Source organism: Tachypleus tridentatus, chromosome 7 (genome assembly GCF_004210375.1).
Source record: "Tachypleus tridentatus isolate NWPU-2018 chromosome 7, ASM421037v1, whole genome shotgun sequence".
Classification (NCBI taxonomy): Eukaryota; Metazoa; Arthropoda; class Merostomata; order Xiphosura; family Limulidae; genus Tachypleus; species Tachypleus tridentatus.
The window spans coordinates 56,153,372-56,269,769 of record NC_134831.1 but is presented as its reverse complement, the minus strand read 5'-3'; the positions used below and the strand labels follow the sequence as shown (position 1 = coordinate 56,269,769).

At 33.4% G+C, this 116,398-nt stretch overlaps 4 protein-coding genes and 1 long non-coding RNA gene across 10 annotated transcripts; 4 read left to right on the top strand and 1 right to left on the bottom strand.

Moving 5' to 3' along the window:
* Positions 1-20,101: 20,101 nt before the first annotated feature.
* On the top strand, positions 20,102-22,366 carry LOC143255716 (tachyplesin-2). Its single transcript, XM_076511810.1, has 4 exons — positions 20,102-20,252; positions 20,875-21,018; positions 21,618-21,741; positions 22,145-22,366. The coding sequence occupies exons 2-3, from the start codon at positions 20,888-20,890 to the stop codon at positions 21,718-21,720; spliced, it is 234 nt and encodes a 77-aa protein (XP_076367925.1). The 5' UTR covers positions 20,102-20,252; positions 20,875-20,887; the 3' UTR covers positions 21,721-21,741; positions 22,145-22,366.
* A 7,569-nt stretch (positions 22,367-29,935) lies between these two features.
* On the top strand, positions 29,936-32,185 carry LOC143255715 (tachyplesin-1-like). The gene is made up of 4 exons (XM_076511809.1): positions 29,936-30,154; positions 30,776-30,919; positions 31,438-31,560; positions 31,964-32,185. The coding sequence occupies exons 2-4, from the start codon at positions 30,789-30,791 to the stop codon at positions 32,028-32,030; spliced, it is 321 nt and encodes a 106-aa protein (XP_076367924.1). The 5' UTR covers positions 29,936-30,154; positions 30,776-30,788; the 3' UTR covers positions 32,031-32,185.
* Positions 32,186-45,766: 13,581 nt separating this feature from the next.
* On the top strand, positions 45,767-80,043 carry LOC143255713 (spatacsin). 4 transcript variants are annotated; one of them, XM_076511807.1, is made up of 2 exons: positions 45,767-45,886; positions 68,749-80,043. In XM_076511807.1, the coding sequence occupies exon 2, from the start codon at positions 68,906-68,908 to the stop codon at positions 76,184-76,186; it is 7,281 nt and encodes a 2,426-aa protein (XP_076367922.1). In that variant the 5' UTR covers positions 45,767-45,886; positions 68,749-68,905; the 3' UTR covers positions 76,187-80,043. The 4 variants fall into 4 exon arrangements, with proteins under 4 accessions (XP_076367922.1, XP_076367919.1, XP_076367920.1 ...); XM_076511804.1 differs by lacking the exon at positions 45,767-45,886 and adding an exon at positions 45,893-46,070; XM_076511805.1 differs by lacking the exon at positions 45,767-45,886 and adding an exon at positions 45,893-46,158.
* On the bottom strand, positions 56,388-83,030 carry LOC143255714 (uncharacterized). Its single transcript, XR_013030802.1, has 2 exons — positions 82,924-83,030; positions 56,388-59,443 (listed from the first exon to the last, which is right to left on the bottom strand). It is a non-coding gene; the product is annotated as an uncharacterized LOC143255714 (long non-coding RNA).
* Positions 83,031-93,725: 10,695 nt separating this feature from the next.
* On the top strand, positions 93,726-113,037 carry LOC143255712 (uncharacterized). 3 transcript variants are annotated; one of them, XM_076511801.1, is made up of 3 exons: positions 94,261-94,392; positions 101,421-101,601; positions 108,612-113,037. In XM_076511801.1, the coding sequence occupies exon 3, from the start codon at positions 108,785-108,787 to the stop codon at positions 110,960-110,962; it is 2,178 nt and encodes a 725-aa protein (XP_076367916.1). In that variant the 5' UTR covers positions 94,261-94,392; positions 101,421-101,601; positions 108,612-108,784; the 3' UTR covers positions 110,963-113,037. The 3 variants fall into 3 exon arrangements, with proteins under 3 accessions (XP_076367918.1, XP_076367916.1, XP_076367917.1); XM_076511802.1 differs by lacking the exon at positions 94,261-94,392 and adding an exon at positions 94,794-94,974; XM_076511803.1 differs by lacking the exon at positions 101,421-101,601 and having other exon boundaries at positions 93,726-94,392.
* Positions 113,038-116,398: the final 3,361 nt, after the last annotated feature.

Genomic DNA, 116,398 nt, shown 5'->3' with positions numbered 1-116,398 from the left:
TAATCCTAGAAATTTCGCGGATGTAGCAGTCTGAAGAAATGTTCAGTTCATATGTAACTCAGGTTTTTTTTTTTTTGTATTTTGTTAATTTTGTGAAAACCATTAGTTTGGGTTTTGCTATGCTTATTTTAATTCTATATTTTTGGCAGTATTCACTTATTCTATTTAGTTATGGTTGTATATTTGAAGCTGCTATTGATGGTGTGGGAGCAGTTTTCCAGATTGCAACATCATCAGCGAACTGTGACGAGTATCCATGATCTGGATCGTTCAGAGGCATATTGTTAACATATATAATGAAGAGGATAGAGCTAACCATCCCTCCCTGAGGGGCTCTTGTCTCTGGAGTAAATGATTCTGAGAAGGTTCCCTCAACATTTATTTTGAAATTTCTGTTTTCCAAAAAATTTGAGAGCCATGCATTTGCACTGCTTTGTTTGTTTTGAAATTCGCGCAAAGCCATATGAGAGCTATCTGCACTAGCCGTATCTATTTAGCAGAGTAAGACTAGAGGAAAGGCAGCTAGTCATAACCACCCACAGTCAACTCTTTGATTTTTTTTCAACCAAAGATTAGCAGAATTGACTGTAACACATAACGCCCTCCACGACACGAGCATGTTTGATATGAGGGGGATTCGAGCGCCTTAACCACTTGGCCATGCTGGGCCCAGGCTTATTAGAAAATCTTTTTTCTCCATTTTGGTTTTGTGGTAATTAACAAAAAGAGATTATTCTGTGAAAGTCATGTTATGAAAGAACTGTAAAGCTAAATAAAGCAACCTGTACACTTGTTATGTTTATTAGTTACAAGATGTAATTGTTTATGTATTCTATGTAATATATAATCATTAGTTACTTAGATACTTTTTTGAATATTCTTAGTAAGGTAAAATAAAAACCCCATAAATCAAACTCTTTAGAAAGATGAACCTTTCTTTTTCAGGGTCAAATTGAGGTATACGTGTTTTATATATATATGTTTCATTAACCTTTTTTTTAGGATGAGTGAAAAATGGTGTTAAGGATGTGAAGACACTATCAACCAACCAAAATTCAGGATATAAATAGAAACAGAAGATATTTTGAACCTCGTGGTGCTTTGGTTATTTATACGTATATATTAAATATGCCCAAAATAGATCACAACCATATAAATGTACTTCATATTCTGCATCTATATATACATGAAACAAATCCCAAATTAATACACCAAATATACTTCCAATGTGTATTACATTTATATTTCTTCCTTTAATTTTAACAAATATTTGAAAACATTTGCTCCACAACCAGTCAGATTTCCAAAGTTTACTTGATTATAATTTTGGCTCTCCAATGGTACAGAGCTATATTTTCGGACTTACAGTGCTAGAAATCCGGTTGTGATAGCTGTGGTGGTAGAGCACAGATAGCTCATTGTGTCGCTTAGTGTTTAATTTTAAACAAACAATTATAATTTTGTTACAAGTTCTTCATGAAGAAACTTTTTTGGAGAATATACTAGTACATAAAAGTAATTCCGTCAGTACATTGGGTAAAATAATCTGATTTACTGTAAATCAAATATTTACTTTTCTTTGGGAATGAAGAAGAAAACTTATTACATTCGTATGAAAGGATAATGATATAAATTAAAACATACGTTTTGGTAATAACTTAAAATGAAAAAAAATAAAGATTAGAGATTGTTTTATAATATATACCAACAAGGTCATTTATAAATTTTAATCAGTTCAGAAATATGTGTTATAGTAAATTCCAGACTTTCCTGAAATCACACTTGCATTTCTTTACACTTTTCGTTGTCATCAAATTTTATATATTTATATAGCACAGAATAAAAACAGCCGGTAATATCACGTGTTTATTTATTTCCAGGATATTACAATCTGTGAAGATGTCTGATATTCGTTTTATCACTTTGTTTTTTAGGCTTAAGTGAAACTTATTTCATTCTGTAATTTTTCCAGATGTTTAACTTACCACCTTGCCAAAGCAAAATATTCTCATGTACCAAACGAGATGAAGTTTACAGAACTAATGTTATGTGAATCATAAATTTAAAAAAATTAACATTCGTTTCAAAACAAAAACTCATTTCTTTTAGTACTAATTTTTTTATTAGACTAAAATTATGTTTTAAAGCTTTTCTGGTATTTTAGCTGTGAGGATAAATCAAAATATTGGAAAAAAACAACTAGTAAATTTATTTTGAAAACTGTGAAAAACATATTTATTATGAATACATTTGAGAAACAACTAAAATATCGGACATTCAAAATTAGCTATTAATATCCATTGAATAATCAACTGTTTCTAACTGATGTTATAAAATGCTATATTTTATATGAATTGTTAAAATCAATGAAAGATCAAACAGGAAAGCTTTTTATTACTTGAAACTTTGGACTAACGCTAAAAGGAAACTATTCGATTATGTTATTTTCGAATTAAGTATTTTTTCATATAAGCATTAACAGTTTTAAGGTATATAGCCTATAAAAAAGTTGTTACTTTTATTATAACAGCTTGTGTGTCAAAGTAAAGACGAATATACAAATATCGTACTTGCACAATAAATTTTTTTTGTCTTGCACTGACTTGGACTTTCGGCCACTACTAGATCTCATCAGAGCGGCTCGAATGTGAAAGAAATAGATGTGATTAAGTTAAAATTTATATAACGTCGCCCGCAGTGACAGTGATATCAGTGTAGGAATTTACAACGCTAACATCAGCGGTTTGATTTCCATCGGAAGACACAGCAGATAGCCCAAAGTGGTTTTGTTATAAAATAGCATACTTGTTATTCATAAAATAATTTGCTTGAACAACAGTTGATTTGGTGTGTTCTAAATTACATTGATGAGCTGTACATTCTAACAATGTCGTTTTAAGTCATTACACAGCAGTACTAGGTGTATGATATTTATAAACATCAAGTCGTTTATTATATTTAATACCAAACTGTGTTACTTCATACTGAGCTTTGCAGCTGAGCGCTAAATAAATCTTTTTATATCAATTACAAAAGGCTTTGGAAGTGCTGCTATCTAGTGATGGAACGTAAATATGCAATTCCAATCGCCGTTTTTGCTCAAATAATAACTATTTTCATCAATTAGTATACACAGTTATTACGAAGAACGACTCACTAGATTAAGAGAATATTTGGAGTTTTTCTTTATTTTAGGTAATTCAAGAATGCATTTGAATAGAACCAATATAATAAAAAAGTATCGTAGGTTGTTTTTTTTTAGGACAGCAGTAAGTCTTCGATTTAATAATATTAAAATTATGATCAGATTTACTTCGATAAACACAGCAGATAGCCTGATGTGACTTTGCTATTAAAACACATAGAATTTATGGCAAAACTACGAAGGTTCTCTGTTACTGTTTCCAATTTTGAGCTGCTGACCACAGGAACGGTAAACGGTCTGCAGAACCCACCGCCAATTCTTGGTATATTATTTATCAACAGCTCAAAAGACGAGCATATTCGGCCCGGCGTGGCCAAGCGTGTTAAGGCGTGCGACTCGTAATCTGAGGGTCGCGGGTGCTCATCCCCGTCGCGCCAAACATGCTCGCCCTTTCAGCCGTGAGGTCGTTATAATGTTACGGTCAATCCCACTATTCATTGGTAAAAGAGTAGCCCAAGAGTTGGCGGTGGGTGGTGATGACTAGCTGCCTTCTCTCTTGTCTTACACTGCTAAATTAGGGACGGCTAGCACAGATAGCCCTCGAGTAGCTTTGTGCGAAATTCAAAACAAAAACAAAACAAGCATATTCGGCGCCTGATTTACCATTAAATACAAAGTAGTGGTAACAATAGTTTGTTATTCCCTGAGCAATTAATATTTATATTAGATATGAAAGTGTAAAAATGTTTTGTTTGTTTTTCCATTTTATACGTAGTCAAAATTACAATTAAATATAAATAATAATAGCAATGTTTTTGATCAATTGCTACGTAGCTAATATAAGTAATAGAACACAAAATATTACCAATCATATCTTTTTTTCAGTTGCTGTGCGTTTAGTTTTAACATTTGATATGAAATATGCACTGTTGCCAGTACTGTGGAATTCTGACAGAAACACAAACAACTTGGAAATGCTCATTCTTATTCAATGTTCTTGTTGTGGCTAGCTTTGACTAGTTTACAAATCTAATATTACACTGTGAGAATGATTAAGTGTGTTATTTTGTGCATTTGAAGTAACGTAAAAGTTTTTGTAAACTACCTTTGAAAAAGAAACTTTTCAATGACTACAGTAACAAGTATTTGAACATTAGTTTCTTTAGAACGAGTTTGTGTCACTTATTATTACACCAGTATTATTCTGATAATGAAATATTAATACTTTCTATCAATGTAAAAATAGAATAGTATTTTCTGGAACATGCTCTGATCATGAGTCTGAAATGCCACTTATTATATCAGTATTATTTTGGTAATGAAGTATCAATACCTTTTATTAATTCAGAAATAGTAGATTTTTTTCAGAATATGTTTTGAACATTGGTCTATGATGTCACTTATTAACACACGAATATAATTTGGATAATGCAGTGCTAATATTATTAATTCAGAAATAACAGAATATTTGATACTTAAATATTAATACCTTTTATTAATTAAAAAATAATAGAGTGTTCTCCGGAATATGCTCAGTTCATGGGCCTAAGATGTTTACATGAAAATCGCCCAAGAAGCTGCATACAAGTGGTAAGCCTCTTTATAGGTTATCTATTGAAACAGAATAATAACAATACTGCAAAAATAGACATCTGTGTTCTTGGAATAAACTTTTTGAGCATTATTATGAAATATTCTTACTAATTGTGTGATATTTCGCAAGAGAAAGATATATCAAGGGAAGCAGGAAAAGTACGGTAAAAGATGTTTCCTCTCGTGACGACAAACATGTGCAGCTAAATAAATTTATTCTTATCCTAAACAGAAACTCCTTTTAGCATTATTTTTGCAAAAGTTAAGTATACACACAAAATCTGTATGAGCAAAGAATAAATATTTCAACATTAAAATTAGCATAACACTTAAAAATGTGTCAATCCATCTGTTATGCGAGTGTATTTTTGATATGATTAGATGAGGCAAGTGAAATATTGTGTCATATGTATGTATACGATATACGCCATTACCTAGCTTTAGCGTGTATTTTTAAAACAGTGCACAACCGTGAACATAATAGTATATATCCGTATATTATCTCCTTGATAGTTTCGTACTTTTCAGTATATTAATTGTAGGTTTCTACCTCCGATTCCATATATTTATTGAAAATGATCCACACTGTTTTGTTTTTTATATATTAAGTATTTTAATATCATGTAAAATAACAAGTATAACTAGTGAATTTTGCTGAATATTTTATAAATCATATTCAGGTACGAATTTATTGTGTCATACTATACAAATAAAAAAATGTATTTTAAATAAGTTAAGGATAATCAGCTTTCAGAAGAATAAAAAAGCCCAGCATGGCTAGGTGGTTAAGGCACTCGACTCGTTATCCGGTTGTCACGGGTTCGAATCCTATTTGCACCAAACATGCTCGCTCTTTCAGACGTGGAGGCGTTATAAAGTAATGGTCAATCCCACTATTCGTTGGTAAAAGAGTAGTCCAAGAGGTGGCAGTGTGTGGTGATGACTAGTTACCTTTCCTCTAGTCTTACACTGCTAAATTATGGACAGCTAGCGCAGATAGCCTTCGTTATTGCGCAAAACCCAATAACAAACGGAAGAAATAAAACAGTTACGTATTGTTTTTATTTCTGAAAATAGGACAATGCTTCTCATATGTATAGCACGAGTAAAGAATATTTATCTTTCATATGAACGAAAATGCAACCATTGTTCAATCTGTCCATAAAATTTTTACAAAACATTTTGAAAATAACTGAATCTTTATTATTCAAGCGTACATAACGTCCAATTCAAAATGTGTTCACGACATAATGAACGTAACGAGGTTCTGGGATAAAAAATATAAGGTATAATCACTTACTTCTCTAAAACCTTTACTTTAACATATTGTTTTGTAGTCTGAAAAGGCTGTTAATTTACAACTGATGTAGCTTCTTCAAAACTATAACAGTACAATAGTACCTAAACCTTAAGTAAAAGTCCTTGAAGCACTTAAGAACTAGAACCGTGTATATGGCTCATATTCACCAACCTGTAACCATGATACTTCAGCCCTAAATCGTACAACATAACAGTAAAGAACAACAAGGAATATTTTAGTCCATCTTGACTGCTCTAACCAGTAAATTCAACTAACACCACCATAAAATCACTGTTAGCCCTTATCTGTCAAATATTAGTCAATTTTTCCTTTAAAGCCCTGAAATTAACTGATTGTTTGTTTTTGAATTTCGTGCAAAGCTACACGAAGGCTATCTGCGCTAGCCGTCCCTAATTTAGCAGTGTAAGACAAGAGAGAAGGCAGCTAGTCATCACCACCCACCGCCAACTCTTGGGCTACTCTTTTACCAATGAATAGTGAGACTAAACGTCACATTATAACGCCATTACGGCTGAAAGGGCGAGCATGTTTGGTGCGACGGAGATTCGAACCCGGAACCCTCAGATTACAAGTCGAACGTCTTAATCCATCTGACCAGGCCGGGCCTTTAAATTAACTGCATTCTCCACGTTCGAAGGACCAAATGCCAAGTCACCCTATTAGAAAAAATAATGTTGGCTTAGTTGAAAATGACTCCTATCCTGCCATAAATAATACTTTTATCATCTCGTGTGATCATTCTCAACATTAAGGCCTGACATGACCAAGTGGGTTAAGGTGTTCGACTTGTAATCTGAGGGTCGCGGGTTCGAATCCCCGTCGCACCAAACATGCTTGCCCTTTCAGCCGTGGGAGCGTTATAATGTAACGGTCAATCCCACTATTCGTTGGTAAAAGAGTAGCATTAACACTATTAATTTTCAAGAGAAAAAAAAAGTTCAGTGATTTTAACCTATCCTCGTAAGACAATCCTAGACGTCACCCTAGTAGCCCCTCTGAATACCGTCTCCAGATATGAATCGAATTACGAGGACAGTATATTCTATAAAATTCGTTAGAGTACCTATGGTAAAACTTTTCGGACATCCTGTGTACAATAGAGTATTTTAATCTACAATACAAATGTTGTGTTACCTTTTATTGGCTATAATGTATTATTTAGAAACTGATAGACTGAAAGTAAACCCTCTTATAAAACTCTTTTTTGTGCTCCAGCTAACGAGCTCTAAACAAATTACACAGTGCATTGGCAAGCATATCGCATTTTCTCTTGTTGAAAATTGTGTAGTAAAACGTGATAAATATGAATATTGAGTTTCTATCTGCCTGTATGTTAATCTTAAAAATAAATATTTGAGATAGCTTTCTTTACTAAAATGCTCACACAAAATATTCTATATTATTTATATTTGAGGTAAACTCTCGTCTGCAACGCTATGCAGCGTTAGTTTGTGTGTGTTTTTCTTTTAGCAAAGCCACAAAGGGATATCTGCTGAGCCCACCGCGGGGAATCGAACCCCTAATTTTAGCGTTGTAAATCCGTAGACTTAGCGCTGTACTAGCGGGGAGACCTACAGAAAATTTCCAGTTGTTGTGTGCCTGATAATGGTATGGGCTGTACTAATGGAAGGTACAACACTGAGGTGTTACATTGTTTAATTAGACTTCTGCTACTGCAATTTTCAACGGTGTACATTAGTTGAATTTGAAATTCTGATAATTTTGAATTGTAAAAATATGGATTTAAGTTAACGAGGACCACTTTTAGGATAAATATATCTGTTTGATTCTTTAATAGCTGAGATAGGCCCGGCATGGCCAGGTGGTTAAGGCACTCGAGTCATAATCCGAGGGTTGCGGGTTCGAATTCCCATCATACCAAACATACTCGCTCTTTTAGCCGTGGGAGCATTATAATGTAATGGTCAATCCTACTATTCGTTGGTAAAAGAGTGGACTAAGACTTGGCGGTGGGTGGAAGTGACTAGTTGCTTTCCCTCCAGTCTTACACTACTAGTTTAGGGACAACTAGCGCAGATAGCTTTGCGCGAAATTATAAACAAACAAGATATGTAACATGATAAATCGGAGACTTGTCCGAGATATATTTAAATTCGTAACAATATAAGTATATCTGTTCTATTCATGTTATTCGTTGTTTAATGAAGGAATTGCTGAATCTTTTGTAATTCGTTGGTCGTTAAAATCTAACGTTTATTTCTGAATATAATTTGATTTTCATCTCAAATAAACGTCCAGTTTAGGATTTTTTTAACGTGTACATATGTCCACGCCAGTTAGTAAAGTATTGTCTTTTCTTTCTTCTAGAAGACTCAGTAATGGAAATTGACAATACGTTAAACAAAGGTACTGGATAATATTTATTTAAGTTTATAAATTTAATTCGAGTTTTAAATTCTGTATGTTAATATTAGTGTTAACTTCAGTACTCGATTGATTATTGTAACAGATTGATATATAATAAATATATATATATCATTGCATCACTAATTTTGATGTGACGATCTAAATGGAAGTCAGATGTTATCCACTCGCAAACTATTGTCTAACTAAACAGTAAGAGTTGAGCGAGTGCATTTTGCGAAAATGGTGTAAGAGCTATGAATCGTTGGATTCACAGTTCGGGTGCTATCAAATGGGCCACGTCAGGCTCACTAACATTAGAACCTATAAATGTGTTTTTTTTTGTGATATTCTGCCCTCCGGTAGTACAGTGGTATGTCTACGGATTTACAACCCTAAAATCAAGGGTTCGATTCCCCTTGGTGGGCCCAGCAGATAGCCGGATGTGACTTTGCTGTAAGAAAGCCTACAACCCACAAGTTTTTGTGATGTTCTTGGTTATAGACTATTACCCTATAGGATTTGTTTGTTTTGGAATTTCGCACAAAGCTACTCGAGGGCTATCTGTGCTAGCCGTCCCTAATTTAGCAGTGTAAGACTAGAGGGAAGGCAGCTAGTCATCACCACCCACCGCCAACTCTTGGGCTACTCTTTTACCAACGAATAGTGGGATTGACCGTCACATTATACGCCCCCACGGCTGGGAGGGCGAGCATGTTTAGCGCGACGCGGGGCGCGAACCCGCAACCCCCCGGATTACGAGTCGCACGCCTTACGCGCTTGGCCATGCCGGGCTTACCCTATAGGAAAATTTTCTCTGCAGAATATATTTGTGACAATACACAGAAGTTATTGTTATCGTGCCCTAAAGGGGTTCAGGAGTAAAGTTGAAGGCTTAAACGCTAAAATATGGGTTTCAATATCTGTGGTGAGCACAGGACAGATAATCAGTGATGACGAGAAAACCCACTTGTAGAGAACAATATATATGTAAAAACGGCTGGTTTGGGTTGAGAATTTTTTTTTACATGCAGAAGAGCAGATAACGTTTCGACTTTCTTTTTTCATCGTCAGGTTCACACACACAAAAAAAAATCTCAACCCAAACCAGCCGTTTTTACATATATACTGAACAGATAGCCCATTGTATAGCAGATTTATGCTTAACAAGAAACAAACAAATACTTTTATTCTTTTCTTCTTAATGTACAGAACTCCTCAAATTCTTCAACTATTTCTGTCAGTCCGTTTCAGCAATCCACTGGCACAAAAGTTCATGGCAGGTACTTGCGAGTGATTAGCGCAAATTCTTATTCACAGTTGCATCTTCCGTTAAACCTGACAACCTGACTTGTGCACATGTTTGAATTATTTTGATTGATGGTGGAATACGTTATTGGCATTCATTCTGTACAAAAAATATATAATGTTTTCAATATGCTAGACTTAGAGAATGCAAATTGTACTATGCAATTTTTCTGGACTCTTAGGATGTTTAACTTGCAATTATCACTGTAAGGAGAAGCCACCACAAATCTCTTGGAAAAAAATGTTTATTCATACTATGTACGTTTTGGAATTATATATGAAAAATTAATGCACATACCATGTATAAGTATGGTATAGCCCAAAACGTGTTTAATAGCGTTTTAAAGTTTGTATTGGAATCAAGGCCACATTTTCATTTCTTTTATGTATTGTCTTTCTGAGAATACAGTTCACTATATAATAAAGATTAATTGATATATATTCTGAAAACGTACAAATTATCTGATTGTAATAGGTGAACTGTGTGAGTTAATCGTTGTATTTTCGACTTTAGTTCCAGTCGTGCCAAATGTATATTATCCTGAAATAAGCAGTTTCGAGTGAAGTAAACAAGCCACTAACTTGAGGAAGTTTACGGCTAGAATAAAGAATTAACCCTGAGGCTTAGGTTCAAAATACACTTTAATGTTTAATATATCAATTTCTGAATAACTTTACAATACTTTTTAAAATTCTTATTCATTTTCGTAACTTTCTATTTGAATATTACCAACCTAGAGACAATCAATGATACTTTGGAGTTCTCGTTAATACTATGTATTTTACAGTAAATTTCTAATTATGTTCTTCAACTCGAGTGAGGTAGCATTGATTACTTACATGAGAATCGAGCGAGACATTATCTGGACCTTGCAGGTGAGACACTGACATGGTTGTTCCCTACATCATATATTAGTTTGATAACTTCTTTCAGTAGTCTGGTAGCAGATCTCTTTTAGCAACACAAACCTCAACTTCACACAAACTCTGGCTCTTAACTCACAGAACTTTCTGAAATAAACTCCTAGTCCAGCATTTCAACTGGTAGTAATTTTGGTAGCAAGCTTTTACTGGCAAATAAATTAACTTTATGGCCAACAAATGGTTCTCCTACCAATTCTCTTTGGTATCCTTACGAGTTTCCAAATAGTTTACAAGTCCACCCACTAGTAGATCTGTCACTTAATTGGATAATTTTTCACAACTCATCATAGTCTCAGAAACAAAAACAAAAATACTTCAATGACTGGCCACAGTAGAACATAATATCTCGGCTAGATATTTACATGTATCTCTTCTCCTTTACTGATATCAATCCTACATCAAAGTTACAACTAACCCATTATTTGGAAGATTTCCAAATTAATATAAACAATTGGTATCTGAATATTTACTCATCTGTTCAAATGTTTGTGAAGAATATTTTAAACGGTAATAAACACTAGGTGGTGATATCAGTGTATGTAGGTACCACTGCCGAAGAAGCCAGGGAAATATTCGGGGGGGGGGGGACAGAGAGTAAATGACAGAATGACTTGTGTGATAAAGAAAAGGATAAGTTCAGTATGTACATTCATTACGAAGCAGTAATACTTACTAATTACATTACTATAATAACTCATCAAGAGGGTATTAGGGAACAATGACAACACACAAAATAAACAACTATCTAAATTTCTGTTGTGCGCAAGTTAAAGCAATTAATCAGTGTTATGGGAGATAATACAATAAAACGTTTCATTTCATATTTCGACTAGTTTGTATTTTTCCTTTCAAACTTTAAGCCAAAGCGTGTGAGCCTAAAGTAGTATTAATGTTACGAATATCAAAATAAAATATTAAATCTTGAATATGTAAGCTTGTTTTCAAAAGTCAAAGTTATAAAATAATATCACGATTAAATATCATCCCACAATTTCAACGTGAATAATAATTATCAAATATTTTCACCATATGTTTATAGAACTCTGCCTTCACTTTCCCGGTTTCAACAAAACTAGTTAATATTATTAGACAAATGTTATCATTTCATTTTCTAGTTGCTATTTTTCACTTGTGGAAGTTAAATCGTTAATAAACCTCTTATCACGTAAATTGGGTTATTTGAGCGAGATACCCAAACAATAGCACCATTTCCTGCTTTCCTTGTGTTGCTGGACAGCAGTATCCAGTCAGGTTAGAATATTTATTTCATTATCGATGAACGTAATGAAGAAGATTTAGTTAGCCAAGCCTGAATATGCTGGAAATAACGTTTTTCTCGCAGTAAGGATTAAGGCTGATGAGACACATCTTACGACCTTTGAATAATATCGACTCAAATTCTTAAAAATACTCCATTAAAACCCAGTTATATCAACCATATATGATTTACATAGTGGACGGCTCATATAACAACTTCAAACTGTAAAAAAAATCATACTTTTATTTAAGATTCATATACATTTGATAATACTTCAAAAAGACGGATCAGGCTACTGTTGAAACAAGTAGTATATTTTCGATAATAAATAACATTGGTTTTACATTAAGTTATTTGTTAAATTACTTCCGATACTAGCAATTAAATGTCCTGGGGCTAATGCAGACTAGCAGTTTAGAAACTGACATTCGTTTTAATTCAGTTTTATCTCAGACAATAGAATATTTTTGTAAATAGGTGTTATTTAACTCGTGAGCTTTTTATCTATAACTAGTGTCATGTAAATTTACTTCTAAAAATTTGTTAAGCAATGAACAGCTAGATTTAACAAAGCTATAATAAGAGTTAATATGAAATATTATATAACAGTTGTATAACTGAGGAAAGTGTATAAAACTAGTTATCCAAGTATTTTAAACGCGCTACCACAGGACGCCACTTCCTAATCGGCCCTAGGTAATTGGAAGGATGTGTAGTTCCACAAAGTGGAATCAGAGTGCATTTTACCAGGCCACCATCCATGACAGACAGACAATACGTTCACGAAGTGGATCAACATGGGTAGATTTAATAGAACTGGTATAAAACACTAATTGCTACTTCTGTATTTAATTACATTTTCTGATCACTTATGTTTAAACCATCCTGAAAAAGGATGCTTATTTAAATATCATTCAATGACTTAAAATTTACTGTTTCACAAGTTTGACTTTATGTTATCAATATTACTTGACAAAATATTTCATTTTACACTTGATACTTTGTAATTTTATTTTACACGAGTTTTACAAGGGAGTAGTGTGTTAATATACTTCCACATATGATTATCTCATCAATGTCAAGATATTATTACATGTAAAACCATTATTCGTTTAACCTAATAAAATATTCTGAAACATACACACTTTTATATACATATAATACATGTTTCACTAACTTTAATTTTGACATCTAGTTAATGAACTCTGTAGTAAACCATTTTGCTACATAATCATTGTGTTTAATCACTATTATAGAACAACAAGACTTACCACTTTCTCATAAGGCTTTGAGTATTGAACTTCTTCTACACCAGACATGTAACTTATATCACATAGGTGCTCAAAACCACACTGTCAAGTAAGAAATATAGAGGTGAATGTATGTGTCTTCCTTCTCACTGATGTCATTAACATTAAAAGCATATTATCATCACATAGCACTTCATCCGCAATGACTCACAGCTAACTGTATGTTGACTTATAACATATTTCGTACTGAAGATAGTCAACATGAATGCTGCAATAATCGTTTTCATAACAAGAGAGACTTAACTTTATAGCAGAGTTAGATTGAACAAAGAAGACAGCCCAACAAAGGAAATGGAATCCCTTACTTTAACATTCTAAATCTCTAAGCGAACGACTCTTCCACTGAGACAATTTCTTCGTTTTAACTAAATGGAATAATAAGTATTACTGCTTGATAATTGTGTTAACAGTTAAACCAAGCTAACTGTTTATCTGAATGACAAAATATAAGACAAGTGTGAGCGAGATAAAGTAAGCTTCTTGTTACACTGATGAACAATCTGTTTCTTATTTAAAACAAGTATATCTGCTGTAGTAGAGAAAACCGTTTGCTATTAAGTATAAAGCCGCATAATGAGTTACCTTTAATGTGCCAACCGCAAGGACCCAGCCCTTAATTTAATGGTTATAAGTCTTAAAGTTTACCTCTTAAACCACCATGAAGTGACTGTGTAATGTGTTGGTAAACGAAGAAAATAATGAATTTAAAATTCATTACTGCTTGCGTAAATGTTCAATGTTAAAAACTCACGTTTTAATAAACAATGATTTATTGTACACAGTTAAAAATGTGAAAGTTCTCAGTCTCTAAACTACAACAAAATACAAAATAACGTACTTCATACTGCACAGGTATAAAGAAAAAACAATTTATGAGAGTGCAAACAGTCTCGTAAACTCAACATGCTTACTGCTTCATCTTGAGAAATACAATGTGTGCAACAATAAAACTTATTTATACCTTTATAAAAAACATCATCATACAATTTACGTATAGAAGAATTTCGCGCCATCTGCTGACATTTACATCCAGTCCATCATCCTTATTCGATATTTTAAATTTATTTTTTTCATATTTGATTATCTCAATAGACTTACGTATATTCACACCAATAACATTTTCAGGTTGTACTAAAATAATTTTTTTTCCGTTGAATTGTATGTTTAGTTTCATTGATATGTTTTTCTAATGGTGAAATAGTAATGTAATTATTTTTAACATTCCTTTATGTTCATTCGTTCTGCATTTTAAATGTCTTCTAGTTTATCCTATATAAAGTTTTAGACATTCACATTACATTTTAAACTCGCTGGAGTACCCGTTCTTAAAGCGGAAGTTATGCAAATTCGTGAGTGATAGGTGATTATTTTAAAACATGAAATATTTCTTCTCTTATATGCGATTTAAAAAAACAAACAAACAGTAAAGCGCAAAATATAAGCTGAGAATTTGTATGTATCTCTGCGTAGACCCAATAAACCTTTTTACCAAATTTGGCAAATATCTGTTTAGAGGGGGCGAATTAGTGGTAAAAACCATAAAAGCAAAACTAAAAATTTGCATGTATCCTCTAATGGAACTAATGAACCTTCATGCAAATTTTGGTAAAGATCCATCTATATCATGCAAAATAGTTACAAGGGAATACAAGAGACAGTATTATTATATGTAGCCTGCTGGCTTTATGTTCATTGGCGCCTTAAGATTTTGGCCAGCAGTGTATATAGATATATCAAAATTTTCCATTGAATCTATTTAGTCTTTAATTATAGTACGAATTTGGCTAGCTTTGTTTATTGGTTTATACAACAGTGTTTTGGGTTTTTTTACTGAATAACTTTATTATTTGACAAGGTAAGCCAAATAAATTAACAGTACCAGTCTTCGTTAACTTTCTTAGTAAGTATTTTTCTCGGCCCGGCATGGCCAGGTGGGTTAAGGCATTCAATTCGTAATCTAAGGGTCGCGGGTTCGAATCCCAGTTGCACCAAACATGCTCACTCTTTCAGCCGTGGGGGCGTTATAATGTGACGGTCAATCCCACTATTCGTTGCTAAAAGAGTAGCCCAAGAGTTGGTGGTGGGTGGGTGGTGATGACTAGCTACCTTCCCTCTAGTCTTACACTGCAATATCAGGGGACGGCTAACGCAAATAGCCGTCAAGTAGCTTTGCGTGAAAAACAAGCAAGTATTTTTAAACTTAATATTTTTTTCGTTGTTTTTTTAAAGTTTTAACAGTTCTGTCAACGATATCAGGATGAAAATTCATTTCTATTGTTATGTATTTAATTAATATTAAGCCATTATTAATGTTTTCCTGTTTACAATATAATTGTAGTATAAAATCCACACAACATTAAAACTCAGTAGATTTTTATATTTAGTTTGACAGGACTGTTGATGAGGCGAAATGATTACGGAAAAAGATTTTGATAAACAGTTATTTCCAACTTATCATTAATTTCACTCTATAAAACATCCAAAAAAGATTTAACAGCTATTTGTCTTAACTTCGAAAGTAAATTTGACAGAGTTGTCAATGTTATAAGAATAACTGGCAAAAGGAAACAGTTCCTCTTTTCAATGCCGCCAAATCAAACATCTGTCATCAACATATCTTAACCATACTTCAGGTTTCATATCCACTTTTTACAGTGAATCAGTTTCAAAGCTGTCCATACATAACACATAATAATGAACATAAAGGAAAACACACAGCTAAACCTTCGTTCAGCTAATAAATTTTCTTGTTAATTTGAAGAAAAAAATTCAACATATACTTCTACCAGATTAATCATATACGTTATTTCTAACACCAAATTATTATTTTTTTCCAATTTTTTTCACTACATGCAATAATTTTTTCCACGGGTATTTTAGTCAATATTGGCACAATATTATAAGGTATCAAGATATTTTTCCGATCTATAGTTATATGTTCAAGGTTTTCTACAAATTCTAACAAATTATTAACCGTGACTTTCTTTTTACTCTTTGAAAATTGTAACTTTTTCGATATGAATTTTGCTACACTATGAATTGAGCTTCTCATATTAGATACAACAGGTCTAAAATTGTTTTCAAGCTTACGAACTTCAGGCAAAACATATTGTCTAGGTAAAATGAATTTACTTCGAATTAAACCTTGTTTAATAGCCCTCGTGTAGCTTTACGTTAAATTCTTAACAAATCTTACTATCAGGTCATCCCTTCAATTATGTCCGATTTTGGGTTCAGAAAAAGAGAAAGGATTTCAAACGCCTTTAATATTAATTAGCCAATAATGTATGTTCCATTGTTATTTATTACCTCCTGCCAACGATTCACAAGCTTCTGAATGCTACTTCTATAAAATTATTTGGGTTTGGAGGAAAAGAATGTAGAGAGGGTAGTTTTGATATCTTCATGTGTTCCAAGCTCTTTCTCCATCAAGATAGTTCTGCAAACTTCGGAATAGATGATAATCACATGGAGCAAGGTCTGGAGAATAAGGAAGATGTGGAAGTTTTTCCCAGTCCAGCACTTGAATCTTTGCAGATGTGGTACTTGCTGTATGGGGCCGTGCATTATCCCGGTGTAACACAACACCTTTAAGATTGATCAAAGCAGGCCTCTTTTCTTTCAGTGCAACATTCAAGCGCTCCAACTATTGACAATAGAAGTCTGATGTATTCGTTACATTAAGTGGCAGCAACTCAGAGTGGATAACACCAACAGTATCCCACCAAACGCTTAATAAGACTTTCCTAGAGTGAAGTCCATTTTGGGTTGTGCTTTAACCAGTTTACCTACACTGAGCCATTGTCTGCGGCACTTCACATTTTTATAATATATCCATTTTTTTTTCCAGTCACTAACCTGTCCAAAAAAGGTGGTTACGTTCACGAGAGTGCAGATAAGTGCAAATGTCCACTCTTGCTTTAAGCTTGGTTTCTGTCAAATCATGGAGGACCCATTTTCCAAGTTTTGACATCTTTCCAAGCAGTTGTAGCTGACGGTGAACTGTTGAATGGGTTGAAGTAAGCTTTGTGCAAGTTCTTCAACTGTTACAGCACAATCTTCATCAAGTGCAGCCAGCAGCAATTCATCATTAAACTCAACAGGACGATTTGAACTTAAGTTGTAGTCACTGGATCTGAACTTCTAAAACCACCTTCAACATTTTCTTTCACTGAAAAACTCCGCACCTTGAATGTTTCGTGTAGTTTCTGCTGCACCATTGCCTTTTTTTTAAACTCATAAAGCATTATGTGCTTAATGTGCTCCTCAGACACATCCATCGTCATAAGGGTTTATTTGATTAATGATCTGAAAAAGTGGAGTTGGGTCAGTTTCTTTTATTTGTTTGAACATTTTCATATACGTCCCACTATATATTTTAGTCATTAAAATATTCTACAAAGACAGAAATGATGAATCACTTTCTGTATTAAATATTCTGACATTACTTATGGGATGACGTAATATACTATGTTTAATGGAACGCGTATCTTACTCATTTGTACAGAAATATTTTCTTAAAAACATTATGTATTTTTCAGATTGTTGAAAAATAGAATGTTTTAAAAAATATTTCACGTATTGCAGTATTTGAGTATATTCTTTTGTTTATTAATTAGCCAGAATAAGTTTTACTTTTATATTTTTCAAATCGCTGTAAATATTTATTATGCAAAAAAAGTTTATAAAACATATTCCATAAAACCTTAGTTCCTGGCACCTGTAGCAATTTGTATATGTTATAATTTCTCAGCTTCTAATTGGCTAAACGTAAGGCAGTGTTGTTATTAGTATTTTCTTACACTCCCATTTACAGAGCAGCGAAACGAGTGACACAAAAAAACAAACAATACAAAACCATATGATGTTTACAAGACAGCATATTTAACTTTAAACGTTTTATGAAACAAGGATCAACCTTAAACACTTTATAAATATCATTGTTAATTTCTATGATCTGAAAAAGCACCGTTTCTAGTTGAAAAGTCATATTCAACTTTGAACGCTTTATAAATGTGAGAGCAAACTTTCAACGTTTCACATAAAATATTATTAATTCTACTGTCTGAAAAAGCACTTATCTCACTTACATATGAATAGCCTCAGTATTTTTTTATTCACACAATAAAGAAATATATGTGTGTGTATGTGTTAACTAAGTAATCGAAAATCGTGTAAAAACAAAAATAATAGTTAAAGTAAAAATTTTTTCTTTGTCCAACTAAATACTGATAAATACCCTGATAACGATCAATGGAAACTATATAAATATTTCAAAACACTTGCACCTAAAGTTAAATGAAAGTACATTTTAATTGTGCTATAAAATCTCTTAACTATTGTTTAAAAAGTATAGTAAATGTTTTATATATGTATAAGCCGTGTAATTATGTATTGTGTAATTGCTATGTAAGTTTTGAAATATTTATAGCTATTCACTTGGCATTAACCTAAATTTATACATTAGTTTGTGTCGCGACATTTATCTAATAGAGACGAAAAAGTGCTCATCTTTTTTTTGTTTGTTTGTTTTCGTTAATGGAAATAACAAGTTTAAATATAATTATTTTCACGATTTTTATTCATAATTGTCTTTTCAAATTTTCACAGTTACGGCTTTGCGGGAAAATAAAGAAATACAGTAAACAATATAATATACATCACAAATAAACAAAACGTAACATGAAAACAATCTACTACTTACAGCTACACACTTGACAACAAATTTAACTATTAACACCAAAAAACTATCAGAAGAAGCAGTCGGTTTGAAGTATTAGTACACAATAGAAATGTAACACAGGATTTGAAAATAATTTATGTCCAATATCAATAGCGGTATTGACTTTATGAATACTTTCAATTTACTCGGGTCTCATCGAACTCACTTATTACTTTGGTACCATATTGCAAATAGACTACCTGAAAATAAAAAAATGTTGATGCATCAATTGGATAACTTCTGTGAAAAATAATTTATTGGTTGTTTCAAATAACATAAGTGAATCATTGAATATCTATGTACTTTCTCAGTTTGCAAGTTTTAATATTGTGGTGACAGTCGTCACTAAAATAAATTTTATTATAGAATGGTTACAACTATGAGGGGTTTGAATGACTTTAGTCATGAAAGGGTATGTTTCAGGACACCTTCGTGGAGCTGCTCAGGGGCTATCCGTGATAGCCGACTCAAATTTTGAAATTATAGACAAGAGTGAAAACAACTAGTTAACAACACACAACAACTCTTGAACTACTTTTGACCGACTAAAAGTGGGATATGATTGTTACCCTTATAACGCACTCACGGTGCCAAAACGAAAAGTAAATTTTACATCGTACTCGTCAAGAAACGTTTTATAACTATAGTCTTTTACACTAGTTTCAAGCAAGTCATTTTATTGCTTTGTTAATATTCAACTGATCTATACATAATAATTATTATACAAACTTTCTAAGAATTAAGGTTTAAATTACAACCCTAGTTTCAAATACGAGATATAAAAAACGACCACAGTTTTGCTATACCTTAAAAACGCAACAGTTATATAAATTGTTACTGTATATGCTTATACATATGTATATATACGGTACAAAATTAGGAACTTTGTGCTACTTAAAAGAAATTACCAATGCTCGTATACAATGTTTTTTCTTTTTCTTTTCATGCATGAGCTATATGTTATTACAATACATGAGGCTGTAAATAAGTTATAAGTGAAGTCGTTTTTTTTTTCTCTTACAACAGAAAAAAAAAGCTACTTCCTTTGTGTCGTTGAACAACGGAAATCTGATAAGATTAGGTATCGTTCCTTGGTCAGAGGATGCATGTGGGCAAGATAACAAAGATGTTTCTCAACATCTCCAAGTCTGAGATACTATTTTAATCTGAGCTTCCGGAGCAGGGGTCTCAATATCCTGGAAATAAAGCGTATGTTACAGGTATAAAAGTAATGGTTAAGGCTTACAAGGCATACCCCACAACCTCTTACCTAACATCGCCTCAGCAATTTGTCCAATAGTTTCGAAGTAAGTGTGCTTTCTTTGTCATTTTTATGTAATTATTATTATTTCTTGTGTTCAGTAAATAGGTCAGTAATTCTAGAATTAGTCTCTCTGGGAATATTTTAAAATATGTGAAAGATAGTCGCGGAATTAATTAATTTTCTTTGAGAAGTTTGTTTTATGTATTAGTTAATTAGGAACATTTACAAATAAAAAAAGATATTCTTTGCGAAGCACCATTAAGAAACAAATTATATTATCTAAGCATGATACATTATGAACTGTAATGTTATACACACATTATGTTCTATAAGCAGTTAATGATATGAAATGTAGACTTACAGTTTAAAACGACATTCATTGCAATCAAATGTACACAAAATGTAACACCTTTGTAAACAGACTCCAATTAACTAATAAACATCCCTTCTTTAACTGTTAACTATATTCAAAGAAATTTTATGATAACATTTCGGACCGTAAACAACATTAAAACCTGTTAAAACTATTCATAACCAAAATTCAGATTACATTTATTTAAGCATTTCAATTTTGAAATCAAATAATTATAATAGAATCACTTTTACTGAGCTTTAGACAAACAGTCCACCATTGTCTGCTCTCAATATTTTACGTGAACTTTCAGCTACTACGTCACCATGAAGAAACTTGTAATTGCTTTGTGCCTGATGATGGTATTGGCTGTGATGGTGGAAGAGGCCGAGGCTAGATGGTGCTTCAGAGTATGCTACAGGGGAATTTGTTATCGCAAATGTCGAGGGAAGAGGAAGTGAGCCAATTTTAAAATTCTGATTATTTTTAACAGTCACTATATCAACTGACTGCATTGGTAAATGTCATTATCTTCGAATAAACAAAGTTTGTCTCATTCTTTGAAAAGAGTGAAACTATTGTATTAATGGAGACGTAAGGAAGATATTTCGTAAAATCTGCTGATTTGTTACACTTATACAATATTCCTAAAGTCACCTTGCTTCTGACGGGTCAGTACATTATACGTAACAACTAATAATGTTGTACTGTCGGTATTGTAAAATGCTAATATAAGGATAAGAGTATATTGTAAGTTTAAATCTTATAAAAGTCAACTTGTTAATTAAGACAGCAACCAGTCCATAGTTTCTGAATTTCAACAATTATTTTTGAAAATCAAATACTTAGCTTGACCTAAACTTTCGCTCTCTTGAACTACTTGCATATCGAAAGTTAAATTTTCGTTTTCTATTTACAAGCTGGGCCGCAGTTAAGGATTTTCATATAAAACTAAGGCTGTAGCTTTTTATAACTTAATAAATATTTACAGTTTCGCAACTGACTTTGTATGTAGATTATCATGTAAAAACAACTGTTTACGGTGTTTATGTATAGTGAAGTACGTCAGTACCGTGACCGTGGGTATGATGTAAGAGCCATACCAGATGAAACGTTCTTTACACGACAAGACGAAGATGAAGATGACGATGAAGAGTGAGGCATTTACAGCTGAAGGAAGGTAAGCTGTGTTGTTTTAAGTAAAAAAGCAGACGTGTTGTGAAAAACTGCTTTAGAGATCTGGGGCAATTTAACTTGGAATTACTTTTTGTAATTTAATGTATATATTACCACTTCGGTATAGTAAACAACTTGATATATAGTAAACTAACCAAGTTTGCTCCTTGATTATGAGTCTGGTTTGATGTTTCTAAGTGTAAAAACTTCTGTTCAACCATAACCAAATAGATGTTTTCCTTCCATTTTATAACGCAATAAATATACCTGTCTTAATGAGCAAACAATCTTGCAAGTATGATTTGGAAAAAATGCTCAAAGTTCTATGATTAATCATTCTTTCTTTGTTTTTCGACGTAAGAGTGGATATCGAATCATTTGACGAACATACACCATTTCTTTTGCAGTGTCCAGCTGATGAATATTGACGAAAACTTGGAACGAATGACTTTTACGATTTTTAAACCTCGTTAAGGGTTTAATATTTTTGTATATTGGTGTTCATTAAAACACATTCTTTAATCACTATTTCTTCTTTGTGCACAAAGTAAACTTCATATACTTTCTCTACTATTTGGATTGTTGTTAAAGTTTGATATTATAATAAATATATAACAAGCATTCAAAAATACAAGTGTTTTATTTTTTGTTTTGATCTCGAACGAACATTTCTCTGCTCCTATCTTTTCCCAGCAGGAAAAAGCTCGAGTCTTTTAGAAACGTTTATAGTTTTAAACTAATTTTTGTTCAAATTATCTATAGCATTCTTTATTCTATTAAAGTTATTATTTTCGCAACACTCATTACACTTTGGTCAAACATTATTATTCAAAATAATCTATAAAGAATTTTACAGCAGAAGGACGGATTATATTTTTAAAACCTATCCCAACAACAAAAGTACATATAACAAATGATTATAAAAGTTTATATAAAACATATATTTTTCTGAGTTTATTTTAAGTAATAAATCAGTTATGGTGATTATAACAATTGACAAAACAAATACATCTTTTATTAGGTCTCAATGGCTTAGTGATAAGATTAGGAGTGTACAACTCTAGAAATCTGGGTTTTATATATGTGGCGCATGAAACGCAAATAGTCTATAATGTGAATGCTTTAAGAAAGCTAATAGTTGTCTCTGTCCAAGCATTCGTCTGCCTCCTGTTTGGAAAGCTATGAACGAAGCCAAACATCAACATTGTCTTTTAAAAGGACAAGAAAGCAGGCGTAAATAATATTGATGTCAACTCTGTTTATTAACACTCCTCCGAAAAGTGGGGCCCAATAGGCCCCATAGCAACTTGAAAGGTTATTAATATTAGGCTGATAAATTTGTATTTAAATGAAATTGCTATTTCATTTTATTAACCCCAGAGCAACTTGAAAGGTTATTAATATTAGGCTAATAAATTTGTATTTAAATGAAATTGCTATTTCATTTGATTAACCCCAGAGCAACTTGAAAAGTTATTAATATTAGGCTAATAAATTTGTATTTAAATGAAATTGCTATTTCATTTGGTTAACCACAGAGCAACTTGAAAGGTTATTAATATTAGGCTAATAAATTTGTATTTAAATGAAATTGCTATTTCATTTGGTTAAATGAAATTGCCATTTGGTTAAGAGCAACTTGAAAGGTTATTAAAGGTTAGTAATATTAGCCTAATATTAGGAAATTATATTTAAAGTTGCTATTTCATTTGGTTAACGCCAGAGCAACTTTAAAGGTTAGTAATATTAGCCTAATAATAATAATTTTCAAGTTGCTCTGGGGCCTATTAACCCCACTTTTCGTAGGAGTGTTAAACAATAAAAACGTAGATTTACGCTATGTTATTGTGGAACGGTTTTTGTCATAAATGAAATGTTCAAAAATTACTTTTCTCAATAGGCGGCATAAGTGGTTCAAAGTTTTGACTCTGGATGAAACCACGAGTGTAATAAAATTAAACTTTTACAGTCCATGAAATCATCCAAATTAAAATATTATATTAAAGTTTTCTCGTCGTTACTTTAGTTACGTTAACTTAAACGTTTGAGGTCGCTGAGGAAGGGTACTTTTGGTTCCCTGGTCAAGTTGTGTATTTCTGAAATGCAATAAATACACAGTTATTTTCCTGAAGGACTAATTCAGATATGCAAAACTACTCTTTTCATAAATTAAGCAAACGCTATGATGAAAGTATCTCCTTTTCATATTGCATATGAATAGTCAAGAATATGTGCCTATTGACAATATTTTATTAAGGCATCAAGAGAGAAAGCGTCTTGAATCTGGCTTTAAAATACATAATAATGTGAAATTAATGCGTAAAATAACAGTGACTTCTAAATAGCTTAAATTAAATTAAAAATTGCATTCTACTTATTTAATCCAGTTCACACCATAACCTTAGACACTACAACGTTTCGATAAGAACGTATTTCTGAAATGTCTCATTCGTCTGCCCTGCATATGGTAGATATAGTGTGTATATCATACTATTAAATATTCCTTTTTCGTTTCATTTATATATTCTTAGAATTTGTTGTTAGTATTAACAGTATCTGAAAAAAAAAAATCAAATCTTTGAGCGTTATGTAGTATGGTGATTTTCGATCGGTTCGTACTCCACATACGTTAACTAAAAATATAGTGTTGGTGCTTTAAGTAAAAGTGACGACTTGAGTGTGACAGGCTTGCTTTATCTCAATTATGTTTCATGTAAAAAATTAATTTCTTATTATTATTTCTAAATTATTAAAATTGTGAGTGTGTCTGTCAAAAGTTTTATATGTATATCAAATCTGTTTTTCAAAAGATTGGCTGCTAATGACCACTAAAGCACTTTTCCTTGCGAACGCAGTTCACGACACGTCTATATTATAAATGTAACACTTCAGGAAGTTGAGAATATAACTGAACAATAATCTGTAACATTTTATCTATCTATCTGTAATTTTAGACAACATTTTTAACATCTTCTTCTGTTTTTAGTCTTTTAAGATCACTATTCATTTCTAAAAATATCACTCTTACGATATTCATATATTTCTAATTCTTACGAATTGGCATTGTCTCTTTCTTACTCATCATTGGGATGAAAGACCTTTGAATGATCTTTGATTGATGCACTTAAATATATATATATAAAGAGTCTACAGTGTGTAATCAACTTGGATTTATAAAGAGGCTTGAATCAGCATCGTGTAGTTCACTGAGAATTTATAAAAACCTCTTGGGTCTACATTGTTTTATAAGCATGCAATGTGCCACTAAGGGGCGCATTTGAGACGGAAAGATTAAATTACAAAATAACTTTTTATAAACGTTTCAACTCCTATGACTGCTTGAGTTAATGCTTACCAATAATAATATAAGTTTTACATGATGCACCACAACCACCAATACTTAGTTCAATAATTGCGCTAACCAATAGCTAACCAAATGTAACACACACCCATAAACTACATTTATATGTGTTAAACGAATGATATAAAATTTGGTCTGTTTGTTTCGGTTAATTTTGCAAAGCTACACAAAGAAAAGCCATCCACGTTTCTTGAAGAGCAGTCAGATAATCAAGAAAGATAGTATGTTTGTTTCTCCTCATAGCACGTTGAAACATATAATGTGTGTGGTTTTGGGAAAGGGTGTAAGAGTTTTCTCAAACAAACAGGTCAAATAGAGGATGAGGTGAACATTTATTAAATTTGCGAATAAATTTGAGGGTAAAACCATACCTCAAGAAAATGCTGTCGATTGTTTGTAGTTTTGAGCGCAAACGAAAAACGACACAATGGGCTATATGCGCTGTGTCCACCAAGGATATCTAAACTCGATTTAACGTTATAGGCTCGCAGACTTATTGCTGGCCCACGTGGAACTAACATGAAATATATTTATTGTAGATTGTGAAAGTTAGTACAACTGATTTATCATTTAAAATACACACACATAAATATATGTTTTACATAAACTTATGTAATGTGATTCTTGAGACAAGTTTGGAAGCATAATCTGTTGTTATGCTGCACAAATTGCTGTTGATAACACTGTGTAACAAAATTTTTACTTTTTTCTTATTCCTGTGCAGAAATTGTTATTTCCCAATTGCTTATGCCTAAAGTAAATGGAGAAGACATATTTTTCTTTTCAAACTTTGCTTTTGTGACCTGGGAGCTTATAACGAAAGCATGCTAGTAGACTATATTTGGGGACTGAAACGTGAAAGTGATTTGCATTACAGTCGGAAACGATGATGGTTAATCTGAGCTCTAATACAATAAAAGGAAGGAGGCGTTCTTGTTAGACTGAGTAACTACGATAAAAATGAAATAAAAAACTCAAGTAAAGGTGACTTAAATTTGTAAATTGTACAGTCCGCTAATCAATCTCCTGTAATATAACTTCGCATAAAATGTTGTTAGTTTGTAGTAATTATTAAGGAATGATAACCAAGAAGATGAGACAAGTTTCTTGTCCACTTTTGTATTTTTATAACGTTAAATTCTCAGGTGACCGCTGTCAATATGGCCATTAAAATTTTCATTGTTTGCTTTATTTTAAATTCAAGTTACATATTCAATAATTCATACGTACTGTTTGAATATAACAAAACACTTTATATAGATTTGTTTAAGCCTCTAAAATACATGACTGGTTTTTATCGGAAGTTTTTTTTAAAAAAAATGAAGTTCGACGAATTGGAACGGAAACAAATCATTTTTTTTCTTTGCCTCAGGTGAGAAAATTGCTATCAGGAATTGAGTAAAAAGCCACCCACACTTGCTTACTGTTCAACATCGATTTCGTTGTTATAGTAAGTGAAAAGATAAATAAGTCTTACGTGTTTTAGTAAGTTTCAATTCAAGTGAAACTTTCTTCATTTAAACATTCATACATTTATTGAGACAATAATGTCTCAAGTTACTGATTTTTAATGTCACAGGTGATCATTTTTCGACAACATATAGTGAAGTTCGTGAATATGATGCCCCTTTTTATCACGACAGAACCGTTTTGAAATAAGCGCCGTTTTCATAACGAGACGGATTGTTTTTGTTTGTTTTATGAATTTCGCACAGAGCTGCACGAGTGCTATCTGCGCTAGCTGTCCATAATTTAGCAGTGTAAAACTAGAGGGAAGGCAGTTAGTCATCACCACCCACCGCCAACTCTTGGGCTACTCTTTTACCAACGAATAGTGGGATTTACCGACACGTTATAACGCCCCCACGGCTGAAAGGGCGAGCATGTTTGGCGCGACGGGGATGCGAGCCCGCGATTCTTGGATTACAAGTCGAACGCCTTAACTGACCTGGTCATGCCGGACCTTAACGAGAGGGACTAAACAGATGGACCAAAATGCAAGATAATAAGTTGTGTGTTTTGTTTTTGTTTTTTTAAATTGAACTATCTGTCGTGACCACCAAAGGAAATCGAACCCCTGATTCTAGCATTCTAATTGCGTAACTTAAACGTTGGATATTTATATTAACAATTAAATCTAACTAATTATCTATCTGTGCGACATAATATAGTAACACACGTGCGTAAGGCTGGGTTATTGCTATATTGACTTTCTAATGGAAAATAATTGTTTACAGATACACAATGGCTTATCTGTGATGGGTTCGAATCCTTACAATCATAGCTGTAAGCTCTGACGTTTATTTTTAAACCAGCACAAGAGGATTGTGCAACTTGTTGTTAATTGAAAAAAAATGTTTAATAGTTTATTATTTGTTGGTCGTTATTTTTTGACTAAATTTAAATATATGAATATTATCAAAGCAATATCCATTACGCTTTAATAAAACCTTTTAGTGTTTTTTTTCTTCAGAAAATTTACGACGCGTTGAAATGAACAACTATTTTACTGTAATGAATTTTATGTGAACAGTGACTTGTGTGACAGTCCTGGTCCAGCATGGCCAGGTGTTTATTGTATCTCGACTCGCAATCTGAGTGGCGCGCATTCGAATCTCCGTCCAACCAAACACGTTCCCATTTTCAGGCGTGAGGGCGTTATAAATTTACGGTCAATCCCACTATTTGCTGGTAAAAGAGAAGCTTAAGATTGGGCAGTGGGTGGTGATGACTAGCTGCCTTCTTTCCAGGCTTTCACTGCTAAATTAGGGTCGACTAGCGTAGATCGCCCTCGTGTAGTTTTGCGCTAAAATCTAAACAAATCTTACTGTATTATGTTCGATGGAACGTGTATCTTACTCATACTGTTTTAAAAATATATTTCTGTATTTTCCTTATTGTTGAAAAATAGAATGTTTTCACAAGTATTTCATGTATTGCAATGTTTGGATAGTTTTTTTGTTTATTAATTAGCCAGAATAAGTTTTACTTTTATATTTCTCAAATCACTGAAAATATTTATTACGCAAGAAAGTTTATAAAATATACTCCATAAAACCTTAGTTCCTGGCATATGTAGCAACTTGTATCTGTTATAATTTCTCAGCTTCTAATTGGCTAAACGTAAGGCGTTGTAGTTATTAGTATTTCCTTACACTCCCGTTTACAGCGAAGCGAAACTAGTGACACAAGAAAACAAACAAAACAAAACCATATGTTGTTTATAAGACAGCATATTTAACTTTAGTAGAAGTTTAAACGTTTTATAAAATAAGGATCAACCTTAAACCCTTTATAAAATCTTACTGTCTGAAAATGCACTTGACTCGTTTACAAATAAATAATCATAGTATTTTGAATTCACACAATAAAGAAAAGCATGTGTGTGGGTGTTAACCAAGTAATGAAATATTAGTAAAAAAGTTACTGTTAAAGAAAAAAATGTGGATTTTGCTGTGCCTTACGTGGATTTTAATACGTCGAATACGATTAACTCTTGCTTAAACTGTACAGCAAATGTTTTAAAAATGTATAAACCATGACATGGTGAATTGTGTTATGTTTACGTAAGCTTTGAAATACTCTTCACTAGCATTAACTTGAATTCATGCTTGTGTCACGAGATTTGCCTAAAAGAGACGAGAAGCTATTTATCACTATTTTTCTTGACTTCGTTAATGGATTTATCAAGTTTAAATATAACTGTTTACTCGATTTGTATTCATAATTGCATTTACAATTTTTTACAGTTACGGCTCTGTGGTAAAAGAAAGAAACTATCAAAATAAGCAGTCGATTTTATCTTTGAACTATTAACACAAAACAGAAATGTTACACAAGATTTGAAAATATTGTACGTCCAATATCAATACCAAAACTGTATTGACTTTCTGAGTACTTTCAATTTACTCGGGTCTCATTCTGTTTTTGGAATTTCGCACAAGGCTACTCGAGGGCTATCTGTGCTAGCCGTCCCTAATTTAGCAGTGTAAGACTAGAGGGAAGGCAGCTAGTCATCACCACCCACCGCCAACTCTTGGGCTACTCTTTTACCAACGAAAAGTGGGATTGACCGTCACATTATAACGCCCCCACGGCTGGGAGGGCGAGCATGTTTGGGGCGAGTCGGGCGCGAACGCACGACCCTCAGATTACGAAGCACACGCCTTAACGCGCTAGGCCATGCCAGGCCGGGTCTCATTCTATCCAGCTATTACTTTTGTACCACCGTGCAATTAGACTACTTGAAAATAAAAATTGTTAATACAATAAAGAGCTTAGTCCTGCAAATAAAAAAGTAAAATCATTGTCCTAAAATAAATTAATTATTGAATACGTGTGAAATTTCCCAATTTGGAAGGTTCAATCACGTGATCACACTCATCACTGAAGTGAAATGTCCTACAGAATGGTTACAATCATGAGGGGTTTCAATGAGACACTCGCGGAAAGCTAGTCGGGGGCTATCTGTGCTAGCTGACCCAAATTTGAAACTCATGGAAAAGAGGAAAGGCCGCTAGCTAACAACATCCAAAACCAACTCATGACCTACTTTTGTGTGACGAAAGGTGAGATTTGATTGTCACCCTTATAGTTGTGTGTGCATATATGTACATGAGTTAATAGTATTTAACATTATCCATGTAAATATGTAATGGTTTTCTTTACAATTTTACGCAAAGAATGTGCGTTATCACCATATGTAAGGCTTCACAAAAAATTAAAGTGAAGTCCAGAGATCTTTCTCGTAACAGAAAATCAGTTCCTTCCTTTTAATCGCTGAACAGCGGAAATCTCTTAAGGATAGGTAGGTATCATTTTTGTATCAGTCGAAATAGTAAAAAGGAAGCACGTGGCCAAGATAAGAATGATGTTTCTCAATACCTCCAAGTCTGGGATACTATTTTAACGTAATCTGAGTTTCCGAAACAGGGGTCTCAACATCCTGGAAACAACGTATATCATAAAGGTATAAAAGTAAAGGTTATGACTGACAAAGCATACCCCACAACCTCTTGCCTAACATCGCCTCAGCAACTTGGCCAATAGTTTCGAAGTAAGTGTCTTTTCTTTACCATCTCCAGATAATTATTATTACTTCCAATATTCAATAAGTAGGTCAGCAATTCTAGAATTAGTCTCTCTGGAAATATTTTAGAATATGTGAAAAGTAGTCGCGGAATTAATTAGTTTTCTTTGACAAGTTTGTTTTATGTATTAGTTAATTAAGAACATTTACAAATAAAAAAAGAGATTCTTTGCGAAGCACCATTAAGCAACTAATTATATTACCTAAGCATGATAAATTATGAACTGTAATGTTATACACAGATTATGTTCTATAAGCAGTTGTTGATACAAAAGGTAGATTGAAGTCAAATATGTACAAGATAAAACGTAACATTTTTGTAATCAATTACCTGATAAACATTTCTCATTTAACTACTAAACAGCTTTATACAAAACAACCTAAAAGCATTTATAAAATTTACAAGCAGAACTATGTCATAATATTGAAAATTTTGCAAGTATATTGTTTTGAATAGGAAAGACCAGTTTATATTTATTAAAAAAACTTCAATTTTAAAATCAAATAATTACAATAAAATCACGTGCAAGAAGTTTTAGACAAACAGTCCATCATTATCTGCTCTCAATATTTTATGTAAACTTTCAGCTTCATCGTCACTATGAAGAAACTTGTAATTGCTTTGTGCCTGATGATGGTATTGGCTGTGATGGTGGAAGAGGCCGAGGCTAAATGGTGCTTCAGAGTATGCTACAGGGGAATTTGTTATCGCAGATGTCGAGGGAAGAGGAAGTGAGCCAATTTTAAAATTCTGATTATTTTTAACAGTCACTATATCAACTGACTGCATTGGTAAATGTAATATTGTAACAGCTGATTTGTTACACTTATACAATATTCCTAAAGTCACCTTGCTTCTGACGGGTCAGTACATTATACGTAACAACTAATAATGTTGTACTGTCGCTATTGTAAAATGCTAATATAAGGATAAGAGTATATTGTAAGTTTAAATCTTATAAAAGTCAACTTGTTAATTAAGACAGCAACCAGTCCTTAGTTTCTGAATTTCAACAATTATTTTTGAAAATCAAATACTTAGCTTGACCTAAACTTTCGCTCTCTTGAACTGCTTGCATATCGAAAGTTAAATTTTCGTTTTCTATTTACAAGCTGGGCCGCAGTTAAGGATTTTCACATAAAACTAAGGCTGTAGCTTTTTATAACTTAATAAACATTTACAGTTTCGCAACTGACTTTGTATGTAGATTATCATGTAAAAAACAACTGTTTACGGTGTTTGTGTATAGTGAAGTACGTCAGTACCGTGACCGTGGGTATGATGTAAGAGCCATACCAGAAGAAACGTTCTTTCACGACAAGACGAAGATGAAGATGACGATGAAGAGTGAGGCATTTACAGCTGAAGGAAGGTAAGCTGTGTTGTTTTAAGTGAAAAAGCAGACGTGTTGTGAAAAACTGCTTTAGAGATCTGGGGCAATTTAACTTGGAATTACTTTTTGTAATTTAATGTATATGTTACCACTTCGGTATAGTAAACAACTTGATATATAGTAAACTAACCAAGTTTGCTCCTTGATTATGAGTCTGGTTTGATGTTTCTAAGTGTAAAAACTTCTGTTCAACCAGAATCAAATAGATGTTTTCCTTCCATTTTATAACGCAATAAATATACCTGTCTTAATGAGCAAACAATCTTGCAAGTATGATTTGGAAAAAATGCTCAAAGTTCTATGATTAATCATTCTTTCTTTGTTTTTCGACGTAATAGTGGATATCGAATCATTTGACGAACATACACGATTTCTTTTGCAGTATCCAGCTGATGAATATTGGCGAAGACTTGGAACGAATGACTTTTACGATTTTTAAACCTCGTTAAAGGTTTAATATTTTTGTATATTGGTGTTCATTAAAACACATTCTTTTATCACTATTTCTTCTTTGTGCACAAAGTAAACTTCATATACTTTCTCTACTATTTGGATTGTTCTTAAAGTTTGATATTATAATAAATATATAACAAGCATTCAAAAACACAAGTGTTTTATCTTTTGTTTTGATCTCGCACGAACATTTCTCTGCTCCTATCTTTTCCCAGCAGGAAAAAGCTCGAGTCTTTTAGAAACGTTTATAGTTTTAAACTAATTTTTGTTCAAATTATCTATAGCATTCTTTATTCTATTAAAGTTATTATTTTCGCAACACTCATTACACTTTGGTCAAACATTATTATTCAAAATATTATATAAAGAATTTTACAGCAGAAGGACGGATTATATTTTTAAAACCTATCCCAGCAACAAAAGTACATATAACAAATGATTATAAAAGTTTATATAAAACATATATTTTTCTGAGTTTATTTTAAGTAATAAATCAGTTATGGTGATTATAACAATTGACAAAACAAATACATCTTTTATTAGGTCTCAATGGCTTAGTGATAAGATTAGGAGTGTAGAACTCTAGAAATCTGGGTTTTATATATGTGGCGCATGAAACGCAAATAGTCTATAATGTGAATGCTTTAAGAAAGCTAATAGTTGTCTCTGTCCAAGCATTCGTCTGCCTCCTGTTTGGAAAGCTATGAACGAAGCCAAACATCAGCATTGTCTTTTAAAAGAACAAGAGAGCAGGCGTAAATAATATTGATGTCAACTCTGTTTATTAAACAATAAAAACGTAGATTTTCGCTATGTTATTGTAAAACGGTTTTTGTCATAAATGAAATGCTCAAAAATTACTTTTCTCAATAGGCGGATAAGTGGTTCAAAGTTTTGACTCTGGATAAAACCACGAGTGTAATAAAATTAAACTTTTACAGTCCATGAAATCAACTAAATTAAAATATTGTATTAAAGTTTTCTCGTCACTACGTTAGTTAGGTTAATTTAAACTTTTGTAGTCACTGAGGGAGGATACTTTTGCTTGTATACACTGCTGGCCAAAATCTTAAGGTCAATGAACATAAAGAGAAAATATGCATTTTGCGTTGTTAGACTCAACCACTTATTTGTGTAGAGCTTCGAAAGATGAAAATAAGAAAAGGAAAATAAAAAAAAACTTTTTTAGCATTTAATAGGGAAAATGTGAACACTATAAAATTAGCCTAAATCAAAGGTATCAAAGAGCTCGGTCGAACTTCATTTAATCTTGCTTTATCACACTCTTCAAAGAGAGAATATTGTATTCGTAGAAGTTGTCTTCAATATTAAACGAAATGAGCTGTACAGTTTTACCTGGTTCACAAAGATGATTGTGTCTCCACTGTGTAGTTAACTACAGATCTATAAACAGGTTTAGTCAATTGTGGATTTATAAACAGGCTTTGGTCCACGCTGTGTCATTTAATGGTACACACTATATAGTAGAGTGTGCATTTATAAATAGGCTTGGATCCGCAATATGTGGTAAACTGTGGATTGATAAACAAACTTGGATCAACGCTGTGCAGTCAATTATGGATTTATAAATAAACTAAGGACCACACTGTGTACCGAACTTTGAATTTGTAAACAGACATGAGGCACTAATATGTAATGAACTATGAATAACTAACATTTTTGAATCCTCGATGTGTAGCCAACTGTGAACTTAAAAACATTATTGCGTTCTCTATGTGTTGTTAACTGTGGATTTAGAAAAAAAAAAAAAAAGACTTGGATCTACCCTGTGTAGTGAGTCGTGAATTTATAAACTGGATTGGATCCACACCGGGTAGTCAACAGTGGACTTATAATCAAGCTAATGTCCTCACTACGTAGTCAACTATGGATTTATAAACAGGCTTGGGTTTAGAGTGTGTAGTAAGCAGTGGACTTATAAGCATGTAATGTGCCACTAAGAGGCGCTTTTGAGATTGAAAGGTGAAATTACAAAATATCTTTTTATGAACGTTTCAACTGCTCTGACTGCTTGAGTTAATGCTTGCCAATAACAATATAAGTTTTACATGATGCACTACAACCACCAATACTTGGTTCAATAAATGCACTAACCAATAGCTAAACAAATGTAACACACACCCATAAACTACATTTTTGTGTTCTAAATGGATGATACAAAAATTGGTCGGTTTGCTTCGGTTAATTTTGCAAAGCTACACAAGGAAAGGCCATCCACGTTTCTTGAAGAGCAGTATGGAAGATAATCAAGAAAGATTTTTGTCTTGAAAAACAACAATTACATGAAACGTACGTTCACGTAGTAGTATAGGTTTGATGGAAACTACGCTGTAGCACTAGTGTCGAGATTCTTGACTAATAGGTAGAACATATACTATAACGTCGAGGTGATGTTCCAAAATCGTTTTATAGTGTAAAATATTCAACCCCTAATTTATTATCGTGATTATAAATATGCAGTAGTCTGAGTTTTGGTAATTATTAAAACTCAGCACTTAGAAATATGTTATATGAGCACTCAGAAAATATAAAAATAAGTATATAAGATATTACATTAACCATTTTCTCTGATAGCACACGTTTGACCATACAACCATCTCTTCCCCCACATCTGAACAAAACATTCAAAGTGTTCAAAACGTTAATGAGGAGTGGAAGTTACCTGAAATAAAAATTAGCTATACCAACTGTCTCGTTTAGATCGTAGTTGTTTTTCAAATTTTAAGACATATAATGAAAGGTGACTACAAAAATACTTTTCTATAGTATCACCATCGGCCCCCCAGTGGCTCGGTGGTATGTATGCGGACTTACAACGCTAAAAACCGAGTTTCAATACCCGTGGTGGGCAGAGCACAGATAGCCCATTGTGTAGCTTTGTGCTCAATTCAAAACAACAAAAAATAACAAGTATCACCATCCACTCTAAATGTATGGGTGTTGTGAGAAAAGTGCTTTAGAGAATTGCCATAATTTAACTTAGATTTATTTTTATCAACCTTCTTGGCTTGACTTGTCCAGGTAGTTATGGTGCTCGACTCGCAAAGGGGTTCAAATCCCCGTTCCACCAAATATTCTCGTGACTGTCAATTTCCTATTCATTGGTAAAAGAGTAGGCTAAGAGTTGGCCGTGGGTGGGTGTGTTTTAAGTGATAAATCAGTTATGTAAATTTTGAGAAGCTAGAAAAATATATTTCATATTAGCCCCATGTAAGGCAGCAATAAGATTTTAAGCGTATAAGGCTAAAAATCGAGGTTCGATATCCTTGGTGAATACTGCGCAAATAGCCCATTGTGTAGCTTTTCGTTTAAGCACAAAAACTATATATAAATGCAGGAATTTCCTAGAAGTATGGATTTTCTTTCAAATTTATTCGCAAACTTAATATATGTTCAACTCATCCTATATTTCACCTGGCTGTTTGAGAAAAATCAAATATCATCCGCCAAATGAGTATGTCATGATGATTAGTGTGTCAGGCCATTGTTTCCAAGAGTCTTAGGTTCGATACGTGATGTCGCTAAACATGCTGATCCGGTATGACCAGATGGTTAAGACACTCGACTCGTAATACAAGGGTCGCGAGTTCGAATCCCTGTCATAGCAAACATGTTTGCATTTTCAGCCGTGAGGGCGTTATAATATGACGGTCAATCCCACTATTCGTTGGCAAAAGAGTAGTCCAAGAGTTGGTGGTGGGTGGTGATGACTAGCTGTTTTCCCTGTAGTCTTACACTGCTAAATTAGGAAAGGCTAACGAAGATAGCCCTCATTGAGCTAAACTTCTCACATTTTTTTAACAGCAGAATCCATTTATAATAACTCAATAACAGCTCAATAGCGTTTAATATAAACCGATATCTTTTTGCTCTCACTGTGAGCCGATTTCGATAAACTACTATTATTATCTGTTTTAACACTACGTCGCTTACAAGGTTATTTTCCTCTGTTTTACAAGGTCAGTTTTACAAGGTCATCCTGAAACTCCTCATCAACAGTGAAGAGCATAGGTCTCTCATAAGAGATATTACATTTTCTGTCAGTGGCATACTGTTTTATATATATATATATGTATGTATATTTACACACACACAATGTAAACATAAACATTATTTAAACATTTAAATTAATATTTGCTTATGTTGCCCACCGGTAAAGTTAAAACAAAGGACTGCAATAAAAACAGCAAGACCAAATCTACGGCTATATATATATACATATATGAGGAGTGGCTTGCTTTATACGTTAAATGTGAGTTGCATCTAGTTGTTTAAAGAAGCAAAGAGATTAGATCCATTTGTGTTTCTATTAATGGATATAAAAGGGAAAGGCCTTTAGTGGAAATTCGTTACAGACCAACAAATAATACTGATAAAATTAAATCAAAGATTTACAATAAGAATCCGATTTCAGCTGTTAATGAAGTTGTAATTTTGGGTGATTTTAATTTCAGACATATAGATTGGAAAATGCTAGAACCAAACTATAAGGAAGAACGGTTTCTGGAACTGTTCAAATTGGATTTCTTCACCAGTTAGTCAAGGAACCTACTTGAAATCATGCTAGTTTATATTTATTGTTAACTACAAATACAGAAATCATCTAGAGGCTGGAAACTGGGGAAAATCCGGGTGCAAGTGATCATTGCTCTATTAGGTTCAATGTCTTACTCAACATAGAGATAAGGAATAATGACATTTTGGTTATAATTTTCAAAAAAGCAAGTTCTGAAAGGATGCAACTGGAATTATCTGTTGTAAACCGGGCAACTGAGTTATCTGAAGACACTGATCAGATGTGGAAAATTTTCAAAGATAAATTTTTAAATGTTCGAAGGAAACATACTTCTTATATAATGAAAAGGTAGCTGAAAGTAAAAAAAACAACAAACAAACACGTTAGGTCATAAAGAGTTTCAGAGATAAAATTCGGAAAAAGCATCACACGTTTAAGAAATTGAAAATGAATGGTATGACACTTGATTTAGAAGAATATAGAAGATAAAGAAAGTTGGCAAAACAGAAAATATGACCACAAAATAGGATGTACGAGAAAATGTTGTATCAAAATGTCAACACTAAGGATTTCTTTAAATACATTAAGGGTAAACAAAAGGTTAGAATGGAGGTAGGACCCTTGAAGGATAATAAAAGAGTGCTCGCATCTGATGATTATGAGATGGCTGGGTTACTCAATTTTGTGTGTCCTTCGGTTTTTACTGACAAAGATTTCAGCAGTACTCCACATCTTGAACAGTTGGTAGATGTGAACAAGATCAAACAAATTAATTGTATTAATTCTGAACTGATTAAGTTCGTTTACTTGTTTGTAATTAGCACAAAACTAAACAAGAGGCTATCTGTTTTCTGTCCACTACAGGTGTCGAAACCCGCTTTCTAGCAGAGTGAGGCCTCAAATATATTGCTGTACCACTGGGGGGAGGTAGTTAAGTGAAAAACATATGAAATTAAAATAACAATAAGGTTCCTAATCCAGATAATACTTTGCAAAAGAAGGTTAAAGATTTTTGTCAGTCCTTGAATAGTGGGCATGTATCAGAAGTTTAAAAGTTAGCTAATATAACTTGTCTTGGTACTTAAAACTTTATTTTCAATTAACCGTGTTGAGACAACACTAGTTTTCATAAAATATTTACGTCAATATTTTCCAGTGTGTCACGAAATCCATCCTTCTGAAATGCAATTAAATTAATAGTTGGTAAAGTATTTTCTTAAATGTCAAACAACATGTAAGTATTTACAGTACATATAAATTATTTTAGAGATTAAACCATCATATTCAAGCATATTTTTTTAGTTTTCGTAAACAAAAAGAAAATAGAGAAAGAAACCAGTGTTTGTATGACTTTGCTTCTAAAAAGAACGTTGTTTATTTAATCACGTACACGTTTATACTGCTGGTAGCTGGTGTACAGAAAAACTCTTACCTTTTGATTTTGCAGTTTTAGTCAACTACATCTCCACTCGAAGGAACGTTGTTTAACTACAGTAAAGGTTTGTTATATATTTTTCAGAGTAAATAATTTTACATTTAAGTAATGAGTCAGTTATTTTGGATAAAGGTTAAATTTACTTCCATTTGTTCGCTGCTTTAAATATAAACAAATAATCACGTATTTCTCTGAATACTGATTATTTTACATACCATGCCAGTTATACAGTAAACAAATTACTGGTACTAATTCTAGGTCAATAAAAATAATTAGCTTGTTTAATTTCATTCTGATTTATTTATAGGCAAAACAGTTATTGTATGCTAGTTAAAAGGAGTAAATTTGATTTTCAATTTCTAGCTACTCGAGGGCTATCTGTACTAGTTGTTTCTAATTTTGGAGTCATAGACCATAAGAAAGACAGCTAGGCAACACCACCCACTGCTAACTGCTAGGCTATTCGTTATAATGTGATAGACCATAACATTATAATGTCCTCACGGCTGAAGAAAACAAGTATTTTCTTGGCGTGATTCGAGCTTTTGACCTTCAGATTGCACGGTCAGCGCTAAGCCAAGGAGTAAACTAACTGAGAAACAATTTGTTAAAAATATGAAGTTTACATCATCAGTAATATGCACAATGTTAGGTAAAGTTCATGTTTATATCTGTTGCACTCGGTGTAAACTTTGTGTTTGTGCTAAACATCAGATAAGACATTTAACTTTTTTACGTTATTTGAAGCAGAATCACAAAACTTACCCAAATATTTTTTATCCGAAGAATCACGTAGTACTATGCATCCATCATAATATTTCACCGCTAGATTCAGACATTTAAAAAAAACAAACAAACCTGTATTTAATTTTTTTAGGGTAGCCTTCAAGTAATCTCTGTGTTCTTCATTTTCTTAACTAGCTTTATAAAGTTATAAGGATATTAATTTATTTGGAATTAAGCACAAAGCTACACAACATGTTATTTGTGCTCTTTCCACCATGGGTATCGGTGGGAGTCCGCAGACAAACCGCTGTGTCACTGGGGGACAATATATCAGTAATGTGCTTTTTTAAACGTCTCGGAGGTGTGATTTTTGGTATGTGTTCTTTCCAGCCAAGCCATCGGGTAGTGTCTGTTTGGAATTTAAGCACAAAGATACACAATGGGCTATCTATGTTCTGCTCACCACGAGTATCGAAACCAGAATTCTACCGCTATAAGCCTGCATACATACTGCTGTGTAACTGGAGGGTCATCACATAATGACAGTGTCATTAATTCCTCTTTCTCTTATCAATAAGTTTCCTAATTTCACAGATATCATGCATTGTAAAGAATTCCTCATCAGTGGCCAGAGAAAACTCAAAACTATTCCTTCGATGATTGGTTACTATCATATCTTTCACTTCTCGTCCCCTCCCAACCGCCCATCCACTCACACTCTGCATTTACCATAAATAAAACTACATAATATCATAATGAAGAAAATGTGTTACCGAATGTTTTTGTAGTTGATAACATTTTTTGAATGTAAATAAACAAAACTATAACAGCTTTTTAAATAAAAACTTATGTGAGCCACAAAGTTGCCAGTTTTTTAGACAATAATATTTAAATACCATTGGCGCATCAAACTGGTTTGAGCCCCATTGAAAAAAAGGTAAACTAAAACATCATCAGCAATGCAATTAATTCATGTAATACAACTGATGATGTCTTATGTGTAATTCACTTTAAAAAATAAGAAAATATATCCAATTTGTATTCAGCTTTTCATTCTAAATGTCGTGCAAGAAAAAATATAGAATGACTCGATGTGAAGTAATATGTGAAACCAACAGCATAGGAATGATGAAAAACAACAACAACCAGTAATTTGAGGATAAAAGGATTCCGCTTTTAATCCTGGGTTAGTGTTTTGCAAAAACTTTCCATAGTCATTCTTGCGAGTCCGAATGGCATGGCCAGGTGGTTAAGGCGCTTGACTGATAATGTGAAGATCGCGAATTCGAATCCCCGTCACAGCAAACATGCCTGCACTTTCAACCATGAGAGCGTTATAATTTTAAGGTCAATCCCACTATTCTTTGGTAAAAGAGAAGCCCAAGAGTTGGAGGTTGGTGGTGATGACTAGCTACCATCCTCTAGTCTTACACTGCTAAATTAGGGACGGCTAGCGTAGATAGCTTTCGCGCTATTCGAAATTCAAAACAAAACAAAACAAACGGTCCCCATCACGAAAAACGAATTACTATGCGCACTAGACATGTATATTCCTTATACATGATGAAGCTAGTCCTAAACACCTCTCCCCGATCAATGTATATTTTAAACACAAAATATAATAAATAAATAAATATATATATATATATATATATATAGTAGAAATATAAATAAAAAGAAATAAAAAATGCCACCAACAAACCAGACATCTTACTGACAGGGCAAAACAATATCAATACATGTGTATCAATACATGGACATTGCCCTGAAAAGGGTCTGAGTAATTCAGCTCACACTGACCCAAAAAGCAGTAACTGCCACCATCAAACACTGCATGACCACATAAGTACAGGAAGGAGGAAGAGGTCAAAGAGCACGTGACTTTCCAGGGTACGTACGAGAGAGAGGGCCCATCATAAAGAAACTTAACTTAAAGTATTTAAATATTAATAAGCTATTAATTTCGAAGCAAAAACGTAACACTCGTTTTTTATTAATTAATAAATTAATACAAAAATATTACAATTTGTTTTTTCTTATCATCTAAACTAATTGCAACAATTCGACACACATTACTTAGAACAACAAATATGTACGTGCTTTCATCTCTCGGCTCCAATGTTTAAGAATATTTGTGATTTTTGAAGATCCCCGTAGATTAAAGCAGGGACATGTTCCAGCTTTTCAGTTCAAACGTTCGTATGAATGCTTCGAAAAAAAAAGCCAGTAACGTTTCATAATAATGATAATATTCAAATACTACATCTTAACCAAATTAAGTACATAATTAACTTTTGTTCGAATTACAAAAATGTGTAAACATGAATCTTAAAGCCTGAAAATATCACATAGCTGTTTACCCACTTCGTATTCTCGAAACTGAACAAATGTAGACCGTTAATATTTGACGATTTTATTAATGGAAATTTTAAAATTGTAATACAAGCAACTGGGCAAGCTGAAAGGTCGAGCACATTCGGTGGCACGGAGGTACGAACACCCAACCCGTAGATTGCGCGTCGATCGCCCCAAACACCTGGCCATGCCAAGTCATAATATCTAAAAATGTAGAATAATAAAGAGCACAACACTACTATAATTTCGAACGAATTAAAGTTCAACATAATAACAAGAATATACCGACCAGATTTCTACGACACACCAGATACGACTTCAAGAGATTAATAGATTGCATACGCACGATTTCAATAAAATATATGAGGTTTCCAATTCCAAGGACATTCTACTACCATTCCAAAGTATTTGATTTCTCTTATTAAGATTGCACCCATCTGATTAGCAGCGATTTAAACATGTACAATGTTCTGAGGTATTAACCCTAAATTTCCCACTCTTTATCTTATAAGTAACAATGCCATTCACGTCCTATTTTCATGTGTGTTGACATCAAATTTTACTTTTTTTTTTTTTTTTTTTACTTCTTGGGTTTTTTCCAATATTATTATTCAGTTTATGTTTACAGAAACTTCTTGAAATGAAGTACAATTATTTTGGTTATATTTTAGAATTTTAAGACTAGTTGAAAATTTATATAGATGGTTCAAACGACAATTTTACTAGAAACATGCCTGCAACTTAAACATACTTTTGTCTTATCTTCTCTCGAATCGTTTATGGTAGTTGTGTTGGTGAAATTATATTAATATAATTATTAATTAATTAATATTATCTTTGCAAGTTAATATTATTAGTTCTTTTTCTTGCTTTTTCATCTTTTCAGACTCTTTAAGCAGCCTAGTTAAATAAAATTCTCACAGGAGTTGTTTGTTTGTTTTGTTATTAAACACAAAGCTACAGAAAGGGCTATCTGTGTTCTGCCCACCACGAGTATTCGAAACCCACTATGCACTTGGGAAGGAGGAGAACACATGGGCTGTAATCATTGGTTTGCAGTAAAATATAATGTTTTCTGTAACTATTTAACCGTTCCGGTGAAAGAATTATTTGTGTCTGGTTATCCTATCATATTGGTAACCATGAAAATGAACAACTTTAAAAAGCTGTGAAAGTGGCCGTATGTTTTGATTGATTGCCTCTTGATAGGCCTTCAGGTAACTTGTTTCTAACTGAGTATCACACAATACAAAATTGTTTCAGTCATCATTCGATGTTTACATCACTGTATGCAAGCATGACACAGAAGACTAAATATCATTAAAATATCATTTATAAAAGATAGAGCAATGACGTGTCGCTACATGTACAGTCTATATCACCGTGGGCGTCACGTTTATTACAAATTTATTTTACAGAGTTGAGGAAAAACAAGACAACTGTGTCTTTCTCGAATACATTGTCAAGTACTGACGGTCTCAACTATCAACTTAGATATTTTATTCACAGTGAATTCACAATAATTCGAAAAATCAATAAAATGTTGTAATTTGTTACTCCTAATTTTAAAATACTGACACTAAAATTATAAAATAACTTAAAGTTTTGGATCAACATAAAATCTATTCGTTCATCTTTACTCTTTCATCCTCTAAACTAAACTAAAACTATTAATAAATTAATTATAAAAAAATACAAAGCCAGCCCTTATCAGTCATATACTCATTAAGTTTTCTCTTAATCTCACTTAAATTTACTTCCTCCATAACATCCAAAAGCAACCCATTTCAAAGGCCAACCTCAATAAAACTCTCTTAGCTGAAGGTGACTAATACAGTGCCAAAATTTATATTTGTGTTCCCTAGTCTTACTGTTCTAACTGTTAATTACGAGAAACGATGTTACATCAGCACTATCAATTACATTTACAATCTTAAACATCTCAATCAGATCCTTCAACTCTTCTTTTTACAAGAGAAAACAATATCAGAGATTTCAACGTCTCCTCGTATGACAACATTTCCATCTTGGACATTATTTGAGTAACCCTTCTCTGAACCATTTCTAACAGCTTCTAAGGTTGGAAGCCAAAGACTGAACAGAGCATTCCAAATGTGGCCTAATTAGTGACTTATACAATGAAATGATGACCTTTTTAGACTTATATTAAATAATTCTGTAGATACGCCAAATATTCCATTTACCATATTACCTTACTCAGAGGGCTTTAAAGACTGATCAACTATTACATCAAGATCTCTTTCTTTCACGACACAGTTAGAGGCTAACTGTCCAAATTATACTTGTTATTGAAATTATAATAACCCACATACATTATCTTGCATTTATTATAATAAAATCCCATTAGCCATTTATTTGCCCACACAATAAATGATCTAAATCTTTTTTAAAGTGGTAGCGTCTCTTAACAGCTAGCAACATCAAAAACCGTAATATCATTTGCAAATTTAAGTAATTTATTGAACAGTCTTTCATTTATGTCATTGATGTAAATCAAAAAGAGAAGAAATCCTAAGACTGAGCTCTGAGGTACCCGACCTGTGAAAATAATCCAGTTTGACTGATCTCCATTAACAACACCCATCTACTTTCTTCCATCCAGTCACTTATTAGCTAACTTATTCCCTGTACCTACATAGATACTTTTTCTAGCCTTTTATATGGAACCTTGTCAATTGCTTCCTGAAAATACAGATACACCACATCTACACTCTTACCTTCATCTACATTGTTATCTATTATACTTTATTTCAGGCAAGTGTCTAATTTATTATGTTACGTATATTAACGTATTACTATTTCAAAAAATCAGAAATTTGAATTTGATTTTAGAAGTTAATAAAAATGCTAATATATAATAATTTTATGTTATTTGCTAACAAGATTGATAAATATGATTTCCTTGTTAACACAAATATATTTTAATATACAAACATAAAAAAATACAGTTTATAATAACGGTTATTACTGATAGTTATTACAAATGATGGTTTATATACAAGATCTTACAAACTTATAAGCAATACTAAGTTTAATATCCGGTCTAGAACTGAATATTATATCGAAAATTCAGGTCCACGATGAGCATATTAATTCTGAGTTGATATTGTTGCACCTCGCTCAAGCTAACTAGGCTTGATTGGCTTCATACCGCTTACAATTTCACTTCTTACCGATGAAGATATTTAATGTTTTCGAATAAACTCTAACGCTTGAAGCTATTCACTGAAGTCGAACGGTTTGTAATGTTCGAAATCTATAGACGTTCCTGATCCAATTCTGTAGTTTTTCGATTAACAGACGTTAATCAGTAAAAGCTTCCTCGGCCTATACACACTGACTGTAGCTGTCCAGTAACAATCTTTACTCACGTCTCTCAGCTAGATGTTTTTATAGAAATCACGCGAGTTTGTCGAATTTTGACGGTGTTCTCGTTCGTTTTTATCAAACAAGTATTGTTGATTTTCACACTTAAGAACGTTCTACAAATTTCGAGAACGGGCGGAACTTGCGCAATACAGTGAATAACGTCGCATGTAAAAAAGAAAACTATGTAGAATCAAGTGTAAGCACTGAAATAAATGCACAACGGTAAATCCGTTACAACATAAGTAGTAACGTTTTTAGAATGTTAAAAGATTTCTAAGCCACCATTTTCCCTTAGTGAAATAATATCTACTACCCAATAGAATTATAAACTTTATTAAATGACTTTCCAAAGCATCTTTTATCATACTTTCCAATTTTGTTTCCAAAAAACCGATGTAAGAATATTTTTCTGCAATTACCAAGACAAGTTATATAAGCTAACTTTCAAACTCCTGGTACATGCCCACTATTCAAGGACTGACAAAAATCTTTAACCTTCTTTTGGAAAATATTATCTGGACTAGGAACCTTATTGTTATTTTAATTTCATATTTTTTTCACTTAACTACCTCCCCCCAGTGGTACAGCAATATATTTGAGGCCTCACTCTGCTAGAAAGCGGGTTTTGACACCTGTAGTGGGCAGAAAACAGATAGCCCCTTGTTTAGTTTTGTGCTTAATTACAAAGAAGTAAACGAACTTAATCAGCTCAGAATTAATACAATTAATTTGTTTGATCTTGTTCACATCTACCAACTGTTCAAGATGTGGAGTACTGCTGAAATCTTTGTCAGTAAAAACCGAAGGACAAACAAAATTGAGTAACCCAGCCATCTCAAAATCATCAGATACGAGCACTCTTTTATTATCCTTCAAGGGTCCTACCTCCATTCTAACATTTTGTTTACCCTTAATGTATTTAAAGAAATCCTTAGTGTTGACATTTTGATACAACATTTTCTCGTACATCCTATTTTGTGGTCATATTTTCTGTTTTGCCAACTTTCTTTATCTTCTATATTCTTCTAAATCAAGTGTCATACCATTCATTTTAAATTTCTCAAACGTATGATGCTTTTTCCGAATTTTATCTCTTAAACTCTTTATGAGCTAACGTGTTTGTTTTTTTGTTTTCTTTACTTTCAGCTACCTTTTCATTCTATAAGGAGTATGTTTCCTTCGAATATTTAAAAATTTATCTTTGAAAATTTTCCATATCTGATCAGTGTCTTCAGATAGCTCAGTTGCTCAGTTTACAACAGATTCTACTTTACTTAAGTAACTCTAATTTTATCAAAAGTATTTTAAAACATTTATGTAATTCTAGCTTCATTTGGGTTTGTTTTTTTCTCAATCAAAGTTTGAGAAGCGACAGAGGGCATATTTAATCTCAAAGGCATGTGATGAAGGTTGGTGTTGGTTTAGATGCGTCTTTGACATGTGTAATGTTATTCTTGTTAGGGTATCCTCTTTAATAAAAGTGTAAACGCTACTTTGTTAGTAGTTACAAATTTTATATCAGCATTGTTTAGGGTATATTCTTGATAAATTATAGCCCAAGGATTTTCAAGAGCTAACAGTGACTACTAACAGGCTAGTGCCTTGCTTTTAAAGTTAAATGTTTTAAGTTGTAGTACTAGTACTCAATTGAGAAGTTTCGTAAGTTTTACTGTTATAAGTGGTCGTATAAGTATAATACTCTATTTACTACTAGTAATTTACAAACCGAGCATAGTCATAATTGTACTGATATAGTGACAGTGCAAGTTGTGCAATGGTACTGAGTGGTAGCCCTACTGTGCTAACGGATTAGTATATTGGCCCTAATATGGGTATCATGTGGTATCTAGTTTTAACTTCATGCAACAGAACATGGAAAAGATAAATCAGTTATCATAATTCATGCCTAAAGTGACATTTAGGGGTAGCACAAGGTAGTTGTGATTTTACTTTGTAGCTCATTATATTTACATATTCTGAATATTCCAAAAGTTTTCAGAATATTGTGAGGTTCTAGGTTATTCTGTAATATTCTAGTACATTCTGGAATATGCAAGAGTATTCTACTCTTATTCATAATATATAAGAACTTTCCTTGTGTAATTTATCCGTACTGTCCCTTTTTAATATTGAACATTCTATATGATTTTACAGTAGTTTCTAGACTTTCTCCAAGACAACTTCAGGTCCTCCAACCTAGACACATTTATCAAGAGCTTCTTCAGTAAGCCTTAACCTCTCTTGGTGGCATCCCTCCTAGTTGAGTGCAATATAAAGAACCTGGAGCATTGTGTCATGCATGATTAATTGCCAAAGCATTATGTGCCTCAGGATCTAGATGTTTATGAGACAGTTTAAACTAATTCAGAGACTCATTAGTTTGGCATTTCTCAATTCATCTGTATTCACTATTTAGGAAAGATGACTGTGACACTGCATCTTTTTTGTTGAGAGTATCTATGGGAATGATTCAGTGCTCCAAATGTTGTTACTGGTCCTTACATAGATCTTAACTTCCTACAATGTGTTAGCCTTTTCACAACAGGCTTGGTATAATATACGTGAGTTCGTTAACACACTTGCACTATAACTTTGATGCGTGTATCTTCAGAATATTTTGTAAACTTTTAGTAAAAAATTTAGTTTTTTTGTATACAAAAAAATCAGATTTTTTTAATGAAATATTGTTCTAAAGATTTGTTTGAATATATAGAATTGGTTTTGTTACTAGTCTGGGTCCAGAGTGATTTCATGTTATGATTAAAAAACTGTTCTTCATCCTAAAATTTCAAATGTTTTATGTGTGATCTTTAAAACCTCCTAAATACATTTCAAACTTTTATTTCCACTAAGACTTTATATTTTGTTATTTTCTCTACTTTGTATGGGGTCTGTCACTTGACCAAACTCATAACAATCAAAAAAGGAAATAAATATAAATTGTTTTTTCGTGTTCTTATAACACAAGTATGCAAATGTGTAGTCTAAGGAGCTTAGGTCATGACGTTATATATTTAATAGTTTTTATTACATTGAGCTTCCAGTCATACCTAGTTGACATTACATAACTTGGACTGACATGGTGCACAAGCACTCATTACAAATCCAATAATAGAAAACTGACCTTTAGTCTTTCCTCTCTTGGGCTGGGATTTAGTGTGCTAGTATTTTATAGTAGTCATTTCAATTATAATACATTATATACATATGTAGACCACTGTTTAGAAATCAATTATTAAACTCGTATTTCTTAAAATATAGAACAATAAAGAAAGGTAATGCAAACAAATCTCTTCCTGCTACAATCTTTGAACCTCATTGCTGATAGATGTAGTCTGCTAAGCCTTTTAAAATATTGCACATGGAAGATTTCAAACAAAATGTTTTTTTTACGTTTTTTATATATATACAGTTGAATAACCAAAAAAAATCAAATAACTATACTGATACCATAGATTACACTATGATTTGTTAAGCTTAGTAAACTAAGATTTATTTAGGTTTAAAAAAATATGAAACTTCAAGCAGACTGAAAACAACCTACTTACCTACCTACCTTGCAATCTTGGCTTGAAAGAACATGATAGCCTTTTCAGAGATTAAAATTTATAGTGAAAACCACTAGGAAGACATTCTAAGCTGTTGATTGGTTATTCATGTCATATTGAAGTGTGTATGTGTAAGGCATGGTTTCCAAAACTAGGAGGAGGTAAATGGGACCACTGTATTTGATTCAGTACATAAGACATATCCCAGCAAAATGAAAAGATACGAGGTTCTTATTTTATATTCTAGCTTGTAATTTGAGTTCTTAATTTATATAAAACTGTAAAGTTAGTATTTTGACGTCACAAACATTTAATTTTAAACAATGCTGCATTCAATATACCACATGACATACTAAAATCTTTTGAGGTGTGGCATTTTAATATTTACTTTTTAATTAAAAAAATAACTTGTATATATATTAAAGATTGAATTATAATCTACAGTTTGATTATAAACTTATTGACATAAATTAATAAAATACTAATTCAATAACTAAAATTTAGAGTGCAAGTTAACAAACATGATGACATGGCCTGTAAACCCTGGCCCATTGTGAAAGGGTTAAGTTGAGAAAGATGAATCTGCCTATGAAAACTTTTGCTGAACATTTTGATATCTAATTCAGAAACTCATTAGTTTGGCATTTCTCAATTCATCTGTATTCACTATGACAAAGTGAGCAATGGTAAAGATATTAGATGAGAAGGAAGGAAGGGAAGGATTTTTGATGCCAGCATTTGAGTACCTTGCCCTTTCACAGTGCAATGTCACAGTAGCAACTGAGGTAAAAAGAGCATGACTGAGGTAAAAGTTTATTCATTCTGTACACTTTCTTGCTGTCTAGACTCGTATTCATGAGGACTATTTATGTTTGTGACAAACTTATTGTTTCAAACTGCAAGTATGGCGAGTTGTTTTGTAATTAGTTGCACCAATAACAAATTGAAGAGACCTGAACTTTTCTTCTGTTTAATATCTAGACAGGCTAAGCTACTGTAAAGGAAAGAAGCTAAGGCCAACCAGGTCCATTGACAAAATGAAAAATTATCAACAAAATACTCAAATTTTAATAGGGACAGGCATGGATCTATAAATCCAAGTACCAAGATTCAAATAAGTAGAAAGAGAGAAGAATGTTATTGTGCAAAACTGTCAACTGTGGAAAAGAGGAAAGATGTAGGAACCATTGTTTGACTATAACTTTGTGTTCAGCTCATTTTTATATCATATAAGTGTTATCTTCAAATTTCTATAACAAAAGGTAATTGTACATGCCCAGGTACTGCACACTGAGCCATTCTATCAGGCTATTGATCCACAAGTTGACAGTGCTGATCGGGACAAGAATCAAGTCCAGTTAATTGTAACTGTCTTGCCAATGCCTAAGCCAACAACGTATCCACATATTAATAAAGCCTTGAAATTGATAATTTGACTACAGAATAATAAAATATGAACAATAATTGAATTTGCACAGTGGCTTCAGTAGTAATGTGTATGTTAGACATATATAAATTGTGTATATGCAACTGTATTTGCTTCCATGTTGTTTGCCCTCTTGTCAAGATAATGGCCGAGTTACCAGGCAAAATCACAAGACTGAGATGTAATGCTGTTTTATAAGTTAACGTTCAAAACACATCCAGCTGAGTATCAGGAAATCTATCAGTTCAAAATTCCATTTAGATTTCTGGATTATGACCCGAGCCATAGGATTTCAGAAAGCAACACATGAAATTGCTACAGAGAGTTCAACATTTGAATGTGATAAAGAACAATGCTGAAAGTGATGTGGCTCTTATCAATGACTGCAACGTCAACATAGCAAGGAAAGAAAAGAATCAATTACTCTCTCAAGCTGTTAAGAATCTTAAAAAATGCTTTTCTAACAGAAATAAATGGTAACATAGTAAAAGTAGTTAATCACTCCAAAATCATATAAGTGTGTAATGATAATATTGTATGTGAATAAAATAACATACTTTAAGTAAATAATTTATTGTATCACCTTGTACAGATGGTAACAACTACTGTAGTCTAGAACTTCAACTTCATTGAGCAACCTCTAAATATAACCAAAAATGGATAAAGTTTGACATTTAATGGTTTTTTTGTTGTTTTGTATACACTGGAACAAAAATAAGGGGTGAGAGCTTTATAAATTTTTTATTTCAAATGTTAGCTACAAATAGGGATTAACCTACTATAATGAACATTACTGCCATCCCTATGAAGAATAACTGAGAGCTGATCAAATGCTCCTTCTGTTCATAACACTGAGTTTTAAAGTTCGAGTATGTTCATCAGTTTTGTGAAATTCTGCTGTTTGTCATGAGTACTGTTTGCATAATCTTTAACTACATGTCCGATATTTGTGTACAAGAGTGTGCATGTTTCTGCTAGTTATGTCCTCAAGTAAACAAAATGTTGCATGGATAAACAGTTTTTCATCAGTAATTAGTCTGCCTTGACAGTAATGGATACAAACTTTCATGCTTGTGTCAACAATTGCCAAATGACCAATTTCAAAACATGCCTCCACTGACACTGAAGCTACTCCTCAACCTTCAGGTTTTCAACTTTGCTCATCTAAGCATTAGTCTTGCTTGCTCTGGGCCAGGGGGTCGCGAAGCCTTGACAGGGGAGTCGCGTAGCCTTGTTAGAAGTAGCTTGGGATAACATTAATTTTATTTCATCAATTACATTTTCATTTCGCGAGTGCCAAAAGGTTGGGAACCCCCTGCTCTAGGCTTTTATACTCCACTTGAATGCCCTTAGCAATATTTATCGTGTGATATTTTTCCACCTCTGTCAATGCACCCTCTATCGTGGTATTGCTTATAAGCATCTCACCCAAGTATTGTAATCATTTGTGCTCAAAAAAGTATTTGGTTATGGTTTTCTCTGATGCAGTGCTACACATGGTTACATTATTGGCTGCAATTTTGTTGTTGCCTCGTGGATTTACATACAGTTATAATTTACTTTAAAAAGTTGTTGTGCTGTATTCAGGCATGAATTTCTATGTTACTGTTGCCAGCACTATTCTACCTCTTATCTAGCATCTCTTAACAGTTAAGGGTAGAAAGTCACAGTTAGTTGAGACTCTACATTAGTTGATTTGTTATGAGATGGAGACATATTTAGCCCAGGGCTGTCTCTCTTGGTGGTTATAAGACTTCTTTATTGATGATCCAAGACATTTAGGGGAAACTTTGGACACATTCCTTTACTAGCTCAGCTTCTCATGAGCCCAGTTTAGATCAACCACCTCCTGCTTTTTTCAGCACTTAGTCACTCAGGTTTGTAAGGTTTGGGGTTTTTTCCCAGTTACCTTTTAATCTACTCCTTCCTTGATGGATGAAAGATTGGGAAGGACTACTTTGTTCATGCTAGGAGGGTTAACACTCAGTTACGTAAGGGGGTAGTTATGTCTTGTCCCTTAAGTTTGTCAGAACAATATGCTTTGGTTTATCATTGCCAGGAGGACATCTGTTGAGATTTGCAAAGGCTGGATCTCCTTGAAACTTGCTATCAATCTGAACATATTGCAATTTTTTTGCATTTTTCTGACCTTCACTACAGTTCTGAGATATCTTCAGACAAAACCTGTCAGTTTCTGCTCTCTCTTTGGTTTCTTGACTTGTGTGTTGTTGGGATTTATTGGGTAGAAATTCTTTGTCTATCTGGTACCATATTCCATGAGTTACAAGATGCTCCTCTTCTCTATCCATTCTTGTTTTCAGGTATTCTAGAGGCATTGGAATTGAGGATTGTTGTAAACTATTTATATTCTTCATTGTAATTCTTGACCTCAATTTTATTGAGTTCCAGCTAAGTAGTGTGGGTGAATCAACTTATCACATATACTAAACACCTGCTCTCAGTGCCTCAATGTATTGGTACTCACAGTGAATTTTGTCCTTATACTCATAGCTTTTCCTATTAACTGGACTGGTGTCAATTGCATAAGTGACTGCCCTATATCTGTAGTGGTCTGTGAATGCATGGTTGAATCATTTTCTAGAAGGCTGGACTTCCTTCACCACAAATCCCTGGGTCTTGCAGGTCCTGGCATTGGGGTTGGTCATCCAGTTTTTATCTTCATCTCTTTGCCCTCCTGACCTGTGGTGTTTCTGCCTCCAACAGATCTAGAGGATGTGGCTCTTTGTTTCCAAGCTGTAAGAGACTTGTTGACCAAGAGAGCACTAAATAGAGTCAGTTCTATTTTTCTGGGATTTTAATCCTATTTCTCTGATGTGCCCAAAAAAGACAGAAAGTTGGGGTACAGTCATTGATCTTTCTTGGTTCACCATGGAGTTCTTTCTTCATCTACATTGGGCCCACCAGTAGCACAATGGTATGTCTGCAGACTTACAATGCTATAAACTAGGTTTTAATACTCATGGTGGGTGAAACACACAGCCCATTGCATAGCTTTGTGCTTAACTTTCAACAAACATCTACAATGGCATTTTTGTCAGGTCTGCATGGTCAAGCTGAATCTTGCTGTTGTATGCCTTCACATTCCCATACTCGTATTATCCTGACAATTTCTGTTTTGTGCATGAGTTTCAAGTTCTACAGTTCAGGGATCTGCCCTTTGGTCTAACTTCTGCACCATATATCTTCTGCAGAATAGTACAAGCTTTTTCTGATCATCTTCATTCTTTTGGGCTGTGCACAGATCATTATCTGGATGACTGGTTGCTTCTAGTACCATTTCATCAGATTGCAGAACAGTATGCCCAGATTCTCCTTTTGGAGGCCACCAAAGCTGGGTTTCTTATCAGAACAGAGAAATTCATTCTATTGTATACTGAACACATTGTCCATTGTATGAGGGTCATTTTCAGTGTGTACTTGAGTTGGGCTCAGCTAACTCCCATTCAGCTCTTGGCTCTGGAGGGAGCAGTCAGACTTTTTACTCAGGTTCTCTTCTTCTACTTCATAGATGGCTCTCTCTGTGGTAGACATGTGGGCATTCTTTGAATCTCTCATTCCTTTGGGACAGGCACATGTGCAGTCCCTTCAATTCAATTGATCATACAATCTCATTACACAGGAGCAACATTAGATTTTGAGGGGAGGTTGGATTGGAACCATACTAGTTTTGGGGTTCCTTTCCAATCCTCACATCTCGCATTTTACCTTTTCACAAATGTCTCCTCCCTTCAGAAATGAGGTCATATATCAATGGTTAGAAATTCCACGATCTATGGACAAATAATAAATTTTCATTCCATATCAACATTTTTGAACTTCGTGGTCTGCCTTTCTTGAAAGGGAAAAGAGTCGTGAATTATTTTGAAAATTTGGTGTATTTTTGTCTTACATTTATTTTCAAGGGGATACACATTTTTAAAACCTTTGATTTTGTACTTTGAATGTCCTTTACTTGTCTTACTTCCATGTTATCAGCCTTCTAGCTTGCCATGTTTTGGGTTTAACAAATTTAATAGCATATCATGTCTTGACTTGACTGTATAGATGCTACATTGTAAAGTGTTCCAGTGGATTTCTTTACAGCTTGAGTCCCCAGTTTATTGCATTTACCACTCATTGGAACTCTCAACTACAACCTTTTTGGTCCTCAGTACTTCATCCTCAAGCTTAGGCAACTGATGCATTCAGTCAGGGCTGAAAATGTTCTACAAAACAGAGTGGAAATATTCAGCAGTAGTTCACTTTTTGCCTGTTCTTGGTCATCTAGTGCAGTGATTAATACTACAATGTTACTTCAAAGTCTTGCTGTGGATGGCTGTGATAAAGTTGATAATTTTGTGACAACATGCTAATGAGTCCTCTATTGTAAACTGTGTGGAAAAACTAAAATTTTAGAGTTGTGACCTTGTGAAGTTTATATCGATGTCGTTTGTATGAAAGTTTTGTGAAGGGTGAAGGTTAGTATACTAGTGAATGATCTGTCAGCGAGCTTTAAGGTGACAGCAAGAGAGGGTAAAACAAGAATCGTTGACATTCATGAAAACAGAGATTGTTGTGATTGGACATTTGGTAACAAACATAATTTGGGGGTGATCTAGTGATAAAATAATAAAAAATGAGAAAAAGGAGCAAGAATGAAATGGGTGGTAGAGTGGTAATCTTATCTCGGCTAAAGGTTTAATGATATTGAAGCAAGAAATAATTGTTTATTACATGTTGTGTTTTGTAAAGTTTAGATAAAAGTTCATTTAAAATTGTTCTGCAATTTTGTGATTAATGAAACGTAACACAAGCACCTTTTAGTGACTGATGGAAATTTTGGGACATAGTTCATTAAATTATTGCAACCACAGAACTTATTACCCCTACAAAATCGTAATTATTTCTACTTTGTGAAAAACTTTTAGAAGTCTTTTATGTTGCAGTGAGGCTCTTGATGTTAGCTTTGAAAAATGCTTTTGTGCAAATATTAGACATAAATCAATCTCAGTATGGTTGGTTACCCTCTAGGTTTGTTTTATGGTATTGGGCAGTTTATACCCTGACATTTACTCTGCAGTCCAAAAAAACAAAACTGTCAGATGATCTGTAGACTCTTCCAGATTTGTGTTTGTTGGGAATACTATCAATTATTGTTCTCTGTCCTGGTGACAATGCAAAATAATTTATTTGTGTTGTAAGTATTTTAGTTGTATACTTCATATTAAAGAAACTAGTTCTTAAATGTTTTTAATGAATATGAAAGTTTAAATAGGTAAATACGATAAGTCAATATGAAATAATGTTGCCATTAAACTATGGTTTTGATAGTATAAATAGCTAATGTAAGAAACTAAGATCAGTGATAAAGGAGACTTGGACTTTTAATTTGCATTTCAAAGGAAAAAAATCTTTAAGACAGGCTTCGTAAAGTGAAGTATTCAATTAAAGTCTTAAAAGTTAAAAGCAGGATTTATACTATATTATATTGTAAAGAAAGATATATTTTTCATTAGAAATATATAAATTTCTATTTTTTCAACTTTTGAATAACTAGAAAATTTAGTTACTGTGATTGAAACATGTACAAACATTGAAAATAATAATTTACTCTTTTGATACTTTAAATGTGTGACATAGCATAAAATTAAAAGCAAAGAAGGGACTTGTTCCATTTTGGCCGTCACATTCATCTAAAAAGAAAAATTCGAAGTGTTTTAAAATCTACTGCAGATGACTTGTTTCAAAAGCTAACCACTCTATTAGAAAGATATAACTGTCTTAACTGATGATGATTCCTGGTTTGTAAAAGTTTATACTTGTGTTCCCTAGTTCTACCTTTCTCATCATTAAGTATAAAAATGGATGATGCATCAACACTATCAATTCCTTTAACAGTCTTGGACACTTCAAACAAATCCACTCTCACCCTTCTATTTTTCAAGAAAAACAATTTGAGATTTAACCAGTCCTCATATGACAACCTTTTCCTGCCAGGTACCATCAAAGTAGCTCTCTGCTAAACTCTCTCCAACTGTTCAATGCTCTTCCTGAGGTAAGAAGTGCAAGATTAAACACAACACTTCAAATGCGGCCTAACCAGTAACCAATGTAATGAAATGACAGCCTATTTAAACTAAGTTTTTGTTGTATAGAATATTCCAAATATGATTTCATTGTTTGGTTTAGAATACAAATTTTTATAAATTAATAATTATATCTGCTCATTTTGTATCATTATACAGTTATCAGGGAACTTTTGTTTTTACAGTGACAAATGCTTATCACGCTCACAAAACAAGTCCTTTTCAAATTTCCATAACCAGTATAGATAACATTACACTTCTCAGTGTTAAAACTCATAATCTGTATTATTTCTTACTCATTAAGCATGCAAGGTAACTTTTGAATAAGAAAAGTGTTATAGCATTTTTAATATTAACAAATTTACAAGTACAATTCAAATTATTAACACAATGAGCAATGAATGTCCTACCACACCATCATTATATCTCCATATCATAAAAGTATTAACTTATTAATCCTTTCACAATGGGTTGGGGTTCAAAGGTCATGTCATTTGTTGATTTTCATTCAAAAGTTTATTGAACTATTATTTTACAAATTTATGTCAATAAATTTGGAATCAAATTCTAGATTATAATTCTAACATTAATATTAGATATGAGTTAATTTTTCAATTTGAAAGTAAATATTAAAATAACACATTTAAATATAGATTTTAGTGAGTTGTGGAGTGTTGAATGCAGTACTGTTTAAAATTAGATGTTTGTGATATCAAAATACTAAGTCTTTAATTTTGTACAAATTAGGAACTCAAAATACTAATATTGACAAGCTAGAATATAAAATAAGAACTCGTATCTTTTTATTTTGCTGAGATATGGCGTATGTACTGAATTAAGCACAGTGGCTCTATTCAACTCTTTTTTATTGTTTGAAACAGCCCCTTATATATACTCTTACTACAGGATATGACATGTGAATAACCAATAAACAGCTTAGAATGTCCTGAGAGTGGTTTTCTCAGCCATTTTCATCTTTAAAAAAGCTATCACATTCTTTCAATCCACATTTTGAAAGAGGTAGGTTGTGTCTGTTCAAAGTTTCATATTTTTTAAAATCTAAATAAATCTTTGTTACTAAGCTTAAATTATATTGGAATTCTGTGGTATCAGTTTAGTTATTATTTTTTTGTTATTCAACTGCATATATAAAACCTAGAATTTTAAAAGGTTTGTCAACCTATGTCCTGCAACAACCGAGCACAAAGGTTGTTCCAAAAAGAGAGATTTGTTTGCTTTACTTCTTGATTTATTATTCTATATTTAAAGAAAAAACTTTAATAATTTATTTCTAAATAGTAATAATCTGTATACATATATAATGTATAATAATTGAAATGTTACTGTATATTACAAAATACTAGTACAATAAAACACAGGGAAGAGTGAAGGTTAATTTTGTATTACTGTATACATTACCTGGGTGCAAATGCACTGCATCAGTGAAAATTATGTAATGTTAGGCAGACATGACTGGAAGATCAATATAATAAAAAAATAATAAATACGTATGTTCATATATAGCATTATGAGGCTTAGACTAAATATTTGTATTTTTGTGTTATGTAGTCATTCTAGCATGAAAAAAGCAATTTTATTTTTTAATTTTTTAATATGGTTACAAGGTTTATTAAGTGACAGACCTTGCATAGTTAGAGTATAGAAAATAACAAAATATGAAGTCTCACTGGAAATAAATATTTGAAATGTATTTTAGAGATTACACAAAATATTTGAGATTTTTGGGACAAAGAATGGTTTTTAATCATAATATGAAACCACTTTGCACTCAGACTAGTAGTGAAACTGACCTTACTTTCACAAACAAAAGTCCATAGTAAAAACATTTCATTAAAATATCTGATTTTTTGTACACAAAATGTTTGTAATCTTTACTAAACATCTACGAAATTTGTGAAAGTACACATGCTGTATCAAAAGTTATAATGCAAACACATGCTGTATCAAAAGTTATAATGCAAACACTTAACATATGCAAATGTGCAGACAAACATGGATTATACTGAGCCCATTTTAAAAGGATTATTTCTTGCTGTTTATTATTAAGCCAGCTTTCACTTAATTCTTGTGTCTTTTCCACCAGTCCTGCATGCATCAAACTTACTAATTATGTTATTCTAAGGCATCATACTAAACATTTTCTGAAAAAATAATGGGCTGATTCCAACCAAAATGATTCAGGATTCGTTAAAAAAAGACAAGGAATTTCATGCCTAGACTAATTAAATGTCAAATTTCAAGATTTTTCTTCTAAATTAATTGTGGTATCAGATTATAAAACAACTGGTGTTTACCTAATAGGTATATTCTACATACCTTTTCATTTTAAAAATAAGGATTGTATTTGTAAATTTTCAGCTATTCGGGATTTTTAAGGGATCAAGAGATTTTTTGACAAATAAGATAAAAGCCTCATTAACTCTTTGCTAAATATTTTAAAGACTTTAAAGTAAACCTTAGTAGAGAAACACACTTCATTTACAAGGAGCTTTTACAGAAAAGTCACTTCAGCAAAGAAGAACTAGTAAAAAATGTAACATTTAACTTTCATCAACACATAGACTTTATTGGATGTCTAACTTTTTACATAATCATTGCATATTTATGTGAATTTGTGTAGTTGGTGAGTAGAAACCCTGGATCAATATGACACTTGTTTTAGAAACAGGCAAAACTATATAATCTAATACTTGTTACACAGATCCCATATTATCATTGCTTTTGCATTTAGTTCAGTTTTATGCCCATGGCCATCTGATTAGTCAAATCCAGGACAACGTCTCACCAGAGCAAAATAATACAGAGATAAAAAAAAACTAACTTTTGATGTTGCATTCCTATTCATAAACATAAACTTTTGCAAAAAAAAAATGGTGTTCCTTTGATAAGGCATAAGATGCATACTTTGTGAAAAATTATAACTATAATAAGACTTGAATGCAGTAATTAAAGGAAGTTTACCACCAAAATTTCTCTGACTTTTTATAAATATTCAAGAAGTTTTTTTTTAAATGTTTCAATTTTGGGTAGTTTTTCTTTACATCAGTTATTCAGACAAAATTTTTTTTCATATGTCTTTAGTATTAGGTTGTCCAGAAGTAAATGTTATTTTTGAACTACAAAGTTTGAAAAAATATAAACCAGTGCTTTAAAACATGCTTTAATCAAAGTAAGCACCATATGCTTCAACACACTTTTACCAATGTGTAATGATGCCGTTTATGCCCCTGGTGTAGAAATCAAAATTTCTATGGTCAGTGAACTCTCTGAAAACTTCTTCTGCAGCTGCTTGGTTTTGAAAGCATTCTTTGTTAAAAAAGTTGTCAAAGTACTGAAAAAAATGTAAAACTGTAGGGGAAAGGTCTGAGGAATAAGGTGGATGAAGCAGAACCTTGATTACCAATTTGTTCAATTTTTGGAGCATCATCCTTGACATGTATAATAATGCTGCTTTTGTTGATCTTCAGTTAGCTCATTCGAAACCCACTTATCCAACTTTTTCATCTTTCCAATTGCACTCAGGTGGTTGGCAATACTTGATTTGCTTGCACCTAACTTTTTTGCAAGTTCACGAACTGTTACACAAGTGTCTGTTTCAGCTGCTTCCCTTAATGTGTTTTCATCTAAGGATGGCTTCCTTCCATGACCTTCATAGTCTTCAAGACTCTTGTCTCCATGTTGAAACCTTTGGAACCAATGCTGAACTATACATTCAGTTACAGATCCATGGCTAAATGCCTGGTTGATGTTCTGTGTAGTTTCAGTAACTTTTTGTCCAAGTTTGAAGTCATATAGGAAAATCAGGTATGCCCTTCTTGTCCATGCTGCCTTAGGGGTTATGATACTTACTCTGAGTAGTGTTGAAACAGCAAACAATTAAGACACCTTTAAAGTGAAAAACATTGGATTAAATCAACCAACCAATGATAAGTTACTCAATATTCAGTTTCCAACTGTCATTGTGAGAATTCTGTCATTTATTTCTCGAAAATCTTTAGTCTCTTATATTCAACTGTAAAATGTGTTTGACAATTGTATTGTTGAAGTAGAACCATTTCTTTCTAATGAAAAGCCAATTTTATGTAACAATGTGTCCAATTTTTTGCAACAATATAATTTCTCATCTTGAGATATAAAAACTATAATTACCAAATTACTTACCTAATTCTCAGTTGGAAACAAACACTCTTTTGAAGTAATTTTCCTAACATAATTAAGTTCTCACTTTGAAACAAGCAAACCTAAAAATGCAAACAAGCTTTCAAGATGTGTTAAAAAAAATAAAAACATAGACTATATAAAAAATATTTGGGTGAGATATCATTCTTTTTTCCAAAACCTGGTGAGACATTGTCCAAATTTCTATTAGTCAAAGGTGAAATGAATGTTGTCATGTTTATTAAGTAAAAAGTACATGTCAGAAAGACACTTGGTAAAATATAAACACACTCATTGAAATTTTCATTTAACAGATATTCCACTGAATTTTAAATGTACTGTTTTTACTGAGATTATTAAGTAGTGTTGTGCCAAAAGCTTAGAAATATTATTTTGAACACAAAATAATTCACCTCTAAGTGGAAAATTTAATATTAAGACTAGAACAAAATGTTTTGAATAATCTCAGACTTTTTCTAATAGTTGTTTTCATTATTTGGATACTTTTAAGAAACCATCACATAAACAATATTTGCAGAGATGATTAAAAGCTCAGATAAGTTAACCCTTTGACCATGCCGAACATGAATAAAACTTAAAAATTGGAGAGATGGGGACAAGAGCAGATTTGTCTTAATGCCTAAACAGTTGAGAAAATGAAGAGGCTTGTCAAGCTCTATTTATACCACTATTATACATCGAGTGAAAGCAAATAGATGCCCAGTCTAAAAATTAGTCTGGTCAGCTTTTGCTGATTGTTAAATTTGTCCCTGGATAAGAGTGAATTTAATACCACAATGTATTTGTTTTGCCAAAATAAATGTTACTTTAAGATAGGCCTCAACAAGTCCCAACTGCTAGGTTCACATAGCAACTAAAAATATCATTGTAGTGCCTAGTATCTTCTCTCATTTTATTTGTGCATAGGTTTGTGCTCACTGCAACTCAAATCTAGAACAGTTTTGGATACTTGGAAGCCCAACACTATTTCAAGTTCTGTTCTTTGATACATAGATCAAACTTTGTTTCTGGGCTTTCAATGGTAGATTCAGCACTTCATCTTTTTTTCAGGAATGAAACACTGCAGTTGCACAATATGTTACTAATTCCACACCATTTTGTTTTTCTTTTTCTCAATTGAATCAGTCAGTGAGAATGTTTAGACTCATGCAGGATCAAAGACAGCTCAGGAAATACTGTCAAGTGGTTGTTGCTATCATGTGATCATTAGCATGCATTTGTTACTATAAAAGTAAATAAATATGCATTGCCTCCAATTTCTGGTACAAAGAGTTGTAATGTTAGGTTAGGCACACCTAGCTTCTAGGCTTTAAGAGCTTGGAACATGATTTTTTGAATCATACTCAAAGAACCTGGATTCTATACATGTGCACAGAAAAAATGAGAAAACAAAAGACTATGCACAAATAAAAGTCTTTGTTTGAAATTAAGTACAAAGCTATGCAATGGGTTATCTGTGCTTTGCCCATTACAAATTTTAAACCTTGTTTTTAGTGGTGTGAGTCTGCAGACCAACCACCGTGCCACTGATGGGCCAGATAAAAGACAGCAATTATACAAATTAGGAGAATGCATGAAGCTTTTTTCCTGATGGTATTTCAAACTTAGAATAAATGAATCATTGGGAAAGGGTATCTAATGTAATAAATTTAAAAAATATCATTGGAACTCATTGCATTGTTGAAATATAATCAAGCCATTACATATTTAATAATAAAATTTTTAGTGAAACTCTGCATGATTTATATATATACACATATGAATTTAATTTGCAATCATTCCAAGACTTCAGTATGGATGTGCCAAACCTATATACCAGCTTATAGAGGTTTAGTAGAACATTCGTTCTTGATTGGATGTTTTATTTTCATGGAACTGGTTAGTCTTTTTTTTTTCTTTCTGCTCTCTTATCCTGTTTACCATTTTTAGAGGATAGTATGTTCATTTTATATTTTCCTTTTGCTGTACAATGCCTTGATTTTTTTTAGGTATTGTGTCAGCATGTGTTCTTTCATCATGATGTAGGTATCTGTATTAATATTATTTAGCTTTTGTTTAACTTTTTATACAACTTTTTTTAAATATAAATATTAGGTTCATTTGTTAGTTATCATTTATCTCCTGACAAATTTCTTTATCTTTTATATTCTTTGTTTTGTTTCTAAATATTTGTATGAAAAAGCTAGTGTCTGTAACTACAGTGGAGAAACTTTGACCATTTTGGATTTTCTTGTAAATGTCTTGTATATTTTTGTTAGGTATAGCAAAACTTATAGTTTACTGTACTTAAATACCTTACATGTTGCATTTTTTTGAATCATTTAACCAATTTGGTGTTGAAAATGTGGATTTCCTATAGGAATTCAGTTTTGTAATGTTTTCTATTTTATTAATCCTTTGTTTTGTAGATTTTAACGTGAATGTATGTTTTCTTTTTCTGTCAATGGTTTATTAATCTGTAATTTTCAGTGGATAATGTCTTTAGTTTTGTTTTCAGTCCCAATCCTTTTATGTATCCCTTCCACAAAAAAATATACCCGATATTATTCTTTTTTTATTTTAAATTTATTTTAATATTTTCCCCTTATTTTTTCATCTTTCAGGTCAGTTCTTGTTCTTTAACTAAAAGCATTCTTCCTTTCAACTTAGTATTGATTCCTCTCTCCCATTTCTAGTTGAAGCTCATTTAAGTTGTTTTTCTTTTTCTCTCTTATGAAACCTTTTTTTTTTAAATAAACTTTATGCTGGTATCTTGAAATTGAAATATTTGTTTTTATAACTGAAGAATTTACAGAGTCAGATTAATGCAATATGTTGTAACTATGAAAGTTTTGTTGGTTTTAAGTGTTACCCACTATTTCTCTGGACTTGATTGCTAGCATGTAAAATTTACCAGTATATATATTTTCAGCTGAAAATGCTCCAAAACTGTTTATTTTTTGGTATTTATTGAAAAAAAAAAAACCTGAGTAATTCCACTAACTTATTTGTTAATTGGTCATTTGTAGGCAGAATATCACAGTAAAATTACCTTGGATGCAGTAAAAGAAAGACATTTTCACACATGTTTTCGTAAATAAACCTTGCTGGTGAATGAATAAGCATAAATATATATGTAGGATAAAAATGTCTTTAAGGTACATGTGACACAGGCTTTTAGCACTATTGTGTACATTGTATAATAGTTATCTGTTTACTGTAAAGGTGTTTTCCAAAGGGTTAACATTTGTTAAAATTTAAAATAATGCACTTGTATAATATTAACTTACTACTGTATTTCCAAATAAAATTTGCATTATTATTGAGCATATACAATGAAAATTTTTGTAAAATGCAAGAAATTGGGTTGTTGTGGGAAAACAGAACAAACTTGTGACCTGTTGTTATTGTCTAATTAATATTAATTATTGGTGTATGGTTAATCTGGAATTCTGAATAGTATCCCCTCATTGTGGATGCCTATACATGGTGAGGGGAGCTCCCAGAGAAGCTTCTCTCTCTTCATTTTATTTCTTCTGGAATCTGAGCATCCATCCATTTGCTTGCCATGTATGGTGAACCATGAAAGGGAAGAAAGGATTCAGGTGGTTGAGGAGTCCAACTTCAACACACTACTTTGGCTTTGAATTTCTGTAGATAGGTGCCCCTCCTCCCAGTGGTTAATTGGCTGGTCTTGTTTGATTAGGGTCAAGCGAGTACCAGTGTTAGGCATTCTAAACAGATGTTGTGGACATCTGATGCTGGTATTTGGGTATAGTGCTCACAAAATCCTGGTGTTGCTGCAGTATCCTTATTTGGCATTGTAGTGCATCCACTCATAGGGTTCCATGGTGGTTGGGATCAGTGGACACTGAATTTTCCTCTCTGTATTATGGATTCCCCAATCTTTGATAAAAAAAAAAAAAAAAGTGTAAGAAAATAGCTAATTGGAAAATGTCTACACACAGACAACACCTTTTACAAAATCATCACCACATTCAGAACCTATCCCACATCTTTAATTCTTCACTCTTTATCAAGAAAATCCTTGGGGCAAATGTTTCCCTTTTTCATCTAAAAGTGATTAGAAAGGCTTGTTGGCTCTCCAAGGCTATTATAAAGCTATGTTCTGGGCACATCTTAATGAAAATATCTACACCAAAACATACTTGAATTTTAAGATCATTGGGGATGTACCCATTGAGATTACTCCCCATGCTACTCTTAATTCCTCCTGAGTAGTGATTATTGACAGGGATTTGAAGAACATCCCTGAGTTGGAAATCCTCGCTGGTTTTTTTCAGCCAAGATGTTTCTTTTGTGTTCCTTCCCTCCACTCACAAGGACAGAATTATGCTGCCAACCAATATCTTAATTTTGATGTTTGCATCACCCCTGTCCAGGCAGGTTACCTGAACTGTAAGGTTTGGCTATACATTCTTAACCCCTTCTGATGTTTCTAGTGCTGGAAGTTTAGATATTCAAAGATATGTTGCATGCTTATTGTGATAGCAAAGACCACAATGCTTATGAGTACGAACTGCAACCTCACTGCATTAACTGTAGCAGTTCCTACCCCTCTTACTTTTGTTCTTGCCTGAGGTTAACATTTCTTATCTCAAAGTTCAAAAATTATTTTCCGCATAACCATAGAGGGCATAAGACTCTTCACACAGTTTGAAAATGATTTTGATAGAGATACAGCAGCAGCATATGACCAAGATGGGGTCATTAACATTTATTCCTGTCTCTTCCCATCATTCTTACCAGTGACTGCACAGGTACACTTCCTTTGGCCTTGGCATCTGCTCAGATCCACCTTCTTGGGTTCTGAGATGCAGAATGATCATTCATTCACTCCTTCAATTGCTGGAATTTTTATCTACTGACAGACACCTACTTACTTGGCCCAGAGCAGAATCCATGTAGGTTGATAAACTTCCTTCTAATAAAAACAAATGGGTAAACCAAAGGGTTTTCCACTTTGATACAGTGAACTGTCAAGGTTTCCATTCGAATCTCCATCACATTAAGGAGAATATTTTTCCTGACACATGGTACCAGTTATTGCCCTCCCTTTCTTTAAGCCCAGGAAGGATCCAAAAATTCCTTCTGATTATCATCCAATTGCTTTGACTAGCTGTCTCAGTAAAGTCTTAAAAAGAATGGTTCCTCCAATTAAACAACCTCCTTTCAACCACTCAGTGTAGGTTTCATTGACAGCTCTCTGCCACGGACCACATGTACTGACTTAAAACATCTATAAGGAAAGCCATCCCCAAGAGGGAACATCTTGTTTATGTGTTCTTTGTCCTTGAGAAGGCTTATGACACTACCTGGAGGTACAGCATTTTGCAAGATCTCTACTCCTATAGGTTGTGTATTTACCCATTTTCATCCACAACTTTTTGCTGAACAGACAATTCTAAGTCCTTGTGGTTTAGACACTTTCTCATTCTTTTCCACAGGAACATGGAGTCCCTCAGGGCTGTGTTTTGAGTATCACATATTTCATTATCAAGATTAATGCTATCACTGCAAAACTTTCTTCTACTGTTTGCAAATGGGCTCTTTGTTGATAATTTCCACATTTCTTGTTGGTCATTGAACATGAGATGTTTTGAGCTACAGCTTAAGACTGTTCTCAATCACTTGTTGAAATGGACTACACCAAACAGTTTTACCTCTTCTTTTCCCAAAGCTGTTTTATTGTACTTTTGTTGCCAATAGGGTATACACACTGATCCTGAGCTCCATTTCAGTGATGATGTTCTTCCCATGGTCCCTGAGGCAATGTTCTTGGGGCTTATTTTTGACATTAAGCTGATTTTCATTTCTCTCTTCCATTTCTTGGGAAGTGGATCAATGGTCCATGCTCAGGATTTATTGTGTCTTCATTTACTTTAAACATGACTATGGATCTCTTGTCTATTGTTTTGCCAGGAACATACTTTTAAAGATGCTGGACCCCATTAACCATCTGGGTCTTTGGCTATGCATGGGGGCTTTTTGCACTTCTCCAGTTCACCTCTGTTGTTTGAAACTTCCTTCCTCAGTGGAGTCTTTTGGAGTAAATGGTCTGCTAATCTTCCCTTTGGCCTCAGTTTCTAGGCACAGCTGGCTGAGTTGAATGTGTAACTAGATGACAGTGCTACCTCTGTTGATCAGCCCATCATATCATGACTTATTACTGTCCCCAACCTGTGACCTTTCTCTGAATCAACTGAAGAAGGTAGATACTCCTGTCTAGAAGAACCATCTTCTCTTTGCTAAACATATTTTGAACCATTCTTCCATTCTGGTTTATATGGATGGTTCAAAATCAGGTGACTCTGCCATGGTTTGTTATGACTTGGTGGTCACTCACAGGATCCCCTGTACAGTTTCTGTGTTCACTGCTGAGTTGTATGTCATTTCTCTTGTTGGATCATATAGAAGCTATATGCAGTACACAAATTTTATTATTAACACCAACCCTCTTAGATGTCTACTGAATCTGGAATTGTTTAGCATTAGTTCTTATCCTGTTCTTATTGATATTCAACAACAGCTGGCCCCTTTTTCTACTATTTGTATTCAGTTTTTCTGGATATTTGCAGGAATGCATCCACTAACACTAAGGATAAGTCCATCTGCTCTGGTACTGTCACAGCTGTGCTTATCATATATGGACTACGGTCCTGTATTAAAGGCTCGGCTTCATGCCAGTTCACAATTCACTTGGAGTGAGCAACATCATAACAAGCTTTTCCAGATCAAACCTTTTGTTATTCTTTGGCTGTCTTTTTTCTGTAATGATTGCAACAAAAAAGTTGTCTTATCTAGACTACTTATTGGTCACAGTTCTTAAACTCATTGCTTACTTTTATCTGGGACTGATCCATCAATGTGTATCCTTTGTGACACTTACATCACAGTAGCTTACGTTTTACTGTGATGCTATCATTTTGACTATTTGCAAAAGCATCGTTGTAGACATGTTTTATAATGGGTGTACCCCTAAAGTTAGGCAGTGATTGATAATGGTAACACTGTCCAACTTGCTTGTATTTTTAACTTATTGTGATCCATTAGCCTTCTTAATTCTATTTAACTCTTTTATCACTGTTTCTTTTCCCAATAATTTTACTTTTACATTTTTTTTACTGGTTGTTTGGTGCAGATAGCCTAGTTGATTTGCACCAATAAATACCAACCAACCAACTGAATAATGTTGTCTTATGGATTGCTATTGGATTATAAAAGAAAATACTGGTAAAACATATCTTTATGAGCTAAAACTTTAGGTCTTCAACTTTAGAGTGAAATTCCATGCTTTCTGATTGAATAGACTGGTAGCAAGCACAAGTTCAGTTAATCCTAAAAGTTCTTGAGGCATTACCATGTCATGCTTTGTTTTTATTTTTTGGAAGTATGTTAATTAAATTATTTTAACAATTGTTTAGTAGTTTATATTGAGCACTGGAAAAGGTATAGGTTGAAAATAATTAAAAGAGCATTACTTAATTTAGCCTGTGGTCTTGAATTTAAACTCTGGCCCTAGCAGGTCAAAATTATATATGAAAATAAAATAATTACTACTGTTTATTGTAAAATTAGAGTAACTGAATGAACATGAAATGCAACTAGGAATATTGTTTACAGCTACACTGGGGGTTAGTAAAGTTAATTTCTATTGAATTACACTGTTTTCTCACACAGGTAACCATGGTCATCTTGTGGTGTTTTTTGAAGTTTTATTAGTTACAATTATGCCATTTTTACATTTTATTTATAATACATATTGCAATTGGTTTTATTAAATACCTTCATAATTAAAATTGGGCTGAGTAAATGTGTATCATATTCTAGCCAATTCACTAGTAAAAAAATTCAGTAATACTATTATTGTATTGATTTCTTTTATGGACACGTGTGCATTATACAGTAAACACTGAAGTAAATGTAGATAGAAAAATTAGTTTCTTTTTCAACAGTATTAAGATATTTAACACAGTGTCATTGATGCTATAGTAAGGTTCTGCTACCATACTTCTCAGCCTCCCACTGGTACAGCTGTTAGCCTACGGATTTACAATGCTAAAATTAGGGGTTCGATTCCCCTCGGTGGGCTCAGCAGATAACCCAATGTGGCTTTACTATAGGAAAACAAACACACACACACACATCTCAAACAACTTATAAATTTCAAGTTTGGCTCTGTGTTCTATGGAATCAACTTTTTTCACTTCACCACATATCTTAAATAACTTGTGTGTAATGGCTGATATTTGGAGAGATGTAAGTTTTTAAGTAAATATTGAAATGTTTTAAATTATCAACATTGAAAATTTATCAACTTCTATAAGTAATCTTTTCACTGAAACTTAATCAACCAATAAGAATATTTCCATTTTAGTTTTATCATGTTGCATGCATTTTGGGGGTTTGATATTCATGCAGAAATTGTATTTTCCCTTTTTCTAATGCTCATAGTTTTATTGACCAGCATGGCTAGGCATTTATGACACTTGACTTGCAGTCTGAAAGTCATTGGTTTGAATCCCCATCCCACCAAACATGCTTGAACTTTCAGCCATGGAGACATTACCATGTGATAGTCAGATCTACTGTTTGTTGGTAAAAGAGTTTACTGCCTTTCCCTCTATTCTTTCACTGCTAAATTATGGATGGCTAGTGCAGATAGCCTTCATGTAGCTTTGTGCAAAATTCAAAACAAACCAAACCTAATTTTATTTACTTCATGCTACAGGAATAGATAAATCAATGTACCACTGTCAGGTTAATTTTTAGATACACAATAAAAACAATTATTTATAAGAAACTTGAATCAACTTTTGGAAGGTACGTTCTCTTTCTTCAAGGTGGCACAAAATTTAAAATTTATGTAGCATTGCTTCATACAGAGGTATATGCAAGCTGTTACGATTGCAGTATAAAGGTTAAACGACTGTAAATGCACATCACAAACATTATAGTAGATGTATATGTTTAATTTTAATGTTTATTTTCCTCTTTTTTTTTTTTTCCAGTGTATTCCAATTTCAGCAAAAAAGAAAATATCGATAGTTATTGAAAGAAGACAAAGAAAAACAACTGTGAAAGTTTCCAAAGATTAATATTTCCAATAACACTTCAGAATATGTTGTAGCACTTGATCCATTTTAGGATAAATATAATACTTTATTAATGAACGCAATGGTTTCAACAGTTCTGACAAAAGAGTTCTTGGACAATTTGAACTTTGTAGAAAGAGCTCAAAAGGCAAGACTCTCACCTGACACACAGATAATAAGTGTTCTTGACCAGGAAAGGAAACTGTGGCTTGTACCAACTGGATCAGTTGAATTGCTTCCATTTTGTTTTGAGAGTGTTACAGGATTTGCTTGGCAAGAAGACAGTGAAGATACAGTTAATACAACAAAGCTATCTATTCTTTTTGATTGTCTCACTCTGTCAATATATTCTATTAACATACTAGATATCAACACCAATTCTTGGAATGATGTACTGAGATGTGAAATAAAGTATGAATACAGTAGCCTGAATAATATGCTAGGGAACAGTGGCATATTTCTTGAAAAGAATTCAGAGATGGATATACTAAAGTACATAAAAAATGAAATTATGATGGTAATGCACACTCTGTTTCTAATTTGCCAGGTTTTCACATCTGAAAACCTTGATTTGAGACTTTGTATGCAACTTAAAGCTAAATATGATTTTTCATCAAATTTCAGAATTGTTTGTCACAATTTGTTTGTTCTTGATAAGAAAAATGGCAGGATTGATATTTTCAATCTCAAAAACGGTAACATTATCAAATACATTGAACTGCATGCCTTGTTGAATAAAAGTTGTACATTTGGAGGATTGTGCATTACTCCAGACCTGCAAAACATCATTTTATGGGATCGAGATCAAAATATACACAGTATATCTTTAGAACTGCCTACAGAAAAATCTGATGAAGTTTCTGTAGATCAGTATGTTCTGACAAATTATGCACAGGTTAGAGCAAAACCTCTTATCTCAGCTTTTATAAAAAGAGTGCCTTCAAAAATAAAAGTAGCTTATGAACCAAGTAAGGTGGGAAGTAACAAAATTCTAAATAATACACGTACACATCAAATGGTCCCATACCCAGAATGCTGCAAAGAGAAATTTATCATTGAGGATATTCGATCATTTCAAGATATTCTGTTGTGCTGTCTTCATGAAAAATCTGACAAGCTTAATGTACAATTAATGATTATGAATTCTAATGACTTCTCATTGTTGTCAATCTTAGAACTTGGCACACCAGTTATAGTTTCTTGGATGGATGGTAACAGGCCTGTATTACCTCTGATTCTGTCCAAACAGTGCATAAAGATGATATATGTTGGTCGATCCCCAGAAAGCATTCTCACTGATTTAATGACATTCTCTTCGTGCAAAATGGCTGAACATCTCTCTCAGCTTAATGGATGGAGGAAGATAAGTTTGGACCTTAATATTCTGGATGAGGGTTTAAAGAACAGACATTTTGACACTGTTTCCTTTTATTTAAGAACACAAGCAGAAATGTTCTGTTTTCTCTACAAAAAAAAATTACTTCAGTTTCAAAAAAATGAAGATGAAGAAAGTAAAAAGGGTAAAATTAGTCAGTGGGATATTGTGCTTGATCATGTGTTTGAAACTGTTAAAAAGACTTCTCATAACTTCTCTGAACAACTCCTGCAATTAACAGTTAACACTTTAGCTCATATGCTTTTCACAGTTCACAAAGAATCTGTGCAGGTAAACAGCTCTGTTCTTACAAAGACATTTATTTTAAAAGTGAAAAATGATCTTCTGCAATCTCTGATAAAGGCTCGACAGCTATTACAAAGTATAAAATATCCACTACAAACTAAAAAAAATGTAAGTAGCTCCAAACCTGAAAACAAGTTTATTGATGAAAATTGGCAGAATTTAGACTTGAAAGACCTCATTCATAATATTGTTCTGACAGGTGATTTGCTTGGTGGTATGAATTTTGTGTTAGAACACAAACATAGTGAGATTAGTATGCATAATGGTAGTTTACTAGACTTGTTTGTAAAAGTTGGCTTGAATTTTGCATGTTCTTGCTTATTGCAGAAATGCATGGATCAAGCAAAAACATTGATAATAAATCTTGGTTTTCCTGTAAAATTAAAACTAAGAGAGATATTTTGGAGCACACCTAATTATGTTCTTCGTCAGTATTTGAAGGAAGAGTTGAGTCAGATGGGAGCCTTGTCTACAAAAGACCAAAGTATCAACAACAACTTAGAAAAATTAGAGAAGGCATATGGCAGCAGAAGTTTTGAGACATCATTTAATATTAAATTAGGGAGATCAAAACCAATACAAGAAATGAACTTGGTACATTCTAGGCTAAAATCTCTTCAACTGTCCTCACCACTTCTCCAAACTGGAGAGTTTGCTGGTAATACTGAAAGAGAGAGCAATAGCCCTTATTATTGTTGTTTGACACTAGAATGGGTAGAAAAGTGGAAAGAACACCAATGGGAAAGAGTGATGATTTCTAAAATGTTCTCAGAAGACAGTTATGAAAATTTCCACTGGGAAATCAGTTCTCAGTCACTTTGGACCTTCTTGCATGAATATGGATATATAGATGTCTTAAGAAAGTGGATACTTGCATCTTTTGATGAATTCTTGGTTGATAAAAAATCTATACTTTCACAGTATGCAATAGATGGTAGTTTGGTAGACACCACAAAGAATTCATTCATGAGACATGTTGAAGAGGAAACTTTTGATGAGCTAGCAAAATATGGTGTGTTTCCTGAAGAGGTACAGGAAGATTTTTGCATTCTGTTGGAAAGGTTAGGACGTATCTGTGCTATAACTCCAGAACCACTACAGTTTAACTCAATTCATTCTTCACTTTCTAATCTAGATTTCAGGCACAGGTTAGTTCACTATTGTCTTCAACATAAGTTAGTGAATCTTCTGTACAACTTTCTGAGGAGCAGCAATATACATTTACCAAACTCTTGCTCAGTATGTCACACCTCTTTATTGAGAATGGTTTGGGATTTTTGTAACTGGTCTCGTATACCTGAAAACCAGCAACACTGTTTTTTTACTGTTTTATCCACTGCACAAGAAATTTTACAATTAGACACAATCAGTGTTCAAGCAATATGGAAGCAAGGATCTGTTGGACTAGCTTTGGGCACTGCTATTTTGGCACCATTATCACTTTCTGATCTTACAAATAGTACAACAGATTCCAGCTTGAAAGTAGATTTTAAAATATTACAGGAAAAACTAACTTCCATTCCTATTCTACAGAAATTATTTACCCAAAACTGCAAAGTAGTTCCAGATATTACCATTTATCATCTTTTACAAAATAGCTCACAATTTGACCCTTCAAAACTATTTGGATGGCAAGAAACAAATGTCATCAAAAGTGAAGATACTCTATCAGATATTCCACATTTTTCTCATCCTTTTCTGTTGGAACAATATGGATTAAGAAAATCTCTTCACCCTATGTATTATCTGAAACAAGGTCGACCTGGTTTTGCTGTGTTGAAGTTTCTTGTCATGTCACTTCTAAAAACTTCTCCTCTTTCTCATAAAAAAATTCAGTCTGTTTGTAGAGAAGTTATTCACTTTTGTTTTAGGCACCATTCCTCTTCTGAAATTGTAGCTGGTTGTGTGTCTTTCATAGAAATGCTTGGAGAAGACTCATTTCCATTGCGTGTAACTCTTCATATTGGAAAATTGGCCTTTTCTTATCAACCACAGCTAAATGAATCTCAGAATGATAGTTATGTTAAAGACTCTGATAATGGAAAATTGATGGAAGCTATATATTTTGGGAGTTCTGCTACTGCTGTAAATATAATGGCAGACATTAAAGTAGAAAGGGAAGATGAAACTAAAACAACAAATCCAGTAAATAAGGCTATGTTATGGTTTCCAGTGTTTGCATTTTGTCATATTCACCAGTTAGATCTCCCGTCAGACTTTTTGCAAGCATGTGCAAGATCTGAAGACTGGCTCTTGTTTCTTGTTTTTGCTCAGATATACCAATTATCTATAGGGCAAGTGCTGGAAGTAATTGAAGAATATGGACAGACTTCTGTTAGAGAACATCTGAAGAGGGCTATTAGTAACTTAACTGTGAAGGATGTAACTGCTTTATCAGAAAATTCTCAATTTGAGTTGAAAGCAAACAAGTTGGATGTTCAACGTGACTCACGGAGTTTTCTGTATGCTCGTATTGGATTGAACAATGTAAAAGGAAAAAGGTGCACTCCAAGTGATAGTGGCCCTGATGTTTCAAGTGATGATGACCAAATTTCCCGAAATAGTGAAATTGATGACACTTCATCGACTGTAAAAGACACAAAACAAGCCTACATGCAAGTCCTTCAACACCAAAAAGATTTCATTGGTGAATTACTTTTGAACCATGACACAGAGCATCCTTGGGAGGAATTATTAATTGCTAGTCAAATACATAGTGACATGACTGTAGCTCTTCTTGTTGCTTCTCTTTTCCCAGAATCCTGTACTGTTGATAGTTTATGTACTTGGCTGTTGACCTCTCTTAGTCTTGATCTTCAAAATGAAATATTGCAACAGTTGTCTATTACTTTACCTCATCTGGGTTGGTCACTTGATGACTTAACAAAATTAATGGAGTGTTTTGTGAAATATAAAAAGGTTTTAAACCTCTACTGGGGATTTTGGCTTTTTCAGCCAAAGTCTCCTTTGTTGTGTCTTTTGGAATTCTTGATGGTATTTCTCAAGCACAAAAATTATGATGGCAGTGCAAAGCAGTTAAAATGCTTTCAAGATCTTGTATGGAAATTTGCTGATCAAGAAAAGCAGATACTTGTCTCTATGAATGATCTGGCTTGGATTGAAATCACAGCAGCAAGGCTTTTCACTTTAGCAGTAAACGTTTGCAGTAATAGCTATGAACAGCGAGTGTTGATAAGACATTATGCTTTTGCCAGAATACAAAATATGTTCTCCACACCTGTTATCCTTCCTGATTTTAATAAGTTAAGTCAACTTGTAGAATGTTTAAGTAACACTGATATTCCCTATAGTATTCAGGCACTGCTTGAACCTGAAGAAAACATCCAGTTTATGGAAATGTGCAAGACATTAGTTCGTGAATTATTGTGCCAAAAACATTTTGAAGAAGCACTTAGATTTGCAAAATTAGTAAGTCTTCCAGAAAATGAGGTAATTATTGATCAGTTGAAAATTGAATTAGAAGAAGCAAAACTTTTGGGTATACCAAGGAACTTTTGGAGAAATTGTAATAATACTCTTAGAAAGCATAAAGTAGATCCTTTGGTAGCAGCATGGTTTTTTAAAAATCAAGCTGAAATAGAAACAACGTACCAAACGAAACTTGATCTGATGAATCTTGCTGTTCAGTGGTTAGAAACGGTGGAAAACGAAATGCAGTCAATACCACAAGAAATTCAGAGGTGGAAAACAGAAATATGGTGCTATTGGATAAAAGTGGAAGTTCAGCATCCTTTTAAGCTGACTGATTGGTGTGAAACAGTACTGTATGAGCAACCATCAGAAAGTGAACTCTTTGTTTTAGTCCAAGATCAGGTTATGACAACAGAATCGACTGTTTTAAAGACACTATCTGGTAAAGAGGAATATGATGCTCTTGAGAGAGTCATTGGGCAATTGTTGCAGCAAAAACAATGGAAACAAGCTGTCTGTTTGGCAGAACTGTTCCAGTATAATAGTAGTAGTTTCCAACTTTTAGTTGTTAGATCCTGTCTCCTCTTGGCTCTGTTCTCATTGACTCCAAGTGACTTGGATCCACGTTTAATAAAAGCAATGGCCGACAACAGCAAAGTACGTCAGAAGAAAATATCAAGTGTTGCTGTGTCACACAAGTTTGTTGTAAGTAGGACTTCTAGTTCCTTAAGTCTAGCAAGTATTTCATCAGAAACGAGTAATGAAATTCTTAACAGCGATCAGCTAGAACTAGTGGGAATAATGGAGCGTTTAGAAAATCTGTCTAAGACTACTTCTCCTACTTGCAGACTAATTAGTGTGTGCTTTCAGATAGCAATAGCCATGAACGTATCTTTTAAAAGTGTTGTATTTGAAAAAGATTCATTTTGTTTATTGAAAAAACTGTTGCAGAGTAGTTCTCCCCTGAAATACAGTTTAGCCACAGAGCTCATAGAGATTCGTTTTTTGACTACAGAAGCAGTGACGACATTCATGTGCCAAGAAATACTGAATTGCTTAAAACTGTATACTGGCCAGAAAGATGAAGAATTTTTCCCAGTAAGCAGTGCTGAACTTATATTTAATCCGAGTGAATCCACACACACATTTCAAGCTCTCATCAGACTTTCTGGTAGTGCAACACTTCTGGGTAATAAATTGGTGTCGCACATATTTTTGGATGAATATCAAGAAGAAGAATCGGACCAAGAAACTTTGTCGTTAGATGTTGAGCTCTGCGTTAGAGCCCACGAGTGTTTCAGTGAATCTTGTTACATGGAAGGTTTGTCTCGCATACTTCGGAAAGCCAGATTTCTTACTGAGCAACTAGCTGCAGCAGAAGAATACACCTTGCTTGTTAGACTACTAACAGGAATAGGACGTTACAGCGAAATGACTTATGTCTTTGACATCCTTCTAGAAAACCATCAGTTTGAACTGTTATTCAGAAAAGGTATGGATAAAGTAAGTCATTTGAAGCTAGCATTGTTGGATTACTTGAAGCGTCACAGGCCAAATGATAATGATTTGTATTCTATGCTAGCTCTTAACTTTAGCCTTCATCGTGAAATTGCAGAGTTACTAGAGACTAATGGTAAACATGATATTTTATACATTGGCTCCATAGGAGTTCAAAACCTAAAAAACTCAACACAACTAAGAACTGCGATGCAATACTTTGCAGATGCAGCAGAATGCTATGTTAAAGCAGATTGTTTAAGACATGCCCAAGCTTGTGCTAGCCAAGCAGAGTTGATAGCTCTACAGATTCATTTATTGGCTCAAGGATTAACTGTAGTCTGTCTACAAGAGAAAGAGGTAGAAAAGTTTATTATTAACCATCCCAATTTTTCGGAATCTTTGATAGTTGCTGAAGCCTACGAAAATCATCAATCTTGGAGTATAGCGTTGTACCACCATGTGGTTGAACGTGGAGACATGGAATATCTTAGAAGTTTTCAAGTCAGTTTAGGTTTGAACCCATTCGTAGTTGAAGAAGTGGGAAAAAGGTTTAAAATATCCACAAGCAAATCTTCCGAGCATATACAGAACTTGCGCAAACTTCTCACGAAACTGTCAAATGTTGAGGTTGCCTATAGACTTTCCAATGAATTTGGATTTCGAGATATTGCACTCGATTTAGTACAAGGAGACTCGGGTGACTATCTGCAAGACCTAATAATTCAGGGCCAAGTCATTTAGGAAGGCTGATTTCAAGACATTACACTTGTTATAGTTCATAAAGACTGGAGTTATAGGTCTTATATACTCTCGTGATCTAGTAAGATCATGTGATAGTACAGAAAAAAAATGTGTGCTGGTGTATCTATTTTCGTATTTTTATTATACAGCTATGTGATTAAAAAATATAACAATGTTAGAAGCCTGTTACATAAAATGTTTCCTGTAATATTTGCAATTAGTAAGGTTATATAGTACAAATTTGAGTGTTTGTAAAAACTGCTTTAGCATATTTTTGTATAGCCATACACCATAATGTTTGTACATAACGAAAGTATCATCCCTTAAGTAATGTCCGATTTTAGATTCAGAAAAAGAGAGGATTTCAAATGCTTTTAATGTTATTTAATCAGCAATGTATGTTCCATTATTATTTATTACCTCCTGCCAACGATTCACAAGCTTCTGAATGCCACTTCTATAAAATTATTTGGGTTTGGAGGAAAAGAATGTAGAGAGGGTAGTTTTGATATCTTCATGTGTTCCAAGCTCTTTCTCCATCAAGATAGTTCTGCAAACTTCAAAATAGATGATAATCAGATAAAGCAAGGTCTGGAGAACAAGGAGGGCATAGAAGTCTAGCTCTTGAATTTTTATAGATGCGATCCTTATTGTATGGGGCCGTGCATTATCCTGGTGTAACACCTTTATAATTGATCAAAGCAGGCTTCTTTTCTTTCAGTGCAACATTCAAGCGCTCTAACTGTTGACAGTAGAAGTCTGATGTAATCGTTACATTGAGTGGCAGCAACTCAATATGGATAGCACCAACAGTATCCCATCAAACGCTTAACAAGACTTTTCTATAGTGAAGTCCATTTTGGGCTGTGCTTTAGCCAGTTTATCTACACTGAGCCATTGTCTGCAGCATTTCACATTTTTATAATATATCTCTTATTTTATTTCCAGTCACTAACCTGTCCAAAAAAGATGAGTTACGTTCACAAGCGTGCAGAGAAGTGCAAATGTCCACTCTTGCTTTAAGGTTGGCTTCTGTCAAATCATGGGGGACCCATTTTCCAAGTTTTGACACCTTTCCAAGCTGTTGCAGCTGACGGTGAACTGTTGAATGGGTTGAATTAAGCTTATTGCAAGTTCTTCAACTGTTACAGTTCATCAATCTTCATCAATACAGTCATAAGCAACCTCAACAGGACGACCTGAACGTGACGCATCACTTAAGCTGTAGTCACCTGATCTGAACTACTGAAACCACCTTCGACATTTTCTTTCATTGAGAGACTCCGCACCATAGACACCTTGAATGTTTTGTGTAGTTTCTGCTGCACTATTGCCTTTTTTAAACTAAAAGCATTATATGCCTAATGTTGCTCCTCATGAAGGTTTATTTGATTAATGTTATGAAAAAGTGGAGTTATGTTTTTTTATTTGTCTGAACATTGCTATACACGTCCTACTACATATTTTAGTCATTAAAGTCTTCTACAGACAGAAATAATGATGTACTTTTTGTATTAAATTTTCGAACATTACTTATGGGATGACCTGATAGAACTGGTGACAGAAATATAACATGGAAACTAAATCAACATGGTTGATTTGGTCTATTTATAACTGAATATTGAGTTTCATTGATAAAAGTGGTCAGGTGGCTGGGGCGCTTCACTCGTAATCTGAGAGTCGCGGGTTCGAATCCCCGTCACACCAAACACGCTTAACCTTTCAGTAATGTTACAAAAAATTCCACTTCGTTGGTAAGAGTAATCCAAGAGTTTGCGTTGGGTGATGATGACTAGCTGCTTTCCCTCTAGTCTTACATTCCCAAATTAGAGACGGCTAGCGCAACTAGCTCTTGTGCAGCTTTGCGCAAAATTAAAAAACAAAACACACAATAACTGATAGAAGGTAATCCTAAAATTTGTATAGTAAATCCCGTTTATGTCTGTAGTGAGTCGACAGTATATTCATTTTACCCCCCACACACACACACATACAAATGGTTATGATAATGTAATAAGTTTGTAAGTTAAAGTGTTCATTTTGTAAACATAAGTTGTCTTCGTCAAAATTTTTAAAAATACATTGGACGTTCTTAAAGGCCTGTAAAGATTACTAAGATTTACAAAGCGCAGTAATTACGTAAGCATTAGTCGTTTGTGACGCTGATGATATAACCCAAAATTGTCAAATCACATTATTTTATATAAGTATTTTGAAGATGGGCGCTCATAGAAATAGTTTCAATGGGGAGCAAAACGTAATTGGAAAATCAGCTTTTACAGTGTAAGTCAACAGAGTAAAAGGATATGGTGTTATATGTGAATGCAAACAAATTTACAGTTGTAAAAAAATTACTGAAAATGTTTAACTACGATGTTAAGTTTACTTTATAATGCGTGCATTTTCTTCTGTGAAATGTAATAGGACAAGTTCTCCCCTTTTTCCCTTCATACGGGCGCTTATGTTACCAACTGATTCTTAAGGATATGTTCAGTGACATGTAATTTAGACAATTTTTTATTTAATAAACTTCGGACGTTATTTATGGGTAGTTTATCTTCGTCGAGAATAAATTTTAAGTTATCCAACATGAATTATTGTACTGATTCGTTTTTACTTTTTTCTGAGCTATCTCGCTTTTCAGTAGCGTAGCAATATGTCTACGGTCTTAATAATATGAGAAATCGAGGTTTCAATACCAGCTGTGTGTGTCGCTTTGAGTTTAACTTCAGAGAAACAAACTGAGCCATCTTAAAAAGGGAGTGTAGTTTTTAACACGCATCTTAACTGGCCCAAAATGTAAAAATATTTTATCAGTTTATACTAAAAAGTATGACACACCCAACTTAAAATAGTTGAAATAGTAACCTGCGTAACAAACTGAGCATCTATGAATTTTGAGGGATCATTACATCAGCAAAAATCGTTATATGAAATGACCTTCCACTAGCCTTAGCAATATAAGCCCACCCTCGTATAAATGTGTTGTTTAATTGCTAAAAGCTGAAAACTTACAACGCTAGGTTTAAACTGTGCAGGCAATATGGAAGCGAGGATCTGTTAAACTAGCTGTGGGCACTATTATTGTGGCATCATTATCACTTTCTGATTTTACAAATAGTACAACAGATTCTAGCTTGAAAGTAGTTTTTTAAATATTACAGGAAAAACAAACTTCCATCCCTACTCAGTCTCGAAACACGAGGGCTATCTGCGCTAGCCGTCCCTAATTTAGCAGTGTAAGGCTAGAGGGAAGGCAACTAGTCATCACCACCCACCGCCAACTCTTGGGCTACTCTTTTATCAGCGAATAGTTAAATTGACTGTCACGTTATAACGCCCCCATGGCTGAAAGGGCGAGCATGTTTGTAGTTATGAGGATTCGAACCCGCAACCCTCAGATTACGAGTCGAGTGCCTTAACCACCTGGCCATGCTGGACGCTTTTCTATAGTAAGGACACTTCTATGTTTGATTGTGAACAGCATAATCGGAAAATTTGTGATAATATTTTGATTAAATACTAAATGTCCAATTAGGACCAAATTATTAAATTAATATCGTATATGTTATAAATAATTATAACAAAGGTTAGTAATTACCAGTACTAAAGCTGTTTATTTTGTATAAAACATTTTTACTAACATTATTTGTCATCTATTATCAAGGTGTTTATTATATTATTTAGTTTGTACAAGTAAACTATATGCTTTGATTCGGAATATTTTGTTTTTATCAAGGTAGCATACACTCAAATTTGGGTATTCTTTGTTCCATAGAAGTTCGATAGATGGCGAAAGCGTTGTAGTTTCTCCTCCTCACTGTATATATTGTAATTAAATATATTTTATCAATACACTAATGTTTCAGACATTTCTGAATTATTCTTAACTATCCTTCTGCTTTTACAGTTGAATATTTTCGAAAATTAACATCGGCAAAGAAGGGGCTTTCTTGTTGAAAATGCCATGTAACTATGCTTTCGTATATAAACGTTATTTAACTCGTAGTGACACGTGTAACTTGCTGAAGACGTGGTGAAAATCAGTGTGGATGTAAACATGTTTTATGAATAGAAACAGCTTATACTTAATGAAATTTCTTTAAATCTCCAGCGTTGACACACTATAGGACACGTGCTATAAGTTGTAAAGACTATAAAATGCTGATGACATATTCCACACAGAACGAGGATACAACCAAAAAAAAGTAAACAGGCACCGGAAAGAAAGACAACACATATACCACTGCCATCGACAGTCAACAAACCGCATATTAAAGTAAAACTGCAAAAAAAAACAAACCAAAATTAGTATTTTAAACAACTTTTACGAAGAACTTTTTAACAAAACCATCAACCAAATTTTCCAAATAAATAAAATTAAAAAGTAACCTTCCACATAGAGATATTAAAAGTAATACTAAACAAAAACATCCAAGTTCAAAAAAAAGATAAAGGCGTAGCGGTACGGCGGAGGAATTTTCAGAATGGGTAGTGTGCAATATTTACCCAAATGACGTTAATTTTCCTGAAAATTTGGCACACGAAACAAAAAAACATCCATCTTATACTGCTAAAAATCGGGTTTCGATACCTATGGTGGACAGGGCATAGATAATCCTTTGGGCCTAATAATAACAAAAAAAAAAACAATTGAACACAGCCAGAAAACATTGCTCATCTAAAAATCTTTCTCCCCCTGTGGCACAGCGGCATGTCTACGGACTTGCACTGCTAGAAACCGGCTTTCGATACCCGTGGTGGGCAGAGCACATTGTGTAGCTTTGTGCTTAATTCTAAACAATCTGACAATATTAATAACGAAGTCAACCAACTAAGATAACACTTCATCAACGTGAATATATTCCCTCTAAAAGTTGTCGAAAGAATTAAGCACAGAAACCACAATCAACAATCTAAAGTAAGTGAAACAATAAAACGCTAAACTGCTACATAATATACAAAGGTAAGCAACAAAATAACTAACATTTGGTGGAGGACGTACCAGTAAAAATTAAATTCATACAAAACCAGGTATCAAACTAAAATATATATTGCATAACAAACTATTTTAACAAATATATAATGCAAACGTTATTTATCAAACACAATGCAACAACTGCCATGAATTGTATATCGAAGAAATAAGCCGTAAATTGGGAACTAGGTTAAATGAACATAAAAAAACCACTCCATGTTTTTGAACACTGTGTCTCAAAGAAACACAATGTAACCACTGAAAATAATGAAAAGAAATTGACGTAAACAAATCAAAGGATTTCTTCTAATACAAGAACTTAACCTATGTTGAATCAGCACCAAGTAACACTTCAATACCTATATTAATTATTTCATTAAATGTGCTTACGCATATTACAGTCAACTACCATACACAATAGATTAAACACGTCGCTCTCTGTAATGTTATACTATCATTACTGTCGTCCCCACGACACGTGATCAATAACGGTCACTTTTTTAAAAGTCGTTCTTAACCTGATGATAATTCAGTAGGTCTAAACGTTCTTACTTGTTTTATGTTTTCAATGAAAGTTTTAAATACGTATATTACCCGTCTCTACTATGTATATATATATACACTTTAAGTGGATTCTTCGGCATCATGAACAAAGTACTTTCTTTTTTAATATTTGTTACAAGGTACTGTAACTTGTACACGATTTTAGGCCTAAGTTCAAAATAGCGTCATTCTCATGTTAGTAACTTCCTCTCGTAAAAGAGTTAAAATAATGTGTTGATATTACAGCTTAGAACAATACTATTTTGATACCTTGTTTGAGAGCCGGTGGAGGTTTAGTAGTTAATGTATCTAGGATTCACGGTTTGCAACTCATTCTCTTAAAAACGTACCCCACACTTAAATACTTACAGTCGCTGTGAAAATAACGACGGTAGGGGTGTTATTTTCACTCTTATGTTTGATTGTCAGCAGCGTAACTCAGATTTGTAATCAGATTTTGATTAAATATTGAATTTTCCATAAGGACCAAATGATTAAGTTTTGATTAATATACCTCAAAGGTCAAGGTCACATTGAACAGTCCATTTCGTTATAATGGTAGCAAACTGAGTTTGAATAAAGACCAAAACTCGTGAACATACTGAGATGGGAAGAGGCTCTTAACACCTAAACCTAAAATTTTGAGGATGTAAATTTTAGGTTAATTACTATAAAAGCCAAAAACATTGCAGGTCCTGTTGCAATGAGCGTCATTCCAACGGCTCATTGAATATACGTTAATCATGACATTAAGATACTAATATATTCAAAGATGATATAATGCAGTACTTTTGTGTTTTGTTTTTCATATTTTTCAAAAGTTATTTTAAAGCAAAAACATGCAACAGAATGCAGTAAAATCCGTACTTCTTCTGTGATGGTTGTAACTGAAGGTTTTAAAATATTTTAACAAATGAAAATTATAACAAAGGTTCGTAATTACCAGTACAAAAGCAGTTTTTCTTCTTATTTGAAGTATGTTCATTTTGGGTGGCAAATGAAGGAATATTTTTATTTCAGCAATTTCAATAGAATGTAATTAAAAATACTTGAACTTAACCATTTCATAAACATTTAAATATGGGAAGCATATCTGAGAGAAAAACGAACAATTATTAAGTCTTACGGTGAACAAAGTTCTTGCTTCGTTTCCGTTTTCAATTAATAGTTTCTAGGACGTTGAGCTAGAAAATAGGAACAGAGAGAAGAAACTGACCTTGAAGGCTTGCAACTCCATTTTCTGTACACGTGATCTGTGTGCGCAAAAGAAGGCACCAAATTGTACATTGTGGTCCTTGCTCTTCCTGTTATGGGCTTATTTCCCTCTAGACTGTGGGAATCATATTATACATGTAATTATCTGTGGTGTTGGTCTGAGTCTGATTATATTAGGAATTTTATTACAGTACTAGCTGTGGAATATGTTTCCTAAGAACTGTAGACAACTTCTGATTTTCTTAAACACATAATATTTCAGTTCTCGTTAACGTATTTACGTATGTATACATATTGCTAAAACACACTATAGACACATAAAATTGAAAATCATGTATATACACAGACGCTTGGTGTTTCTCTTTAGAATATATTAAGTAAATGTTAATACTAAATATGTTTATATTTCTGTATCTGTTCTTTATAACACTTTCTGTCTGTCTAAACCTCTTTCGGCATGGCCAAGCGTGTTAAGGCGTGCGACTCGTAATCTGAGGGTCATGGGTTCGCATCCCCGTCGCGCCAAACATGCTCGTCCTTTCAGCCGTGTGGGGCGTTATACTGTGACGGTCAATCCCACTATTCGTTGGTAAAAGAGTAGCCCAAGAGTTGGCGGTGGGTGGTGATGACTAGCTGCCTTCCCTCTAGTCTTACACTGCTAAATTAGGGACGGCTAGCATAGATAGCCCTCGAGTAGGTTTGTGCGAAATTCAAAAACAAACAAACTAAACCTCTTAATTCATTAGTGTCTATCCCTCTATCCATTTCATTCAAGAATATTCCTTTTTATTTGTTTATGTTTAATGCTATCTATCAGTTTTTCTCATTTTTCCCTCTTTTGTTTCTCTTTCATTTTGTAAAAACTTTAGTGCGATATGTAAAAAAAAACAACACAAAAATATAAGTCATCTGCATATTGCTGCAACCACTAAACACAAATTATTCCATTATTCAAATTATACTGTTATGCTACAAGGATACTTTCGCATTTCAATCTTTTTAACCATTCTTCTGCTGAACATAATATCACTGATGACTAGATTTAATAATACCCTCTTGAACCGGGCCCCAGTTTATAGGGGATTCTGACCGCCAGAGAAAAATACCTCAACTAGATTTCATAAATAGGTGTATATGACAATCGCAACCGACATAAATGTCATCCACTCCTTTGTTTAAGAATGACCACATTGTTTTATTGATATATCTGTTTTCTCCGTAGATTGTTAGAGTAAGAACACAAAACGTTTTGTCTCATGACTACTTTGTTTTATTAGCATATTCATTAGTTGTTGTTTTTTTTTTGTAATTAAGCACAAAGTTGCACGGTAGTCTATCTGTGCTTTGCCCACCATAAATATCGAAACCCAAATTCTAGCGTTGTTAGTCAGCAGACATACTGTTGTGTCAGTGAGGAAGACAGAGTTAACTGCGCTGTGAAGGCTGTTAATTTTGTAACGTCATCTCGGTAACTTTACTTGAAAAATATTATATATGTATGAGTTAGGGGTAGGTACCTCATTCAAAGAAATATTTCACTACAGCAGAATAGCGGGTTTTTAGAAAGACAATGCTAAAAATTTTTCATTGAAAAAAAACAACTACAAAACAAAATGTAAACCTTAGTCGTACACAATTCAACGCGCACTGGTGGGTCGACGTCTAAAATTCGGGGCTCAATCCCTGCCTGGGGTGGGCATAACACAACCCATTATGCAATTTTTATGCTCAGCTATAAACAAACACAATTCAACTTCAAATTCGCGTGTTTTTCGTATTATGACAAATATCACATAAAAGATGCGAAGAAGTTAATAACTTAGATTACATCGTTGATTTCTTGTGATCAATGTCGTAACATGAGTATTGATTCTATTGTAGCATAAGTGTTTATAATATTGTAACATGAACATAATATCGTAGCATAAGTGTTAATGCAAATGAGTATCGATTGTACTGTGGCAAAAGTGTTTATTCTTTTGTATTGTGATATAAGTATCGATTCTATTGTGGCATAAGTATTTATTGTATTATATTGTGACATAAGTATTATAGTATTGTAAAATGAGTTTCGATTATATTGTAGTAAATTACAAGTTGTACTGTGGCATAAGTGTTTATTGCATTGTAGCTTAAGTATCGATTATATTGTAGTATACATATCTGTTATATCGAATGTCTTGTTTAAGTATGCTGTCAGTTGTTATAATTGGCAAGGTGATAAGACAGCTGATAGATAGTATTATCATGATTCAAATGTTGATGCGAGAAAAAATAAATAATGGAAGCATAGAAAGCTGAGGATGTGCAAGCGACACATGTCTCTTTACCAGCAAATGTTGTTTTTTTTTAGTTATAGCTAGTACTGTTATTTTTAGTCGGGCACCGATTTCCTAAAAAGAGAAAACATGGCCTTTCTGAATTTTCATTTTCAGTGTAGACTCGACTTCAATTATGTTATGAAATGTGTTTATTCAATAAAATATTATGCGTTAGGAAGTACAAACCTTCACTTATGAGTCTCTTTAACAAATGTGGTTTGAGTTTTTTCTACTGACTGAAAATTGCTCTAAAGAAGTTTATGATAAAATTGTTTAAGTTTCAATAATATTTTAAGCCAAAAATGAAAAGAAAACTCATTGATAAATGTAATATAAATTAGACATAATAATAATAAAACAAGCTCAATAAAACTGATTTTTTAAATAGAGAATTAAGATGTTTATCATTTCACAACTAATATTAGTTGAAGGTATTGTTTATAATTTCATCGTTGATTTTTAGCGCTAAACAACGAAATCTCTTTTTACGTTATACGCATTTATATTTAACAGATATAGCAAGTTGTAAGTAACTGACAAAACAAATTCCATTAAGATTTAGTAGATCGAGTTTGAATGAATTAACAGTCGGTTCGAATTTGACACAAATTTATATCCTTAATGCTGCAAATGACAACCCAACTGATTGAAGAGGCCAGCTGCTGTGTACGTGAAGCCGACACTAAAAGAAAGTGACGTTAAATGATGCGAGTAGCCCAGGGACTTTTGCATCGATAATTGGATGGGTGGTTTGCGTTTTATGGTGCAAAGCAACTAGGCTATTTCCAGTGACACGGCAGTATGTCTGTGGACTTACAACGCTATAAACCGAGTTTAGATATCCATGGTGGGTGAAGCACAGATAACCCATCGCACATCCCTGTGCTGAATTACAAACAAACAAACAGACGTGTAGCACGGCTCAAATTAATAACAGTGAACTACGAACACCAACACTTATAAGATTTCCTTTTGGTTGTTTTCAATATCCAAACTGTACCGGTCTCGTTCTGTGAGAAATTATGTTATCATTATTTTTTGTCTGACGTCTTCATAGTAAGATATTGTTAATAGAGATAATAAGATGTTCTACAAACGCATAGCGTATTTTAAAGAATTCGCTATTAACACCAATTAACATGTTACATGAACAAAGAAAATAATCGATATTTAGCTTCTTTACATTGTAGTTATGTTATCACTGCTGCTGATAAAACAGCTAACAACTTCAGTTGTAAAGTATATATTAGAACTTAATGTAAAGAATTTGGATTTAATTTTAAAGAGCTAAAACCTTTGGGAAACGAGATACATAAACACAAGTAAACGGATACGTATAACTAAAGAACATTATAACGTTTGGCTAAATCATTTTGGATCCCCAAACAAGTTACGATTCCATACAAATACAGGGTTATCGTCGATGCTAAACTACGAATAAGGATTTTTCATTCACAGTAGGTAGGCCTAATGGTCTGACATACGTTACATATCATTTAAACAGAAAGAGAACAGCGTAGATATGTTCATTATCATGAGTAATTCCATTGAAATTAAAGCGACTATTAAAGGCTTGGAGACTAATAAAATAGAGGTTTTTGTTTTATTAATTTTGACTGTAATGTCTTGTTATTGATACAGTCAACAATCTCAAGACCTTTCTGGCAAATTAAGGTTTTTATATGGTTTATTTGTTACGAATTTCGCTCAAAGCTACTTCAAGGCTATCTGCGCTAGCCGTCCCTAATTTAACAGTGGTAGACTAGAGAGAAGACAGCTATTCAAAAATACCCACTATAACGTCTTGGACTGCTCTTTTCCCAACGAATTGTGGAATTGATCATAACATTATAATGCCACATGGCTGAAAGGAGAGCATGTTTGGTGATGAGGATTCGTACACGCAAACACCAGGTCATGTTGGGCTCTTTTCTTTAGTAAACAAATATATTTCTGTTCCAACATTACTGGTAGAAAATTACCATTGTTTTACGTTAAACGAACACAGTATATTTTACTTGGCAACATATTTACTTAATTCTATCAACATGTCTTCCAACAAATACAAGGCATTCCAACAGTATGCAACTTGAACCCATAAGTTGCATATTTATATTAATTGCAATTTTCATACATAACAAATTTTAATAAAAATATTATATTTAAACTTTGCACATCAGTCGCACTTGCAAATATATTAATAATATTATTTTGACTAATTATCACTATATATGGCTAACACAGACAAATTAATTTATCGACTATAACTCGCTCTGGAAAAAGCTTTTACACTAAAAACAAAGCACAATTCCTCGATTCAGGTGTCGGCGTCTTTAAAGAAACATATGAATTCACAGCTTTCAATAAGAAGTTTTTGAATTTTAATTGAAGTTATAAATACGAACATTCGAAAAAGTTCAGATACAACGTTTATTACTTACAATTTATTAGATTCAATAGGATTTCTTCAAAATTACAAGACTTTTCAGACAAAACTTATGGGTTAGCTAGCCCCCATTTTTGACAAGCGAGGTTTTCCCTACCACGTTTTGAACGTTTTGAATCCCCGTCGCACCAAACATGCTCGCCCTTTCAGCTGTGGGATCGTTATAATATGACGGTCAATCGTACTATTCGTTGGTAAAAGAGTAGCCCATAGGTTGGCAGTGGATGATGATGACTAGCTGCCTTCCCTCTCGTCTTACACTGCTAAATTAGGGACAGTTAGCGCAGATAGCCCTTGTGCAGCTTTGCGCGAAATTCCAAAACAAACAAGCATCTCATATATAATGACAGCACTCGTTAGAAGGATCTTATCTGATTTGTTATATCTCGAGTATAGTTGAAAATGTCCTGACGATAAAAGTTCATTTATAACTTTATTTTCATGGTGATGTTTTAATTACAAAACTAATGTAATTAGTTTGAATATATATTTTGAAGTTTATTTTGAATTATCTTGATTACTTAATCTTAGACAGTTTATTGGCCAGTCAGTTTATTTGTCACCCCTGTAATTCCTGGTCATTGTCCTTAATGGTTATTTTTAAAAGATCTGTATGCAGTATCGTGTTACTAGTTTGGTGGGCTAGTTTTCAAACAAGGGTTCAAATTATCTTTGGAAAGTATGTGAAAGCTGAGAAGAAATAGAAGGCGTGCAAATTTTCTTGACAGGAGATCGGCCGTTTTCAATGTGTAGAATTATTTTTTTTCGTTCCCAAAACAACAGTTTTTGGATATTTCAAAGAAATAGCAAGAAAAAACTAGTTTGTGTATTTGGCCCTATATTTGTTTTAATAACAGTACATGTGGTTGAATCCATTTATATAAATTATTTTAGATCTTATGCCAGCAAAAAAAAAAGGAAAAAAATAGCAAAGCTTCTGAAACAAAAGTTTGATTGTACAATAAATCTTTTGTGAACATACGATTTACTTGTATGTTATTTTTAAAGGTCTTACACAATTATAGCTTATCATCACTGATCAACAGCCCTGATTTCTTACTCTGTTAGGGACAAGAGGGTAGACTGCTGCTGTTCTATACAGGTTCTCTTTTTCTATACAAATCATTATATAGATTTATATAGAATATCCTTGGGTTTACACGCTCTTGGTGATAAGAAGGGGCAGAGATGGTTGTAGTTAGGTGGTATTTTACCCGCTAGGGTTCTTTTAACAAGACATAAAAATTTTATACTAGTAAAAGCCAACAAGTAGTGACGATTAGAAATAAATAATTCGTTTAGTTAAAGAGACTATGCGCAACAAACGGTTTATATGTAAAATGAACAAATCTAGATCAGTAATGGCTGTTGACGAAAGGCACCTGAATGTAAGCAATGCTAAAAATAAAAGATTTGTATAACCTTTCGTTGAATAAACTAAACGTTTTCTGATTGCTGTATTTCAATACTTGATTCTAGTTTATAGTTATAGTTTCTGATGAAATAGTATAAATAGTAAACCGTTTGAAAAGTAGGTGGCTACAAATAACGAAGGAGGGCAATAAGAATTTACGTAGAAATCATTGATTAATTAGTTGTTTTTGTTCTGTTTTTAAGGTAAGAAAACAATAAAAACTAGAAATCTGCGTAAAAAAGTTTGTTCGTTCGCTTTCGCACAATTCAACACAATAGGCACTTTATGATCTGTCCATCACGGATAATCGCACCCAGGATTCACCGTTGTAAGCCCATAATCTCTCGGTCGACTCACTGGGAAACACGTAAATAATATTTTACAGGCATAAACAATACAAAAACTCCGGTTAGGTAAAACATGAAAGGAAGGGAAGATAACATACTACATGAACTACATTATAAATCACTACTAAAAATAAGATAAGCTGACGATTTTTAAGAAAGCTAATTCAAACCATACTTAAGAAAAATAAAGTGAAAATTATCATGAAAACCAAAAGTGAGCGAAAGTTTGTGCTGAGGAAAACTGATGTAAATCTTTAGAAGAACAAAAGAAAATGAAACGAAAAAATAATTTAATTTTTATAATAACTAACAAAAAGTAAAATTTTACGTTTTACAAAAACAAAAACAACCGATGTAATCACACTTTCGAAGACAAGATAAAGTACAAATGTATAGAAAATTTATTACAAATATTTTTACTTTAAATATTTTTCCTGTAGCAGTTGGATTTCACGCAACTGGTTTATCAGAAATATCTCTAAATAATTTTATATATAATAATCATACTTGTAGAAATAACGCTTTTTCTTTTTGTCAAACCAAATAACCCACTTGGATTGTTTTTGTGGTGGTGGAGTGAATGCTTATACTGATGTTATTCGATTCCACAGCTGATAAATAAATGATATCTGGTATAAATGAACTTATATAATTCGTATATATGTTGATATTGATAGCAACAGTCATAACATGTAATACAACCGGAGTCACCCAACCAACTGCTTGAAACGTATTTTATTTTAAGCATTGTTCATTAAGTTTACACTTGTAGTACATTAACATTTTAAAAATACACTAAACCTGTACAAAACAAACTTGAAATTTAGAACGAAGTTCTCCTATTGAATAAATAAAAATAAAAATAAAAATATGTCACCAGCACAGCTAAAGGAAAGATAAGAACAAACTTAAATTTTGCAGTTATTCCTTACTTTTACAAGTTGAAGAAAATATTTTAGCTGTCGTCAGAGGGCAGTAGGGCGCCATTTTGGTGAGTATTGAAGTACACTCGGAAATTTATATATATACATATTTTTTTATTGTGAGTAATTTAACAGCTTTTTGTGTTTCTTAAATTTAAAACAAGGAAAAACAGCATATTACTTCATTCATTATGTTACAAAATGCTTTATTGCTTGAAAATTCAATTATTTATTGTTATAAATGTCCAGTTATTTTTCAAAATACTAGGAAATTATTTTAATTCTTCATAATTTTTGTAAATTATTTGTATCAAACAAATTTAATCACTCATCCAAACATTTTTTTTATTTATATTTTAAGTTAAGATTTCGTTCCTTAAAATACTCCAAAATTTATCAATATTCTAAACTCTCATAAGATGTAATACAACCATAGTAGCCAAACTAAGTGCTTGAATAGTTAATTTTAATTATTTTAGATTAATTTTTACACTTGTAATATAGCAATAGTTTTAACACAGCACTAGAGCTATACCAAAACCAAACAAAAAAAACCAGAAAACACTGAAACCTAACATGAAAGTTTTTTATTGAACAAATTTATAAGATATATATGTAAAAACGTTGTTCGCTCCTCTACCTAAAATATTTTTTCAACCCAACGAGCCGTTTTTACATATATATTTTTTTCTCTACAAGTGGGTTTTCTCGATATCACTGAAATCTATAAGATGTATGTGTGTTTTCTTGTCGCAAAGTCACAGAGGGTTATCTGCTGTGTCAACCAAGGGGAATTGAACCTCTGGTTTTAGCGTTGTAAATCTGAAAATTTACCGCTGTCTCTCTGGGAAGGGGGATTGAAAAAACAACAACACGAGAATACAGCAAATATAAATTTATACGTTCAGTTCCAATAAATTCGCCCGCGTCGCGCTAAACATGCTCGCCCTCCCAGCCGTGGGCGCGTTATAATGTGACGGTCAATCCCACTATTCGTTGGTAAAAAAGTAGCCCAAGAGATGACGGTGGGTGGTGATGACTAGCTGCCTTCCCTCTAGTCTTACACTGCTAAATTAGGGACGGCTAGCACAGATAGTCCTCGATTAGCTTTGTGCGAAATTCCAAAAACAAACAAACAAACAATCCTATAAATTATGTTCTTCAGTAGCACAGCGGTATGTCTGCAGCCTCACATTGCTAAAAACTGGGTTTCGATACCTTCGATGGGTAGAGCACAGATAGCCCATTGTGTAGTTTTATGCTTAATTCTAAACAAACAAACCTAAAAATTCTATCTGTAGTAACAGTTGCTTCTATTATGAATGTATATATATATATAAGAAGACCCAATAAATCTGCACCTGTTCATCAATTTAGAGTGTTAAATTAGTTTATAAATAGAAATACTAAAATCACACTTAGTCTGTAAACAGAAACCTATTGTTTGGCGGTGGGTGGTGATGACTAGCTGCCTTTCCTCTAGTCTTACACTTCTAAATTAGGAACGTCTAGCGCAGATAGCCCTCGTGTAGCTTTGCGCGAAATACAGAACAACGAACTTCTTAGGTCATCTTCAGGTTAACCATTTTTACTTCAAGTGGGTTTCCCGTCATGATGAAGCCTACGATGTGTTTATTGAAATCAATTTCGCTACTATTTTCACAACCAATACTAATTTTGAACAGCAGTGAAAAAAATGAAAATGGGAGAAACAAACACAATATCTGTAATTAGCTCGATTTTTATAAGAAGAAATATCCTGAAATCTTCTCGTATGTATAAAAATGGAGAGATTAATATGAAATATCTGTCATTTAAGGAATAGATCTGGATTCGTTTTGGACACAATAGATCATTATGACTCACATCATCTTTTAAATAGGAAAAATAACATTATTATTAATACTTCAGAAAAGCGTAACAAACAGAACAAAAAATATGTTCTTGAATTTTTTTTCTTGTAGCCGAATGCTTATTTTTATATCATAAAATGTGATATACTTTTTTATTACAATACATATTATTGAACATTTTATATATCCACAGGGGCGCACAAATGGTTATCTAAGCTATGTCCCGATAGGAATGGAACCCTTAATTTGAGAGTTGTGAGTCTTCAAGTTAAATGATGAGTCAAGGAGGGTGTAAAAATCCTACAGTAAAAGTACGAGGAATTTTGTAGATCACAATTTAGTAGCTAGAGAGAGAAAGTGTAAAAAATTAAATATCGGTAAACTGCGATTTTTGTAATACGTCTTACAGAAGAAAAAGAACTCGAGAAAATGAGGTTTACCATACTACTGCAGTGTAGAATTATTTTAATTTATTTGCTCTTTGCTGAATCGAAGTAATAATAAAGTGAGAAAGCAAACAAAGTTGTAGCTTTTTTATGTTATGAATGAAATGTTAAAGTTTTAAGTTTTATGAATAAGAGTTTCTCGCGGGTTCGAGTCCCGATAGCACCAAACATGCTCGCCCTTTCTGCCGTGGGGGCGTTATAAAGTGACGGTCAATCCCACTATTTGTTGGTTAAAGAGTAGCCCAAGAGTTGGCGGTGGGTGGTGATGACTAGCTGCCTTCCCTCTAGTCTTACACTGCTAAATTAGGGACGGCTAGTGCAGATAGCCCTCGAGTAGTTTTGCGCGAAATTCAAAACAAACAAACAAACAAATAAGAGTTTCTATTTCGTGAATAAAATTATCAAAAAACAAACATGATTTCAAAATAGAAAACAGAAAAACTATTATAAATATCTTGGAAAAACATTTCTATACACAACAACCTGCAATAATTAATCACGTACTGTGATTAACATTGTATAGAAATGATATAAACCCAATTAAGCAACAATACATAACAGTCATATCCAAAGTCTCTTTGATATGCTATTGATATGTATCAATATATATATTGAGTTAATTAATGAAAATATTATCTATAACTGATTAGCATATATTAACCATACATATCAAGTTATAATGGAGGAATCTTATTTGGGGTCCCGATTTATATAAGATTTGGAATCTACCAGTCGTTGTTGGTTACTTAAATACTTCGTCTTATATGTAAATAATCGACATTCATCAATTATTCCTAAGAAACCAAAAAGGGATAATTATATCTAAAGCCTCATCTTCCAGTGACTGACTCCTGTTAGTCATGTAAGATACACACACGTCTCATTAATTATAATCTTGAACATATGCTACAATACGGTTGGTTGTTTGGTCTTCACTTGGTGCTTGTTCTAAGCTAGGCCATTCAGTGATAGTAGCCCAAAAAAACTTGCATAAGCAGGGAATGTGTGTTTGCGGGGGGCGGGAGGGGTAGTATATACCTTGTTGATCTCTCTCCAGCTTACTAAACGGACCAGTCAGGGCTCAGCGTGACTTCGGTAATACGCGAGTCTTGCTGTGGCAGATATTCAGTTCCAACTTGTGCAGAGAGGGTAGAAACTAGTCCAGCTGTATCACTCGCACGTGATCGTAGTGCGTTTCTGGTGGTTACCCTGAGTTTTGGATGTTATACAGTCCTATATGGAATGATGGCCAAAATATGTGTCATCTTTGTGTATGTAAAATATTTTTCAGTTTGCAACTCATGTCATACCTTTCATTAAAAACGGAGGTTTACATAGCAATCTATTGAAAGACAAGTTCCGATCCAAAGTCCTTGTTTTCCACTTCAGCCTTTCGTATTTGTAGTGTTCACTGATGAGGAATGTGTGTCTATTAATCTTCAGCAAGTTTGGATTGTGATACAGCTGCATTAACGCTTTGGAACGTGTTAACTCGAAACTGGATATTTTCATTTTTAAAGCAAACCAATAACTGGGTAAACATAGGAGAGTCAGTTGTTAGGCCTAGGAGTTTCAGGGATTTTTTTTTCGACAGACTAAGCGACTGGCGACGCCCTTGTGTGCCCTGGAGCAGTAGCACAGAGAGCGAGAGTGGATGACCTTACCACTGATAGTCTGACAACTTGAAGCTGAAATACCGGTCGGCCACCTACTGGTAGAGGTAAGCAGTATGCAATATGGCAAATTTCAATATTAATTCCCTCTCTCTTGTTTGTTTTTAGAGATCGTTAATGTTATTTATTAAGATGAACTAATAGGCAAATTTTCTTTTAAATATTTTATTGTCTTAATATTCAGATGAAATCTTCAAGGTTAAGTCACCCATCGTCTTTGGATGTTTTCAGTTGTTGTTTTTTTTCTTTTTTCTTATAATTGCTTCAATTCGCTTGGCATTCAATGAAGTAAAACGTGTTTCTGGTGATGAGAGTGGAAAGGGTCAGTAGGGGAAGGCCCTGTATTAACAAACATGCCCAGCTTAGTCACCAGTTGTGCTTCTTGTAGCGTGTCTGGAAAGCTTGCTGACACGCCTCGATTTGTTCGGGAATGCATGATGTGTCATCCCCAGTTTGCTCTTACAGGTGCGATGTAGCGTTCTAAAAACCTGAAAATGTTAGAAATCTGTGTTACGATTTCACTAGTTAGAAAAGAAATATACCACAATAAATGTATAATGTATTCAGTCCAGCCGAAACTACCAACGAAGGTAAATTATCAGAAGAAATACGATTGTTGTTTTTTTCAGGTAAGTTTCTGTGGTAGAAAGTTCCTTTACAGCTGACAGGTAACAAGACGTAATGTTAGTAAACTGTAAAAAAAAAAAAAAAAAATGTAGGTGATACAATACAAAGGACTACAGGTTAAATACAAATTCAATATCAACCAGTTCGATTTTATACTAAATTATAATACAAAACAGGTAATTACTCACTGATATAAAAATCCAGTCACAACGCACTGTGTGCTTCCATGGGAACTAAACATGTACCTGGCAATCAGATATATATTTCATTTTATTCCTACTTAAAAATGATTTTTTTTTACTTAGAAGACCTTTTTTTTTCATCAGTTGAATATCCTTGCTCTCAACCGTCCTCTTTTGGCATAGAGGTAAGTCTTCGAATTTGCAACGCTAAAATCAGGGGTTCAATTCCCATAGGTAAACTCAGCAGATAGCTCGATGTGGCTTTGCTATACGAAAACACAAACGCACTGTTAACTGTATTTTCGGTCGCAGTCCCAGTAATACCTCACGAGGTTCGGTCAGCGAAGTTTAGGCTAGTCCTAACTACAAATATTAAGCTAACAATGCGAAACAGTCTTTATAACAAAATCATAATAGTCATACACCAAACGAAAATGCATGTATAATACATTGCTTCAAATATGATAAGCAACGCTGTTTAGGGAAAAAATATCCTAAAAAGGCATATTTGTAGCTTTATTTTTCAATTAATTGTTGTGCGCATCGCTAACAGGTAACATACAATAATACTCGACAGATGTTTTACTTTTTTTAAAGAAATACTTGTCACCATGTTTGTTTCTTAATTTAAACGCTTATCCTTATTTTGCGTGACTGATTTTTTTTATATTTCAGTTGTTATTGTTTGTTGTTTTTTGAATTAAGCACAAAGCTATACAATGGGCTATCTGTGCTATGCCCACCACGAGTATCGAAACCCGGTTTTAGCGTTGTAAATCCACAGACATACCGCTGAGCCCCTGAGGGGCTATAATGTGTGTTTTCTTATAGTAAAACCACATCTGCTGAGCCCGCCGAGGGAAATTGAAACCCTAATTTTAGCGTTGTAAATCCGTAAACTTACCGCTGTACTACTGGGGGCTTATATATCAGTATTATACTCTCCCCAGTGGCACGTCTGCGGACTTACACTGCTAGAAACCAGGTTTTGATACTCGTGGTGAGCAGAATACAGATAGCCCCTTGTGTAGCTTTGATTTTAACTATAAACAAATTTATTTTATAGTTTTAACAAGAGTTAAATGTTTCTATATGGATGTGAGTGCCCGTATAAAAGCTGTAAAAACGGACTTGATTTTTTTAAAAATAAAACCTCTCTAAATATTCAATTTTTTAAGTACGTTGATTCAAAAGACTTTCAAATGTTTTGGAATGCATATTTTATTTCCATCTTCTCAAGGCTCAGTGCTAGTAGGCCTGAATCTTTATAAAGCTAAAATTATGTTTCGAACCCTACAATATACACAGTATGCAGATTGCCCATTATGTAACTTTGCGTTGTTTTTGTTTTTTTAATAACAGTATTTCACTGAACCTAGTAGATATCAATGCAGGTACAAAAATTCGAACAATCCCTTCTTGTTCATTGTTCATGCAACAAGTTCATCCATGGTCTCGTTTCTAAACCTATGCTAGTTATTATGAACTTCTTTGTTATAAAAATGTCATAAAATACAGAATAATATAAATGAATTCTATTAAAGATATTTTTAAGATAGTACTAACTACATTCTCCGAAGATGTCTATAGGATTATAGAATGATAATTTTCTGAAGGGATCATTAGAACAGTATACAGGGAATGTCCCGAAACGGATTTTATGACAGTGCAGATGAAATCTTCTTAATAGTATAAACTGAATATTCTAAATGAATATTTATGACAGCAGAAAGGGATTATTCTTAATGAATCTTAATAGCACGGCTAAAGGAAGTGTTTGAAGGTGTATTAAAACAATATAAGAAAAAGTCTTCTGAAATGATCCGTGCGTGTGCTAAGTTTTATTTTCACAGAAACTGGAAAGTACTATTTCACAAGTAGAGATAATGCAACCTTACTTCACATGCGGAAATAACATACAGCTACTTCATATATAGGTACAAAGTGACTTTGTAGACTATAGTTTTAATATTTCAATGTTTTGGGGTGCATGTCTTACCAACGAGAGTATAAACGTGTACGGGATTGTAGGGGGCGTTGCAGGTGGATGTTAGGTTATTAATTAGTATAGGTATAAAGGTATCATAATTGCATCATGTCTAGTAATTGCGTGAAAGTTTGGGAATCTCGAATATTCGTGAAATAGCATACAATATAAAAATACCATATTGAGTGAATTCAAATTAATCAGTGAATTCAGAGTAAGCGAACAAGTTTTAGTTAGATTATAAAATCTGAATTAATATATTCGTCAGTAATTCAGTTATCGAGTTAGTTAGTTATTCAGTCATCAGAAAATCGGTGAGCCATTCAGCGTGTTTGTTACTGATCGGTTGACAATGCAATTTTGCAAATAAGTAAACTGAATTCCATTCGTGATTTAGGCTCACTAGTAGTTATGGAATTTCTATGGAAACATTGTTCGTGAAGTTAGGCTTACCATTAAACATAACATGTAGCCTGTATAAAATGTTATTCAGGAAATAAATTAATTCGCTATCGTTATTAAGTGGACTAAACTTCATATTATTTTTACTAAATAGTAATATAAACCAATGATCGATCACGTTACAACGTAATATTTGCATTCAGTGTAGAGATACGAGGTAACGTTAATATTTCATACACAGAGATTAAGTGGCTATTCTGCTGACAGACTTATTTCAAGCTCACGATGACCCAAAAATTACGTAACAGCAAACTATTCAGATGACAGAAAAGCTTGTTTACTTTGGTTTGTAAGTATAATTATTCAAGCATTAGATATAATTACAAAAGTTATTTGCTTATTGAAACCAAATTTTTAATTATTAAAAAGAAACTGGGCTTAACCGCAAACATTAGTAATATACATAAGTTGGGTAGACTCAAACCTATGCTTTTTTCTCTTATGCCCCCAAAGTGCTATTTTTCTCAGTCAAAACATTGTCCATAACTTGATCCCACGTCTTCTTTGTTGCGAGTTATTAGGGAAAAATAATATCAGTTCTATAATAAATGGAATAGAGTGTTGTATAGGTCTATATAGTAAGTAAAGTAGCTATGATATGCTATCTAAGTGTTGGTACACAAGAATTAATTGTATAGATTTAGTTGGTAAGAGCAGTTGAGTAATAGTCAAAGAGCATCTGTTTGTTTCTTATGCCGTTTTACCCATAGTTCTCATGCTTACACCTAATTCCTTCCACCTAAATAGTCTTGTCTTGCGATGGTTGAAAGTACACTTTTTGTTAATGAGCCCCTGCCCTTCTTATGTCCTCCGCAAGTTACTGAAAAATATAGACAGAAAAATATCGCCTACATCTCTGTAAGTCGAAGATACGAGTACTAAATGTACTTCCACAGACTCCCCAAAGTGTTCTGTTTCATGAGTAAATAAAATTATAATTAAAAATAACAAACATTTTTATTTCTTGTTTTTAAAGTTCATATGTTATGTTGTGTTATAGCCTACAGCGTGCATAATTCTTCTCGTGATTCATAGCATGCGCACTTTTTACTGACATAACGACAGTACAAATTGCAATGTTAAATATCCCTTATGTGGCGTCATTTTAGTGTCTACTGATTTGTCGACAGACAACACATTATTTCATATTAGTGCGCGTGATTAAAACATTGGCCTTTCCAGGCGGCCTTCGACCTCTCCTTTCGGGGAAATAAGTAGCTCTTATATCAGTCCCAGTTTTATACTGTATTCGTGGCTGCGTAAGTGCTTCAATAGGTAAGTGACAAATGTAAATAAAACAAATTAGACTTAACTGTCTAATATTTAAATAATCCAGTTTACTTTCATTTTTATGTATGTGATGTATGAGTAAAAACAGGTTTAATATTTACTTTCATTTTTATTTATGTGATGTATGAGTAAAAACAGGTTTAATATTTACTTTCATTTTTATTTATGTGATGTATGAGTAAAAACAGGTTTAATATTTACTTTCATTTTTATTTATGTGATGTAAGAGAAAAACAGGTTTAATAATGCACATATAAACACACTGAACAGTTTGCCATTGCTCAACTTCTAAGTTTTCGTGGATACTCTTAGCTTGACACAACTCTGAAAATGCGTATTGCGATAGTCTTGCAAATAACTCAAAAACTATTTATCTGGCTAACCAGAAGAATAGCCACAGCACACAATGTAATATTACTTCATGTGTGGGAATTACGTAAAGCTTTTTCTTATACGGAGACAGGATAATAACGATAATAATTCATATACAGAGACAGGATAATAACGATAACACTTCATATACAGAGACAGGATAATAACGATAACACTTCATATACAGAGACAGGATAATAACGATAACACTTCATATACGGAGACAGGATAATAACGATAATACTCCATATAGAGACAGGATAATAACGATAATAATTCATATACAGAGACAGGATAATAACGATAATAATTCATATACAGAGACAGGATAATAATGATAACACTTCATATACAGAGACAGGATAATAACGATAACACTTCATATACAGAGACAGGATAATAACGATAACACTTCATATACGGGACAGGATAATAACGATAACACTTCATATACAGAGACAGGATAATAACGATAACACTTCATATACAGAGACAGGATAATAACGATAACACTTCATATACAGAGACAGGATAATAACGATAACACTTCATATACGGAGACAGGATAATAACGATAACACTCCATATACAGAGACAGGATAATAACGATAACATTTCATATACAGAGACAGATTAATAACATTAATATTTCATATAAAGACAGAATAACAACGATAATAATTCATATACAAACAGTATAATAACGTTAATGCTTCACATACAGAGACAGGATAATGACGTTCATACTTCATATAAAGAGATGACTATCCAAGTGTCATCAAATTTGAAATACGTCTCATTTACATTATTTGTCGGAAATGAATTGTTTTTGATGGCGGTAAAATAACAGAAGAAATTTACGTCATGCACTTGTTACACCATTAGTGGATTCTCTCTGATTTAGTTAGAAATTGCACACGTAAATGTCTTCATGACAATGAAAATATTAGCCCAAGGCAAGGTAACTCTCCCAGACATGAAATATGGGATGTGTAGGCTGATGTAGATGTTAAGTTTATTAGCGTTACTAACTGCAACTTACGTCATCAACCAGGCTTTTAGGACAGCCCAGAATCACCAGGAATTTCAATGAAGTTTCCAGCACCTACTAAATCTTTGTCAATACTTCAGTAGTGTAAATTAGAGCCAGATATAAAACGAAATAAATTTTAAACATTCAAACTCGTTAGTTTGTTGAATTTTGGGCACAGCTACTAGTGAACTATATGTGCTATCCATATACAATTTATAAAACTACAGGGAAAGAAGCAACTGCCAAGTCTTGGGTTGCTTCTTACGAACGAAAAGGTAAATTGGCTGCCATCCTTTAACGCCTCAGTAGCTTTAAGGATTTTCTTATTTGTTTTTTAATTTCGCGCAAAGCTACACAAGAACTACCTGAGTTAGCCGTCCCCAATTTAGCAATGTAAGATAAGAGGGAAGGCAGCTAATATAACCACCCATCACCAGCTCTTGAGATACTCTACTCTTTTACCAACTAATAGTTGGATTGATCGTTCCATGATAACGCCCCCACGAGTGAAAGGACAAGCATGTTTTGGTGCGATGGGGATTCGAACCCGCGACCCTCAGATTTTAATAAGTCGAGCGCCCTAACCATCTGACCATGCTGGGTCAGTATCCGAAAAGGCAACCAATGTCAGTAACTGTATTCGAACTTAGGAGCAAAAGAGCGCCCTGACCTCTAGGCTATGTCAAGTCCAGACTTTTTAAATATATATTATGGTGTAAATAAAAGGGCACTTTAATGATATTAAAACTAATATGGAATGAGATTTCTATACATAATATTTCATGGTACTGCATGATATGATGTTACAAATTATACTAACGTTTTAACCAAATATTTTAGAAGAATTATTTTTTCTTTTCATATTCATGAATGGTTATAATACACCTAAGTGTGATATTACTTGGAAATCTTTTATTTTTCTATAGACGTAAAAATCCATTACTCAATAATAGAAAATTTTGAAAACCGAACCCCTGACGAATAAAACTTTTGTAGTGTGTTTAATATAAGTATTTTCTGAATTTTGAGATATATCCAGATTTTAATGAAAAGTAAAACAAAATTAATTTGTTGTGTCCGCCAACGAAGAAATAAAAACTAGATCCATTTTGCAATTTTCAGGTATCTCTGAAACTATTTTCGGTGGTGGTTATTCATGCAAAAGCAGAAGAAAAGAAAACGGAACGTTGTATATCACGTATCGAATGAAATAAAAAAACATCACGTGAAGCATGCAGTGATAATCTCCGTGGCTAATTAAAGAAACTAACACTTACGAATGTGACAACAATCTTTGAGACAGGTGAGGAAGTCTTGATACCCTTGGTCTTTCAAAACTCCAGAGCACTCTTGTAAGCAGGGATGGCCAGGTGGTTAAGGCACTCGACTTGTAATCTGAGGGTCGCGGGTTCGAACCCCCATTACATCAAACATGCTCGCTATTTCAGTCGCGGGGATACGATCAATTTCACTATTCGTTGGTAATAGAATAGCCTAAGAGTTGGCGGTGGGTGGTAATGACTGACCTTACCTTTAATTAGGAACAATTAGCACACATAGCGAAATTCAAAATAACAAACAACTCCTCAAAGCACGTATGCAAATGTACGAGACGTTTTAACTTTTTAATTATTTTTTTCTTTTATTTTATTTTTTGTTATTATTATTTTATTTTTCCGATAAATATATATGGAAAAAGGGAATATATATATATCTAAGTGGAAAAAAACGAATAGAAATACAAAAATTCTATTAGAATAGAAGTAAAAAAAAAATTATAAATGGATAAGGGAAGGTAAAAAAAGGCAAATCAAGACAATACATGGACATTGCCCTGAATAGGGCTGGAGTAGTGTGGGATACTCTGGCCCGAAATCTACAACAACAAATTCTTACTGATAGCCGACATGAAAGCTTGGGATGGAGGAAGAGGTCTTGTGCACCTGACCCTCCTAGGTATTTAAAAATTAAACATACCCAAATACCCACAAAGAAGAAGCGAAGCGAAACACGTATGCAAACTCACACGTATCATTACAGACTGCAATATAGAGAACTGGGGATATCTATTATATATATATATATAGAAGCCGTATATAAATGACTGGACGAAATTTGAGTTTTAAGATTTAATATTCTTAAGCCAACTTAATGTAAGCTACGTTATGCAAAATTTAGAGCAAATATTAAGCTATTCGTTCGAGGTACTTCTCTCACCATGTTGCTAAACGCCTACCTATAAAAGCTCGTTAACTATTTATAATTTAATTCGTCATATTCTAAGACGTTTAGTTAAATTTCGTCTACAGATCACTAATATGACACTCTAGTTTTAAGGCAATAACACAATACGAGTAACCAACTGATGGATTTTAAAATTCTGTTCAAATAACCATGTAGTTCCCAGATTTTGTTTCTGTGTGTTGTTATTGTACAAGGTTACGATTGATCCTGTTCAAATAACCATGTAGTTCCCAGATTTTGTTTCTGTTATTGTACAAGGTTACGATTGATCCCTTCCACTCTTCTTAGAAATACAATTAGGTTTTATTTCATTTTGAAATGGTCTTAATATCCTCACACCAACGAGAAACTTGGCGAAACCTCACTGCTTTCGAATATTTTTGCGTTTTATTTGATTTTTTTGTTAACACTTTCCCCCTCCCGCCCCAACGAGAAACCGGGCCAAATCCTACTAGTTTCCAGTTCTTCGCAATTTGTTTGATTTTTTTATGTTTATGAACTTTTACTTCACTTATTCTCTAGCACGCTTTACATTACGTATGAAAGTCATAAACTATGTCACGCGTTTTGTGACGTTCGGTTTTTAACAGTGTCTTAGTGTGGCTGGCCTCATTTAGGTGAGCTGAACTTCCTCATAAGTGAGAAAGTACCAGTCATTTATGGATGATAGACGTTCAAAGAAAAACAAAGTTCATATTCAATCAAGTTATTGATTGGTCTGCAATTAATAAAAATATAGGAATGCTCACATTTGATATTTATCTTAGCTGACTAATCAGATGTAATATCCTTGTTCATACTTTCAATATAAAAGATGTCACACATCTCACGAAACGAAACATTACGTACAGTCAAGCTCTTAGAATAAAGAAAATATGTTCAGATAAAAAAAACTACAGAAAGCACGCCAAGGATCTAAAATAAATTACGTTACTAAGAGGATATAAAGACATCAAAATCTACAGGCAAACTGAAAAGGCTAACAACAATCAGCGGTAAAACATCCTAAATCAGAGCAATACTAAACTTGTTCATTTTAGATATTCATGTTCCTTTAGCAACCTGACATAGCAGTGATATTGCTTATCACGTTCGATATTAATACCGATTAAGTGATTTAACAAACGTGGTTCATGTTTAACGCGTATTCTGATATGTATTCAGTAGTGTTGTTCGTGTTACACGTTCATATAATGACTTACAACATGCATGCTGTATATCTATGGCCACTAGCTAATCTGATCTGTATTCCACATTCAGCACTTTTAAGGTTCTGTCCTTTAGATACGGTTTTGTTCGTGTGTGTATATATATATATAATTTCTCTAAACAAACTGTTGTGCTTTAGACATGACAAGTTATAACGATGAAAGTTATTTATAAACGACAAACAGTTGTACTGGATACAATAATATTTTCTTTTTCTAGTTCTAGTTTTGATATCAGTAAGTTCCTCAAGATTTTTGAAGTGCCGACAGTGTTTGATGAGCCACAATTTATTTTAAGAACCAAATTTATTTTACTAAAAACGTTAAAAGAATGCACAAGATAAATATAGACTCAGTCCTTTTAACAACGCTGTTGATTAGCATATGTTAGCACAACATTCCGTGTAAAAATCGAATCTACCTCCATAAAGCCGAACAGAATTAATATCATGTTTTCATAACATTAACTTTGAGATAAGCACTGTAATTAGCCAATCATTCACATTCATATAAACTGAGACGTATTGACAGTAACAAAGCAACACGAAGTAGCTTTCAATAGGGCAGTAATTTCGATGAATCATCACAATGTCTCAAAGTGATTCTAACCACACCGTTTAATTGGTTCAAACAGGTTTTCAGTAAGAAAACTGAGAATAGCAAAAGCTGTGTCGTTAGAAAATTAGGACTAGGGAATATACTGTGACAGCAGTTTGTATCATCGTAAAATATTTGGTTTTCATGTTTAGTAAAATTTAAATTCATTTACTTTTTACTGACTGAAACCATCGCTAAAGCCAAATATATCATTTTCTTAGATATCTTCAGGTCCGCTTCAGAAAAACAAGAAACAAAAACACGTTCAAACATAGGCCTTTTAATACGAGGTCACTAAGGACCTGAGCAACTGCCAGTTTATAAATTTTTTTTTCTTTTCGAATACTACTGGTCAAAGCCCGGATGTTAGGTTTAGATAAAACAGGTTTTACCGCCTTCTAGCTCTCGAAAGCCATGTCTTAGTTCCAGGTCATTCAACTAATGACGCCACTTGGTTTTTGTGGTAAAAAGTGAATTTAGAAAAATTGAAGTTCCACCTTCACCAGTTTGAAAAAAAATGTTATATAACTAGTTTAAACTTTGCGCAATTATTATTGCACGATTATTGTACACCATTTAATCAATCATGCTCATTTGTCATCAAGTTTAAATTTTCTAATTTATGTGAATTGTTCGTCTAGTTGTGTGTAGAAACGAGTAGAAGAACTGCAAGAACAGATTTACGATGACCTCTAACAACGCTCCCCCTGGTACAGCGGTAAGGCTTCAGATTTACAAACTAAAATCAGAAGTTCGATTCCTCTTGTTGGACTCAGCAAATAGCCCAATGTGGCTTTGCTATAACAAAGCAAACAAACAAATCTTTAACAACAATAAAACTGTACAGTAAGCTGAAAAGTAGCACGAGATTCAAGTACACATAAACTCATTGGTTTAACATAAATACATATCTGTTTAACTGTATGAAAAACGAATATATTTATATATTGAATAAAATATCGGGAGGTTAGAAAAAGTTAATTAAGTTTATACATGTGTGAGAAAATTATAAAAATTAATCTGAGAAAGTTTGCTTTAATTCTGCTAATGTATGTATGCAAGCTTCTTTCCAAGCGGCAGTACTATATAACACAGTAGCTGTCTTTGCAAGAACAAATATAGCGCATAAAATACATATCTTAAATATTTCAAACAATTTAATCCAAAAGTAAAATATCTTGTATATTAAACATATTTTTCAAAACAAACCTAAACGCTTTAATACCGGGATATTAATACCAGGACTTATAGTGTTGACCCATTTTGTAAAAACGTTTAAGGCCATACATATTTATTTGGTAAAGACAAATCCTGCTATTCTATCAGACAAAAGTTGGCGGTGGGTGATACTGATTATCTGCCTTCTCTATTGTTTCAAATTATGGATGACTATACGCATACAGTCTTTTGTAGCTTTGCGCAAAAGTTTTAAACAAGTAAACTGACTTTATAAGAAAATGAGATCTTTCAAACAGCTTTCTCGCCCTTGGAGTTTTATTTCACTTTGAGGCCAGACTTTTGGATCTCTCTGTTTATTTCTTTGTTTAAAGAAAACAAATTTAGAACTGAGTTCAGCGAAGTGTGTAATCAAACAAACTTATTCGTAAGTGTTTAAGAAGTAATTATATTTTTATTGGGAAGGAAGCAAGTTTAATAACTGGATATGTCTTAAGGCTAGGAAAATGATTTAGTTTGTTCAAATCTAGACAAAATTAAAAACTGAAAATTTGGTTCAAGTTTCAGAGAAAAAGGGCGTATTTTGAATTGGCATAGAAATAAGGCTATCTACACTTACTTTGATTTTGAACTAAAGAAGGCAGTCAACAGCAGTCACAATAAACTCGTAGACTATTCTTATGTGACCAATTAATGGGATTTGATGATTATTCTTATAGCACACTCATACTCCCAAAGTGCGGAGCGTAGTTTCTGGCGGCAACAGGACACGAACCATGAACCTTCGGATTTACCTTCCTACAGCCTAACCATTAAGCCACGTCCGGCCTATACCAAAAGTAAATAGTACAAAATAATTTAATTTATACAATTAGATTAACTGAACAATATTTAAACACAATGTATAGTACGTAGAAGATGATGAAATGATAACCCTTAAAGTACCAACTTGCTTACGTTCCATTCAGCTCTCCCATGGTACAACGGTATGTCCGTGGACTCCCACCGTTAAAAACCGGGCCTTGATACCCGTGGCGCGCAAAGGGCTGATAGTCCACTGTGTAGTTTTGTGCTTAATTCTAAACAAACAAACGTTCCATTCAATACCAGTGAGGGCCAGAGTTACTCATTTTTTATCTAGAATAAATAGGAATGCTACTCAATTATTAATATGTTCTCTGTTGGATCAACAACGTAAAATTCGAGGTTTGGTTCCCCGTGGTCAATAGAACGCAGGTAGCCCATCGGTAGCTTTCCGCCAAAAATCAACCAAACAAATTACAATAATAACCGAGGTTAACCGTCATATTAATGGTATTTTTATTTACGTTTTGATTATTTGTTTTTTCTTATTAATCTTAATTGAAAATCTGCACAATGGACTATCTGCACTATCTGCACAATGGACTATCTGACTATCTGTACCATCACAGCGATTAAACTTCGAATATTTACGTTATAAGTCCTCAAGCTTATTATTAAACCAACTTGTGTTTTTTTATTTGCTTTGACTTATCAGTTAATAAGAATTCTGCAGCCATTAAAGTCACTGAACCCACAAGCAATTTTGTTCATAATTTGAAAAGAAATATGCAGTGTGTGTTTAAAAATCTGATGGGGGTCCATGAACTGGTAATTCTAGGGCTAGTATATTACGAAACTGTTCAAAACGTTGGCTGTTACTTATAATAAACGTATGCCAATGTCATTGCTTTGAGATATGATTTTCTTGTGTTTATGTTATTGTAAGAGTGTTTAAGTATCCAGAAAAGTTTATTTCAATGATGTCCTACGAAATGCGTTAAAACGAAGATACGGGTTTAAGGTAGCCAGCATACGTTTTATATTTAGTTAAGGACGTTTCTTTTCATGTTGAAATAATTCCATTTTCATATTTTTTATCGTATGATATTAAGTTTCCTCGAAATACAGTACAGTGTGGAATCAGATGTATTTTGCGTTTACCTTTACGAGGTATTTTTTTATTAAAAATTAGTGTGAACTGTAATACAATACTTCATGTTTATTGAAGAACAATATATTAAACAATGAAAATCTGTTAGAGGTTAAGTTAACTTTTAATATCTTTGTATTATGTTACCAAGGGAGAAACTAGAGTTTTTGTTGTCGTTGTTGTTTTGTTTCTTTTTCTTTTCTTTTCTCAGTTGCATGACATTTTGCTCACTTGTGAATCTCTCTATGTAGCAACTATTGTGGTAATTCTTTATGTAACAACTGTTTTGTTGTGATAATTCTTTATGTAACAACTGTTATGTTGTGATAACAACTGTTTTGTTGTGATAATTCTTTACAACTAACATTTCACGTGCTTGAAGTGTGGTCAGTATATTGTACAATATTAAGGCACAATATCTCAGTTAAAAGGGGTTAGGACAAGGTCAGAGATCTTGCACGAGAAGTTAAGGTGTGACCTCTACATTACATGTCATTAAAGTGGTATATTCTGCCTGAAAGGCTTGAGACAAGGATCAGTTACATATATATTATGAAAAATCATAAAGCTTAGGTAATGGTCAATATATTACATATCATTTTGCTCAAAGGTCTTTCGAAAGATGCGTAAGATACTGACATCAATATATTCATGTCAGTAAGGACATAAGACTGAGTTAAATGGATTAAAACATGGATCAGGGTTTTTTGCTAGATGTTATTGTAATGATACATCAATGTATGTATTACATTAACTATGTATAAAGGTTAACGTTTTGTATTAATCTTATTTACACTTTATATTCTTCTCACAAACTCATATCCTACTGAATACAAAATGAATTAACAGGTGGTCAAGAAATCGGAAAATAGACGAAGCTTTTATGTTATTTCAGTTAGCCTTTACTACCGTGACTAACTGTCTTTTTATGTTACTGAAATGTCCATTACGTGGATGGTTAAAATTTTTAAATTTAAAGTGTCAGCCATACTGATTACGTCAGATTTCATATTCAGAGTCACGAAGTTGATGTAGTTCATTATCTAGTCTAGCATGCACAAACTAGTCTGCTTAAGTTTTGCTAAAGCATGTTTTTATACGAATATAAGAGCTCTTTTTTTTTTCACCCACCAGATCTACCGTATGTTAGAAGGCCAACAAACCAGCTTGAAGTCAGGAGGCGGTGGTTGCTTGGTAACCGAGTGAAAGATCAGCCGACCGTAGTTGAAGGCCAGGAGCTCGAGCAAGATTAGAAATTACTAGTTATATAACAAATAAGAAATTCAGTTCAAGTTTTCCTATCTGGAATGGCCAGCAGTGAGGCCAGTGCATATCTCTCAGTGGTCAAGTGGGGGGACGAAGGACATTATCTCAAAGAGTTCACCCAGAAATTTTCTCTTCCTCAAGTGGCTAAAATCATCAAAGGGCAGTACCACAATATTGGAGTGCCAACCTTACCTTGCCCTTCTCTCAACCAAATGATGTTTATTGCTTCGGCTGGAAAGAAAGTACTAGTGGGAGCTCAGTCTGTAAAGTTTAAAGACAACCGAGGCGTCGTGCCAGTTGGGCCTAAACTAGCTATCCCGGATAACTATAATGGTTGGTTTGAGATTCTTTCCGAAGATGGTCGTGCTATGCGTTGTCTTGAGAATGTCGGTGAACTGGCACGGGTGTTTCCCAAGACGTGTTTAGTGAGAGAAAACGTGAAAGTATTTTTAAGTAAATCTGAGGACTCGGACATTATGTCAGATAAAACACAGACTATTGCAACAGGAGAAACACTGGTTTTGGTAAATGAGTTAATCAAGCCTTCTCACCGGGGGAAGAGTCCTGGGCGCTTCCTCCGTTGTTTGTCCTCCCAAGGGAAGACTCTTTATCTCAGTTTCGAACAAAAAGGGAAATTTAGTCCTATAGCTGGCGAGGAGAATATTTCTGGTGTACACAGTATTAAAAACTTGTTATCAAAACGGCTTCCTTTGATGGTTAGGCTCGTTCATGGTAAACCCCCATCTGGGCTTAAATCAAGTTTCATTCCCGAAATGAGACTGTGCTCTTTATTTGAAGAAGAGAGCGTCATGGCTTTACCTCTACTAAAAGATTTTAGCATAATTTCCATTCCTATGAACTTGCCACTGAAAGTTCAAGCACCGTGTAACGTTGAAAATCTGGTAAAACTTCGCGAGTATTCAAAGTTGTCTGAAAAATGTAGAAAGAGTATCCAGGAAATGTCTGAACAGATTCAGATTATTGATCCGATGATAAGAAAGGAATATAAAAATGAAGGAAAGATGCATTTCCGTTATTTCCATAATCACAAACATCCAAAGAGGAACATTCCTTTAATTAAAAGAAGTTTCTCTGATCCGATGTGTATGGAGGCTGTTAAAACACTCATCACCTCGGATCAAGAAACGTCCTCTCCCGTAGATGCTCGTGGTGTTCGAAGTGGCGACACAAAACTCAAAGAGAATAGTCAAGAGCCTGATGAACGGTACGACGAAATTGACCAAATTTATGATTACGTTCGAGGTTTCGCCCCTCTTCCCAGCAAAGTAAAAACTGAAGTCAAAACTAAAGAGCAGTTCTTTGGAGATAATTCATCCTCTCCAACTTGTACGAACTCCCCAGCACACATCAAACATGACCTACTACCCTCACCACAACCAGAGACCAATACTGCTCCAGGGCACCCAGAGAAGCCCGAACCTCCTCCAGTCGAGACAATTCCTGCCCGGAAGTTATCAATCAGCACCGAACCTGCTACCCAGAAGATTACAGTCAGTATCGTCAGTAAAGCTCTTCCAAAAGATAAGAGAAGCTCGGTGGTGACCAAAGACGTGTCTCCTGAGGAGCATGTATACGAAAAGGTTGGTAAGACAAACGAGGAGATGAAAGGTATGAGTACGCCTGTTCACCACTCAAGGGCACCTGTCCGCTCAAACAGCACTGGAAAAATTGGCATAGCTAGTGGAAATCATGCATTCTACAACAATAAGAATTTTATTAAGAGTCCTTCGCTACAGAAACAAACTAATAAAAATAGGATGTTTAAATATAGCAAATCATCACCTTCTAAAGAAGCAAGTGTGTCTGTTCATCGAACTTCTCATGGAAAGAACTGTCGTAGTAAATCATTAACGACTTCGCCTTTGTTTAACATTCGTTATAAATCTTTGACCAACATGGAAGCCGAATTTAACAACACCCTCGACTCTAGTAATTCCGGAGGTAAAACCTCATCTGGTTCTGAAGGCTCCAAGGAGAAAGAAGTGAAGAACATGAACCGAAAGCTACCAAGGCCGAAGTCGATGACCAATCTGTTTTGGGATGTCCATCATTTAGACAGCTGTAACAAGTATAACGTCATACAAAATGAAATGAACAATAAAAAGAACAGCCGAAAACTTATAGCTGCACAGGAATCTGGTACTCCAAAGCTGATACATGCTGCGCAAAATAAACGTATTGGAACCCTATATCTTTAATTTTCGCAGTGTTAAATACGGTTTATTTCCAGCATAGTGCTCCTAAAACCGCTTTGGAAGCTTGCATGCTTTGAAAGCATTTGTGCCTATTGTTCAGAACGTGAAAACAAGAGTTATACAGAGACTGGTGTATTGGAATTTAACAACAATGTGTGCATATCTTACAACCGATTAATGTAGTTTAATGTGCGAGAAAGAGCAGCTGTTGTTTCGTTACTGTTGTACTTTTTCAAGATTACTGATTCTTAGACTGCTCAAAGTTATGTGAGGATATATCAAGGAATGCGAAGGATATGGTATGTTTAAGTCTTTTTATGTGATAGCAGCGTGAAATAAGTCATGTATACTGATGTACATATTTTGTTACATTTTAAATTTTCTGCTTCTAATTTTTATTATTTAATGCTGACTGTTGTGTGTGTATGTTTCATATATTATGAATTGGTTGTGCGATTCTGTTCTTACTTTTAGAAACCTGCTGAAAGCTGTGTAATTCGCCAGTTTGTCCGGAGAAATACGTAACACACTTCTGAAATTAAAGAAATGCTGTTGTTGTTGTTTTCGGCACAAAACTGTACAATGGACTATCTCTTATTTGATCACCGTCCGGAATGGAACTCCGGATTTTAGCATTATGAGTCCAAAACTTATCGCTGACCCACTAGGTTAGAAGAACTGCTGTAACATCTCTATGACTTAGTTTTAATTAAATTGTAATAAATAATAAACGTTAGCAGAGACTGTAATTTTAATTTCAAAAATAGGATTTCCTTTTTTAAATAATAAATGAACTTAAAAATTACATCAAATCGTTGGTTATGTTTTCACTTCTTAAAATGGTTTTGAAGGGACAAAACAAAAACACCTTTATACTGGATAACGTTAAATATATATTGAGAAATATTGAAGGTTTGAACACAGTTTTAAAACGCTTTAGCCAATGTCTTGTCATTAGCTCTATAATACTATACACACTAAAAAAATGCAATCAATCCGAAACAAGTTAAAAACTTAATTTTTTTTATTGTAACTGAACTTAATTCAAGTATAGACAAAAACTATTACGGACAACCCACTGTAATTCAATTTTCACTTTACTGTCCGAAAACGATATATTTGAACCATGGATAATACCTACACGGTTTTATGGGTTCTATGTAATAATAAGTCACTATAGCGTTCAGAAAGTTTCCATGCGATCAACCGCTAACCCTACCCCTCCTCCAATAAACATACAAGCAACTTTCAGTGAGAAAAAATGGAAAGTTTCTGGAAAGAAGATATTAATTCGAAATAAAATACGGTAACATGAACTACTGTAATTTCACTTTACATTTACACTTCAGTAGACCGGAGTTTTTTTTATATCTGCTACTGAAAGCCACTTTTATTGAAAAAAATGTTTGATTTCAAACCTTTCTGTGAATCACTTCTTTTTTTGTAATATTTATGTATTTCTCTGGATAATATCTGACACTTACAAGTTTGAAGGAGTTCAACTATAAACTTTAATTATGTGATGCATGAATAATAAAACTGCTACCAGGAGGTCAAGTATTCTGTAGTCTGTACGTGTTATGTAACACATCAATCATTTGGCATAATACTCAGATGAAGCTCTTAAACTTGTGCATTTGACAGGACACGACGTCTTGGAGAAAAATAATCAAAGTCTATGATTACAATTATGATGTACACTTGTGTTATTGACAGGACATGACGTAGCGGAAAAGAGTCATCATAATTGTAATAATAAATTATGATGTACACTTGTGTAATTGACAGAACATGACGTCGCGGAAAAGAGTCATCATACTTTATTATTACAATTATGATGTACACTTGTGTAATTGACAGGACACGACGTAGTGGAACCCTATTAAAATCTATTATTACAATTACGGTGTACACTTTTGTAACTGACAGGACAAGACTTCACTGAAAAGAATGATTGAGTTCTGTGACTACAGTTAGAAAATTTACATTACTGTAAATGTGTTAGTGAAAGTAACTTTAATTACATTCTGTATTAATTAATCGTTTTCGAATAAAGATTGTTACACAAAAATTTAGTGCATTTTTATTTGTTAAAAATACTTTTTTAAAAAATCAGACAATTTTGATTTGTCAAGGAAACCTCTGATATAAAACGTTTAATATAATTATTCCAGTCACACTAATTTCAGTTATATGAGTAAGAAATATGTTATCCTTAAGTTATATAATATATTTCTTAAAATTACCTTTACCTAAATATATATCACGAGTGTGTGTAAATACCCGAAAGTTTGTTTCTTTTTTGAATTTCGAGCAAAGCTACATGAGAGCTATCTGTGCTAACCGCCCTTAATTTAGCAGTGCAGGACTAGAGAAAAGGCAGCTAGTTATCACCACCCACTGCCAACTCTTGGGCTACTCTTTTACCAATGAATAGTGAAATTGACCGTAATATTATAACGCCCTAACGGCTGAAAGAGCGAACATGTTTGGTATGACAGGGATTCAAACTCGCGGATTACGAGTCGAGTGCCTTAACCACCTGGTTATGCTTGACCAAAATCCGAAAAAAACAAAAAGAAATATTTTTTTCGGTAGGATTTATAAAACGAAACTAATTAAGTAAACATGAATGCTTTTGTATAAAACTTGCTTATGTTAACAGGCTTTAGTTATTGTACCTCAAAATATTGAAGAGGTCGCAGGAGTATAAACACTAACATATAAATACAATAAATGAATTAGTTAATTGAATAGATAAAATTTGCCAAATGCATAGTTAATATGAAAACATGTTCAGTCAGATTTTGAAAATCCCCAGTAGTCCAGCGGTACTTGTACGGACTTATAACGTGAGAACGCAGCGTTCGATTCTCTGCGGTAAATAAAGTACAGGTGGTCCGATGTGTAGCTTTGAGTTAAAAGTAAGGTTCCCCTCTTTATTTAAAAATTGTTTGTTTTTTAATTTCGCGAAAAACCAAACTAGGGCTATTTGCGCTAGCCGTGCCTAATTTAGCAATATAAGGCTAGAGGGAAGGCAGCTAGTTATCACCACCCACCGCCAACTCTTGGGCTACTCTTTTACCAACGAATAGTGGGATTAAGCGTCACATCATAATGTCCCCACAGTTGAAAGGGCGAGCATGTTTGGTGCGACGGGGATTCAAACCCGCGACCCTCAGATTACGAGTCGAACGCCTTAATCCGCCTAGCCATACCGGGTCCTATATTTCTTCTGAGTGATATAAACTGCGTCCCTGTTCTTAATAAAGAATGGTATTCGGTAAATTGTATTTGAGTGAAAATTGAACTAATTTTTGTTAACATAAAAATACACATTCATGTTCAAGTAATTTGGTTTGTTTTTACCTTGGAAGTTTTGTTATTCTTCGAACAAGAATTTTCGGATTGTTTTTTATTTTCAAGTTCATTCATTTGTCATTTGATTACATTTTTAAACTTTAATTTTTATATGCTGCATTTAAAGAGACTTATAAAAAAAATATTATAACACGTCAAGAAATATCACGATATTGATCAAAACACCGCCGGACCAGTTTAGTCAGATTCTGCAAAACTTTCTCACGCGTCAGCTTTCTCATAAGAAAGATTTTTCTTTTGTACTTCTAACTGTCGAACCGCCATGATCAGTTCTGGCCATGTCTACTTCTGTAGTTTAAGCATTTTGATGAAAAAGCTTTAGTGACTAAAAATTATAGTAGTGAGTTTGTGAAGCAATGGCTTTCGAACGTTTTCATCCACCAACCAGTCCTTCCCTACACGCTTTTGCTTTACTGGGGTTCGGGCCTTTTCGCTAATTTGGCCTCGTTGTGCGTAAGTGACTTGTATTTCGTAACAGCTAGCGAACCATACTTTGAAAATTGCTGTCGTGTTAATTTAAACTGTAAACAACTGTACTTAATTGTAGCTATAAAACCTGTGTTGTACTGATATTACTTTTGTTTGATCGTATTAATCAGCCATCACGCTTTTAGTATGTTTAATCTGAAAAACTTATTCAAGGTTATTGTTGACCCATAAAGAAATTTTGCAACAATACCAAGGCTTAGTTCATGACAACTGTTGTTGTTTTTGAGCTAAGCACAAAGCTACACAATGGGCTATCTGTGCTCTGCCCACCACGGGTATCGAAAACCGGTTTTTAGCGTTATAAGTCCGCAGACATACCGCTGAGCCACTGGGGGGGCAGATCATGACAATAAATCAACAATTTAAAGAATTTTTAATTAAACGTGAATGAAAACTTACGCTCATGTAGCTAAGATGGTTTAAATCTGAATATAAAAATGTTTATAGGTGATGTCATTCAAATAAGTCAACAACCAATATAAAACAAGTTTACTGAATATCCAACTTTTAATGTATAAAAATGAGTACAGTTGTTCTATAGAAACTAACCAAGAGTGTTCATAAGTCATCATTTATTCAACTACTTTGTAGTACGATATTAAACAAAATACGCGTGGACAATTGTACCAGTTCTATTGAAAATTCTTGATTTCTCTGTTACTATAACCACGTGGTTTATTTGAATTACACGCATGTTATTTTTTGGTAATACGAATATAAGATTTCTCTGGTGCTACAGCTCTGTGGTTTATTTGAATTACACGCATGTTATTTTCTGTTAATACGAGTATAAGATTTTTTTGGTACTACAACTACGTGGTTTATTTGAAAACAGGTATGTTATTTTCTGGTAATACGAGTATAAGATTTCTCTGGTACTACAACTATATGGTTTTGCTAGCATTACAGGTAATTCAGGTATTTATTTTTATGATATTATAAGTTAGGGTAAAAGTCGCAGTACTGAAATAGGATTTGACGTTCTTTTCTACGAACAAATAATTATCTTAAAACAATTTGAAAATTTTATTTGCCCATGTTTTGATTATGCTCAAGCTGTTGGACTACAGTGGTGGATGTGCAAATAACAGATTTGTCATAATAAATATATCCTGATTAGTTATAAAGATACTTATAGACTGAGAATGTGGGTCATTGAATAAAAAATAAATGAACCATTCATATAGCACTTGTCTGTTGCAATTTATTTGACAGATAAAATAATTGTTAAAGGAAAATATAAACATAACTGAATAGTTTCCTATGAATTTATATATATATATATATAGCGTAGACTATTTTAATTACAATTTGTTTGGTTTTTCATGTTTGTTCTACTTCTGATCTGAAATTTACCCTGTGTGTGTAGTATTTCTATGTGTATAAATGACCTTACATTTCCCGTATGAATAACATCTTCATGTGTATAAATTTAGTTTCTCATTTGCGCATGACAAAATTTTAGAGTTTACTGTACATTTTAACACTGTCTTCCTGCGATATAGAAAGTAGAGACCAGCAGACTACGAATCGTTTATTCTATACATTGTTTTGTGATGTCAGCACATC

Excerpts from the sequence above, each read along its gene's own strand:
- LOC143255713 (XM_076511807.1), top strand. The coding sequence starts at position 68,906 with ATGAACGCAATGGTTTCAACAGTTCTGACAAAAGAGTTCTTGGACAAT.
- LOC143255716 (XM_076511810.1), top strand. The coding sequence starts at position 20,888 with ATGAAGAAACTTGTAATTGCTTTGTGCCTGATGATGGTATTGGCTGTG. Across the intron at positions 21,019-21,617 it reads AAATGTCGAGGGAAGAGGAA|TGAAGTACGTCAGTACCGTG; the intron begins GTGAGCCAATTT and ends GTTTATGTATAG.
- LOC143255712 (XM_076511803.1), top strand. The coding sequence starts at position 108,785 with ATGGCCAGCAGTGAGGCCAGTGCATATCTCTCAGTGGTCAAGTGGGGG.
- LOC143255715 (XM_076511809.1), top strand. The coding sequence starts at position 30,789 with ATGAAGAAACTTGTAATTGCTTTGTGCCTGATGATGGTATTGGCTGTG. Across the intron at positions 30,920-31,437 it reads AGATGTCGAGGGAAGAGGAA|TGAAGTACGTCAGTACCGTG; the intron begins GTGAGCCAATTT and ends GTTTGTGTATAG. Across the intron at positions 31,561-31,963 it reads GCATTTACAGCTGAAGGAAG|TATCCAGCTGATGAATATTG; the intron begins GTAAGCTGTGTT and ends TTTCTTTTGCAG.